Below are 101,973 nucleotides of genomic sequence, written 5' to 3' on the forward strand. Positions count from 1 at the left end.
AAAAACATAAAAACATAAAAACATAAAAACATAAAAACATAAAAACATAAAAACATAAAAACATAAAAACATAAAAACATAAAAACATAAAAACATAAAAACATAAAAACATAAAAACATAAAAACATAAAAACATAAAAACATAAAAACATAAAAACATAAAAACATAAAAACATAAAAACATAAAAACATAAAAACATAAAAACATAAAAACATAAAAACATAAAAACATAAAAACATAAAAACATAAAAACATAAAAACATAAAAACATAAAAACATAAAAACATAAAAACATAAAAACATAAAAACATAAAAACATAAAAACATAAAAACATAAAAACATAAAAACATAAAAACATAAAAACATAAAAACATAAAAACATAAAAACATAAAAACATAAAAACATAAAAACATAAAAACATAAAAACATAAAAACATAAAAACATAAAAACATAAAAACATAAAAACATAAAAACATAAAAACATAAAAACATAAAAACATAAAAACATAAAAACATAAAAACATAAAAACATAAAAACATAAAAACATAAAAACATAAAAACATAAAAACATAAAAACATAAAAACATAAAAACATAAAAACATAAAAACATAAAAACATAAAAACATAAAAACATAAAAACATAAAAACATAAAAACATAAAAACATAAAAACATAAAAACATAAAAACATAAAAACATAAAAACATAAAAACATAAAAACATAAAAACATAAAAACATAAAAACATAAAAACATAAAAACATAAAAACATAAAAACATAAAAACATAAAAACATAAAAACATAAAAACATAAAAACATAAAAACATAAAAACATAAAAACATAAAAACATAAAAACATAAAAACATAAAAACATAAAAACATAAAAACATAAAAACATAAAAACATAAAAACATAAAAACATAAAAACATAAAAACATAAAAACATAAAAACATAAAAACATAAAAACATAAAAACATAAAAACATAAAAACATAAAAACATAAAAACATAAAAACATAAAAACATAAAAACATAAAAACATAAAAACATAAAAACATAAAAACATAAAAACATAAAAACATGCAAACATGCAAACATGCAAACATAAAAACATGCAAACATGCAAACATGCAAACATGCAAACATGCAAACATGCAAACATGCAAACATGCAAACATGCAAACATGCAAACATGCAAACATGCAAACATGCAAACATGCAAACAAGCAAACAAGCAAACAAGCAAACAAGCAAACAAGCAAACAAGCAAACAAGCAAACAAGCAAACAAGCAAACAAGCAAACAAGCAAACAAGCAAACAAGCAAACAAGCAAACAAGCAAACAAGCAAACAAGCAAACAAGCAAACAAGCAAACAAGCAAACAAACAAACAAACAAACAAACAAACAAACAAACAAATAAACAAATAAACAAATAGCAGTAAAGATTCTTACAACTTATTGAGCTGTGATCTAGGAGTTATCAGTCTTAGTTTTTCTTAGTTTTTCAGCTTGTTCTTATTTCTTTTGAATATTTTTAAAGTTTGCAGTAAAAATATTCATATACTTTGATGTCTATTTCTTGTGTAGCTATTATCACTCTAACATAATATTTTCAAATATCTTTGACCAATATAAGAATGTTTACATTATTTTTATGAATCTATGTTTCTGTGAGCAATTTTTTCATGTAGGCGAGTTAGCATTCTGCTTATGCCATGCAAAATTTTAAAAATAGCCATGTTTATGTATTAATTCAAACATGCAAAATTAAATAAGTGTCAATAAATTTGCCAAGTGTGAGCTGAAAAATTTGTGGCAGGAGCATATAGACACACACACACAAACACACACATACATACACACACCAAGGGTGGCTTGATCTCGGTTTGGACTGGCCCTTAGAACTGGTAGCACTGGTTGTAGGAGGCTCTGCCTGTCCACCCAGGATGTTTCTGCACATGCGCAGAAGTGTCATGCGCACGCACAAGTGCAAGCACGAACTGTTAATAAAATTACTTACAACCCACCACTGACACACACGCCACCAGTGTACATGGATAAGGAAACTCATAACTGAGATGGCTGCAATCTGCAATTGTCATCTCAAAGTGTGATTTGATTTTGATACTGGGCTTTCTATGGTTTTCTAAAAAGCAATCCTTTACATCATTTAAGTGTGTTAATGTTTGATACCAGAGCTCTGATTCTTAGCAATTCTAAATCATCAGTATGGACTCTGTCCATAACTGTTGGTTTGGCAATATACTGGCTGCAGGTGTTGCAGACTGCCACAAGAGGGAGCTAGAGTTCATAGCTTATTTCTCTGAGTCAGCCTCTCTGTTTTCTCTTTGTCTACTGGCTACTTACTGCTCTGCATTTTCTCTGCAATCTCTCTGTATTGTAGTTATGTATTATTAGCTAGAATGTCTTTAGGCTTGATATCTTTGTTTACTGATTATGACAAAGACAACTGGAAAGAAGGATTATGTACTTGTTAATATTTGGATTGTTATTCTGACTATTATGTGTATGACTTTAGACTGTTTATAGGAATATGCTATTTCTCAAAGAAAATTTTAATTCAAGTTAATAAATTGGTATGTGGCTCAGTAGTTATTCACAACTAATCTCAACCTAAACGTTTCTGTGTGCGCACAAACAAGGATTACTCTGCTCATACATTAACAAGTGCAGTAAAATTTTGGGGTGACATTTTAAGAAATTAATCATTGTTTGGAAAATATGTGGTTAATATGTATGACTGGCCACAAAAGACAGGTAACCACCTATTGCACACTCTTGGTCCATAATAGTTATATTTATTGTTGTATTTTCTTTTTAGAATATAATTCTGTGAAAATGAACATGTTATAAAAATGAGATTTTATTACTGCCTTTTCAACAAATTGCATGCAATAAAATAGAGATGAATAAATTTCTCTTGTTTACAATCTTACTGAAATGTAGCTGTGTCTAAGAGATGGATAATTTAGTTTCAGGCACAGAGAAGAAACTATGCTCAATCTGTTATTTAAATGACTAATCTTTCTGGCTAATCTTTCTTCTCTAGCATATGTGCACAAGGATAGTTTAAGGCATCCTTCATGTAATGGAAAGAGAAAAAACTGGCTGCAGAAGCTTTAATATGTATAGATTTTGTCTTTGCTTTGGTTTCTTGAAGATTTCTTTACAATTTTACTGAAAGCTGGTAACAAGTAGTGGTTTCCTGTTTTTAATTACCACTCTGGGATACAATCTGTTACAGAGTGCTAAGGATGTGGAAAGGCAGACAAAAATGTTCCATCATTAAGAATGGATTTTAGGGTCTCTGTGAGACATATATCACAAAGCTCCCTGGAAACTGTCCTACGTATTTCCCCCTAGAAGCTTTTAGAAAGGCAAACTGAACAAACACAAAGACACATATTCTCAATCCCGTTTAGATGACTGTTTTATTCATATCCAGATCACCAATTGGGTACGGTAGATCTCAGCCCAAACGTACAGACTTCGGCAGATGGGATGTCTAGGAGAATGAATTCCAAAAGGCTTGTGTCCTAGGGAATTCATTTTTGCTTCTTTGTTTTGAGGACAAAGCTTTTAAGAAAAAGAAATAACTCCATGGAGGCACATCCTCAGAATACAAATCTTACATAACCAAAATGAGGATAGTTGGCCTACAGACTGAAAACTGCCATTAGCACAATATATTTTTTTCAATCACTTATATATAGTTATCAAACCAATTGCCCAGGTAACTGCATTTCAGTTAGCAAAATAGATTGTTGCCACAAAATCACTTGATTTTATTTCAAATAAATGTTATTCCCTTTCAGTAGGATAATGCAAAAGTTCAGTAAAGATTCGAATTGGCAGAAGGTTGTGATGGTTAACTTTTGTAAGTAGAGGTTGGGTTAGCTTCTGCTTACTGAAGGATTCATTGAAACCTGCAGTTTGACAAGGAGTCTAAACTTTGGTGTGCAACTACGGTATATAGTTGGAATTGTATTTTCTCTTTGGTTCTTTGGAATTTGTCATTTGACTACAATTATTCTGTAGTGTAAATCTAATTTATTTTAAATTATTTTTTTCTAGGAAGCAGAATGCGCATACACATTGTTTGTGGTTGCCGTCTTCTGGCTTACAGAAGCTTTGCCTCTGGCTGTGTCTGCATTAATTCCTGCTTTAATGTTTCCACTGTTTGGAATATTGTCTTCAAAAAAGGTATATCTCTTCAGTTTGTTTCTTTTTCTCTACTATTACTCGACCAGTCAGTCAATTTATATTTCAAAGATTACAGTGCATGTACTCTCTTTGATCAGATGTTGGTTTATAATGTGCCAAATGGTAAAAGGAAGGCTATGAGATCTAAGCTGCCCAAATCCAGAGCACCACTAGGGCAAAAAAGATAACACAATTCTGATTCTTTGCTTCCATCTAGCTGCTATTAGTGGAACCAATGAAATAATTCTACTAAAAAGATCCTGAGTTCATCTTGAAATCATTCTGACTTGCATTTATTTCTACATCAAAGACGATTATGATGCAGAAATTTAAAAACATAGCCAGTCTGGTAAAATGGTTAATAATACCAGGCTAAAAACCAGGAAACTCTAAATTCTAATCCAACTTTAGGCATGAAGCTGCTTGACTACTTTCTCTCAAGGCAGTCAAAAACCAATTCCCAAAAATTTGCCAGGAAAACTGCAGAAACACAGAAGGATGACTGAGCAAGCTGCACTTCGATGACACATGCTTGCTTATGATACTAAAAACAAAGTCAGTTTTCATGAACTGAACCATAGACACACACACACACACACACATATACAGTGGTACCTCTACTTACGAACGCCTCTACTAATGAACTTTTTGAGATACGAACCTGGTGTTTAAGATTTTTGCTTCTGCTCATGAACCATTTTCTACTTACGAACCTGAGCCAGCACCGCTGGGATGCTCTACCTCTGGACTTCTGTTGCTGGCCAAAGCGCCTGTCATCCTGCTGCAGGAATCTCCCTTTGCTTCCCCCACTGGGAATCCCTGCATTTCATGCTTGACATCTGTCTGAAGCTCCTGTCATTCTGCTGCAGCGATCTCCCTTTGCTTCTCCCCACTTGCCGGTGCTGCTGGGATGCTCTGCCTCCGGACTTCCATTGCTGGCTGAAGCGCCTGTCATTCTGCTGCAGGGATCTCCTTTGCTTCTCCCCACTGGGAATCGCTGCATTTTGTGCTTGCCATCAATCTGAAGTGCCTTTTATTCTGCTGCAGGAATCTCCCTTTGCTTCCCCCCACTTGCTGGCACCACTGGGATGCTCCGTCGCTTGACTTCCGTTGCTGGCCAAAGCACCTGACATTTTGCTGCAGGGATCTCCTTTTGCTTCCCCCCACTGGGAATCCCTGCATTTCGTGCTTGCCATCTGTCTGAAGTGCCTGTCATTCTGCTGCAGGGATCTCCCTTTGCTTCCCCCCACTGGGAATGCAGCAGAATCCCTGCAGCAGAATGACAGGTGCTTCGGCCAGCAACAGACGTGCGGAGGCAGAGCATCCCAGTGGCAGCAGCAAGCAGCGGGAAGCAAAGGGAGATCCCTGCAGCAGAATGACACGTGCTTCGGTCAGCAATGGAAGTCCGGAAGCGGAGCATCCCAGTGGCACCAGCAAGTGGGGGGAAGCAAAGGGAGACTCTGCAGCAGAATGACAGGTGCTTCAGATGGACAGCAAGCATGAAATGCAGGGATTCCCAGCAGGGGGAAGCAAAGGGAGATCCCTGCAGCATGATGACGGCAACGGACGTCTGGAGGCGGAGCATCCCAGCGGTGCTGGCAAGCAGGGGGAAGCAAACAGTGAGTTTTGGGATGGGTTTGCACGCATTATTTCCTTTTACATTGATTCCTATGGGAAAAAATGCTTCTTCTTAAGAACATTTCTACTTACGAACCTGGTCTACTAATGAATTAAGTTCGTAAGTAGAGTTATCACTGTATATTGTATATATACACGTACAACTTATACATACATACAACTTATACACATACACACACACATAAAATCTTTTTATCCCAGATGAGCCAATGCATTTCTGTTTTAAATACAAATGTTTAAAAGCACGCACTTAGCTAATAAGGCACATTTTGATTTTTAGGTGGCATCTGCTTATTTTAAAGATTTTCATCTGCTCTTGACTGGCATAATTTGCCTGGCAACATCAATTGAAAAATGGAATTTGCACAAGAGAATTGCCCTGAAAATGGTGATGCTGGTGGGTGTTAACCCTGCATGGTATGTAGCATGCACGTGTGTGGGTGTATGTGGGAGTGTTTGTGTTTATATGTATGTATGAAGGTGCCATTGAAATTCCATCTGGCTTAGAGACATCTCTGTTTTGCAGTAAAGTTGCCTCCCCCTTTCCTGACATTTTGTTGTCCATTATCAACCACACACTGGAAAGGAATTAAACAGATGCTGCTTTAGTACAGTTCCACCGTTACAAAGAGGATAAGAAACAACAGGGCTAGTTGAGCTGTAAGGCATTGCCTGTTTACATACCAGGATTACTGCTCTATTTGGCTGCTAAAGAGATTTGCTACGACCAGCCTTTTGCTGAAATTTAATTATATGTATCATTGGGGCGAGAAGACAAGTCGCACATGAAATGCTTCTGTTATTGACGATAATGGTGGATGGTTTGGAACGAAATAGCAGACGAACTAGTGAACAACTCTGACTCATCCTCTTTAATGGGTGAGATTAGGCAACCCACGAGATCTTTCATACACTGCATCACTATTATTCAATTTATAGTTTAGGTAGTTCCAGCAGCAATTTCAGACTCGGAGGAATATTCTGCCTTTTCCCCAATTTGCCGACTGTTCTTACAAAGAAGAAATTAAACCCATGCTGTGCTCTTTTTTATTGCTCTCAAGGAGTCAGATGGCCCCTACTGTCTCTTGTCAATCCCATCAGCAAGTCAAAAAGGAGTTTGTAAGCACAGCAGGCTCCCTGAGTCTGAATTGCCAGTGGCTGCTGTGATGGGGAAGCAGTAAGCTGTCACTTACCTCTTTGATTGCAAATTAGCAATGTTAGCTAAAGCAGGAGCGTTTCACCTCCTGATGTTCGATGTGGGTGAACAGGAAGCCACGGTAAGAACCGGTAGATGTGCAAACCTACAATACTCAAAAAAATGAGGTGGGCCTTCAATTGCACTATCACAGCATCCATCTTGATGTTCTGGACATGTAGGCATTCCTGCTGGACACCAAGGGATGGATATTTACCCATTTAAGCAGGGTTAGCCTTGAATAGTATTTGTATGAGAGATCACTAAGAAATCTTATGCTAATATAGAATAGATAGTATTTTTCAACCTTAATTGTGTTAAGTTGGGTGGCAGGGAAATTTGGGGATGAGTGAATAATTTTGCAAGATGCAATCTGGGTCAGTCACAAGGACCAGAGGTTTAGTCATCCAAGCTTTTGGACTTGGGCTGGAGCCCATACAAAGGTGATTTTTCTCTAGCAGTATGTCTACTTTGGGCTATTCTATGTGTTGTAGTTGTTTGGTGCATGATATGTGGCTTTTTAGTAGTTGATTGGGATGATGCTGGCTAGCTATTAAGTTTCCTTGTGCTGCCAAGAACCTGATAAAGCTGGTGGTAAAACTGAAGTTGACGTCCATCCATCTTAAAGTAGCTAGCACAGAAATAGACTAAAAGTATCACTTTTATCCATATTTTCTCAGAGAAATTTAAGCTACAGTTCTATAGATATATTTTTCAATACTTAGTAAGTAAATTACACATTTAAACTATAATACTGTAATCAGTTTCCTGAGATCCAAGTATTTTAAGTGTCATGACACATGTACTATGATCCTTTATTTCTCTTTGCAGTAATGTGAGTATATAATGTGAAACATGCAAAGTATATTTCAAACAATATACAATTGAGAGTAAGCAATATTTTTATTACGCACACATGGACTTACAACCTAAATCATGATTTTTTGATTTCAAATTAGTAAAAAGTTCAGATAGACAACAGAAAAATAAATAATACATTTACCTAGAATTTCCATTGTAACTTGATTGTCTTCATACTTAAATATATATATCCAAAATAAACCCCAAAAGTAATGATGATTTAGTGCTGCATCTAAAAGTCTCACACTTCTCCAATCATACAAGTGAACAAGGTTTAAATTTATTATACTTTTTTATTTAGTTTGGTCTGAGAAGTTATACCAGGGAAACATTACAAAGTCAATAAGCTACAGCTGCCCCATGCATCTTTCTTTATCATCCGTAATGACTTTTTCCAGAGGGAAGCTAAATAAATTGATCTTTCTGATGCTTATAATATGGTTTTTGGAATTAAACATATTTGAAATTCCTTCTACTGGAGATGACATATTCATCATAATTGACTCATGCCTTTGAAACCACCAATCTCAATAAATTCATGCTTACATGCATTATATTTTATCAAATCAGCATTTTGATCAAAGAATATTTACACACTTTTCTGTAAGAGAAATAGAATATATATTTGCCTTCAAATAGTATTTAATTTAACTCAGATCAAAGTAATTTGTTTTGTTTGATTGATTGATTGATTGATTGATTGATTTATATGCTACCCCTCTCCGAGGACTTGTGGTGGCTTACAATATATTAAAAAATATATACAATATAGATATCTAAAAATCAAATTAATTTAACTAATTGCGCTAAAAACCCTAATAACATTCAAAAATCACTGATTCCCATTTTGAACAACAGACATAACCCACACATGTCAGACAGGGGGCTAGATTCTAATACCCTCAAGCCTGGTCAGATTCTTACAGAAGGCAAGGAGGGTAGGGGGCAGTGTGAATCTCTGGGGGGAGCTGATTTCAGAGGGCCAGGGCCCCCACAGAGAAGGCTCTTCCTCTAAGTCCTACCAAGCGACATTGTCTAGTTGATGGGACCTGGAGAAGGCCAACTCTGTGGGACCTAACCAGTTGCTGGGACTCATGTGGCAGAAGACGGTCCCGCAAGTAATTTGGTCGGATGCCATGTAGGGTTTATAGGTCATAACCAACACTTTGAGTTGTGTCCAGAAACAATTGGCAGGCAATGCAGTCAGTGTAGTGCTGGAGAAATATGGGCATGCCTTGGAAGGTCCATGACCACTCACACGCCTGCATTTTGCATGATTTATAGTTTCCGAACACTCTTCAAAGGAAGCTCCATATAGAGAGCATTGCGGTAGTCGAACCTCGAGGTGATAAGGGCATGAGTGACTGTGAGTAGAAACCCCCTGTCCAAATAGAACTGTAACTGGTGCACCAGGTGAACCTGGGCAAATTCTCCCCTTGCCACAGCCTAAAGATGATGTTCCAAGGTTCGAGAAGCACGCCCAAGTCGCAGTTCACCCCCCCCCCCCAGAGTGTTGGAAGGACAGATGGACATGTCCTTGGGAGGCAGAACCTATAGCCACTCCATCTTATTGGGGTTGAGTCTGAGCCTGTTAACAACCATCCAAACCCTAACAGCCTCTAGACACTGGCACATTACTTCCACTCCTCCACTGAGTGGACATGGGGTAGAGATGTATAGCTGAGTATTGCATACTGATGGTAACTCACCCCGTGCCCTCAGATGATCTCACCCAGAGGTTTCATATAGATATTAAACAGCAGGGGGGAGAGGACTGACCACTGAGGAACCCCACAAGGGAGGGACCTAGGAGTCAACCTCTGACCCCCTGCTAATACCAATTGCGACTGACCGGAGAGGTAGGAGGTAAACCACCATAAAACAGTGCCCCCCATTCCTAGCCCTCCTGCTGGTGTCAAAGGATATCATGGCCAATGGTATTGAAAACCGCTGAGAAGTCAAGAAGCCCTATTGCAGGCCTGCCAGAGATCATCCGTCAGTGCAACCAAAGCAGTTTCTGTGCTGTAACCGGGTCTGAATCCTGACTGTTGAGGGCCTAAAATCGATAATTGGCATCATCCAAGGACCATTGGAGCTGGAGAGACACCATCTTCTCAACAATCTTCCCAATGAAGGGAAGGTTGGAGAAAGGACGATAGTTAAATATAGCTGGATCCAGGGAATGCTTCTTGAGGAGGGGGTGCACAATTGCTTCCTTGTAGGAAGCTGTAAAGGACTTCTTCCTCAATGTAGTGTTGACAATCTCCTGGACCCAGCCCTGTGTCACCTCCCTGCTGGCTGAAAACAGCCAGGAGAGACACGAGCCCAACAAACAGGTGGCAGAGCTCACAGCTCCCATGGCCTTGTCTACTTCATCAGGCGCTACCAGGTTAAACTCCCCCCCAGACAACAGGACTAAGATGGGCCCCTGTCACCTCAACTGACTCATTATCAGCTCACACTGTATTCCAGTCAGAGTCAATATCTGTCTGGATCTGAGTGGTTTTCTTTGTGAAAAACTTATTAAAATCCTCAGCACTACCCTGCAAAGTTCATCAACTCCCCCCTGATTATGGAGGGAGTGAGTCACCCTAAACAGGGTGGCTGGGCAGGATTCCACAGATGTAATCAGGCTGGCTGTTGACACACAGCTGGGAGGCAGGTACATGAGCAACAAGCCCAACTGAACTCCTAGATCCAACTTCACAAAGAGCGACTCGCAATCCGCTATCTCAGGAGCAGCGATAGTCTTTTTGGCTATAATAGCAACTCCTCCCCACCCTTCCCTGGGGTCATGGCTGGTGCCACATCTGAAACCCGACTGGGCACATTTCAGAGAGAGGATCTCCTCCCTCTGGGCCCAGCCAAGTCTCAGTCACACATGCCAAGTCAGCCTCCTCTTTCAGAAGTAAATCCTGGATGAGGAGAGTTTTATTTACAACTGACCTGGCATTGAGTCCAGGTTCCAGATTTCTCTTGTCACCAGTATCACTGGCTGAGCTCATGGAGCCAGAACAGGGGATCACTTTCAAGCAATGAGCTCTTTTTCTCTAGGAGTGGCCTACCACATATCTCCTGCCATTTGTCTCTCCCCAGCAAGTCCAGAATATTCCACTAGTTTGCTAGGTTGGGGAGAGGTTGTTTTTTTCCCATTACACAGTAGTATTGTCAACAGTTGTAAATTTGTCAATGAACTAAAAATTTTAGACAGCAAATTGTTGTTGCGTTTTTACAATGGTTTTTTTAAATGGAGCTTTATTGCCTTTAGTGGTATTATTGAATAAGCTATTATCAAAGAAAAAATATTAATAAATTCATACAGGCTAGACACTAGAACCATACTCTGTTCAATATAGTTTGTAAATGACAAAAGCAAAGTTCATATAAAGTAGAAATGAAGAAAGTTATAAAATGTATTTATGGAAGAATTGGATTTTAAAATGTAGTGAACATCATTGATTAGGGCAATTTGAATAATAGGGCTTTTATTATATTACAATTTTTGTTTTGCTATAATGAAGCTATTTTTGAAGTTATATTTTTTATACTTTAATTATTATTACTTTTCTTTATTAAAAAATCTAGATATTAATGTGGATTGAGACAGATCACAAAGGTTGCTTTGACATCATGTTCTAGGAATTTCACTCCATGATCTTTTACCTATATGCAAGAGAGGTTAAGATTCATGGTTCCAGAAGCATGATTATCCATCTTTGATACCATTTCAGTTTTGATTCCCTGGGAACTTTGAGAGTCTTATCAGTAATGGAATAGATTGTGCTTAGCTTTGTTTCCCTACAAAACAACCCTTCCTTCCCCCCCCCCTTTCATTGGGAAATGCAGGTGGACTCGGAGTTGGCTTGTTGCCCCAGCAATAACAAACCTAATCAATAAAGAGACACCCCCCAAAAAACAAGATCAAGAACAGGACAATGGCACCACCATCCTTCCTTACATCAAAGGCACCACGGATAAAATTAGTAAAATTCTACAAAAACATAACATCAAAACCTCATTTTGCACTAACCAAAAAATATCTAATATCCTAAGGAGCCCCAAAGATAAAATCCAATTAGAATACCAAGGTATCTATGAAATCCCTTGCAAAACATGTGCAGCCACATACATTGGACAAACTAACCGAAGAGTGAGCCAGCGCATGGCAGAACATATGAATGCAGTCAAGAAACAGGAGAAGACCTCCTCCCTTGTCCAGCACATTAAAAGAACAGGGCACGAAATTGACTTTGAAAAAACTAAATTACTCCACAAAACAGAGAATTTATATAAAAGAATCTCTCTAGAAGCTATTGAAATTGAAAAAAGATCTTTTTGTTTAAATAAACGGGATGATACCTCACGTCTGCCAGAGATTTGGAAACCAGCCTTAAACAAAATAAAAACTTCATTATAATCAATATGTCAATCCTTTAATTATTATGATTTTAGAATTTTATATTTGGAAATCAGACTTAAACAAAACACTTCATAATCTTCATACCATTCCTTCTATAACCATGATTACACCAACCAATCAGATCACGGAAGCATAGTCACCCAATCTATTTGCTACATTCAAAGCAAATCTCCACCCCCACACTACATGCTAAGAAGAAATGTCAGTTGCTAATATTCATTTGCAAAAACACAGAGATTGGAACTCCAGCCTGATGATGGTAAATGTGATTTTACCGAAACGTCGCATAGACATGCAAAACATTACACAGGGCAAAACCCGAACTCAGAACAATCTACATACATATACCCGTGAAAATTTACGAAAACAAATATCTTGCCTCTACGGGGAGGACACTTTCCTACTGACTAGGACCTATGAAAAACTTGAAGTCAGAAAAGCCTCCATCTTATGTGATCTCACATTCCTACGCAACTGCAGGGACAAAAAAATAATTCCCAAATACTTCCAACTAAAATTCCACCCAAAAACCCCAACCATAGAGAGGATCCTAAAAAGAACTGAATTAGCCCTAATCAGAAATGAACTCCACAAAAAAAGATTCATACTTGATGAAATCAACAAAAGTCTACTCTCTCTTCACCTTAAAATCAGTAACCAAATACATCCTTTACTCTGGGATAAATTCAAACAAATATCAATCTGGAGGGCAGAAACAGAAACCCAATACAAAACAGACACACATAATAAGAAACTCCAAATACTAGAGGTACAGCAAAAACCCAGCCCTCCACAACAACCTATGACCAAAACAGTACATAACATATCAGACAAGATACTCACCACTACAGAAACCAATATTCTTTCAAAAGGATTTAATTTTGCAATAACTCCAAGACGAATACCAACTGAAAATATCATATGTGGAATTGAAACAACTTTACATAAAATCAACCCAGATACTGCTAACAAAATTAGACTCCAAGTCACTAATATTCTGTGCTCTAGTAAACCTCCAAAAAGCAACATACAGCAGGAAGAAAGAGAGGCACTTATCAATCTAAAGAAAAACCAGGATATAATAATCCTTCCAGCTGATAAAGGAAACTCCACTATAGTAATGAACACAGCAGAATACAAGGAAAAAATGACAAATCTTCTAAAAAATCCGGCCTACAAACTCCTAAGCACAGATCCTACCACCTACCTAGAAAAAACCACCAAATCTAAAATCAAGGCCTCTCCCATCAGCGAAGAAATCCAGCAAAAAATCATCCCCAGAGAAAAATCTTCCATATGTCCAAAACTCTATGGCCTTCCAAAAATACACAAAGAAGGAATACCTCTCAGGCCAATAGTCAGTTCTATAGGCTCCCCTCTACAAAACCTTGCCAAATTTTTAGCCAAATACCTTCAACCATATACAGAAACTATTACCTCATATGTTCAAAATTCATCCCACTTTATACAAATAATTAAAAAACAAAACCTACAACCCGATGACCTACTTGTAAGTTTCGATGTCGTGTCCCTGTTCACACAAATACCTATTACAGAAGCCTTGACAGCTATCCAAGACAAACACAAACCCCCCAAATATATCCTAGACCTTACCAACCACTGCCTGACCAATACATACTTCATCTATAATGAACAAAGATATAAACAAATAGAGGGAGCCCCCATGGGATCACCTCTATCACCTGTCATAGCCAACCTCTATATGGAATATTTCGAAAATAATGCTTTAGAGCAAGCCAAATACAAACCCAAACTTTGGCTGAGATATGTTGATGATACCTTTGTAATTTGGCCACATGGTAAAGAAAAACTAGACAATTTCCTCACTCATCTCAACAGCCTACACCCCAAAATACAGTTTACTATGGAAACAGAAATCAATGATCAACTTCCCTTTCTAGATGTACTGGTCTATAAAAAACCCAATGGCAGCCTAGGACATACTATCTACCAAAAGAAAACCCATACCAACCGTTATCTAAATGCACACTCACACCACCACCCCGCACAAATCACCTCAGTGGCCAAAACTCTCATCACCAGAACCAAACGCTTAGCTGACCATGAGCACTTAAAAACTGAATTGAACAAACTCAAAGATGTACTAATTTCTAATGGATTCAAAGAGAAAACAATAACAAACCTAATCAATAAAGAGACACCCCCCAAAAAACAAGATCAAGAACAGGACAATGGCACCACCATCCTTCCTTACATCAAAGGCACCACGGATAAAATTAGTAAAATTCTACAAAAACATAACATCAAAACCTCATTTTGCACTAACCAAAAAATATCTAATATCCTAAGGAGCCCCAAAGATAAAATCCAATTAGAATACCAAGGTATCTATGAAATCCCTTGCAAAACATGTGCAGCCACATACATTGGACAAACTAACCGAAGAGTGAGCCAGCGCATGGCAGAACATATGAATGCAGTCAAGAAACAGGAGAAGACCTCCTCCCTTGTCCAGCACATTAAAAGAACAGGGCACGAAATTGACTTTGAAAAAACTAAATTACTCCACAAAACAGAGAATTTATATAAAAGAATCTCTCTAGAAGCTATTGAAATTGAAAAAAGATCTTTTTGTTTAAATAAACGGGATGATACCTCACGTCTGCCAGAGATTTGGAAACCAGCCTTAAACAAAATAAAAACTTCATTATAATCAATATGTCAATCCTTTAATTATTATGATTTTAGAATTTTATATTTGGAAATCAGACTTAAACAAAACACTTCATAATCTTCATACCATTCCTTCTATAACCATGATTACACCAACCAATCAGATCACGGAAGCATAGTCACCCAATCTATTTGCTACATTCAAAGCAAATCTCCACCCCCACACTACATGCTAAGAAGAAATGTCAGTTGCTAATATTCATTTGCAAAAACACAGAGATTGGAACTCCAGCCTGATGATGGTAAATGTGATTTTACCGAAACGTCGCATAGACATGCAAAACATTACACAGGGCAAAACCCGAACTCAGAACAATCTACATATATATATATATATATATATATATATATATATATATATATATATATATATATATATTTGTTTTTGTATATATATATATGTTTGTGTGTGTGTGTTTGTGTATTATATATTATATAATATATATTATATATTATATATATATATGATGGTCATGGTATATTCGGGTTTCTTCCCGTGTAGGATTTAGAAATTTCTGGCGACGTTTCAACGAGGTGCCACTTGTCATCTTCAGGGTGGTGCTTCTGTCCTTGTTCTAGGGCAAGGACAGAAGCACCAGCAACAAGGACAGAAGCACCAGCCTGAAAATGACGAGTGGCACCTCGTCGAAACATCGCCAGAAATTTCTAAATCCTACACGGGAAGAAACCCGAATATACCAAGACCATCATACCTGTACCTGTGAAAATCTACGAAACACATACACACACATACATACATATGCATATACATGTGTCTTTGTGTGGACCTTATGTTGTTTAAATTGTAGAGCTTAATGTATCTAATACTTTCTCCAAGAGATGAACTGACAAGCCATGGAAATGTATTTAAATGCTTCAAAATAAAGTGTTCAATAAATAAAATAAAATAAAATCTGGATATTAACGGAATTGACCTTCACGTGATGGCAATAAAGCATTTAAGCAGTTTATTTAAAACTGCTGAATAGCACTTGTTATAAGCAAAGAGTATTTGTAGAAACACTAATAAAATAAAACACTATTAGGAACCCAATATGTATAAGCAAAAATCTGAATTTGTTTAAATGTGGTGATTTTAATAGCAAAAATGTCAGGTTTTCCATATTTGGAAGAGTAAGGCATTATAAATAGCATGTAGGAGTGCCAGATATATTCATTATGAACACAGTTGAAACTGTCAATTTTGGTATACATATATATTTCTATATACCTGGAGATACAATTTCACAAATACGAAAATATTGGTGCCTACAAATCTTTTCATTTCATTAGGAATACTAAAATGTTTTATGTTTCTAACAATTTATTCCACTGTCAGCTCCAGTCCCATCTAATTGTCAAACCTATCCAGCTACCCCAGATTCTCTCCAATTCAGCGCCTCTACAAATTTGTAAAGGGAGATCATGCGTATGGTTTGTTCTTCTGGTGGTTGGCCTTATTACAGAGACTTTATGATTTATAGGAAAAGGCTAGCAACATGTACTGTTTTCAACAAATTGTGTTCTATTGCTCTTTGTTGTGCCGGTAATCAGTCAGATTCAGTGGAGTGTGTTTGTGAACTGATGTATGTGCTCATGTGTACCTGTGCATAGATTGATAACAAAAAATTACTTAGATACTTGGTGAACTGAGATGTTAGCAAAGAAAGCCAGCTGCTTGTTAAGATTTATAATTAGAGAATTAATTGTTGTGCACAGTAAAGGGCTACCAAATATTTTACTACCACGCTGTGGGCGTGGCTTATGCAGGATGCCCTGCATTTTCTTTCAACATCTTTCAGTGCAAATTGAGTGCTCTGGTGTGGAGTTCCATTTTTGCTACCCCACTGCGTTCCCCCAGGCAGCAGCCCACCCCTGGTTGTACAGCAGAAACCAGTGAACTTTGGGGGGTGGGTTAAAGAATGTGCACACTTTGGAGTTAACACTTTATGGGCCCAGCAGTGATTACACTACCTGAGACTACTTAGGAAACAACAAGTTAATGAAAAACTGCTGATGGCCTTCTACCACTGCACCATAGAGACTATTTTAATTTACTGCACCTGTGTATGGTTTGCCAATTGCACAGTGGCAGATAGGACAGCGCTCCAAACTTGACTGTAAAAAATATGATTACAACAACCGAGTTATCAAAGCATGGAACTCATTACCGGACTCAATTGTGTCAACCCCTAACCCCCATCACTTCTCCCTTAGACTCTCCACGATTGACTTCTCCAGGTTCCTAAGAGGCCAGTAAGGGGCGTACATAAGTGCACTGGTGTGCCTTTCGTCCCCTGTCCAATTGTCTTTCCTTTCTTCCAACTATCCTATATATTCTCTTCCTTTCATATATCCTCTCCTCTAAGTTCACTTTCACCCTCTTTTATATTATCACATGTCTATCTTTCTTCCTATGTATTTGTGTATTGGACAAATTAATAAATAAATAACATAAATAAATAAATAATGTCATTGCTCAGAGGATCATTGATGGCCCTTTCCCTCTTTGGAAGACTTAAGAAAGTTCAAAACATTCTTAAAGATCCATCTTATCCTGGGAATATATATTTTTTAAACTATTACCATCTGGCAGACGGTACAGGATAATAAAAACAAGGACAAATAGGCTGAAAAACAGCTTCTATCCCAGGTCAGTAACTATATTGAATTCTACTGTATAGTTCAATATTGGGTTTTCAGGTCAATTGTACAGAATGTGAAGGATGTGTGTTTGTGTTTTGTTTTTATAGTTATAGTGTACACTGAAGATGGCATTTGATTCCATTGTACAAAGTGCAATGAGAGTAAAGTGAACTAAACTAAATATGAATCAGTTGCCAAGTGTCTGAATTTTGATCACCTGACCATATGGATACTGCAACAGTCATAATTGTGAAAAATAGTCGTAAGTCACTTTTTTCAGTGCTGTTGTAAATTTGAATGGTCACTAAACCAACTGTTGTAAATCAAGGACAGTGAAAGGCTGCAAAAAAATTTACTACCACACTGTGGGTGTGGCTTATTGTGTGGGTGTGGCTTGATGGTCATGTGACCGGGTAAGAGTGGCTTGCTGGCCATGTGACCAGGTGGGAGTGGCTTCATAATGACTGATGGGTGGCTTTAAGGTCATGTGACTTGGTGGAAGTGGCTTACCAACCAAGATAAGTTTTCAAATAGGTGCTTGGACTCTTTTTCAGTTGATTAAGTCACATTATTTGAATAGCCACAAAAAGGACAAATGATAGAGAGCATTGTTTGTTTAGGAGCACAGTAACATTTTAAGGTTTTGTACTGAACCCACAAGGTTCAGTATGATAACAGATTAGGCAAGTAGCTCAAATTTCTTTAATTGCTATAAAAGTTCAGTTCTAGATAATAATTAAAATTATTGAAGCGTTTATGGGTAAAAACATACTATTTAATTATTTAAAAGTAATTAAGGATCATACTAAGGTACTAGAGAAGGAAGGACAATAAAAACAAAAATTAAGTATTCAATAAATAGTTATTTTAGTATTGGATTGGATTGTAATATGCTGTTTTTATCATTGTTGTTAGCCACCCCAAGTCTGCGGAGAGGGGCAGCATACAAATCAAATAAATAAGTAAGTAAGTAAGTAGGTAGGTAGGTAGGTAGGTAGGTAGGTAGGTAGGTAGATAGATAGATAGATAGATAGATAGATAGATAGATAGATAGATAGATAGATAGATAGATAGATAGATAAATAAATTTACTACCCCCATGGAGGCAGCAACCCATCACTGGTCAAGGGCTACTAGTTGTTCTAATCCATACAATAGGCTGTCTGTCCTTTCACAACTTTCCTTTTCTCTTTTCCAGTAGAAAAGTCCAGGAGAAAAGTAGCCCACTCCCCAGGAAAAAAAATACTAGTGAAAAAACACACACACATACTACTGTGTTTCCCCAAAATTAAGACCCTGTCTTATATTTTTTGGAACCCTAAAATAGTGCTTGACCTTATTGCCATGCACTCAAAAACCCAATTGGGCTTATTATCAGGGGATGTCTTATTTTGGGGAAAACAGGGTATACACTCAGTCCAGTAAAGATAAAAGTAAAGGTTTCCCCTGTCCAGTCATCTCCATTTCTTAGTCAAGTGAGCCAGCATTCTCTGAAGATACTTCCATGGTCATGTTGCTGGCATGACTATATGTCAAGCCATGTCACAGTACACTGTTATCTTCTACCAAAGTGCTTTCTTATTTATCTGCTTGTATTTGTGTGCTTTCAAACTGGGAAGAGCTGAGGGAAATAATGGAAGCTCACCCTTTTGCATGGCTTCAGATCTTGAACTCGGTCTGTCAGTGTTCCAGGTGACAAGTTTAGTGTCTTTAACCAGTGAGCTATCATGCCCCTAAAAAGATACTACCTGTATTTATAAGGTAAACTATACAACCTTTGTTTGGTTATACAGTATAGCTCTATTGGTAAATCAAATTCTTGATTCACTTTTCCTGCCTGTCTGAAGTAGGCAATAAATAAAAACAGACAGGAGAACTCTGGAGGATATAAGGAGAAAAAGAATATGTCAAAATTGCATCAGGAAAATGCATTTCACATTTTTGATAGGAAGAAGATGCCTCCGAAAAAAGTAACAATACAATTAGCAGATGCATATAATCCAAAGTAATGATGTATTTAATATATTTATATACAGTATCTATGCATGCAACCTTTTATGGTTTCTGCCCATCTAGTACAATCCAACAGAGTAGATTAATTTTTTGCAATTTAGGAAACACACTACTGATGTAGTGCCACCTGTCTTCTGGAATGAGATCCCCCAAGAGATACATACATTTCCACATTAGATGATAATATTACCCTGCCCTTGGATTAGAGTGGATTGGACTCCTCTGTGTTGTTTGTTTCATTGTTGGATTGCCATCTTCTGATTATCTTATAGTGATTTTTATGCTCCTTATGGTTAATTTTCTGGCTTTGTTGTTATTTTATTGTAGTGAGCCACTCAACGTTAGTTTGAGTTGGGCAGCATCAAAATTGAATAGAATAATTAAAATAAGATTAATTATATTGATTTAATTGCATCTAGATCAAGGAGAGATCAAAAGCAAGGATTGGCAGAAGACAGAAAGATTCATTTGCATTTTTATAATTACATACATAATTCATTCTCATCCACAATCTTTTGCAAAAATAGTTGTAACCCAATTTTTTTAATAGCAGGCATAATAAGCTGATATTATCCAGAATTTAAGCATGGCCCAATAACTGTTGGTGCCTACACAGTGGAAGAACAAAGAAATCTATTATTTTATCAGCCAGCAGAGGAATGACACCTGTATCAATCAGAAAGCCAGCTGCAGCTCTCAGGAAGCACATACGCTTTTACTATTGGTATTTTCACCAAACCATCAAAAGCTAAGCTTTGGTATGAAAGCAGTGGATAGCAGTTGATAATAGTTATAGACTTCCTGCAAAGTCTCCAGGAAATTCAATTCAATTCAATTCAATTTATTAGATTTGTATGCCGCCCCTCTCCGAAGACTCGGGGTGGCTCACAACAACAATAAAAACAGTATAACAATGGAACAAATCTAATAATAAAATTACGTTGAAATATTTGGTGGTCGTCGCAGAGATTCTGAAAACAGTTTGTGATAACAAACTGTTTACAGTAATTTAACAGTAATAGTAACTGAGAACCAATTAGTGGTTTAAAATATGTGACAAAGCTCTTTTGTTTCATACAGCAAAAAACAAACAAATACACACCACTATTTAAAATTGTTTAAAACATATAATTGATGTATTTTATACTTTCTATTTTTTTAAAAAACTGTTACGATATAACAACAGCAATTTGTTTTAATTGAAAGCTCCTCAACTAATGATTAGTAGTTTAAAATATAGGATATAGCTATGTAGTCAAAAATAGCGGGGGAGATCTTGAAGGCTGTTTCCAAAAATTAATTTTAATATAATGTATATGATTTATAATTTATCAATAATTATTATTTATAACCCAAGAATTATTTTACCTGGCTTATTTATGGTTACTTTTGTCTTGCTTGGTGAAAATAAAAATTGACCAGGTTTAAATGAGTACATCAACATATTAGATGTGTGTATGTTCTTCTCAAACTGTAAAACCTTCTGTGTGCCAAAGTTCCTATTTATGTAAGGCATGCCCAATTTTTGTAGATATGAGAGCCAAACACACCTTTGAACAATATTCCAGGGGCTATGATGTAAAAGGGACTGGGACAAAATATTTTAATAATAATAACATAGAATAACTAAGTTGGAAAAGGGACCTTAGAGGTCTCCTAATCCAACCCACTGCTTGAACAGAAGATCCTTTACCATTTTAGACAAGTGGCTGTTCAGTCCTTTCTTAAAAGCCTCCACAGATGGGGCATCCACAACTTCTGAAGGCAGGCCATTCCGCTATTTAATTGTTTTCACCATTAGGACATTTTTGCTTGCCTCTCTCCTTGCTTTAAAAGTGTATTATTAATTTAATATAGTAATCCCAACTCTTTTTATTTATGCTGATTTATGCTACAGTCTTTTTATTTATGCTGATTTATGCTACAGTCTTTTATTCTGTAGTTTGAATTGTTGTGGGTTATTGACGATGTATACTACCCAGGTCTTTCACACAGTGGGCTGGAATAAAAGGAAGAAAATAAGGCTCTCACACTCCTTGACAAGTTCAAAAAGTTATATCCTCTTTGAAGAGGTTGCAAAACCTATGGTATAAAGGCTGTTATTAGGTTTCCCTTATTAAGAGAATATCCCAGTGTGGCCATCAATTGTAGAGAGGTTGAGGAAGAGGATCAATAGATGTCAGAAGTACTTTGGTAAAAAGGCATTGGTTCAGTTGACTTCCCAATACTTAGAGCTTGAAATTAATTGCCTAGGATGATCTAGCTATTCTTACTACATGATTTGAGATCATTTGAAATAGCTCTTAAAACAAAACAAACAAAACAAGACAAAACAAAAAACAAAACAACAACAAAAGTTGCTGCTGCTGCTGCATTGTTAGAAAATATTTGTGGCGGAAATTGTTTTATCGTATTATAGCAAGCCTTTGATTACATCCTGATTGATAACAGTACTGGGATTTTTTAATTTTTTTAATAACATGGAGTCATGCAGGTGTTTTTGTAACATGTTACAATTTACATTAGTTACACTGTTAAAACATTTTTTTCATAAGGTTAAAAGTCTACTTTTTCTGAATTACTCATTACAATGATTGCATTTTCATCATCACAGATTTTAAAGATGTTTACGGTCTTTAACAATTACTTAGTCTAGTGCTGCTTGGTCTAAATTAAAACATGATGTATTCATACATGGTAATCATTAATTGTATTAAAAATGGAGCAATATCACAAATTGAATTTGTCCCAGAATTGCCTTTCATTTGCATTGTACCATGGGATCAATTGTACAAAATTGTTCAAGGTTATCCCAATGAAAAGCCAAGTCAGTGGCTGCTGTTCTATAGTAAGAATTTGATTTGATGTGTTTCCATGTTGGCACATTGCTGAAAATTCTTATGCTATTATTATTTCAAACTAAAATAAAAGTATTGTCAGCAAATGTGCTGTGTTAGTAACTGAGCAGGTGTTCCAAGGATGTAATTTCTCAGTTGGAAAAGAAAGTTCAGGAGCTGGCAGCAAAAGCTTATTGGAAATAGAAGATTACATAGCATTCTTGGAGAATCTTTACAGAAAAGAATTAGTTGGACTCGGATGCAAGAAACTAAGGCAGAAACCATAGCCATTAGGCACCAAAGAAACTCTACAAAAATGAATGGGATCATCTCCTGCACGTCTCTTTGTGTGTGTGTGTGTGTGTGTGTGTGTGTGTGTGTTTTAAAAAGACAAGGAGTCATATTAAAAATGCACTATCAGAGCCTTACTTCCTTTTTTTATATACACACAGGGCTTTGATCATGAGGTTGAAATGGTCATTCAACTTTTTTTGTCCCATCCCCCATAGACATTCTTGAAATAAGATAAAATACAAAGCAAGATTCCAAAAACAAAAGATTAATAGAAACATACAGAACAACTGTCACATTATGGTAAAGCAATTCCCAATTGTACATGTGGAATTATTTATTTTTCACAAATGGAGGCAAATATACATCTCCCAGGATAATGTTACAAGATCCAGTCTTAGTCAGTCACCAGGACCAGAGAGTTAATCTTCAGAGATATTGGACTCATTCTGGAGCCCATTGTCAGGGAACTTCTTTCTACTAGAATGTGTGCTTTGTGTTATTTTATGAGTCACATTTATGTGGTGCCTTCCTATTGGTTGATTAGTGTGTTAATGGCTGGCGATTGGCTATTGTTTACTTCTGTTGGCAAATCCAAGATTTGATTTCTACTCCTGCCTTGTTTCCAAATAGAAAAGTGAGACCATTACACAAGTCAGGGTTTTTTTAAAACACTGGGGAGGGGGTGGATGTTAAGAAATGGCCTAATACGAAAAACCTCAGGATCTTGAAAGACAATATTAATTAATTTGAAACATGAAAAATGCAGTAATTGAGGGTATTTCAGTAATATTTCTTCACCCATTTGGGCATTTCATACATCATATAACAAAAATATTTAAAGGTAGAATCAGAAGTGGTTTCCTCCCGGTTCAGACTGGTTTGCCTGAACTGGTAATAACCAGTGTTGGGTGAACCAAATGAAATTTGGATTCAGCGAACTCACCCGAACTTTGCCATGAAGTTCGGGTGAGTTCGCCGAACCTGAACCCAAACCCAAACCCAAACCCAAACCTGAACATTTGCTTGCAGCAAGCCACTGCGGTGTCCTTTTCTGTAAAAATAAACAAGGAGGTGCTTCCTTTTATTTTTACAGAAAAGGATGCCACAGCGGTGCTGCAAGTAAAAGGAGGTGGGAAATCCCATGAAGGGATTCTGGGGGCGGGGCTTTGACATCACAGAGACTCCTTCCTCCCTGTTTCGGCCGGCCAGGAAGTAGCCTCCATGACGTCAAAGCCCCGCCTCCGGAATCCCTTCATGGGATTTCCCACCTCCTTTTGCTTGCAGCGCTGCAAGCAAAAGGAGGTAGGAAATCCCACGATGGGATTCCCCACTCTCCTCCTGGGTGGTGGCGTTTCGCGGTGTTCGGCCAAACCCAAACCCAAACTTTACCCGAACTTTTTAAAAAGTTCGGGTTTGGGTTCGGCATGCCAAACACTGCAAAGTTTGGCACGAGCCCAAACTTTGCAGGTTTGGTTCACCCAACACTGGTAATAACCCATTGGTGATATCACAATAACATAGTGGAACTGGTTCGGTTGGTGACAGTCTGTGGGCACCACCATCATTTTTATTTTTATTTTTTTAAATGGGCAGGGGGTAATTTTTTTTCTTCTGAGCATACACAGAAGCCAAGTTTCTGGCATTGCAAATGTGTTGCCATTTTGGCTTTTTTATTTATTTTTTTATTATTTTTTGGTACTGCGCATGTGTGCACCCATGAGGCACACCCACATGGCTTGGGAGGATGCAAACCAGCATTGAGGTAAATTAAAACCCAACCCTGGGTAGAATCCCATTTAATGAATCTCCTATTTGTAAATTTTGTCTTTACTAGAATGTAGAGTAGTACATTACAGCTTTTACATTATGGTATAAATTTAGAACCTTTGGAGTCTTTGTAGAGGGGTGGCATACAAATCTAATAAATTATTATCATTATTCATGAACTATCAGCTGAATTAAATCTATTCAGCTATTCGGTGTGGAAAAATCTAATGAATCTTCATCCTTGATTCAGTTCAATGAGTTAAATGCATCTGTTCATTCAAATATTATTCAAAGTTGCTTTGCTTATCATTCTCTGAGAAAACTCACATAACTTGAAAAAGTCAAGTGACTTGAATTTATTGGGCAGTATTTTTGTAGTACTTTTTTCATCTTCTCTTCTTTTTCTCCAGAAAGCGATGGTATTTCATCATGCTTGCTTGACTTCTCTCCCATGGTTCACTGAGTTCACTGAGATCATGTTACCGATAAAATTGGTTCTAGGTTATTTTAATGTTGATATCTTTGAAAGTATAGCCAATTGAAATATACATATTATGTATGCATGATATAAAAAGAATAATAATAGATTATTGTGTGAAAATTTCATGTATAGAACACTTGAGAAAAAACATCAACATTTGAAAATTGAATATGTTGACAATTTAATTTGTATATCTTCTCTTAGTCATTGTTAGAGGCATACATAGCAGAGCTGGGTTCCTAAAGGTCCTATAGAACCGGTAATAAACCAGTGGTGACGTTACAGAGCTGTTCGGTCAGTGCTGGTCTGTGGCAACTACCATTTTTTTTTGGGGGGGGTGCTATTTTTTGCTGGTTTTTGCTTTTGCGCATGCTCAGAAGCAGAGTTTTTGGAACTGTGAATGTGCACACACACACATGAATACACACATAGCCATGTAGCATGGGAGGAAGTGAACTGGTGGCAATGTAAGTTAGAATCCTCCTCTGATACATAGGATCTGATGTTTTCATCAAAATTTCTATTTATTTATTTATTTTTATTTATTTGTTTTGTTAAGTAAAGATATGATGATAATATTAAGATACATGATACTAGTAAAAGTCAAAAAATTGAAAAAGAATATTAGAAATAATAATATTAAAATACATGCAACTAGTAAAAATGAAGAACATTAAGGACAGGGGACAGAAGGCACGCTAGTACACTTATGTACAAATGAAAAAAGGAGCATTGTTACAAAATGGCAATATTTTGCCCATTTCAATGATGCATATATAAAAAGAGATGGAATGATTGCTTTGTAACAGTGCTGCTCTGAGACTGATCTGAACTGGGAGGAACCCACCTATGGATCATAATACAGCTACTGAGAAAGGAATTACATAGTATCTGATTATCCATATTATTACAGTGGCAAGAATATAATATGCGCAATTCTGGACAAAATTAGGAAATACCAAAAGATGAAGACATAATTAGAAAAATATTGAATTGTGCTGAAATGGACACATTAATGAAGAAAATAAAAGAAAAAGAAAAAAACGAATTTTACTTAGTATGGAATAAAGTATATAAATGGCTGGAATAGAGAAAGAATAGGTAAAAGAGGAGTTTGAACTGTCAATTTTGATTGACCAGTATGAAATATTTAAGATAAATTAGTATAGAAGAATGTAAAACTATTGTACACAACAATGTAGAAGAAGAAATAAAAAAAGAAAGAACAAGTACTGCCTTTTTCAGAGTATGAGATGCACCTTTTTCCTCCCTAAAAGAAGCTGATAATTTGGGTTTGTCTTATACACTGTAGCTTTTCCCCCCAGCCCTAACTAGCTGCTAATAATCTTTCCAGCTCTTACTTTGCAGGCTCTTTCATTATTTCTCTCTGCAAAGAATGTTTTTCAAGCCCTAAGTCTTTGCCGGGTTTTTTTCATTGTTCTAACTTGCTCCGAATAAGTTTCTTTCCAGCCCTAACAAGGTGCAAACAATGCTCCCAGCTCTTACCAGCTTGCAAGCTCTTTCATTGTTACTCTCTGAGAAGAATGTTTTCCAAGCCCTAAGTCTTTGCAGGGGGTTTTCATTGCTCTACTTGCTCCAAATGTTTCTTTCCAGGTGCTAATGATGTTCCTAGCTCTTACTGGCTTGCAAGCTCTTTCATTGTTACTCTCTCCGAATAATGTTTTCTTAAAGCCCTAACCAGGGAACAATATATAATGTGCTGAAGCTGCCCAGACTAAGGATATTAGCCAAATGAATATCTGGGAAGCAAATTCTTTTCCCTATTTTCCTCCCCAAAAATTAAGGTGCATTTTATATTCCGTTATGTTTTATAATCTGAAAAATACGGCAATTTATTATATATATATATGAAAGAAAGAGAGAAATAAATTAGAAACTTTAGTAGAAGGTCAGGAGGTGCTAACTCAAATTATTTTTAATAGTCTTATTATAATTACTTTATATTAATAGCAGACATAGATGAACTTTTCACTATTATTTCAGGCTCACCCTTGGGTTCATGGTCAGCTGTGCATTTCTATCGATGTGGCTTAGCAACACCTCTACTGCTGCTATGGTGATGCCAATTGTAGAGGCGGTGGCTCAGCAAATCATTAGTGCAGAGGCCGAAGTAGATGCAATGGATATGACATGTGCAAATGGAACCATTAATCCTGCCCTGGAACTTGAAGGTAAGTAATTTCAACAAATGTTTAGCCTCACTTGGAAAAAGATAATCTGAGGGAAAAAACAACCCCTTCATTTGAACATTTTGTTTTTGTTTTCACAGAAAATATTAGTGAATGCGACTCACCTGATTGGAAATCTACTAAAGTTGAAGGGTAATATATATAGAGGGAGAGGGAGAGAAAAGTAGCAAGATATTAATATAGTTTACCTTTCTTATTAGCACTAAAATAATTACTGCTGCAAATATTTCTTTCCAGATACAGCAATGGTACTTCTCAAGCTGTGTGTGACATTGAAAATGAAAAGGTACTTAAATAATTTATCCCACTTATTTTAAAGATTAGTATAGTTATTACAGTCAGATTAACATATTATGGTTTTGGTTATAAAGTCAATTGAATAATATTATATAATTATTAATATGAACCAATATGACATCTACAATGTTTGTGATTTTCCAGATAAGTTAAAACAGGCAGGTAGTCTAGTGTTTAAATTTCAAAGTAATTTGCTTATTAAGACAAAGGAGAACATCTCAAAGTCATTTTGAAAATTTCAGCTTCCTCAGACAGTTGGGACAATTCATTCATTCATTCATTCGTTCGTTTATTTAATTCGAATTCTATTCAGCCCAATCCTGAAGGATTCAGTTGCAATTTACAACAATATAAAAAAAGATACAAATACAAATAAAAAAGAAGTCAAATATAAATATTTAAAACCATAAAACCCAGTTTAAAAACTCACCACTCAACAATACCATTCAATACAATTTGGCCATGACAGATGTCAAATTCATGGCCCCCAGGCCTGCCGACAAAGCTAGGTCTTCGCAGCCTTTCGGAAGGCCAGTAGGGTGAGAGCAATACGGACATCGGCAGGGGGGAGTTAGTTCCATAGAGCTGGGACGGCAATTTATTCCTAATTAAGTTATTGCTATTCTATATATAAATATTCCCAATATTATTACTGTTTATTATATGTATATGCTGCTCATCTCACAGTTTCAGATGATTCTAAGTGACTTACAACATAAAAGCTATAAATATTACATCAATTACAAATATAAAAAGATTAAAATTACAAAAGATTATGGCAAGCTGAAAAAGCTATGGTTTTGGAGCAAAGAAGTGGTGGTGCCTTCTCTGTTACTTCACCAGCAAGTCTTAGTCTTTAATAACTAAACGCCTATTGGCATTGCCGTGTTATAAGAGATATCCTGAAGGCCAGAAGAGAGGAGGCAGCTCTCACTTTCTACAGCATGATGTTCCAAAGGGCAGGGGCCATGGCACAAAAGGCTCTTTTGCAAAGTTCAGGATAGCTGTTGGAGGTGGGTTGTGTTTTTGGTTTTTTTGCTTGGAGCTTCCTTATTGTTATGGGTAGTTTGTTTTTCCTGGTTTTGGGAGTTATTAGAGGTACATATAGTTTAATACAAATCAAATCAAATCAAATCAATACATACATACATACATACATACATACATACATACATACATACATACATACATACATATATACATACATACACTTTTGACTTCATGTAAGGAAATAATGTAGTGGTCTTTAGCAGTGTTACAGCCAGTGACTAGTCAATCAAGAGATGAGAGGTCAGTGTTTATGAGATCATAGTTAGCTTTTTAAAAATTATAATTTGAATTACTGGGCAAATTGTGAATTATTAATTTATTATTTGAAAATGAAACTTATGAGCTTGTAGTGAAAGCTTCTATATATAGTTTTTTACTGTGCAAATAAGACATTATAGTATCATCAGAACTGTGTTGTCTTTTATTATTGGCTAATTTACCATTTTCAGAGTTTACATTGACAATGAAGAGCTTAAATGTAATCAAACTGAAAACTAGAAACTTAGGGATAGGACTTGATCCCCCCCCCCCTTATTGAAAGAAGAATTAGGGAAAGTGGAAGAGTTACTTTATTCTGCAGCTTCCTAAACTTTGAAAAAATTACAGAAAAAAAGATTAATCATTGAACTAGGGAAGGCTGATTTTAATAGGCTAATATGAAAATTGTTCATTGTATTTCTTTGATTTCTACTTAAACAGAATTCAGAACTGAGCCAGTCTGAAAGACGGTACCGGAACAAAAAAGACCATATGATATGCAAAATCATGTGCTTGTGTGTTGCCTATTCATCCACTATTGGAGGACTGACTACCATCACTGGGACATCAACCAACTTAATATTTGCAGAACAATTTAATACGTAAGAAAATTAATTCAAGTATTTTGTTCCTAAATTTAAATAATTTAAATTCTGCTCTTCTATCCATTTAAGTTAATTTGTGTCAATGCTGTGCTTCCCAATAATTTAACATTTCTCCATTTGGATGTCAATGCTAAAATGAGAGATTTTACCTCCTAAAACTTTTATAGGGAAGAAGTCAGCAGAAGGGTTTTCTTCACTGATGTATCTAACCAGACAGAAGTCTTGAGCTCTGTATTCAAATTTGGAGCTCTTCACTTGTACAAAACTGTTTTTATTGGAAATTGCCTTTTATCGTTCTCATTCTTTGCATCCCTGGTGCTTACCACATTATGGTTAGCTAACTCCAAAGACCTGCGTGTAAGATCATATATATCCCAAATAGAATAATTTTCCATGTAAGTAATTTGCTTTACCCTGCTCTTCTAGATTACCTGTCTGTATCACATCACCTTTTTTATCCAATTATGGTAAAATTAATTACTGTTTGTATGAACCACAGTCATTGTTTATGTGTTTCTAAGTACACGAGGCATTATTTCTATGCTCCTTATATCTGTGGGAAGAAATGCTGAATTTCATTTCATATTATGAGCGTATCTTTATAATTTTCTCCCAGTTCTTTAAATGTGTAAGTGCTTAGATTACACTCTATACAAATAGGAGATAAAATATGACTGGCAGGATTAGCATCCATAGAAGATTTTATGACATTCATAAAAACACAGTGTAAAGAGCATTACACAGCTCAGAATGACAGAATGTTTATTATTATTATTATTATTATTATTATTATTATTATTATTATTATGTCAATACAACACAGCAAACAAGATCACTATGCTGGATTTCATATTTCATCACCAGTCGCCCACTTCCCAAGCACCTAGGACTGCGTGATGTAGCGGCAAATTATGTGTGCCGATCCCAGTAAAGAGGCCTTTTGCAATTGACTGAGATTTTGTCAATTCCAATGACTTTCAAATGTCCGCTGAGATCTTTTTGCACTGCGCCCAGCGTGCCAAGTACCACTGGGACCACTTTCACTGGCTTATGCCAGAGTCGTTGCAGCTCGATTTTTAGATCTTCGTATTTCACTAATTTCTCTAGCTGCTTCTCCTCAATTCTGCTGTCCCCTGGGATTTATTATTATTATTATTATTATTATTATTATTATTATTATTATTATTATTTAGATTTGTATGCCGCCCCTCTCCGAAGACTCAGTTAATAATAAATCAGTAATCTTGGTTGGAATAATTATTTGTCAAATTGGCTACTATTCCTTCCCTCCTCCTTCCTATTTTTTATTAATACATTTGAAAATGCTGGTGTCGTTTCAAAAATATTCCCTAAATGAAATGTTATCCATATAACATAGCCTTTCAGGTAAAGCTTTGTGGTGAATCATTTGAATACACACACAGTATATAAACTGCAATACTTTTCCTTAACATAGATAACAATCAGGAACATTCTGCCACTTTCACTCTACATCCCAAGGATTTCTAATCTGCTAAAATGATTTCCAATTGCCAGGAATATTGTCCATCTGCCACTTGTAATTCATTCAAAGTTGCATCACTGAAGGCCGAATTTTACACAGAAGAATATATGAACTTCAAAGCAATAAAAGAAAAGCTTACATACTGTATGATCAAATAAGCCAGGACACAAACGTTTTAAAATCTTGTTGAATATAAACCAATGGACTATAGCAAAATCTGTATCCCCTCTAATTCCTTGTGTGAGTTTGTCTTGATCCCTGGGAATTATATGTGCATGTTCCATTCATATTAATTCCCAGCAACAATAGAATTAGCATTTGCATATGCTAATCAGGAATTGCTGCAACAATTTATTAATATATGATATTGAGAAGGTTCTAGGATAATTGTTATAGCAGTTTACAATGCTACTGTTTTCATTGGAGTCAGACAGCTAGAAGACAATTTTTTTAAAATGCAATATTAAAAGATAAATAAAAATAGAAAAGGAAGAGAGCTGAGAAAAATTGTCCCAAAGATGCTTTTTCAAAAGGCAACAGGGCTTTCTTCATTTTTTTCTTCTTGAAGACATTTCACTTCTCATCCAAGAAGCATCTTCAGCTCTGACTGAATACTGGAGAATGGAGAGATTTATATCTTCCTCATTGAAAAAGCAGTTCACTTGCCTTTTGAAAAAGCACCTTTGGGACAACCACGACCGGAATGAAAATCTCCATAGACATTTAGCTCAGAAATGAAGTAAAGTACAGAAAAGGAAAAAGGAGGGGAAAAATAAGAAACATGGAAAAAGAAAGACTTCTGACTTTCTTTAGTAGAGATATAGAGATAAGAATACATCAGACTTACTCTCTTAACATTTGTCTACATTATTTTGATAAGCCCATATAATACCAATCGTCAAATCTCAAAATCAGCTTTCTACTTCTTTCAGCTTCTGACAAGAAATCCAGAAATGATTTCCAAATAGCAATTACATTTGCCTGTAATCATTTGCCTACATGTTTCCCCCGCCAGTTCCATTAGATACAGTGGTACCTCATCTCACGAACGTCTCTTCCAACGAACTTTTCAAGATACGAACCCGATGTTTAAGATTTTTTTGCCTCTTCTTCCGAACTATTTTTATCTTATGAACCCAAGCCGCTGCTGCTGGGATGAAGGGGTTTCTTTTCCCCCCCTTTTTTGAAGAAAGAAAAGGGAGGGGCGGTTTTGAGGGGGAAAGACTTTGCATTAACAAAAGTAGGAGAACAGCGTGCTTGCAGGCACTGAAAGAGTGTCTTTTGAAGAAAGAAAAGGGAGGGGCGGCTTGGAGGGGGAAAGATTTTGCAGAGAACAGCATGCTTGCAGAGGCACTGAAAGAGTGTCTTTTGAAGAAAGAAAATGGTGGGGCGCCCCACTTGCCTTTCTTCCTTCCCACTCACCCTTTAGCCTAGCCTTGCTTCTTCCACCCGCCCCCTTTACCTGCTCCTCCCTGCCCTCTGTTCGCCTCCCTTCTAAAGTTTGGGATTTTCCTGAAGGATTTGCACGCATTATTTGCTTTTACATTGATTCCTATGGTAAACATTGTTTCGTCTTACAAACTTTTCACCTTACGAACCTTTTCCTGGAACCAATTAAGTTCGTATCATGAGGTACCACTGTATTTCCAATTGGAGACATAAGCTTGATCATATTAATTGATTAATAAAAGCTATTATATAACTGGGTGCTTTTTCTGGCCTGATTTTCCCATATAGCTTGGTTTTCTAACTTTTGCTTTAAAAAGAAAGTTCAAAAAAATAGGGAGGGACACAAGGAACTAATGAATAAATCCCTTCCTTTTCATCTATTCCTTTAGCCCATTCTTTTTTATTTGAGTCTATAATAATTAGGAATCCAGATTTGCCTTGCTGAAGGCATGGAAGGGCAGCAAAAATGAATGCGAACAGCTACAGCTTTCTCAACTCATAATTTAAGATGCGTGTACATTCTTGGGGTTCCAACCAAGCACACAACCTATAGAGCAGGCTCTAATAAATAGCTTGAGTAAACAGGTAGTTCTAAGGAAAATTAATTCAGGGAAAAGGCAGAAGATGGAGAGCTATGGAATTGGAAAGGTAATGAATTGAGCAGCAGAGGGAAAATGAATGCCCAGGATAAAGAAATATTGCTAAAATGCATTAATATCCTTAGGCTTTATAGCTCTCCATGATACAGCTGGTTTCTGAGTTCCACTTAGGTATGATATAGTTTTGCTATTCATATTGGAGGAGGGTTGCAGAGAGGGAGGTAGAAGGATGCCCTTCTCTTGAAACTTAAATAACCTAAACTCCTAAGAACATTGTTAAGATAATGAAAATCCGTTTGCAGTCTCATATCTAGGCTAGAGCAATTTTGTCATTGCAGTTATACATCAGTAGCTGTTCCTTAATGAAAATGACAGTGCATGACAATAGCCATGAAAGAAAGTCAAGAAGGGATGGAGTTGTTCAAAGACAAGACTCCAACGCTCTTTCATATCATTGTCTGTAATAGTCCAAGTCCTTAAGGGCAAAGATAGGCTCCTTTTAGCCTGGGAATTTATTAGTGAAAATTGGCTGAGCAAGTAGTTTGTTCAAGTAGGTAATAATGGTTATGTAATACATTGGAAGGCTTTGCTTTGGTGGGACAGCTGAGCTTGGTCCCTTTCTATTTAGGCCCATTTTTTAATATTTTAAATATATATATACCTCGAGATACGAGTTTAATTCGTTCCGGACCTGGGCTCTTAAGTCGAGCAGCTCTTATCTCGAACGACTTTTCCCCATAGGAATTAATGTAAATAATTTTAATTGGTTCCAGCCCTAAAAAAACTCACAAAGTTAGTCTAAATTATGCAGAAACACATGTTTTTAATGAAGAAATGTACATGTACATATAAATGAATAATGAAGTTTCTTTCACTTAACTTGTAAACTTTCTTAAACTTTTAAATTTACATATGTTCAACTTCTCTGCCACCCAATCCTGTAGGACAGAGGTCCCCAACCCTTTTTGCACCAGGGACCGGCTTTAAGCGATCAAGAGAGGAATGGGTGAATGAATGGACGGAGGGTGGGAAGGAAGGAAGGAAAGAGGGAAGGGACAGGAACAGAGGAAGGAAGCAAGGAAACTTATGAAAGGGGAGAGTAAGAGAGGAATGAGTGAAGGGAGGGAGGGAGGGAAGAAGGTGGGAAGGAGAAAGAAAAGAAGAAATAGAGGAAGGGAAGGTAAAAGAGAGAAAGAAAAAGAGCAAGAAAGAAAGAAAGAAAGAAAGGGGGAAGGGACAGGAACAGAGGAAGGAAGCAAGGAAACTTATGAAAGGGGAGAGTAAGAGAGGAATGAGTGAAGGGAGGGAGGGAGGGAAGAAGGTGGGAAGGAGAAAGAAAAGAAGAAATAGAGGAAGGGAAGGTAAAAGAGAGAAAGAAAAAGAGCAAGAAAGAAAGCTGCAAGCACCCCCCCCCCCCGAGCCCCCCAGGCCGGCTGCAACCTTTTAAAACACGCGCGCCGCTTCGCAGCTGTCTCCTGAAGCCGAACGCGGAAGTTAGCGTTTGGCTTCAGGAGACAGCTCCTTGGCGCTTGTATCTCGAATTTGGGCTTGTAAGTAGAACAAAAATATCTCTCCCCTCCCAGCTCTTATCTCGAGTTGCTCTTAAGAAGAGCAGCTCTTATGTCGGGGTTCCACTGTATATATATATATATTGAGATGCATATTCATTTCAGACTAGTCACATTTCCATGCTACAATCCTGACATAATAAATTATATGTGCATATAAACCTTTCTATTAGGTAAAACTATCAGAAGAGGAAGTTTAGAATGGGTTGCCTTCAGAAGTTGTGGGTGCTCCATCACTGGAGATTTTTAAGAAGAGATTGGACAACTACTTGTCTGGAATGATAGGCTCTCCTGCTACAAATATTTATTGTTTTTGGTTTAAGTAATTTTTTTACCTTCCACAATCAGATGACTCTTAGCAGTTATATTGCACTTTTAACTCATATTCAGGGGCTGTTAATCGTGTTATATATATATATATATATATATATATATATATATATATATATATATATATATATGTCAAATGTTTTTTTAGCTGACAACTATATATATCCCAGTAAGGGTGTGGCTAGCTGATGAGGCCAGAACAAGGCCAAAATGGTGCCATCCTAGTCTCCCTTAATTTTAAAATTTCAGCAAAAAACATGTGATACATACAGAATATAGTTGTCGGCTATGAATAAATTAACTGCCTTGAAATGGCCCTGGGTTGGGCCTAGAGGCAAAAAGGAGCTGTGACGTTCCTTCAATATACCAGGGTGATCCGACGTAAAAAACATGTAGCTCCTCCCTGGTACAGAGCTGAAGGGATCAGGTCTGGTGGCCTAGAGGTTAATTCTCTGCCTTACGAGGTGCTGGATCAAATCCCAGTAAGGGTGTGGCTAGCTGATGAGGCCAGAACAAGGCCAAAATGGTGCCATCCTAATCTCCCTTAATTTTAAAATTTCAGCAAAAAACATGTGATACACACACACACACACACACACAAACACACATATATATAATAAATTATATAAATTATTTTATTTTTTAATGCTGCCCTTTTCCTTAGACTCAGGGCGGCTTACAACATGTTAGCAATAGCACTTTTTAACACAGCCAGCCTACTGCCCCCACAATCTGGGTCCTCATTTTACCCACCTCGGAAGGATGGAAGGCTGAGTCAACCTTGAGCTGGTGTTGAGATTTGAACTACTGACCTGCAGATCTACCAGTCAGCTTTAGTGGCACTCTACCAACTGCGCCACATTGGATCTGCGTATGTGCAGGAGGCAAAATCTTGTGAGGGGACACGTGTGTGAGTGAGATTTCGGTGGGGGTTTTTGCTTCCACGCATGCACGGAAGCAAAAAATCATTGAAATCTCATGCATGCATTCCCTCACAAGGTTTTGCTTTCTGTGCATGCACAGAAACAAAAACACACTGGGACACATGTGCAGGCATGCAAGATAACCAAAGGTGTGCATACAGCACAATGATCACTACTGGTGCAGCGTTCTTTCCCATATCGGTAACAACCCGCTACTGCTCATAATCATTGTGAAATGCTTCCCATAATCCAAGATAACAAGTCAGGCTTAAATTAAAGTTATTGCCTTAGCAAATATTATTTTGCCTCCTGCACATACGCGGGTCCAATGTGGCGCAGTGGGTAGAGTGCCACTAAAGCTGACTGCTAGATCTGCAGGTCAGCAGTTCAAATCTCATCTCCGGCTCAAGGTTGATTCATCCTTCCATCCTTCTGAGGTGGGATTTAATCATAATGCCATGTTTCCAAACAAACTCTTCTTTATTTACTAACTCTTGTGAAGCTAGGAGTCACGTATGAATGAATGGACTGCTTCCATGCTGATTATTCACAGTCCAGTTGAACAGATCATAATTCCTGGCTCATAGTGATACATAACTTTGGCTAATATAATAATGTCATTTTTCTCTATGTAGAATAATTCTCACAGAATTATTCACTCATAGAGAGTGAGGTTTTTAAAACAATGTCTTGAGAACTTTAAGCTTTGTGGACATGAAATCTCTTTAGCTATTTTCTCATTAGTCATTTTAGCATCTTCTAGCACCATTTGGCCTCCTTTGAGGGAATAGAAAGCCTGTCCTCTATATTGTTGAATGATACATCAATGGTTGCAGGACTTTTTTCAAAATACAGTATATATCAAATGCTATCTGGAAGTCCTTATCATTTCAGAAAATAAGTTTCGCTTTTTGTCTAACCATAGACACTGGTACTGTACACTAAAAAGCTATCCAGATTATCCTTTTTGAAAATCATAAATGATTGATTGTTAGCAGTTGAGAAATAAAAAGTTAAATTAGATATTTATTTCTAGTTAGACCTAGGTTTTCATCAAAATTCTTGTTTCAAAATCTTGGAAAATGAACTTGGTCTGAAGCAATGAATAGTTAAATAGTTTGCTTCTGAAATTTTGGAACAATTTTGTTTGATGCATTTTTATAAAAGTTTTCTCCATTTTTCCATAAATTAAAAAATATGATACAGAAAACAGAAAGCATTGCTCTATGCCAAAATCTTTAACTTCCAATCAGGATATTTTTATGGTTATTACATCATGCCTACAGTCACAGTGGTTGAAAGCATAGCAGTAAAAAAAAAAAGCATTTTTAAACTCTAAAATACTAATTTTAGAGTTTAGCCACCCCGAGTCTACGGAGAGGGGCAGCATACAAATTTGATTAATAAATAAATAAAATAAATAAATAATAATGTTTTACTGCACAATTCTTAAACTATACTTATTTTTTTCCAGAAATGTAGAATTGTTATATTCATTCAAATTGCTTCTAGAACTCTAGGAAAGGCAACTAAACAATTTTATTTTGTTTTTATTTTTTTGGCTTTACACCTGCTGCCATACAATCCCTCCTGAAATCTCTGCTATCAGAATCACTAAACATTATTCAGTTCTGTTCCAATCTAGTGATAGATATTTGTTCAGACCAGACGATTTGGACCAGTTTGTCCGAACCAGTAGTGACACGATGTCATGGTTCGGTTGATGCCGGTCTGCAGGCTATAATTTTAATTTTTTACTTTTTTAAAAAAATTGATTTTTTGGAATAATTTTTGGGAGTTGAAATCCACAGGTCTTAAAGTTGTCAGGTTTGAGGATCCCTGATATAAAGTGTTATCTAAAAGAATTTTAATTAACTGATAGAAGACAATTAAAAAAGACTAACTTCAATGACTAACACATTTTAAAATACTTTCACTATGGAAGGGCCAATTGGTGCAAGACTCTAAATTGCTGATAGTGAATGTTCCATTTTTATTTCCTGGAGGGTAAGCATCTATTAAGATGAAAGCTGGATATATGTTCTCTTAAGGTTTATCATCTGTACAGCCATTGTGTATCTTGGTTTAAGAAACATCTTTCTATTCATATTAAAAACCAACTCAATTTTTATTTTTTCAGACGATATCCTGGTTGCCAATGCATTAATTTTGGATCCTGGTTTATTCTTTGCATCCCAATCACTGTTATTATTTTAATACTCTCCTGGGTTTGGCTTCTGTGGCTTTTTCTGGGTTTCAAGTAAGTACTCACGGGAGACGTCCAAAGTATTATCATCTTGTGTAAGAATGTGTTTACATGGGGTAAAAATAACAAATCCTTACTCCCAAAGAGCATATGTATAAAATAAACATTAGAAAACAATAGAGGAAGAAGAAAAATGAAGGCATAAAAAAGTTAAGGGAAATATGTATGTTTCTTATGTATATTTTTGCTCAATTACAATTCTGAATATAGTGGATATAGTATACTTCAGTGAAGGCAAATATATTGAGGGTTCCAGAAAAAAACAATAATGTGGATTATATTATCTTGATATGCAAATGGAAAATTATAATGCAAAGCAGAGTGGAGAAGTCAGCACTACCCTTACCATTAGGATGAATGTGACAGCTGATTCAGGCAGTATGCTATACCAAACAAGGAATAGTAGTTATTATAGTTATAGTTTATTATAGTTTATTAGATTTGTATGCCGCCCCTCTCTGAAGTAAGTTATTAGAACTAAATTTCATAAATGGAAACTATCCTGCCCAGTGATCTAATACCTGCCTTGCTGCTTAGCTAAGATCGAAGGTGTTGAGTTATGATACTGAGAGACAGGAGGTTGATGGAGTGACTTCAGCTCTTTATTTGGTTACAGTGAGCAAACTTCAGCAAAAGCATAAAAGTGACAGGTGTTTAAATAGAGAGCCATTCAGGCAAGGAACCAATCAGAATTTTCCACTTCCCTGTTAGACTGGAGTGAAAACTTCCCAGTTCTTTGGGACATAACGTGGAGCATTAGTCCATTATTCACGTTGAGGTAAGATTGTTCTCCCAGGCAGATCAGTTTTTGTACATGAAATTGTGGCATTTTTTTTGCAATATGCCCATGAGATCTTTCAAAGGAAGAAAGCCAACCCAGTCCTTGAGAAGTTCTTTAGTTCAGTCATCAGAAGTGGAACCTATCTTCTGATCTACAGGTATTATAACAAGTTATATCAGTTCACTTTTCATTTCAGCTTGAAAGAAATGTTCCAGTGTGGCAAGCCAAAGACATCTAGAGAACAATCATCAGCACAAGTAATCAAAGACGAATACAAGAAACTTGGACCAATAAGGTAATGCATTTGGCTAATCTACAGAAGATATACAGTAGTACCTCTAGATACGAGCTGCTCCACATGCGAGTATTCCAAGTTACGAGCAGAGAGGCAAGCAAAATTTCTGTTCTACATACGAGCTTAAATTCGGGATACGAGCAGAGCGTCCACTAGGTGGTGCAAGAATTCCATTTTTTCCAGTTATCTCTGGGCGAAAAGCCAAATCTAAATGCATTGGTTCGAGATACGAATTGATCGACATACGAGGTCAGCTCTGGCACGAATTAAACTCGTATGTCGAGGTACCACTGTATTATAAATACTATCAAATAAATATTACAATCAGTGGTGGGATTCAATTATTTTTTACTATCAGTTCTGTGGGCATGGCTTGGTGGGCATGGCAGGGGAAGGATACTGTAAAATCTCCATTCCCTCCCCACTCCAGGAGAAGGATACTGCAAAATCCCCATTTCCTCCTAATCATCTTGGACTTGGGAGGCAGAGAATGGAGGGGCCAATCAGAGGTGGTATTTAACAGCTCTCTGAACTACTCAAAATTTCTGCTACCGCTTTTCCAGAACTGCTCAGAACTTGCTGAATCCAATACTATTAAGGCAAATCAGTTCAAAGAGTGATAGTCAATACATGGTGTCTTTGTTGCAGCTATCCTGAAATTGTCACCCTTGTCCTGTTCATTCTGATGGCCCTGTTATGGTTTACTAGAGATCCTGGATTCATTCCTGGCTGGTCTTCTTTATTTCCAAAGTAAGTCAATCCTGCATAATTTTTAGCGGGTTCTATATTTTTATAGATGGATAAATCCGGATAGTACCAAATATTTCTTTAAACATCTATTAGAATGTGTAAAGGAAGAGTCAATGCCTTTTCCTTAAAAAAATACAATTCTCCCTGGCATTCAGAATGCCATCAGCATCATAGAAATTGTTATCAACTTTTCTAAAAATATGCAAAGATGAGAGCAAGTGAGATGTGGTGGTTGTGTGTTAGACTAGAACCAGGGGGAGAGAAAATCTAACTTTTTATTCCACTACAAAAAATGATTGAATGAATATAAATATAGATATATAGATATAAATATAGATATATATAGATATATACAGATATACAGATATATAGATGATATATAGATGATATATAGATATATAGATATAGATATAAATATGTAAAATATTTTTGCTGATAATGAAAAGGGAGGGAGCCTAATATAGATCTATTTCAGGTTTATTTGCTTTCATCAGGTAGTCCTCTAGGCTACAGGCTTGCCTCCTGTATCAGCTTGCATCAATTATGTGTGATTTTTTTTCGATGATACAGGAGGCAAGCCTGTAGCCTAGAGGGCTACCCGATGAAAGCAAATAAACCTGAAATTGATCTTTATTAGGCTGGTATATGGAAGTAGCATACAGCTTCCTTTTTGCAACTAAATATGCTAAATATATATAATTATAAATATATAAATATTGGATTTGTATGCTGCCCTGAGTCCTTGGAGAGGGGCGGCATACAAATCCAATAAATAAGTAAGTAATTAAATAAGTAAGTAAGTAAGTAAGTAAGTAAGTAAGTAAGTAAGTAAGTAAGTAAGTAAGTAAGTAAATAAATAAATATTGTAGGTATCTGGATAACTGACACTTTAGGAGTCTCTCTCTATTTAGTACTCTATTTCATCCATTTAATCTTGCATCTAAAGTAGGATATTCAGTTTGCTTAGATCAACTTGAAGAATCACTATATTTTGATTTGTAAGAGTCATTTCTTTACCTGGAATATAATTCGTATCTTCTTACGGTTTTATTTTCTCTGTTAGATTTTCACCACAATCATGATAGTTTAAATTAATTTGAATATCCATTATATTCTGGTTCTGGCATAGAATTCCATATGAATGAAATTCCATGTGAATACTCAGAATCCATTCAGGTCTTTGACTGATGTATATATGCTACTAAATATGGAGTTTTGTATGTGTGTGTATATATATCTAAAATCTTTTTGCAGATTATATTTTCAAACATTATTTACATTTAGTTCCAGGAAATTTCCATGGCAACATCTACGATTATAAGAACGGCCATACAGAATAGTTCATATGAAGTTTACCATTAGTTTTTCTTTATAGACATTGCAGAGTAACTCATTATCTATTAATATGTTTACATATTTTATATATTTTATATTTTATTTTATACCACAATACCTAAAGGAAGAATGAGCAGCTTTTAGTCCTAAAGAGCTCTGGTGATGCTAAAATAGGGCTGAGAGAGTTGTCAAGGACTTGAGAATGTTACAGCCATCATTTTAAAAGCTTCTACATGTTCCTTGAGATTTAAAAAAAATCTCTGTCAGGTATGACAGAGAATTCAAAAGAATTCAATAAAGTAGAAGCATCTTGTTGCTGCTACATCTTGAAATGTTTAGTTGCTTTCTTAATCTTCAGTGCTAGCTGTGAATTTGGGCACTTTGTTTATTGCTGAAAAGAAGAATTCACTTTTTTTTTGCCTCTGATTAGTTAGTTAGGAAAAATCCCTTTGTAGCTAGATCTTGGCAAAACAAAAAAGAAAAAAATGGAGTTTTTCAATCCAGCAAATGCACTCGGAGTCATAATCCGAGATGATTTTTCTGGGATGTTTTCCAGAAGCTATCAAGCTTTTTTATAGTTACTGACACTTTTTTTAGAATACCTTTTTTAAAAGTTTTATTAAATAACAATGCTTCTTTTACATGAATTTTAACAGATTATGACAAATGAAGATATAAGCCTGAAAGTTTTTGTTTTTTTTTAAAAACACTGCTTTTCTAATTAATATGACAGAAAGATAATTGGGGGGCGGGGACAAATATAGAAAGAAGGAATAAAGCAAATTATAATCTATTACATAATATTCAAATAATTTTGTAAACAAATCACATGAAATATTTCTCCATATTTTTATTATGAAAAACACCCACTTAAAGAAAAGAAATTATACAATTTTCCTAGCTTTATCTTTATCTATTTATCTAATCTTGCTAGCAGAAAGATTCTTCACTCCCCCCTAAGCTTAAGAAATCTATAGTTGATATACTGATAGATCTATATTTTTTATTTATAATTAAAGAATGAATTCACTTCCTCAAAATTCTCTGGTTTCCCCATATTAACAATCATATGGATTACAACCCTAAACAGAGCTTCAATTAAAACATATCATTTGAGTGCATCCTTGTACTTCTAAATTAATGAAATAAGTCTAGACTTTTTAAAGTGGTATCAGGGGAGTCCAGTAACCAAGAACAAGATGATTTTTTGAATTAATCTTATTTTAAGATCATAGGAAATATGCTTACAATTTAAAGTTCCTTTGTCATTGATTCATCAACTCTCCATACAAAGTAATTATTTGCAGAAATTAATATATTTTTTTAATGTGATGAGTTCTGAACAATCTATTATTTTTATAATAAGGGTTTTTAGTTGTTTTATTAAATTGGATTGTTACATGTTGTTTTTTATCATTGTTGTTGTATCCTGGAATGGCTACCTTGTAACTCTGTAAATAGTTTGTTCCTCTTTCTAGCGCTGTCTGAGCCGAAGCAGGAAGTCGCTCCTGATTGGCTCAGACGCGGCCGGCTCTAGCTTTGGCGGGAACCGCAAAAGTATAAAAGAAGCGGTTTCTCCAGGCAGAGTCAGTCGGTACTCGCTGAATTGTCACTTTACCTTGCTGAGCTGTCACTTGTTCTCTGAGCTGAATAAAAGTACCGATTGCTTGAACCCTGCCTCTGGGTCTACTTCACTGGCGACGAACGGACGGAAGAAACATCGCGTGCAACATGAACAAAGTCCAGATCGGCCAGGCTCCGGAACTCTTCGATCCCGAGAAAACGACCTGGGACGAATACATGGCCACCTTCGAGATCTTCCTCGAGGCGGCGGGAATACAGGACGCCGAAGCCGATCGAAGACGGGCTATTTTCCTTAATTACTGCGGCCCAGAAATCCGTGGACTGGCCCAAACTCTCACCGAACCGCAGCAAGCAAGAACCGTAGCGTGGGACGTCCTACAGGAAAAGCTAGCGAGCCATTTCAAACCGACCAAACCGGCCATGGTTTTTCGGCATCAATTTTCCATGATGGCTCAGAAGGAAACCGAGTCGATCAACCAGTTTACAACGCGGCTTCGAACGGTACTTGCTCAATGCAAGTTTAAAGACCCGGAAGCTCGCCTCACCGACGCCTTGGTTTTCGGCATGAAAAGCAGCACAGTGAGAAATAAACTCCTCACCGAAGAAGAGCCGACTCTACAAACCGTGATTAAACTAGCACAAACCGCTGAAGCAGCCGACGCAGCGGCTAGGGAATTGAAAGAGCACGGAAGGCGAGAACTCATTGCCAAAATTGACTCCGCGTCTTCCAGCGCCGTGGAATCAGACGACCTCACCCAACCAACTCACAGCGGGGACAACTGCCTCCTGGTGCAAGACCAGCCGAGACACCTTAGAGCTACTCACCCAGCCCCCTGCGCGGGCTGCCGGGGAAATCACCAGCGCCATCGATGCCCTTTCCGAGACGCTACATGCCGCTGCTGCAACCGTAGAGGCCACATCGCCATCGCTTGCAGAGCAACAGCACCGGAAGAAACTTTCGCCACGCCGCAATACCAGCGACCACAAAACCAGACCCCCCAATCGCGAGAAAGGAGACCGTTCCGCAACTCGGGTCAAAGGAACTACTCAACCGCTAACCGCGACTACTATAGAGGTAACTCTCAATTTTCCGTGAATAACACGGCAACCAAAAAGGGGGCTAAAATTGTTATCTCATTGTTACTAAATAACCAGCCTTGCTCAATGGAGCTGGATACGGGCTCTAGATATACCATCATGCCCTGGGAAAAATTTAAACTGTATATGCCTAATGTGTCTAAGGCTGACCTAAATCAAACCTCTTTGGTGATCAGAGACTTCCAAGGGGGGGTAATCTCGGTCCTGGGAACAGCAAATGTACCTATTGCATTCAAAAATGTTAAATGTACCCTTCCCATGCTTATTGTAACGGGGGCCAAGCACTCTCTTCTGGGGTTAGCGTGGATGGAACCGTTGGGGATCGAGATTTCGGGTGTGTATAATGTAAACTGTGATAATATGCCTAACTTTGTGAAAGAGTTCCCTGAAGTGTTCAGCCCCACCTTGGGATTGTATAAGGGGCCCCCTATATCATTCTCTATTGACCCCAAGGTCCCACCGATCAGACTAAAACCTCGCAGGGTCCCCCTTCCGCTTCTCCCCAAACTAGACATACAGTTGGATAAACTCATTAGCCAAGGTATTTTGGTCCCTGTGGAACAGGGGCCATGGGAAACTCCCATAGTTACACCTCTGAAGCCAGATGGTTCTTTAAGAGTTTGCGCTGATTACAAATCGACCCTGAATAAGGCACTCCAACACCACCCCTACCCCATCCCGGTTGTGCAACAACTTCTACACTCCCTGGGGGAGGGGAAAAGGTTCGCAAAGATCGACCTGGCGCAAGCTTACCAGCAACTTCCGGTCGATGAACAAACAGCAAACGCTCAAACAATTGTAACGCACAGGGGGGCTTTCAAATGCACGAGGTTACAGTTTGGGGTAAGCATAGCCCCAGGAATATTCCAGAGCATTATGGAACGCCTATTGTCAGGGGTAAATGGGGCCATTCCATACTTTGATGACATCTTAATTGCAGGGGAAAACCAGGAACAAGTAAACAAAAGAATAAGGGAAGTACTTAAGAGGTTACAGGACAAAGGGTTAAGAATCAAGCCTGATAAATGTGTCTGGGGAACCAACAGTATAGAATTCCTTGGTTATAAAATAGATAAAGAAGGCATCCACCCCACAACAGAAAAGCTGAAAGCAATTAGAGAAGCCCCAGAACCACGAGATAAGAATGAGCTACAGGCATTTTTGGGCCTCCTTAATTTTTATTCCGTTTTCTTAAAGCAGAAGGCAACAGTAGCAGAGCCTCTCCATCGTTTACTCCAGAAGGAAGCCCGCTGGACATGGGGGAAAACTGAACGTGAAGCTTTCTCTCAAATAAAGGATTTATTAACTTCTAAAAGTGTAGTAGTCCAATATAGTGCTTCACTACCCATTAGGCTCACGTGCGATGCTTCGCCGTACGGCATAGGAGGAGTCCTAGCTCACGTTCTACCTAATAAGACAGAGGCCCCAATAGCATTTTTCTCGAGAACCATGACCAGCACAGAGAGGAATTATAGCCAGTTAGACAAGGAGGCCCTAGCATTAGTGGCAGGGGTAAAGAAGTTCCACAACTATATTTTTGGAAGAAGTTTTGAACTAGTCACTGACCACAAGCCCCTACTAGGTCTGCTAGCCCCCAACAAGCCCACTCCACCTTTTATGTCTCCAAGACTAATCAGATGGGCTCTTTTCCTCTCAGGGTACCAGTATGAGCTCACCCACAAGGGGGGAAAGGAAATCAATCACGCAGACGGCCTCAGCAGGTGCCCCATAGCAGATTTAGTGGAAGACCCTGTTCCTTCCACAGATGTGTTAATGATAGAACTCGAGGATAACCCACTAACCACGGCCAAAGAGGTAGCTGCACACACGCAGCAAGATCAAATCCTTAAACAAGTGGTGAACTGTGTTCTAAAGGGATGGCAAAATGATGTTGTGAAACCTGAATTGTGTGATTTTAAAAACAAAAGGCTTGAGTTATCGTATGTTAAGGGTTGCCTGTTGTGGGGAGATAGAGTGATCATCCCTAAAAGCCTAAGGGAAAAGGTACTCAAAATGTTACATGTGGGTCATCCTGGGATTGTCAGGATGAAGAGCCTGGCAAGGGGGCATCTATGGTGGCCAGGGCTGGATGTTGATATTGAAAATTGGGTTTCAAAGTGTGACCCGTGCCAAGAGTCAAGGCCTAGTCCCCCCAAAACAACTCCGGCTGAGTGGGAACAGCCTGCTGGCCCTTGGTCTAGAATCCACATTGATTTTGCTGGCCCAGTGGGTTCCCAGTATTTTTTAATAGTGGTTGATGCCTTCTCCAAATGGGTGGAAATAATAGCAATGAACAACATAACCACAAGTGCCACCATCAAGGTATTGAGTAGACTGTTTGCATCCCATGGTTGCCCAGATATCTTAGTGTCTGACAATGGGCCACAGCTAACAGCCAGGCAATTCGAATTGTTCTTAGATGGCCTAGGGGTCAGGCATGCCCTCATCTCGCCTTATTCGCCCTGGGCTAACGGATTGGCAGAACGTTACGTTCGGGTGGCAAAGGAGGCATTGCGCAGGTCAGGCCCTGGGGATGTGCAACAAAACCTGGACCAATTCTTACTAACCCAGCACATTACCCCTAACTCACACACACATGTAAGCCCTGCAGAGTTATTGATGGGAAGAAAGTTGAGGTCACCACTAGACAGGTTAAACCCAAGGTTCTGTGTTAATAATAACCAAATGTGTGTAAAACCTGAAAGAGAAATGTATTTGGGACAAAATGTATATGTAAAAAGTTTTGATGGAAATGTAAACTGGATGAAAGGAATTGTTGTTAAACAAAATGCACCAAAGACTTATATTGTAAAACTAGAGGATGGTCGTTTGTGGAAACGACACATAGACCACATTCGGAAGCGAACAGAAAATCAATTGCCACAAACCACTGACATGGACTCTCCCCCTTCAACAGACTTTAGTACATTGCCCGAGTTAAGAAACACGCAAAGAGACTTATCGGGCCAGGGGGAACCATCCAGCGACGCCGAGCCATCCTCGTCCTCCGAAGCCTTCGTTGGGCCCGCCAGGCCAAGTCCGCCGCGCCGGGAGAACAGCGGCGAGCCATCCTCCACAGTCAGTGGCGAAGGAGAAATTGAACTGCGCAGGTCAGCGCGAGCTCCTCGGAGGCCCCACCGATTGGACGACTTTGTCACATGGCTTTCATGATGGATGTGTCCAACTATGAGGGGAGGGGTGTTGTATCCTGGAATGGCTACCTTGTAACTCTGTAAATAGTTTGTTCCTCTTTCTAGCGCTGTCTGAGCCGAAGCAGGAAGTCGCTCCTGATTGGCTCAGACGCGGCCGGCTCTAGCTTTGGCGGGAACCGCAAAAGTATAAAAGAAGCGGTTTCTCCAGGCAGAGTCAGTCGGTACTCGCTGAATTGTCACTTTACCTTGCTGAGCTGTCACTTGTTCTCTGAGCTGAATAAAAGTACCGATTGCTTGAACCCTGCCTCTGGGTCTACTTCAATTGTTGTTAGCCGCCCCGAGTCTGCAGAGAGGGGTGGCATACAAATCCAATTTAAAAAATTAAAAAAAATAAAATCTAAATTATCTATAGAATATAGCAATAACACGGGAGATTTAGATATTGTTAACATATCCAGGTTTATTGCAATATCAGGAAATATTTTCACCAAATTCTTTTCTTAGATTTGTAATATTTATTTTCTAAGTAAATATCTCTTTCCTTAGATATCCAAGCTTTGCTACAGATTCAACAGTGGCTTTATTAATTGGGCTCCTCTTCTTCATTATTCCTGCAAAACGATTGTCTAGAACCTCAAATGGAGAAAATAGTTGAGTATATCTCCTTGCCTATTTTTGCTGCAATTGCTTAATTTAGAAAACTATGCAACTCCATGTATATATTCAGTGAAGGGCTGCCTGTTGCTGACACTACTGGTGCATTCCCGGAGGCCAGTGCGAGTACGCACAGGGTTGGTGGGTGTGCGTGCGCGTCAGAGCGAGATTCTATTTCTACGCATATGGTGGAGGTGAAATCTCACGTGAAGACATGCATGAGAATGAGATTTTGGCAATTTTCGCTGATATTTTTGTTTCCATGCCTGCGGCAAAAATTGCTGAAATCTCACACTCACAAGCATCCTTACACAAGATGTTGCTTGTAGTGCATGCACAGAAGTTGAATCTCGCATGGGGAAGCGCAACTGTGTGCAATCTGATTTTTTCAACTGGGACTGCGCACCAGTCTGTCCATGGAGCAGCCCACTACTGTATGTATGTATATGTATATGTATGTATGTATGTATGTATGTATGTATGTGTTGTGATTCAGCCTGAGGCTCCTCGGGGAACGGCTGGAACTCTGCCGGATCCATGCTCAGAGGGGGAGGACGATGAAGAGGAGGGGGAGGACCAGGCAGAAGAGGAAGAGGAGGAGGGAGAGCAGCCTGAGACCCCCGGTGGGGGGGGGCTCTCCCCAGCGAGTAGCCTGGATTCATTAGATGAAGACGCCCAGGCTATCATAGATATGAGGCAGAGACGGGCAGCCCAAAGAAGGGGTCAATTAGCAAGGTATTTCCATCCCTGAATTGGTAACAGCTGGGTTTAAAAGGCAGGCCCGCCCTTACTGTATTGTGGAGAGTTATCAATTGGGAGTCCTGTGACCTTGCTTCGATTCTTGGCATCTCTGATCCTGGCTTGTGGCTTCGAAGGCTGAAGACTTGGGGGAGGCGTGGGTTTTATTACCTCCAGTGTTGTTTTTGCCAGCAAAAATCCTGTTTTATTGCCTGGCCGTCGTGAAACCTCTGTGAAGCTTCATAACATTCCCGTCTGTAAGAATAGTTTTTGTTACCTGTGTTTGCTTTCAAATATATAAACTGCCTTTGCTTTTTACCAGTGTGTCTGGATACTCTTTTTAGTTGGTGTTGGCGTCTGGGGGGACCCAGACAGAACAGTATGTATGTATGTATGTATGTATGTATGTATGTATGTATGTATGTATGCATTCATACATACACATTGGATTCTTCTGAATTTAATCTGTCCTACAATATTTATATACAGCTGTTGGAATAGGCATACTGTAAATCAATTGTGGGATTTATTTCTAACTCCAAGAGAGTGAAAATTCAGAAGATCAGAAGAAAAACACATCTCTAAAATAAAGAAACATACTACGCAAATTTCCATGACATAAATCACCTATCTATTATAGGATCCTGGTGTGCCATTTATATATTAAACTGTGCCCTAAAGTGATTTTTTAAATTTATACTTAGTAAAATGTTTGCACCTACTCACTGGGCTTTGTAGACAATTATATATCATTTTGTGTTAAAAATCCTGGATTTGAAGTTTATTCAACAGATTTTCTTCTTCTAACTTAGCCAAAAGCCTGAGTGGAAATGTAGATTGTAGATATTTGACATGGGCAATATAATCATGATATGAACATGATATGTTGTTATAATCTCTGACAGGGAAAGAGAAGGACATGGGGGTATGTTAAAAAAATAAAACAAAATGGTGGTTGAAAATTCTCCAATGGAGCCATTGGCTTGACTTTTTTTTTTTTTTTTTAAATCACTTTCCTATCAATCCTATCTCCGGGACCGCCTTCTGCCGCATGAATCCCAGCGACTGGTTAGGTCCCACAGAGTTGGCCTTCTCCGGGTCCCGTCAACTAAACAATGTCGTTTGGTGGGACCCAGGGGAAGAGCCTTCTCTGTGGGGGCCCCAACCCTCTGGAACCAGCTCCCGCCCGGAGATTAGAACTGTCCCCACCCTCCTTGCCTTTCGCAAACTCGTTAAAACCCATCTCTGCCATCAGGCATGGGGGAATTGAGACATCTCCCCTGGGCCTATACAGTTTATGTATGGTATGGTTGTGTGTATGTTTGCTTTTAATAATGGGTTTTTTAGTGTTTTTTAAATTATTAGATTTGTTGTACATTGTTTTGTTGTTGCTGTGAGCCGCCCCGAGTCTACGGAGAGGGGAGGCATACAAATCTAATAAATAAATAAATAAATAAATCCCTCCAAGATGTATCTGGGTGAAAATATGTTTAAAATCACATGGAAGAGTAATAAAAGGATGCCTGCAGTGAGGGTTTTTTTTAAAATAGTTACTAATATTTAAAAAAAATACCTTTCTGTCTTTTCAGTTGTTTTTGACTACAGCCCACTGATATCTTGGAAGGAGTTTCAAGAATGCATGCCCTGGGAATTTGCCATCCTTGTTGGCGGTGGGTTTGCGCTGGCTGATGGTTGTGAGGTAATGCAGGTTCTTACCATTTCATTAGTTTATATGGTATAAGGTAGTTACAAGAGAAGTCCAAAGAATGGCAGTGATCTTTCAACCTTTCAGTGATTTTGCTTATTGGTGTCACTTATCTAATGGCAAATCATTTGCATTTAGGCACACCAAATTTATTGAAATCAGCAAGAAGCCCCTGTTGTCTACAGTAAAATATGCACAAGCTGTTTCCTCCAAAAGACTATCTGTTCCTTGTGAATGTTGTTTCACACTACCACAACAGAAAAGAAATGCTTTAACATTTAGATAGAAGTGTAAGCTATTTTTTTTAACTAGATCTATTCTAAGTATGTATTAATGCTGGAACATACAGATATATATATCTTGTGGCCTGTGTTTGACTTCCAGTTTCCCATAAGAATATCGTATGGGCAAAATATTGCAGAATTTTCCAATTCCAGTCATTAAAAGTCTGGATTTGTTGTGCTGTCACAGTTTCATAAAATACAATGCTAAAATTTATTCGGTTGCTGGATGTGTTTTTGCAATCAATGTAGGTAAGGTTCCTCAAATGAGCATAATTTTCCTTATAAAAAAGCTAGATTTCATTTATTGACTACAACTGGGATAGGCAACTTGATCATTAAGCAAAGTGGTTGCTAGATAAAACTATAACTGTACTTACAATCTTACTTCAATTTTATTTTGTTCTGCACTCATGCAAAGGTTGTAATTGTAAGGAGTGGTCACAAATGTACACTTTCATCACCATCATAACTACAAATGGCCACTAAATCAGACAGTGACTAATATACAGTAATGGGCAGCCAAATTTTTTACTGCCACACTGTGGGTGTGACTTATTTTGTGGGTGTGACTTAATGGTCATATGACTGGGTAGGAGTGGTTTGATTATGAATGATCATCATCATTCAAGTGAACTGTTAAGTCCTTGACTTACAACCTTACTAGTGTCACTTACTGGGGTGACAATTTGCTTCATGTTTCCCGCGCTCTCCTTCCTGCCTCCCTACCCTCATGCCTTAGGCTGGGTAGCGAGGCAAACGGGTGCTGCCAGAACCATAAACACTGCCAGCACCGCTTCCACCAATGCCTTCTGCTTGCTCAGGTGGGAGGTGGCCGTGTGAGGCTAGAGCGGAGCCGGGCAGGAGAGAGGGAAGCTCGTCCAAGGCCAGGAAGGAGGAAAGAGGGAAAAAGCAAGGAGCGCAGACACAGCAGCAGCAGCAGGGGGAAAAAGGAGAGCTGAGCTGAGACCAGTATCCAGGAAGTGACAGCTGCCAATCAGCTGGAGCTGTGCACACATCTTCATTTCCGCCAGTGGAACTGGATTCCACCCCATCCTGACTGCTGCCCACCCTTGCTAATATATACGGTATATTATATACAGCTGTATACTGTATACTGATACACCAAGACCGTGTTCTCAGCAGCTGTGTTGGGACTATATCCAAATCCAGTGATAAACAAGTTCTGATACTATTGATAAATTAAAATTATTCCTTGTCAATACAATGTCCTGATTATGTTTTAATTATTTCTTTATTTAAAAATCAAAATAGGGCCCATTCAAATCTCAAGGGAGAATGTTGTTTCACACTACCACAACAGAAAAGAAATGCTTTAACATTTAGATAGAAGTGTAACTTATGTGCAATTGTTGGAGAACTATTTAACTAGATCTATTCTAAGTATGTATTAATGCTGGAACATGCAGATAATTTTATTCTTCATGTAGACTCATTATTTTTTATGCACTATACATGACTGAGGTTAAAAAATAGAGGACTTAAACCAATGCTGCTTGAATCTAGGAGATGATCCAAAACATATTTATCTTGAACATTTTCCCATTGATACAAGGATACTATTAGGATTATTCTATAATCCTCCAATTATTATTTTACTATTTATAAAAGGGGACTCAAGCAAATATTCACTTAGCAGATTCACATTCAATATATTTAAGATTCATGCATTGCATACATATCAAGAATCTCTGAAAGAAAGCAGATATGGATGCAATTTATCAGATCTGGCATCTAAGCAGCTGTGGTTATTTATATAAAATGTTATATACTACCTATGTGGCTAAAATACATCCACTCACTCAGACTGAGCATTCTATGTGCTAGGAATATATTTTGTTTGAAAGAACAGCGCCGGTGGTCTTCATCCCCCGGCGCCTTTTGCTGGAGGCCTGGGAGGCACGGAGACATGGCAAAGTCGCCATCTTGGTTTCGGCCGAGATCTCGCGAGGCTTCGCGAGATCTCGGCCGAAGATCAGACCAGAGTGGTCTGATCGATGACGTGTCCGGGCGGAGCCTGCCAGCCCTATAAAAAGGCTGGCAGGCTCGGAATCGGCCTTTTCGCCTGGACATCATCTCAGCAGACACCCGCCCACCCTCCCTATCTTGCAGTGTGCCACTTGGGGTCACCCTATGGGGCCGAATAGGAATTTTTGCCGGTCCTGGCGTTTAGCCGGGACCGTTTTTTCACCTATTCCACACTGTGGAGACGGATAAGCGGTTAGGGGGTGCTTGCACCTGTTTTAGGTTAATTGGCTTACCTTTGGTCATTTGGGTAGGCAGGTTAGGGGCAGAAAACTGGGTGGTGGTTTAGCAACTGCGTGTTCTCCGTTGGGCATCTTTGGGGATGATTGACAGGTTCTCTCCAAAGGCTTGTGGTTTTGGCGACCTGAGCAGTTGGGGGGAACCTGTCTTTGGGTCCCGCCCATGTAATTACCCTTGTAGGGGTTAGCCGGCGGGACCTCCCACATGCAAGTGCATGGCAAGGTCTCAGGTGAGGGAGTGGTCCCTCACCTGGATTAGCATGGAGCTACACCCATAAGTTGCCCCGGAAGTTTATTCTACGTCATTTTCCGCCCCGGAAGCAATTGTTTGACCCTGCGGGTCCTTGTTAGGGTCATATGTTAATTATGTTAATTATGCTAATTTATTTAAATAAATTATGCAAATTTATTTTAATAAAAATGACCCAGTTTTAAATCCAGCTCTTGTGTCCGTGTCTTTACTCCATCTCTCCTGCAAAAGTAAATCATATTTTAGGGATGGTCTCTTGTCTCTTTCCATTTCCATATTGATCATTTGGATTAAGAAGCCAATTGGTTACTACTACAGTTACACAAATTGTTTAATTAAACTAATGGATAACTAAGCAATTATTGTTTTTTCCCAGGAGTCAAAACTCTCGGCCTGGGTTGGAAGCAAATTAACCCCATTAGGATCACTACCCATATGGCTAATAATTCTCATTTCATCTTTGATTGTTACCACAATAACTGAAGTAGCCAGCAATCCTGCTACAATCACTATATTTTTGCCTATCTTAGCCCCTTTGGTAAGTAATCTGATTTAGGTTTGAAACAGCTGATCTACCCTCATAGCAGTTAAAGCTCATTCAAAGGTTGGATTTAAAAAGGAGTTTTGCAACATGAATTAATGGCAAAGAATGGTTAATTGTATAAGATTACTTAATTCAAGATTACACGAGTAAAGTGTTGTGAATAATTCATAATAGGATTTTTCTTTGTTAGTTTTGTGAGCCATAGCAAGTTAGAAAAGAAAAAGTAATCAATGTTTATTTAACTCTTCAGCAAAGGCATAATTGAAGCTTGGGGTTTTTGCTTTTATGGTGTTTACTGAGATGCAATAAAATCACATTTTAAAAGAGCTTTTGCATTATTCATTTTATTTATATATGTATATGTCTGCTCAACTCCCTCACAGTTAGTCTGGGTGCTGTACCATATTCTACATATAGAGATACTTCTGTCCTTAGTATCTTTATCTAGTTTTGTCATAATATATAAAGTTCTCTAATTCCTGTGGCAGTCAATAGCCTTAAGATTTTCAGGTTGTTATCCATCCAATTATTAAGCATTATTATCTGACTGTGCTTAGCTTTTCAGGCCAACTAAGATCAACCAGAGTTTACTGTAAATGCATTCTCTTTATAGTTATGATTAAATTACTTCACATTTGTAATAAAGAATGAACTTATATAAGAATAAGGAAACATTCTATATTATGCAAATAGCTAACAGATATCACAAAACTATAGGCCTATCATGGATGTTTTGATTAAGGAGTCTTCAGATGGATCAGAAGAGAATTACCAATATTCATCAGCAGTGGGCTTCAGTTCAGTTCAGAATGCGTGTGCGATGCTTCTGCACATGTGCAGATCATTCATGATGATGTCTGGGAGGGTGGGCAATCTGCCGCCACTGCCACTACCAGTTCACCCAAAGTGGGGTGAACTGGTAGCAACCCACTGCTGATCTTCATAACTAGAAACACATAAGATTCCCTTTTAGGTTGAGCAATATTATAAAAAGTACAGAAAAAAGTAAGGAGTTATGAGGTCATTTATAGATTTTACATTCCAAGCCTCAATCCCCTATATGGAAGATTAATATGAACAATATAACCAATAATGATTATAAAGATTTGGTAAATGTTCTACTCTATTAAGTGGTATGTACCATTTAAATTTTCATTTAACAATTACAGTATCAGTAGTAATATTATTCCTTGGATTTTAATCTTTATTGAAGCTTCATCCAAATTTGTGCTTCCCAGATATACTTGATTATAGTTTCCATTGTTAGCAGGCTGATTTTAGAGATGATAGTAATTATAGTTCAATATAGTTAGGAGATTTTAATTTCAGATCAAATTTGTCCTTCAAGTGAGCAAATATTAACTAATAATCCTGTATTTCTTTTGTACAATAGGCTGAAGCCATCAATGTTAACCCGCTTTATATCTTAATACCATCAACCCTCTGTACTTCATTTGCATTTTTGCTACCAGTAGCAAACCCACCCAATGCCATTGTATTTTCTTATGGTCACCTGAAAGTTATTGATATGGTAAGTTAATAGTAAGAAAAGAATAATTTGCCAACTTTTTTCAAATGTTATTGTTGTTAACAATATTGAGAATACATGAGAAAGTACCAGTATAATTACATCTATTATATGTGTTGATGGTGGTGGCATCAAAGAAGCTTTAATTCTCAAGAAGCCAACACTGTCCCACCCACCAACCCATTCTTCACAATTATCATTCAGTTGCTAATATTCCAATATTTTTGCGAAGGTTGTGGAAAAGGTGATTAGATGGCAGCTACAGAAGATCTTGGAAGACATAGTGTCAGGCCCAAAGTCATTATGTGAAGTTAGAAGTTTTGGCCTGATACAGTTAGCAGCGATAGGTAAGGAGGAGGGGTGAGAGAGAGAGAGATTGATACCACGACACATTCCTTTATGCAGAGTCCAAGGTCAACTGAACTAATGAAGAAGCACCGGATTGCTCCACATGATTGCACTTGTGGGTGTGGGGGTGTGAAATGAACCTTAACCTGGATGGGAATTGAAGGGAAATTCAGTGTTGGAATTTGTTGTCAGCGAACCAAATAGCATCTCAGAAATAAATCACATTCCACTCCTGTGCTCTCACACAAGGTTCGATTTATTAGCAAAGCCATTTTGGATTCGTGGCTGAATCATTCCAACACTGAATTTCCTTTCAGTTCCCATCCAGTTAAGGTTCATTTCACATCCCTACACCCACCATTGCAGGAATGTGTGGTGGTATCAATCTCTCTCTCACATACACACCTCCTCTTTCCCTATCGCTGCTAACTGCATCAGGCCAAAACCAATAGATTATTTGGACAGTTTCAGCCAAATTTTCATTTATCGATGATTTGACAGAAATTGGATGTATGGTTCATCATCCTTGTACTATTTCATCTATTAGCAGCTTTTGATGCAGTTGACTGTGGTGAATTACTGCAATGTACCTCTAGGTGAGCTGCCCTTGGAGATCATCCAGAAACTATAGCTGGCCCAAAATGAAGTTGTCTGTGTCATAATATATACTCAGAGTCCTCATAGAGGGGTGGCATATAAATCCAATCAATCAATACTTATTATTCCCATGTGATATCACTAGTAAGTTAACATAACTAGCTATCAGTTGGCTTCCAGCTGCAATACAAGTTGTCACCTAGAAAGTCCTTCATATATTATCTGTGGGACCACCTGCTCTGATCATTTCTGCCTGCCCAGCACATTCAGGCAAGAGTGGCTGTGTGCTCCAGGTCCCCTCAATTAAATGCTGTCATCTTAAGAAACTAAAGCAGGGATCTCCAACCCTGGCAACTGTAAGACTTGTGGACTTCAACTCCCAGAATTCCTGAGTCAGCAAAGCTGGCTGAGGAATTCTGAAAGTTGAAGTCTACAAGTCTTAAAGTTGCCAAGGTTGGCGACCTGTGAACTAAAGAACTGTGCTTTCTGTTTTGCTGCCACTATCTTCTGGAAAATGAATATCTTATATATGGCATCTATTGTCTTGGGGGTCCAAGGGCTCTTTAGACCTGGCTTTGGCCTTAGACCCGAGCATAATATGCTAGTGGAGACACCATCAGATGTGTTTATTGGTGTGGTTCTTTTTCCCCCCCGGCTGTTATGCTGTGTGGTATGTTTTTAATTGTTTTAAATTTTATATTTGATGTTGCAATCTGCCCAGTTTTGGGGAGTGCAACAAATAATCATTATTACCATCCTTAGATGGTGATAGGTGCCATGAAGCACCTAACAGAACTTTTATAATAACAAGAAGGTTGCTTAACCTAAGTTCAGGGAACACACTTCTCTTTAGTAGCACATTATAACAGTTTATAACAAAGTTTGAATTTGAAGTTCTTTCTGTCTGCTCTAAAGTATATACCATAGGTTGTGTAGAACTTGTCATAGTCTGTGATTTAGTTTTGGACATCTGAAGAAGTAGACAAAGCATTTACAGGAGTCAAGTAACTAACTTTTCTCTAAACCGTTATACATGATGTCTGGTAAGCTGTATCTTCCAGGTGGAACTTACATGAATGAGTTAATAACTCTTCATGTCTGATATTAGAAACAGCTTTGAAAGAGATTGTGTTGTGACTTTTCTTGCAAAAACTCTCCCTGGAGCCTGAGTTTTGAGATAATTTCTACCCAATTGGAAATATTTCTTTCTTAAGACAGACAACCATCTATAGATGTTATTTGGGGAAAATCTAATCTTCTAGAACTATTTAGTGTGGTTTAGAGAAAAAACTGAAATAATTTTGGTTGTTTAGACCGATACTTTCAATCAGACTCTGTGGATTAAAAGGAGTTTTTCAACAATATTTGAAAAGACAAAGCAAGGGATTTTTTTTCTGGAGATGTTCAGTGGTTTGGAACCTTGTGACAGTTACAATAATTTTATTTCTATGCTATCATAGTGTTCTGTTGGGCTCTCTGGTAGAATCCTCCCAAAAATTCACAGGTACAAATTTCAGACACACACACGTTTGAAAATTCAAAGCAATGTTCTTTATAATGAAAATTCACTTAAACTAAGCCCTCTTTTGGTATAGCAAAGAGCACTCGTCTCCAAACAAACTGGTAATTTATACAAGTCTCTGATCAGTTCTGTGATACTTAGCTTGCAGCTGTGAGGCAATTGACAGTCCTTCTTTCACAAAGTGAAACACACTTTGCTCTGGTTTAGTTTCAAAGCGGGGAAAAATCAGCACACACAAAAAGTCAAAGTCAGTAAAGCAGTCACGAAACACAACGATCAGATAATCCTCCACAGTGGCCAAACCCACAGGCTGCTATTTATAGCAGCCTCACTAATTACCACAGCCCCACCCAACCACAGGTGGCCTCATTTTCTTTGATAATAATCTCTCAGTTGTTGTTGCCTATGCATCGCTCTCCGCATGTGTGGCTATATCATTAACTCTTGTTCTGAATCCAAGGAGGAGCTAGATAATTGATCTCCTTCTGAGCTGTCTGCCACACTCTCCTCCTCCATGTCACTCATGACTTCTTGGTCAGAGGAGCCTTCATCAGCAGATTCCACCGGGGGGCAAAACAGGCCTGCAGGATGTGGATGTCTCCCCCACATCCACAGTCCTTGGGGCAGGAGCTGCGCCAGAGCTAACCACAACACACAGTATACATTGCGAAATCCATAGTGCTCCATTCTTTCTCCCCATATCCTGCTTCTACAGGAAGCCCAGTGGCACTCATTCAGAGGTCTGAAATGCAGTATTATCAAGGTACCAACAAGAAATTTCCCTGGGCAGAAGAGCCTATCTAGTATTAAAATATCAGTTTTCATCTGGTGATCCACATCATACCTTCCAGCAATGAAATCTAAAAATGGGAAAACAAGTATTTAGAAATTAGACTGAGGAAATAAGGAGCAGTGTTCAATTGACTATTCTGATTCAAAATATAATGCTAAACATGCATACATAATAGTTTTTAATCATTATTATATCATGTCTCTTAATTTTTGCAAGTTTGTTCTACAAACGTTGGTCTTTCTGTTAACTTTCCATGTGATTAATATACATATATTCCTTCTTTAGGTAAAAGCTGGACTGGGTATAAACATCATTGGAGTTGCTGTTGTGATGCTCGCCATTATGACATGGGCACAGCCGTTGTTCAATCTCCAAACATATCCATCTTGGGCACCCTTTCCTTCTACTTCTAATACCAGTGTACATTAAAGGAAGAAGACCAAGTTGCTTTCTTTCTTCCTCCCTATGATGGTGCTAGTTGGTAGATCTGTATGGCACAGTACAGCTATGATCTAGGATAAGTTGGCTTCATACTTGTCCTAAGTACTTGGACAGCTGGCTGGAAATCCACCAAACAAAATGTTACAACCTGAATAATGCAACAGAAAGCAAGTCTGTTCTACAAATGATCAATCAATTCTTCCTGTTAAGACTGTATTCGCCAGAGCTAGAAAATGGCATTTGTATATTATATGCATTCATTATGAATGACAATTTGTACCTGTTTTGGGTCACAAAATAAAACAGTATGATCCCGCTATATAGAATGCTGGTGAGACCACATTTGGAATACTGTGTTCAGTTCTGGAGACCTCACCTACAAAAAGATATTGACAAAATTGAACGGGTCCAAAGACGGGCTACAAGAATGGTGGAAGGTCTTAAGCATAAAACGTATCAGGAAAGACTTAATGAACTCAATCTGTATAGTCTGGAGGACAGAAGGAAAAGGGGGGACATGATCGAAACATTTAAATATATTAAAGGGTTAAATAAGGTCCAGGAGGGAAGTGTTTTTAAAAGGAAAGTGAACACAAGAACAAGGGGACACAATCTGAAGTTAGTTGGGGGAAAGATCAAAAGCAACATGAGAAAATATTATTTTACTGAAAGAGTAGTAGATCCTTGGAACAAACTTCCAGCAGACGTGGTAGATAAATCCACAGTAACTGAATTTAAACATGCCTGGGATAAACATATATCCATCCTAAGATAAAATACAGAAAATAGTATAAGGGCAGACTAGATGGACCAGGAGGTCTTTTTCTGCCGTCAGACTTCTATGTTTCTATGTTTCTATTGTTAGAATAATGATAGAAGAACTACACATGGACAGATAGACAGATTAATGCAAGAGAAACAGAGACTTTAGATACTAGGAACCCAATGTTTTAATTTATTCGTCTCCTAGTCCCATCTCCTCCCAAGATGCTGACCATTTATGTATTCATGTGATACATTTCATACTATCCCGTAAGCTTTCCTCCCCAGTGATGTTATTTATTAGCTAAAGGAAAAAAATTCCCAACAAGTAATGAAAGCTTTAGAAATTCAACTTACTCTGTTATGGATGTAATATAACAGATATAGCATCATTTATATTGAGAGATTCATATTATTCCACATCGTGTTCATTATTTGACATACCAAAAAAAACCTTTATTCTGAGGATGAAACTCAATACTTCAATTAAGATTGGAAAAGTTTACTAAATCATATGGAAGTGCTATAACCAATTGCTTTTGAAAAATGCATCTCAGCCAATTCTTAGTGCTTTATTTTTTGGAATAAAAATGTAAGGACTTTTTTCATCAATAAAACTCATCATCAGTCAGTCGTGATTTCTCATGACTATATGGACATATCCCTGCAGTTGTGTTGGCAATAGCACAAAAAGTATTTGCCATTATAATTGTTTCTTCCAGAAATGTGGGTTTTGGGATTGTGTGGGGTTTTTTTGGGCCAGCCTAGAGCTGTGGGGTCTCTGGTGAATTTTCCACCAATTACTAGCCAATCACAATCATTCTTATTGCCTTATATTCCAGTTGTACTGTGTAGGTCCATTTTACTGAAAACAAATAATCTTGAAAGAATTATAATAATTTATTGACCACTGATTGTAATTTTGGTTAAAAATCTATTTATGTATGACTGAGACCAAAATTCATGGCAGTCTTTTTAACTTTATAGAAACATGTTAATGTCAAATAGTATCTTTATAACTGTTAAAGAAAATTATAATTGCATTCATCCATTTCTTAGTGCATGCTAAATATTCCTTTAAAAGAAGATAGAACAATATTTTTTAATATATTTATTTTGCACTTTTGTACTAAAATATATATTTCTTTTAAATTAAATGTGTTGTTGAATATTAATGTATTACCAATGTTAAATGCTGTAAATAAAATATTCTGTGCAATTACTTCACAAGAGCACCATAAAATACAAATTTGTTTGTGTTACAAACATAAATAATGTAACTACTTTTAAAATATGAACCTATTTGTGTAGAACAGCAGTTCTCAGCCGTGGCAGCTTGTCACCACTCGTTACCAAAAGGAAACATGTTTAAGAATATGCAAAGGTTTCAAAGTTGAAATGCTCTAGCCTGAAATTATTTGCAGATTGACCAGTTTAGGATTAAGGTGGCTGGACCAACTCATGCGTTCACCAGTTTACTTCAGGAAATTCCTTCAGTGTATGAGAAAATGCCCTGCTATTGTGTGCATGTTTTTCTCATTGTCTGTTTTCCCTGTTCAACTAAATACCCCTCCCGTGTAGCCCAGCCATAACTTCAACTTTTATCAGACTATCTAACAAAATGAAATTCAATGGTGAAAAAAAGTAAGGTTCTACCTTTAGGCAAGAAAAACAAAATGCATAGGTATAGTATAGGTAGTACCTAGCTCAATATAGTAAGTGGGAGAGAGATTTTGGAATCCTAGTGGACAATCACTTAAATGTGAGCCATCAATGTGCTGCAGCTGCCAAAAAAGCCAACGCAATCCTATGCTTCATTAACAAAGGGATAGAATCAAATTAATGTGAAGTGTTAATGCCACTTTATAATGCCTTGATAAGGCCACGCTTGGAATACTGAATCCAGTTTTGGTTGCCATGAAGCAAAAGAGATGTTGAGACTCTAGAAAGAGTGCAGAGAAGAGCAACAAAGGTGTTTAAGGGACTGGAGATAAAACAAATATAAAGAACAGTTACTGGAATTGGGTATCTCTAGTTTAATGAAAAGAAGGACCGGGGTGACATGATAGCAGTGTTTCGATATCTCAGAGGTTGCCACAAAGAAGACAGAATCAAGCTAATCTCCAGTGCACTTGAAGGGAGGACAAGAATCAATGGATAGAAACTAATCAAGGAGTGAAGCAACCTAGATCTAAGGGGAAATTTCCTGGCAGATGAATTAATCAGTGGAAAAACTTGCTTCTAGAAGTTGTGAGTGCTCCAACACTGGAAGTTTTAAAGAAAAAAATAGATTTGTCTGAAATAGGGTTTCCTTCCCAAGTAGGGTGTTGGAATAGAAGACCTCCAAGATCCAAGATCCCTTGCAGAATAACCCTCTATTATTCTGTTCTGTTATTGCATAATCCACATTCATTAATTAGCCAACTATATTTCACTTTTTATACATAATTCAAAAACAATGTGACATGCCAAAGGAGTTAATACACATACATTCTTTAATAAAAGGCGCAAAGGCTGGAAGATACTTTTGACCAAGCTTTCTTTGGTGATTTTTATTATTTATCATTACACCCAATGTATGTCTTGGAGGTCCAAAACTTAAAAAATAAAAATAAAAACCATAGAATTTTTACACCAAGAAAAATTGTCCATCCTTATGTACACATTAGCATTACTTCAGAAGCAGGAATCTGAATACTGTAGTTACTGCTACATAGGGTATGATTACGACCTCAAGGCAAATATAAGTCATGAAAACAAACGAAATGTAGGAGTTAAAAAACATTACTTTAAAATAAAAACTGGTGGGTGGATGAATATATTTTATTTAGTCATTTATAAATTGTTTCAGCCAAAAGATTCTAAACAACATACAATAACCTATAATACAAATGCAGAGCCAGTACATAACAATCCTAGAGCTACCCTGTTTCCCCGAAAATAAGACGTATCCTGAAAGTAAGGCATGTCAGAGGTTTTGCAGAATTTGCTAATATAAGGCACCCCCCCCCCCGAAAATAAGGCGTAGTCAAGTTTACATACGGTACGGTGGGAAAACATATGGCACCATTCAAAGCTGTTCATAGCGGTACCGTAATAATGTGGCGTCCCCTGCTGGCCCCTTCCATCGCTTTGTATCATCCAGTACAGCAGACACAGTCTGCTGCTGTCTCACCGCCATTACAGTCTCCACTACAGTGCATAGACTGTAGTTCCTCTGGTGGCCAGAAGCTGCAATAGCGGGAGTATACTGTTGCACCATATAAGTGCCGCCGTTTGTGTGGGTGGGTGCCATACTGACAGGTACCTTACTGTAATCAGTGTACACTTTCTTTGGGGGTGTCAGCTTTTCTGCCTGTGAATTTGTCTTATTTGAGAAATATAAGGCACCCCCCGAAAATAAGACGTAGCACAACTTTTGGAGCAAAAATTAATATAAGACAGTGTCTTATTTTCGGGGAAACACGGTAGTACATGCAAATCCAACATAACACTTAAACAAATAAAATAATAGAAAATAGAACCTATCACATCATTACAATTTAATAACACTTTTGTTCTCTGGAGTACCTGACTACATTGAAATACCAAATATCTTCCAGAACCCCAATGATTACACAAGTATGAGAGTCTGCCAGAGTCTAAAGAGCTGTGGTGGTGCATTGGTTAGGTTGCAGTAGTGCAAGCTACTTCTACTGACTGCAATTTGGCAGTTCAAATCTTACCAGGCTCAATGTTAACTCAGCTTTCATCCTTCCCAGTGTTGTGGTTCAGCCTGAGCCAGATCAAAGAGCAGCTGCGTCTCTGCTGGCTCCATGCCCGGGGGAGACTGAGAGCAGAGAGGAGAGTTCTTTGCAGTCAGACAGTGCAGATAGCAGTCATGAAAGTGAAGGTGATGCAAGGCCTGGGAGCCCTGGGGAGGGGCTATCTCAAGTAGCTGTGATTCCCTGGAGTCTCTGGATGATGACGCACAAGCTATCATTAGTATGCGACAGAGACGCAGAGATCAAAGGAGAGATCAACTGCGTAGATATTATCAGCGCTGAATGAGGAGCACCTGGGGGTTGGGGGTGGTCCTCATTAGCAGGGAAGGGTTTATAAGGCATGCGAACCCTTTCGGCAGCGTGGAGTGTTATCAAAGTGAAGTTGGTGTTATCTGCCTTTTCTCTCAGCGTTTTTGTTCCTGGTTCATGGCCCAGCAGTCTTGAAGACCCCTGGGAGGTTTGTGTCTGTTAGCAACAGCCTCGTTTGGCATTAAGGATCCTGTGTTTCTGTATGAACAATTGCCTTCGTGTATCTATTTGGAGTTCCACTGTTTTCCTGATCTGTAAGGACATTTTCTGTTGGCTTTTTTTCTCTTTACCATTATAAAACTGTGTTTGGATTCAACCGGTGTGTCTGGCTTATCTTTTTGGGTTGGTCATACCTTCCGGAGTGACCCAGACAGAACACCCAGGTGACTAAAATGAGGATCCAAATTGTTGGGGACAATATGCTGATGCTGTAAACTGCTTAGAGAGGCTGTAAAGCCCTGAAGCTGTATATAAGTCTATTGTTATTTCTGTTAGTAGTCCACTTGAAATCACGTAGCAGAAGCATCAAGACTGCCCAATAAGCAGGTTAATCTCCTGTTTTCCCGGTTAAAATTTCCAGGATAGGGTGTCAATGGCCCCACATAAAGTAATTTTCAGCAAACTATACAAAAGATGACAAGAGCAAGAAGTACCACCTTCAGAGCCCAACCTAAAGTTGCAACTACTGCCCAGGCAGAGTTGGGACCGAAGTTCTCCCAAATCATAGCCTCCACTCACTTTTCCTGCAGGAGATGTGAGCCTGGAAAGACCTTCAAATTACTGAACAAAATTGAATTGTTGTTTCCTCCTCCCCATCCAAATGGCTCAAAGCACAATAAACCATGTGTGCATCTACATACATGAAGAATAACCTATAATGAGTGAAAAGAAGACGTCTAATTTTGTAAAAATTCTTAACATGTTGTTCTAAGTGCTAAGTTGAACATGCAAGAAATGACTTGGTGCTACATTGCTCTTTTTATTTTATCTAAGTGGTCCCTAGCTATTGAAAAGTAACTGTTTTCCCCTCGCCTCCTTAACCAACACACTCTGAGTCATCAACAGGCAATCCTGGTGATCAGAAAGTGAAATAAACAATTAAAAAAAGAGGTCTCGCTGGCTAGATTTGACAGACAGAATGAAGTGTCTGCAACCCACATACTTACTTGCAAATGTGTAGAACATTTTTCTCACTTCTTATATTTTAATAAGAGGAATGTCTATCCAGGGACCTTTCAGGCAGATCATGAAAATGTCACATTCAAAATGAAGATTTGTTTGCATGGTGGAACTTTTATTACTACCTAACTAAATTGGTGACTTCTACTAAGCCAATATACTGAAGAGTAACATGTTCTGAAAGAGTAGAGGTATACAGTAGTACCTCTAGATACGAGCTGCTCTACATGCGAGTATTTCATGATACGAGCCACGAGGGGAGAGACATTTCTGTTCCAGTCCCAAGCTCAAATTTGGGATACGAGCCAAGCGTCCACTAGGTGGCACAAGAATCCTTGCTTTTGGTTATCTCGGAGGGGAAAAACAACGTCTAAAGTTATTTGTTCCAGATACGAGTTGCTCAACATACAAGCTCCCTTCTGGAATGAATTATGCTCGTATCTAGGGGTACTACTGTACTTGAATATGTCCGCTTGATATTTCCCTTGGCCTCTGAGTCCACTCAGCAGAAAGTAAGTCTGTAGGTTCCTTTTTAATTTTGATCCCTTATCCATGTGTAATAAATGAGATACTTATACCATATAAATAGAGAACCCATTACATTCAGTCCCTTTGTCCTGTAATTTTAAGCCAATAAAGTGGTATTGATATGCAGCTTTGTGGCTCAGAAAAGGAAAGGTCAGCAAAACATACTTGAGCAGCAATTCCAATGATCAAAATTAATCTATTGTAAAGCCTGATAATCAGTCTGGAGAATAAATTCTGCCAAATTTCACACATCCATTCCTTTTGAGCATATATCTTACAGGTGATTGGAGCATTAAGTGCAGAGATGCAGTTTTAAGTACCCTGAAGCCATTTGGCTTTAATTTATTGTTGGCTGTGGAGGAAGATTTATGGTCTTAGCCATATCTTCCGTTCCCTTGAATGTACACACACATATGGTTAGGAGTGAGTCTAAAAGGAATTTAAATAAAACGTGACATCCACACAGAAAATTTATGCATGATTCATTTGTTGTTTGGAGGGGAATAGCTATTCCTCTTTCACTAATTCATGAATTTAAAAAATGTAAACTTGCACTCAGAATTCATAAGTTATGAGGTGCAGAATTAACAACCTGTTCACAAAGAATGGAGAAAATTGGCTTAGACAATTTTCAATGTTTAAATAGATTAGTAAGTTTACTTTGCTTACCCCTAGCTGCTGAAGTCTAACAGATGGATTGGCACTTTATTTCTAAACAACCTAACGAAAGAATAAAAAAGATAAAAACATTTGCTAGTTATAATGTCTTTAGGAAAATACATGGATAGCAGTTCCTGCTTTGGAAAATACATGGATAGCAGCTCCTGCTTTCTTTTGCCATAAACTCTCAAGATCCAGGGGAGAAGTAACAGTATTTCGCAAATGTCTTGAGACAATTTGGAAAGACTGGCTAATTCAGAAGTTCAACTCTCTATGTTTATTGGCAGGATAGTAGCTTTCAATTAAACACACTGTGCAAAACTAAGGTATTTAGCAGGTAAATTTCTTTGAATTGAATTAATGAAGATTCCAACATCTTTGTTTAGTTAACCAAGCAAATAAAACAAAATGAAGCAAAACCATTTTCTCCCTGGTACTCTCTCTATTTTCTCCCATAAGGACCATTTTTTTCTCCAGAACAAAACTTAAGGTGAAACTCCACAACAACTTAAATGAAAATTCTGAGCTTAAGAATAAAAGGTCATATTATAAAAATGTAAACAAAAAATGCACAAATGCCAAAAAAAAAACCCCACCATGACTCCTATTGCTCTGAAAATAATCTTTCAACCTTCTCACTTTGTTTTAAGCTGACAAACATATATCTTCTGCTTTGAGTATAATTTTTATTCAGTTGAAACTTTTTTCCTACATAATATATACATTCCAAGTCCTCGGAAAGGGGCAGCATACAAATATATTATTATTATTATTATTATTATTATTATTATTATTATTATAGAATAACACATTTATGAATGTGCAATTTTTTTGCACATTTTTATTTGGCTCCATGGAAAGGAGATCTACATCTACTTCATTAAAGGAATATTTTATTTGATTTCCTTCCTTGCCGTGTTATGAAACTAAGAAGGATTTGAAACGCCTGTTCATCATTGCTACTGATAAAGACAAGAAAGTTGTGTGATTGGTTCTTAAAATGGACATTAAATGGAAAGAGCAGTTTATTATTATTTAAGCAGAGGAGATTTTCCTCTTGCATTACTAGTGATCAGATTTTTTACTTTTCCAACAGTTAGATCTGAATAACTTGCAAGACACGTTGTGGCCTGATTCTTTTTATTAGGAATCAGCCTGTGCAGGGTAACACAAGTAGTGAGAGTATGTTTGAAGTTTGTGGCAAAAGATAAGAGCCGCGGCTTGGGTTTCGCCTTTTAAAATGTTTTTTCCTGTAGGTGCATCTTTGACAGCCACTCGAATTTCCCTGCTGCGAATGATCCAATTGGCGGCCGGGATGCAGATATAGTGGATTAGCATACACTTATTGACATCACCTATTTACATACAACATATTTACATAGGAACCCAACACCAGCTATGCTACTTATCCACTGCAATAGGTACCAAATTCCTATACACACAAAACTGAGTGTTAGGGTTATAAAAGGCTGTGTCTCAAAACAAACTGAATGTGAATTTCTGTGCGGTTTTTAAACATTTGCAATGAACAGATTGATTGTGCAACCAACCATAATTTATTAAACTTGCATGCTGCCCAACTCCAATGACTCTGGGCAGCTCTCAACAATCAAATAATTTACAATCAAATCAACAAAAAATAAAAGATGAAAAACACATAGATGGAATGTAGTGAGGGATCTCACTCCCTTGCCAAAGGCCTGGGTAAAGAACCAGGTTTTCACCACACTTGGGAACAATAGCAGAGTCGGGTACATCCTGATCTCAGGGGGAAATTCATAACAGAGGGAGGAATAATGTGTGATTTAGCTATGTTGTCATAGCTAGGATATCACATCATCAGGGATTGGTTCTACTTACTTCCTACTGGTTCGTATCACGTCAGAAGTGTTCGTCAAATTGGAGAAATGATCCACATTGGGGAAATGATCCTCAGCACATGTGCAGAAGCCTCTGCGCATGAGCAGAGGGGTTTTTGCCAGACACTTTCAAGGAGCGGCAACTGGAAGATCAGTTCAGTGGTGTGGCCCTCCAATTTCCACCACTTGTTCAGGTGAACAGGTTCAAATCCACAGAAACCTTGCCTTGCATTGATAATGTCAGGTGTAAGGAACCAGAATAAAATTAGGAGATGATCAGAGCAATATGCTTAATGCTATTCGTCTATTTACAAGAATCTCTTCAGACTAACTGCACCCACTACAGAACAAGTGGATAAGTACTCCAAATTACAGTGGTACCTCATGATACGAACCCCTCATCTTACAAACAACCCGAGATACGAACCCGGGGTTCAGAAAATTTTTGCCTCTTCTTACGAACTTTTTTCTTCTTATGAACCCGCCGCCACCGCTGCCGAGAAGCCCCGCCGCCCGGCTGTCGCTTTTTGAAACAGCCGGGGGGCTTCCCAGCAGCCTCCTGAACCCAAACGCCAAACCCGAACTTCTGGGTTCGGCATTCGGGAGGCGGTCGAGAAGTCCCCCGGCTGTTTTAAAAGGTGACAGCCGGGCAGCGGGGCTTCCCAGCGGCCTCCCAAACCCCGAACCCTAAAGTTCGGCAAAAGTTCAGGTTCGGGAGGCCGCTGGGAAGCCCCGCAGCCCGGCTGTCACCTTCTAAAACAGTCGGGGGGCTTCCCAGCAGCCTCCTGAACCTGAATGCCAAACCCGAACTTCCGGGTTCGGCATTCGGGAGGCCTCCGAGAAGCCCCCCGGCTGTTTTAAAAGATGACCGCCAGGCTGCGGGACTTCCCAGCGGCCTCCCGACCCTGAACTTTTGCCGAACCTCCAGGTTCGGGGTTCAGGAGGCTGCTGGGAAGCCCCGCAGCCCAGCTGTCGTCTTTTAAAAGAGCCGGGGGGCTTCTCGGAGGCCTCCTGAATGCCGAACCCGGAAGCTGCTGGGAAGCCCCCCGGCTGTTTCAAAAGGTGACAGCCGGGCGGTGGTGGTTTTTTGCGGGTTTTTTTTTTGGTTGCACCGATTAATTGACTTTACATTGTTTCCTATGGAAAACAATGTTTCGTCTTACAAACTTTTCATCTTACGAACCACCCCCGGGAACCAATTAGGTTCGTAAGACGAGGTATTACTGTATATTCTTTGGGGGGGAAGGAGCTGCTTTCTGTTGTTTCCTCTCCTTCAGTGATTCCATGCTAGCCAATCTCTTTATCTCCTCCCACACCAGGAGTCTGTAGAGTTTGTCAATCATCCAGATCATGGTTCTCCTAAAGGTGATTTTTCAGGCGGTAACTGGACTTCCTTATTGTTTGCAGGAGAGGCGAAGTAACGACACGGACACAAGAGCTGGATTTAACTGGGTCATTTTATTAAATTAAATTAGCATAATTTATTAAAATAAATTAGCATAAAATTAGCATAAACAACTATGACCCAAACAATGGACCTGCAGGGTCAAACTATTGCTTCCGGGGCAGAAAAGTTTACGTCACATAAACTTCCTGGGCAACTTATGGACGTAGCTCGATGCTAGTCCAGGTGAGGGACCCCTCCCTCACCTGAGACCCTGCCATGCACTTGCATGAGGGGGGTCATGCCGGCTAACCCCTAACAGGGGACTTAAAGGTGCGTGACCCAAAGACAGGTTCCCCCCAACTGCTCAGGTCGCTTCCACCACAAGCTTGGAGAGAACCTGTCAATCATCCCCAAAGATGCCCAAGGGAGAACACCAGTTGCTAGACCACCACCCAGTTTTCCGCCCCTAACCTGCCACGGAGCGGGGGTCAGATCTCTATCTTGGCCCCCCGACTCCCCCCTCTAGCTGCGCCAGCTCACGCAGAGACCCAGCAGGTCCTGTAAGAAAATGGCGTTCCCCTGTTCTGACAGGTGAATGCCGTCGGCCCGGTAAAGCCATGGCCGATCTACAGTGATGAGGGGATGGGCCACTACAACCCCACCTAATTCCCTGACTACCCTTCCCAGGGCCTTTGCCTCTACACCTGACCCGGTGAATGGCCCTAAGGGAAATGGCGACCCACAAGATCCCCGAGAGGATCGAAGACCGCACCACATGCATGGCGGGCCACACAGCGTGAAGCCACCGCAGGCTTCCGCAAGCCTGGCAGGTCCCCTACAGACCCCCAAGCAGGTACCGGTCCTTGCCTGAAGAGCAAGACCAGCGACCGGGGCGCAGCAATGGGATGCCGCCCTCCCCGAACAACTGGGTGTAGCCATGGGAAGCCACCCCCAGCACTGCCTGGGCGCAGCAATGGGATGCCGCCCTCCCAGTACCACCTGGGCGCAGCAATGGGATGCCGCCCTCCCAGCCATAGCGGTAGAAACACCCGTCCCACCGCACACCCCTCCTCCCCAACCAGGCAACAATGACCCAGCCGCCGTGACGGCAGGGTCCCACTCCCCGGCGGTACCTTGTTGCTGAGTGGTCGGCGAAGCTCAATGACCCAAAGCAACACCGTCGGTCGTGTCCTGGCAGGGTTGAATAGAAGGGGACCAAAGGGCGCCCTGGCCTAAGATCTTACCCCGGACCCTCAACCGGCCGTTCGTACCCTAAAACAGGCCATTGACCGCCGGCGGTCGGCATCCCCGAATCCTCCGTATCGAGAACGCCGTCACCGCACTAGAGGCGGCGCCTCTACGGAACGAGCGTTCCCCAATCGGCGGGATCCACGCTTGGCCTGGCCAAACCCTGTACTCCAGAACCCACCCGACTAAGGCAATGAGATGGAAGGCCGAAATGACCTGGCGACCTGCGATAAGGCCCTGGCCCAGCCTTCCCACATCTTCACCATGCGGAAGTCACCATAAATCAACAAACTAGCCCCCGCTTTAGACAAAAGCCGAGGCCGGCCAACCTGGACCTCAAAGTCCTAACTGAAAGGCCACACTGCCTAAGCTGGACACAAATATGGCCAGGTACACAACTGGGGCAGGCCAGCTATAGGGGTAACCCGTATCCTGCCTGAACTCCCCGAACTCTGCACCTGTCTGCTGCAAAGCCCCCCAGAGTGCCAGGCACCACAGAGAGGGCCGTAGCCCAGCAGACCATTACACCCCACCGCTCGGGAGCCCGCCCAGGTTCCAAAGGTGGTCTGGGAATGCCTCTGGCGACTCTTGGGCCCACGGAGCCAGGGTCCGAAACCTGGACAACTGACCACGGGACAAGGCGTCAGCGACCCCGTTATCCAACCCGGGGACATGCCTAGCCAAGAACAACGTGTTTAGGGACAAGGACCTGTGCACAAAATGGCGGACAAGCCGCATGACCCTGTCACTCTTAGAGGACAGGGCGTTCACCACATGGACAACCGCTAGGTTGTCGCACCAAAAATGCACAGTCTTGTCCCTAAACTGCTCCCCCCAAAGCTCTAAGGCCACTATCAAGGGGAAGAGCTCTAAGAAAGTCAGGTCCTTAACCAGAGAAGAGGCACTCCATTCCGGAGGCCACGCCGACCAGCACCACTGGTCACCTAACACTACCCCAAAACCGCAAGTCCCCGCAGCATCAGAGCAGAGCTGCAACTCAGCTTCCAAAAGAAGCTCGTGCCTCCAAAAAGACAGGCCATTAAACCTGTCCAAGAACTCCCGCCACACGCGGAGGTCAGCCCTGACCCCCGCGCAGAGGCGGGTATGATGATGGGGCAAACGTAGCCCCTTCATCGCGTTGTACAATCTCCTTGAAAAAGCCCTGCCCGGAACCACCACCTGACAGGCAAAATTGAGTATCCCCGCTAGTTCCTGGAGCTGCCAGAGAGTGACCTTCCAGCAACCAAGAATCTCATTGAGCTTTCCTTTAATTTTAAGTAACTTATCGAGGGGCAATCTAGAAGATTGCTCCTCTGAGTCCAATTCAATACCGAGGAAGGTAATCCTGGTGGCGGGGCCTTCGGTCTTCTCAGAGGCTAAAGGCACCCCTAGCTGAGCACAAAGGGCTTCGAAGTCCCGCATTAGAGCAAAACATTGCTCCGAATGCGCAGGCCCTGCCAACAAGAAATCATCAAGGTAGTGAACGACCGAACCCAGACCACTGTGCCTCCTGAGCGCCCATTCCAAGAAGGTACTAAAACTCTCAAAAAGAGAGCACGAGACAGAGCAACCCATGGGTAAAGCTCTGTCCACGTAATAACCACCTTCAAAATGGAAGCCCAACAGCTCAAAGTCATCTGGGTGTATGGGGAGGAGCTGGAATGCCGACTTAATGTCGCATTTACCCATAAGGGCTCCCACCCCACACTTCCTAACCATAGCCACGGCAGCATCAAAGGATGCGTACCGGACTGAACAAAGCTCGTCAGGAATGCAGTCATTCACTGACTCCCCTTTTGGAAAAGACAAATGGTGAATCAACCTAAATTCACCACTCGCCTTTTTGGGGACCACACCTAAGGGGGACACCCTAAGATTCTGGAAGGGCGGCTCCGGGAAGGGCCCAAGGACCCTTCCGAATCTTTTCTCTAACAACGTCTCCATGTCCAACAACTGACCTGAGGTTGTCGGACATGAAGGCCTTCCTAACCCCCAGATAAGGGATCCTAAATCCCTTAGAGAATCCTAGCAAGAGAGCGGCCGCTCTCGAGCGAGGGTGGTAGTCTTTTAACCAACCCTCAAGCACCCGTAAATTAATTGGGCTGGGCCCCTTTACCCCCAGCTGGTGGGGGAGGCTTTGGTGGACCCCCACCCTTCTTTTCCGCCCCTTTCTTGGGGCGGGGGCACACGGAAGAGGCATGGTTCCCCCCACAATTACCGCACGCATGCTTATACCTACAAAAGGGACGAAAACATGCCCCTTTTGCGGCAAACTCATGGCACGCCGGGGAAGCCCCCTTTCCTGCTCCCCCCGCAGCCACGGGCTCCTCTTCCATGAAGTGACCGCTGTCGGTCCTGTCACAACCCTCCTTGCCGGACATATACGTGGCCTGGAACCAAAGGTCCGGGACCACCATATCCCAGGGCAAGGCGGGGTCATGGGCTATGCGCATCCAAAACCCCTTATCATAATGCCTCCAAATGGTACCACCGTACTCAAAGTTAGCCCTGGTAATTAAATCAATGTATTTAAGCAGAGCAGCAGCCCTAACCGGCTGCCGCTGAATCACTACAGATGCGAAAGTCAAGAAAGCATACAGCCAAGAGCTGAAACACTTTGTGACCTTCGTTTTCTTCACCTTTTCCCCGGGCACGACATCTTTGTCCTGCTTTGGGACCTCCCTATTTAATAGGGAGAAGAGGTCCACATACTCCCCTCGCCAAATTGCCTCCTTCACTGATGGGTGGAGGTGGTACCCTAAGGGTGTAGCAGGCAGCCCGCATGGCATGGCCCCAGGCTTGATGCTGGCGAACGGGTCCCACATGGTGGATACCCCCGTTCCCAGCACTCCTAGCCCCGGTGGATACACCAAAGGGGGCGGGGGCATAATAGCAGGAGCTGGAGGGATCCAACCCCCCACCCCCGCCCCGGGTGGGAAAGCTACCCCCGGTGCTACTGCCGGCGGGGCCGGCGGGGCCCAAACCTGACCACATGTGCCTGAAGTGGACCCCAAAAAACTAGAGCCACTCCCCAACGCAGGCAGGCTAAACCCCGGACCCTGCACGGGGAGGAGCAGTGTAGTGGCTAAGTGTGGTGCAACCTCACCTGCCCCATATGGGGTGGAAGACATCCAAGGAGGGCCCATCCGAGCGGGGCCCTGAAAAGCTGACATCTGCCCCGACTGGGCCATCTGCCCTGACTGGGCCATCTGCCCGGTTTGGGCAATCTGCCCGGTTTGGGCCATCTGCCCGGCCTGTGCTGCTTCTTCTTCTGGGTCCCTTCCCCAGGCCGCCGATGCAGCAAGGGGGAGCCCACCTGGGCCTGCTCCGAACCGCCAGCGCTCCAAGTCATCGAGCCTCTCCAGGACCCTGGCCCAAGATAGAGAGGGAGAAACCTCGGGTTGAGGGGCTGTGGGCATAAATCCCACCGCCCCCTCCGACGGGACCACCCCAGGGGGCCCCTCCATACCAGCCCGAGCCCGGGCAGAAGGCCTCAAAGCCCTCCTAGGCCGCGCCACCGGTTGGGCCGGGGGGGGGAGCTTGCCTCTTCTTTGGGGCCATACCTTTACAGTCAAGACAACACTAATAATAAACCTGACCCAAAAAAGGCCCGAGCCGGGAAGCAAGGCCGGCCTAAGCACCGTAGGCCTCACCAGGAAGGCCAATCCACCCCCCCCAGCAGTGGGAGTAAGGCCTCACTGCCCACCGCTTCAGCGAGGGGGCCTGGAGGAACTAGCCCACCCTAAGGGAGCCCTGTATGGCGCGAAGAAATGCCCCCCAACCTCGAAGGGGAAACCAGGCCGCACCCCCCAAAGGGCACCCCCCCCCCACGCCCCCGATCCAGGGGGCAACCGGAGGGTCAAACCGGAGCGGAGCCCAGCCGATGCTGGCTCCGCCACTGGAGAAGCAGCTCCTGTCGCCCAAAATGCTCCGAGAGGCCTTCTCGCCAACCAAGCAGGCCATAAAATGGCGGCCGCGCATGAGACCGCACCCAAAATGGCCACTGCGAGCAGAACTGACAAGCGTCTGCTCGGGGCGATGGTCCGGGCGAAAAGGCTGAGCCTCGGGCCTGCCCGCCCTTATATAGGGCGAGCAAGCCCCGCCCGGACCAATCAGCAGCCGGGCCTATGCAGGCCCAACTCTCGGGCGAAGTCTCGCGTCGCGAGACTTCGCCCGAGAACCAAGATGGCGGACGCCATGGGGTCTGGTGTCTTCCCGGCCCCTCCCGCAAACGCCGCCGGCAGGTAAGTCCACCGGCGCTATTTCTTTTGAAGACATTTCACTTCTGATCCAAAAACCTTCTTCAGCTCTGACAGGATACAGGGGAATGGATGTCCTTTTTGAATGTCCTAATAAAGTTTCCTTTATTTAGGATATAGTGCTTTACAGTCTCCATATGATTTTAGTATTCATGCATTGTCCTCCCTTTCTCATTAACTTTGATTCGTATTTATTTATTAAATCTGCCAACAAAAATATTAATATCATAGAGCCCATAAATTAGTTATACTTGTAGACAAACACTGTTCATATACAGAATAAATATTATTAAGAAATGGACTATTCAGAATTGGTGGCAAACAACTACAATAGCTGTCAACAAGCACATTACAATAGACAGAATAAATAGAAATATAAATGAGCAGTAGAAATTACATTCTGTAATATAGATTTTTAAGGCTAGAATTTACTCCTTGCACAGTGAATAGTGAATTCTGGGGAAGGGCTATTTAATGAGATCCTATGCAAGATACAGGGGAAGCTTTTCTTATATCCTTGTTTGTGTCACATTTTCATTTAAGCAAATATAGGGGAGAAATTTTGCAAGGCAAAATAGATTTAAATTCTACCTCTAGTTTGTTAAGAAAGAGTATAAAACAAAATAGAAGTTACGGGTCAAGAAAGGGAAGAAGGCAATAAGATCTTTGATGTTATTAGCAGGAGATACCTTCCTCCCATATTTATTTATTTATTTATTTATTTATTTGTTTATTTGTTTGTTTGTTTGTTTGTTTGTTTGTCAAACATGTATAGTATTATAGTACATATTAACATAACATAGCATAAGTAGAACATAGTAATAGAAAGGATAATAAGACAGTAGGACAGAGACATTAGGCACATAAGTGCACTTATGCACGCCCCTTACAGACCTCTTAGAAAAGGGGAGAGGTCAATTGTAGATAATGTAAGGTTGAAGATTTTGGGGTTGGGGGAAGCAACACCAGAGTCAGGTTATGAGTGCCAGGCAGTGACCAAATAAAAGATTTGGTGATCAAATTTGGTGACCAAATAAAATATTCAGTGATCAAATAAAAAGTGAGAAGATATTTAAAAACCACCCTTCTGAATAATGTGCTAGATGGAAAACCTTCTTCATATAGGAAAAAAGGGTCCATCATTCACCCCTGTGCACCTTGGAGGAACAAAGAAGGAAAGGACAGTTAGTAACAAAGTATTCTAAGAAGACTGTCTTTGACTATCTGGATTTGCTTGAGCTCAATTTCAGGCTCAATTGTCAAGAAGTAATAAGGAAGGTAAGGAAAAGATAAGATGCCCTTTTGGTTCAGCATCATGTTTTCCAAATTATAAAATAATAATAACAGAGTTGGAAGGGACCTTCAATGTCTTCTACCCAACTCCCAGCTTAGGCAGGAAATCGTACACTACTTCGGACAAATGGTTATACAACATCTTCTTAAAAACTTCTAGTGCTGGAATATTCACAACTTCTGGAGGTAAGCTGTTCCACTGGTTAATTGTTCTAACAGGAAATTTTTCCTTAGTTCTAAGTTTCTTCTCTGATTCTGGTGATTAACTGCTGTTTATTGACAAGAACTTGACAATTATTTCACAGACATCTTCTTTGAAGAGAAGAGAAAAGAAGAGAAGGGAAGAGAAGAGAAGAGAAAAGGAAATTTTCTTAAAACTTTTTCTCTGTGGACCCTTCTCATGTTTAAAAACTATGAAGGACCCTCAAAGAGTTTTGCTTTAAATGGGTTGTATATTTTTTAGAATTGAGACACTCATAGCATATTTATTGTATCGTGTAAAAATAACAATATTAAACCTATTAGATATTAACATAAATAAAATATTTTAATGAAACAAACTATTTTTTACAAATAAATAATAATAATGACATGAATGACATTATTTTAAATCCCCACCTTTTTTTTTAATTTTGCAAGCCCTGAGAAAGTCTTGGGGGACGATGAGCTATACTGGCACTGTATTTAGAGTGCAGTACTTCAGACTACTCCTGCTGACTGCTGCCTGACTGCAATTTGGCAGTTCAAATCTCACCAGGCTCAAGGATGACTCAGCTTTCCATCCTTCTGAAGTTGGTAAAATGAGGACCCAGATTGTTGGGGGCAATATGCTGTCTCTGTAAACTGTTTAGGGAGGCTGAAAAGCACTGTAAAGCAGTATATAAGTCTAAGTACTATTGCTATTACTATTTAAAAAACACTGGAATAAAATAAGGCCCTAGTACAGTGATGGCAAACCTATGGCATGGGTGCCACAAGTAGCATGTGGAGTCATATCTGCTAGCACGCGAGCTGTTGCCCTAGTTCAGCTTCAATGTGCATGTGTCTGCCAGCCGGATGACTTTTGACTCACACAGGGGCTTTGGGAGGACATTTTTGGCTTCCAGATAGCCTCCAGGGGGGAAGGGTAGGACGTTTTTACCCTCTTCCGACTCTAGGGAAGCATTTGGAGCCCAGGCAGGGAGAAATACGAGCCTACTGGGCCTACCAGAAGTTGGGAAACAGGCCGTTTCCAGCCTCCAGAGTGCCTTCAAGTGGGCAGGAGAAGCTGTTTTCACCCTTCCCAGGCATTGAATTATGGATGAGGGCATTTGCACATGTGCAATAGCGCCCCCCCCATGCTATTTCGGCACCCTAGGAAAAAAAGGTTCGCTATCACTGCCCTAGTAAATATACTAGGGTCCACTGTATGTTGTATTAGTAACATGTTATAATACTTTCGTCCTTTTGGAGAAGTAGATTGAACTACCAACATAATTTATTGGCCATGATTCTCTTTGGCTCTACCAAAGAATCCAAAACAGCTATTCTTTGTTATTGAGAGACATAATGGAATACAGTTAAATTTCAGAGAGTATTCTCTTCAAGTCTATAGAGATTCTCAGTCATCCAGGTCATGGTTGTCCCAAAGGTGTTTTTCAAGAGGCAATTGGACTTTCTTGCTTTTCTTTTCTTTGAACACATTTCACTTCTCATCCAAAGAGCTTCTTCAACTCTGACTGGATGGTAGGGTTTATCTTCCTTGTAGACAGCTGGTTGTTGTCAAATTCTGAGCCCATGAACCAGATGCATCACATTCTGCCCATGCCTGGTTAGCAAAGAGGGGAAAGTCCCAATATGTCACGTGACGCTGCGGTGACAACATGAGTTTGACATCCCTTTTTAAGAGGGTCAAAAAGCTGCTTCAGCTTTGACAGGATAGTGGGGAATGGAAGGACTGATATTCCTTGCAGACAACTGGTCATTTGCATTATTTTAAAGGGTCGTTGAAGCACTCCATATCAATCCTTCCATTCCCCACTATCCTGTCAGAGTTGAAGCAGCTTTTTTGGATGAGAAGCAAAAGGTCTTCAAAGGGGAAAACAAAGTCCAGTTGCCTCCTGAAAAAGCATCTTTGGGACATTCTGCCTCAAATTATGTCCTAGCAGATCTTCTATATCATGCTAATTCATAAGATACAGTACTTGTTCTGTTTTCCCTTTTGTTTTTAAATGTTCTTATTTCTTCACCACCATTCTGAAATAGTTTGATTCTCTGCATTTCTACCAAGAGGTACTGTTAGGTTCAGTAGTTCTTACTTGGAAGTTCTGTCACTGCTTGCATCCAAATGTGGTATAATATATGACATGGCAGTATCTGTCCCCATAAAGATGTCTTCTAATCTCCATTCTTAGCTGTACCAATAATACTTTACACCTTATTCTGACTCATTCAGTGACAGTCTAGTTTGGAGGGAAGTCAGGTGACAAAGAATGGCTGGGGACAGAAGCAGTACAAGTAGAACAGAGATTAATAATGGATATGATACATTTTATCTTGATTATTTTCAGCAGACATCAAGAGTGTGAATAGCCCCATAAAACTGATTAATGTACATAGCAAGAAAGGGAAATGTATGTCCCACTTAATTTTTCTGAACAATTGTTCCCACAATCATCACAGTTGGTTATAATGGTTTGGACTACAGTAAATTTCATAAATTATCCTGCCTTTCTCCCCCACCTCCCCAGCTCAAAATGTTATTCCTTCTACCCCATTTTTATTTAGAATATCTGTGGGAAGTAGCTTAGATCTAAGGTCATGCTTTGTCCTTAAGCAGTTCATCATAGCATTTTCAATATATGATAACCACAACCACTATTTGTGCATCACCTACTAAACCAAAAGCAAGCAAACCATACTAGCAGAGTGTGTGAAATCAGCTACTATGCTTAATTATCAAACTGTTGCTTAATATATGCCAGCTCAATTGGTTCCCCAGATGAATAAGATTTGAACCTGGGTGTGATACATAAGCCATCAGTACAAGCCACAATTATATCAAGTGTATATGACATCATCACATGATATAAATTACATAATCTATATCATTTGAGCAGTAGCATTGAAATACTCGTGACATCATTAGTTAGAACTTCAAAGTATAGTTCCTTTAAACTGAAGACTTTATAGTGTAGATACTCTGTTCTCCCGAAAATAAGTCACCCCCGAAAGTAAGACATAGGAGAGGTTTCGTAGAATTGCCTAATATAAGGCATCCCCCGAAAGTAAGACGTAGGAGATGTTTTGTTTCGCAGCATTCCCGAACAGAACATGTATAACACTACTGTCCATAAATTGCATCCCAAAACACTGCATCAATCAGATTTAAAACACATCCAACACGGTAGTAGTACATAATGGTACAGTAGTAGTAAGAAATTCTTGATAGGATTCACAGTTTGTCTGATTATGCTGGTTTGTGATGATAACTACTGTACAATATATAATAAATGTTCAATTTTTTTGTTCAGCAATAAATGTGAATTCTTCTTCATTGAAAAAAAATAAGATATCACCTGAAAATAAGAGGAAGCACATTTTTGGGAGCAAAAATTAATATAAGACACTGTCTTATTTTCAGGAAAACAGGGTAGCCTGGATTTGTGACCTATTTTACTTTATAAAGAGCTTTCTACTTTATAAACTACTTTATTACCTCAATTACTTGACTGATTAAGAGAGGAGCACCCAGCAAATGGATTTTTATTAGGTGTGATAGAGATTTTGGTAAACAAATTAGGATATAGAATTGGAGAACAGATTTAATTTTAAAAATATTTCAGCCAAGGTTTCAGACAAAAAAATGTATGTTTATTGGATTTTCCCACTCTATTGATTCCAGGTAAATCCAGGTTTATAATTCAAAAAATCCATCCAGCAACTGGCTGTAAACTTTGGGAGCTGCAAACACAATCTATCTGGAAGGCAATGGGGCAATGTTTATTTTTACGTGAAAGGGCCGCCCTTTATTTTATTTATTTATTTATTTATTAGATTTATATGCCACCCCTCTACTTAGACTCGGGGCGGCTCACAGCATACAATGAAACAATTCATAACAAATCTAATAAATTTAAAAAACTTTTAAAAACCCCATTATTAAAACAGACATACACATAAACATACCATACATAAATTGTATAGGCCCGGCGGGGGGGAGGTGCCTCAATTCCCCCATGCCTGATAGCAGAGGTGGGTTTTAAGGAGTTTACGAAAGGCAAGGAGGGTGGGGGCAGTTCTAATCTCCGGAGGGAGCTGGTTCCAGAGAGTCAGGGCTGCTACAGAGAAGGCTCTTCCTCTGGGACCAGCCAGATGACATTGTTTAGTCGACGGGACCCGGAGAAGGCCAACTCTGTGGGACCTAATCGGTCGCTGGGATTCGTGCAGCAGAAGGCGGTCCCAGAGATATTCTGGTCCTTTGCTTGCAGCGCCGCTGCGGTGTCCTTTTTTGTAAAAATAACAATGTTTATTTTTACGTGAAGACCTCCCTTTGAAGGAGCTGGGGAATCCCTCCCATGAAGAGATTCCGGGGGCGGAGCTTTGATGTCACCGGAAGGTTGCTAAGGACGCCAAGGTGATCACTTCCTGAATTCCATGGAATCCAGGAAGTGATCACTTTGCAACCTGCCAGTGACGTCAAAACTCTGAATGCCGAACACGACCCCGAACTTTGCCCGAAGTTTGGAAAAATTTTGGGTTTGTGTTCGGCATACCGAACACCGCAAAATTCGGTACGGACCCGAATTGTGTGGGTTCAGTTTGCCCATCACTACACATGACCACATAGATGTCTTTGGAATGTGCTGGCTTTTCAGCTTTCAAACAGAGATGAGCAACACCTCTAGAGCTGGAAATGACTAGCATATACAGTATGTGTATGGGAACCTTTACTTTTGCTACTTAAAGAAAAAACAATCATAGCAAGATTGGGAAATTAGATTTATTTAAAAACATGTTTCTTTTTTTTTTAAGTATAAACATGTTGGAAAGTTCATATTTTACCACAGTAGGAAAAATGCATTTTTACTTCTTAGTACTAATTAAACAGGAAAAAAGCTGTGCTAAGCAGGATAATAATTGATTGCTACATTTGGTAGCAGTTTCAAATGTACTGACTGAGGAGTAAGAACTATTAAACACAGTGGGACATGCATAAGGCTGCAGTGATAGTGAGCTGGGTGCCTCAATCCGTCAGCTAATTTTTGAGTGATCCCTTCAGATTCGCAACCTCTTCATATTCAACTATGAAAGACTATAAATAATTGGTTTACTTTAAAAAAAACACTATGAAAGAAATCAAGTGTGGGAATGAGGCTAAGTTCGAAAAAAGCTTGGGTCAGTACTTTTTCTTACTACTGTGCAATGGATTCTGGGATTCTTTCAAACTTGCATGTCAGTGTTATTTACCAATATTCTAGTAATAATTTACGCTCCCATCAGGACCCTTAACTTGGCAAAGGGAGATGGGCAGATGGCAGGACTTAAGCCATTTATTTTGGTGCCTCTGAGTCAGTCTCAACACTTGGTAACTGGCCTGATATATCACTGCATTTTGTGTGTGTGTGTGCAGGATTTCAGAAATGGTTTGCCATTGCTTTCTTCCTGGGGTTGAGCGAGTGACTGGCCCAAGGTGAGACAGGAACTCAAGGTTAACCCAGTTTCTAGCTTGATGCCTTCCATCCCCTGTCCTACTGTCTGTCCTATATCTCATATATCCTCTCTTCTATCCCTTTAACTTTTCTTCTATTTTCTCATTGATATATCCTATTCCTATACTCTCTCCTTGATATATTATTTATTTATTTATTTATTTATTTATTTATTTATTTATTTATTTATTTGTCAAACAATTATAGAGTGATAATTTGTACATATAAAACATTAGATAAGTAATGATAAAAAGTAGATAATAGGACAGGGACGGTAGGCACAACGGTGCGCTTATGCATGCCCCTTACAGACCTCTTAGAAAGGAGGAGAGATCAATTGTAGATAGTCTAAGGTTAAAGGTTTTGGGGTTAGGAATAGAAACCACAGAATCAGATAGTGCATTCCAGGGGTTGACTACTCTGTTGTTGAAGTCGTATTTTTTGCAGTCAAGTTTGGAGCGGTTGACATTTAGTTTAAATCGATTTCGTGCTCATGTGTTGTTGCGGTTGAAGGTGAAGTAGTCGTTAACAGGTAGGACATTTTGGTATATGATTTTATGACCTATAATTAAGTGGGAACGGAGACGACTTTGAGTGTACCCTCTATAACCTTCATTGTATATTATTGTGTTTTGTACAAAATAAATAAATAAATAAATAAATAATCTGGAACTACTTAAATTGAATATCATTGTTCATTATTCTAGGATTAAGACTTTTGATTGGGACTTTAGCTACTCCACCCCCAAAAGAAGCCCTTACCACAGGCCTGGGAATGAAATGACTTTAAAAACAAAGTTGCTGATATCTTCTGGGTGAATTGGTTTTCCTCAATCAAGAAAATTAATATTAAAAAGTGAAAAAAAGACAGCAAAAATTGGGTGGCTGCTTTTCCTGATGTTGGTTTCAACTTGAAACCTTAAATGTTCAAATTAAGGAAGTATGATAGTACTTTTTAGAGTCCCTGATGATCATAATATCTGTATATCATTATCTTATCCTATGACCTGCATTATATACAATTTATTATTATTATTATTATTATTATTATTATTATTATTATTATTATTATTTATTAGATTTGTATGCCGCCCCTCTCCGTAGACTCGGGGCGGCTTACAGCAATGATAACAACAATATATAATAACAAATCTAATAGTTAGAGTCTAAAATAACAATAATACATTTAAAAAGTCTAAAAAAACAAGAAACCCCAATATATAAAAAACATACATACAGTCATATCATACATAAAAAACTATATAGACAGGTGGAGATGTTTCAGTTTCCCCACGCCTGACGACAGAGGTGGGTTTTAAGGAGTTTACGAAAGGCAAGGAGGGTGGGGGCAGTTCTAATCTCTGGAGGGAGCTGATTCCAGAGGGTCGGAGCCACCACAGAGAAGGCTCTTCCCCTAGGTCTTGCCAAACGACATTGTTTAGTTGACAGGACCCGGAGGAGGTGAGACCTAACCGGTCGCTGGGATTCGTGCGGCAGAAGGCGGTCTCGTAGATACCCTGGTCTGGTACCATGAAGGGCTTTATAGGTAATGACCAACACTTTGAATTGTGACCGCAAACTGATTGGCAACCAATGCAGACTGTGGAGTGTTGGAGTAAAATGGGCATATTTTGGAAAGCCCATGATTGCTCTCACAGCTGCATTCTGCACAATCTAAAGTTTCCGAACACTCTTCAAAGGTAGCCCCATGTAGATTAAATTTATTTAATTTGACTTCTATGCTGCCCAATCCCAAAGGACTCAGGGTGGCTTACAACAATATAAACATTACAAATAACAACAGCAATAAAAAGAAGTCAGGAAAAAAACTAATTGCTAAAATCCTAATTAAAACTAAAGACAATTCAGTAGCATACATACAAGTCCTTCAAACCAGTTCAGACATATGGACAAGCTAGTGGTTGATTTATGGCCCCCAGGCCTGCCGGCATAGCCAGGTCTTCGTGGCTTTATGGAAAGCCAGCAACAGAGAAAGGCCCTTCCCGCAGCCCCGCTAATCTGCATTATTTAGCTGACAGGACCTGGAGGAAGCCGACTCTGTGTGCTCTAATTGGTCTCTGGGAGGTATGTGGCAGGAGATGGTCCCGTAAATAATCTAGCCCTGAGCCATATAGGGCTTTATAGGTAATAACCAACACCTTGAATTGTGCCCGGAGACTAATAGGGAGCCAGTGCAGCTCAGAGTGTATAGGTGTTATATGGATGTACGGAGGTGGACTCATGACAACAGGTGCAGCTGCATTCTGGACCATTTGGAATTATATTACATGGTTTTTTCTTCTGTTCATAAATATCTAAATGCTGATCTATCCTAATTGCATAGCAACCTCTTTCGTCCTTTCTATTTTTATCTATATATTGAGATATGATTTCTCGCATTTCTGATCCATTGAGTGCATTTACTGTAAATAAATGAGACTAAGCTACTGAATTGTGAATCAGTCGTGATCATGAATAATTCTGTACTGTATTCAGTCATACAGAAATCATCTGAAACAAAACTGACTTCATTTGCGGGTCTATCAATCTCTAATCAAAACATATTTTATAATCACTTTATTTTCTTTTTAGTAGGGCCAGCCACATTGACACCGCAATGTAAGCACAACAGAAATCAGATTTTATTTCTTATTCTAGAATATACATGTATATGTATATATGTCTAAATATACATATATACATATGTATAATATGTATATTTGTATAATATGTATAAAACTATTAACCATTCAGGAATTAATGCTAAGGTCTATTTTGTTTTCCTGAAAGCTTTGAAAGATGTTGTGAAGAAGAGACAAACTTTAAAATTAAAAAACAAAAAATGCTTTTATTCAAAGCAATAACCAAGACGGTTTTAACTTTGCCTCACTAATGATTAAAATCATTATAGTATAGTTTTTATTAAATCTCTCGAGCCCAATGTTTGCAATTTGAAAATCCTAAGTTAAAGGAAAAATGGTATTTTAAACACTGTTTATTTAACATGAAATTACTGTTTTAAACAGTAAGGAAGCAGAACTGCTGGTATAATAATAATAATAATAATAATAATAATAATAATAATAATAATAGCAACCTAGCTGCAGTTTCAAAAGCATCCGCCATAGGGATATAGGAACATTGTGAATATCTGCCAATTCCCATGGTTGACAATTGTGCCATGAACTTTGTTTTGTATCTGCATGTGAAATTAGCTGACCTCCATCAAGAGACAAAACAGCTCTCATACAATACTTACGGATGAAGAACAATCAACCCATCTTGCTTCACTTTTTTTGCTGAGGCTCCAGTTAATGGATTTTCACATGTTATGTGCATTATTTTTCTAATAATAGAACTTACATACCAGTGGTGGGTTTCAAATAATTTTTAGTACTGGTTCTGTGGGCCTGGCTTGGTGGGCGTGGCAGGGGAAGGATCCTGTAAACGCTTCATTCTCACCCCACTCCAGGGTATCGCGTAGTAGTCCCCCACTATTATTATATTTTCTAATTTTAATTCCGTAATTTTTTTGTGGAGGTTTGAGAAAAATATAGATTGTCGGATCGATGGGGCATATATTGTAATTATATTTGGTTTTTTTGAGTCTAGGAGAATTTGTACTATTAAAATTTGACCATTGTTGTCGGAATAGATTAGTTTTGGGGCAAGATTTGGATTAGCATAAACAACGATTCCCCTCTTCTTTACATTTGCAAGTGATATAAATTTTTCACTAAGTCTGGGACAAGATAGTACCTCGGCATCCAGAATTTTGATGTGGGTTTCTTGGAGGCAAATTGTATCAAATGTTTGTTTTAGTAACTGATGGAAAATTTTATTTCTCTTGGAAGGGGAATTTAAGCCATTGATATTTATGAAGAACAATGATGTTTCTTTGTATCGATGGTAGGTTTCAACAGTCATCTTTTCTCCTTTCTAGCTTCAGTTTGGGCTCTAGTCATTGGGCCATCTCTGTCATATTCATGTCTTCTGGGAATGCCTCTTATTTCTTTGTCTGATAAAGGCATCTTCAGAACTAATTTCATCAATGCTAGCCTTATCCTTTGGTTTGTGATCCAGAGGGTAATGTTCTTCTACTATTTTGATTACGTGCTCATAAAAGTTTTTGCTTCTTCCACAGTAGTAATCTTGTGTTTTTTTTCGCTGACAGAGATGAGAATGCCCTCCAGAACTAACCACCTAAAGGGTATTTTGTTCTTGTTGAGTCTGGATGCCAATGCCTGGTACAGTTTTCTTTTTTCCCTAACGCATCGTGGGACTTGGTGGAGTGTTATGATTTCTGTCCCTTTGTAAGAGGCAGGATTATCTTTGGATGAATTGTATATTTCATCTCTAACAGTACATCTCAGGAAGCAGATATGAACTTCTCTAGGAAGTCGATTTCTCCTAGCGTATTTCTCCAGGCCTTAGTTATTGTGTTAGTATTGGAGGCAGACATTTTAGTTTTGCTCCAAAGTGATTCCAAATCAATGGTATCACAGTAAGTGTTATAAGAGTTCAAAATCGCAGAGTAGAACAAGGGTTTCTTAGGTAATGGGAAAATTAGTAAAGTATCACAAAAACGTTAGAGAACACAGAAAGGGGTAAAAGAGACAATTAAGTGCTATACGAGATGAAAAGATAAAATTAAAAATATTATCTAAGTATGAAAAAGGAGGCAGCAAGAATAGAGTCAATAAACGTATTACTTTATAAGTATCAGCAATTCACTGGTATCTGTTGTGATTCAGCCTGAGGCTCCTCAGGGAACGGCTGGAACTCTGTCGGCTCCATGCTCAGAGGGGGAGGACGAGGAACAGGAGGAGGAGGAGGACCAGGCAGACAGGGAAGAGTAATGTCAGGACGAGGAGGAGGGAGAACAGCCTGAGACCCCGGGGGGGAGCTCTCCCCAGCAAGTAGCCTGGAGTCCTTAGATGAGAACGCACAAGCCATCATAGATATGAGGCAGAGAAGGGCAGCACAACGAAGGGGACAATTGGCCAGATATTTCCATCCCTAATAGGCAACAGCTGGGATTGGGTGTGGTTCTCCTCAGAAAGGTTGAAAAGGCAGGGCCGCCCTTCCTGTATTGTGGAGAGTTATCTGTTGGGAGTTCTGTGACCTTGCTTCGATCCTTGGCATCTCTGATTCTGGCTTGTGGCCTCGAAGGCTGAAAACTTGGGGGAGGCGTGGGTTTTATTATCTACAGTGGTGTGTGTGCCAGCAAGAAGCCTGTTGTATTGTCTGGCCATCGTGATTCTTCTGTGAAGCTTCATAGCATTCCAGTTTGTAAGAACAGTTTTTGTTAGCTGTGTTTGTTTTCAAAGATATAAAATGACTTTGCTTTTTACCAGCGTGTCTGGCTACTCTTTTTAGTTGGTGTTGACGTCTGGGGGAACCCAGACAGAACAGTATCTAATATACTTGATATAAGAAAAAGAATAAATAAAAGACAATATTTCAGGAAATCACAATAATTAAATTAATTCAAATGCTTATTAGTCTAAGATGATAATTCTCTAATGTATCTATATATATAGCCCTATATTCAATGATTAATATATGATTAATATATAGGATAGTATTTAAAATGTAATTCCTAAGTTTTCAAGTTTGTATTTAAAGTAAGGCAAGTATATATATCTATAAGGGGGGGAAAAGGCAATTTATAATAATAGTTCAATTTGAGTCAACAGGTCAATCAGTAAATCACTAACTCACCAAATCACTAAATCAATAGTAATATTCCTTTTTAGGTTAATTAAGAATGAATTCAAGTATTTATGCAAAATTAGCAAACATAAGTCCACTATCTATGTAATAATTAATAAATAATAAATAGCTAAAAATAGTTAATAGTTAAGTTAATAATTAAGAATTAATTAATTAGTAATTGATTTGTTAATAAAAAGGAAGGGGGTATGTAAAGGTGCAATATAGTTTTTTTTTTTTAGTTATTGTTGATTGACAAATGGTCTTATTTAATCTTTTTCCAGTGGTGGGCGATTCTAAACATTAGTTTCTTCTTCTCCTTTCTGTTCGAAATCGTTGTAGGCTAGGAGCATAATTACCGTAATTAATATAGTTAATGCCCTATTGGTAATTAGGCTTTTTCAGCAAGTTCAGGACAGTTTAGAAGGGTTCATTAAAAGTGTCCAGTCACTTGATAGATAACGGAAATGATGTAAATTTCGTCACAGCCTAGACAAAGGGGAAACCGCCCCAAGTCTATGGAGAGGGGCAGCATACAAATCAAATAATAATAATAATAATAATAATAATAATAATAATAATAATAATAATATTGGTGCAGGAGAAGACAAAAGAGCTAGAAAACGAAAGAAGAGTAATGTAGATTCAGTCCTCCAACTCCGTAGTTTGCCAGCAACTTGTCAGCAGATCGTATCAGTTGCAAACTCCTTCTTCTGGAGTCTCCAAATGTTCCGTGAAGCTTGTGCTTATTTAGTATTGTTGTTTGTCTCTCTTTTCCTTTCCACTCGGAGGTTTCAGCTACTGATGTCCCCTCCTTTTTTCTTTGAGTTCAATATATCGAATTTAATATGTATCCAACTTGAAAAGAGACAATCCAATATTGCCTAAGGAGGGGTATCAATCAAAGGTTCAGATGAGTTCCTGTAAACATAGGATTTATCCAGTTAGTTAAGTGATTAGAGATAGGAAACGAAGCTGAAGATTAAAAAAAGAGAGAGAAAGAGAGTTTGGGGCCTCCGGTATCGTATTTTCTCGCTGATTCACTCTGCCCACGATCTATTCCTTCAAACACTTCCACAAGCCCTTGCAACTTCCAACATCCAAAAAAGAATTTCCCATTGCTGCTTCTAAACAAGATTTTATCAGTCAATATTTATTATCAATTACGGGGACTTTTAGTGCAGTCCTTATATATGTCCAAATCTTACGTCTGCTCTGATCGCCTGGCAAATCTTCTTTCTTTCATCACCATAGACAATACAGTCGCTGTCTTCAAAGTTCTGGCAATCAGATCCAATCAAATAATTGACAAAAATAGCAGGGGTTTCACTCTAAAGCCATCTAATCATATGCAACATTGATCTTTAGGTAATAAAAAATAGATCAAAGTTCTCACTTCTCAGATCCTTCTCGTCCTATTTTCTGCGGCTTCCTCAGAGGAATTGTTTTTCATGTGTCGGGGAGAGGAGATCCTCGCTGTTCGGGGGGTCTGCTGACCACCCCTGGGTGCGCTGGAGATTCCTCTCTGGGACCCCTGACTCTTTGGGTCAGGGATTGCCCAAAAGGGCACCGAAGAGCACGAAAAGCTGGAGCAACCCCAAAGAGAATGGAGGCTACCCAGCTGTCAGAGCAATGCCAAAACCGGAAGATAATCATAAAACTTTAGCTGAAATGATCTTGATTAAACATGAAACAAAGTTAAAAACTCAAGATGAACTTTCTCAAAAAATAAGAATCTCTAGGCAAAAACAATTTGAATTTGCTAACAAACCCGGGAGATGGCTATCATTTCAACTTGCACAACAAAAGAAAGACAAAAGTATTGAAGCTTTATATGACGAACTGGAAGTCTTAAAAAAAACCACAATGACAAAAAACAAATAATTGAACTTTTCTTTTGTAATCTGTATAAAAATGAGGAAATAGATGACCGTTTACTCTTAGAACTATTCCAAGATTCAGATTTAATTAAAATAAATAAGGATCATCAGGAACTCTTAAATAGGAAAGTAACATCATTAGAAATAGACAAAACAATTGTGAATCAAAAAAACAATAAAACGCCAGGGCCGGATGGCATTCCCGCTGAATTATATAAACAAACATCAGAAATTTTGCAACCTATACTTCTTAAATTATTTAATGAAGCATTAGAAGAAGCCATACTCCCTGCCACATGGAATGAGGCATATGTAACCTTAGTTCCAAAAGATGATAAAAATAGGTCTCATATACAGAATTATCATCCAATATCCCTTTTAAACTCAGATTATAAAATATTTGCATCGATTATAGCCGATAGACTCAAAAGGATCCTAAATACCATAATACATCCAGATCAAAATGGTTTTCTCCTGGCAAGGAAAACGAGAATTATACTGGACTCGTAGGAATATTACAATAAAAATATTGATAAGCTCGTAGCTTTCATATTCATTGACCTTTATAAAGCATTTGACAGTTTTTATTGGCAATTTCTCATCTCACAATTGGAAACTATGAAGTTTGGCAACCATTTCATCAATCTTATCAGATCTATATACACCACCCAAACTGCAAAAATATTAATCAATAACGATATGACTGGTAAGATAAATATTTGTAAAGGTGTAAGACAAGGATGTCCCTTAGCCCCATTACTATTTATTCTGGTGTTAAAAATTCTATTAAATAACATAAGAGTAAATAATGAAATTCGAGGTCTTAAAATTAAACAGGAACAATTTAAAGGCCATGCATTTGCGGATGATATGATTTTCATATTACAAGACCCATTAAAATCAATTGTAAACCTGATTAAAGAAATGGAGAGATTTGGTACTGTGGCTGGATTAAATATAAACAAAGACAAAACCAAAATAATAACTAAAAACATGTCACAACGGTTGGACGTCTTCGTGATGTCAAAGCTCCGCCCATGGAATTCCCTATTGGGATTCCCCACCTCCTTTCCAGCCTCCAGATTGGCCGAAAAAGCCGCCACTGATCACAAAAACGGCGCTCTGCCAAGTGGCGGTGCCCAGCTGTAACCTTCTGAAACAGCCGGGCGCTTCTTGGCGGCCTCTGGAACCCGAACCCGGGTTCGGCGTCCAGGAGAACACCAAGAAGCCCCCCGGCTGTTTTAAAGGTGACAGCCGGGTGGCAGCAGCCAGCAGAGCGCCATTTTGCGATTTTTTTTCTTTTTGCACGCATTAATCGCTTTTACATTGTTTCCTATGGGAAACAATGTTTCATCTTACGAACTTTTCACGGAACCAATTAAGTTTGCAAGACGAGGTATTACTGTATTTCTTTCTCCTCAGCTCTCTTTCTTTTCGCCTCCTCTTTTCTCTCTATTTCTTTTTCCTATTTCTTCAAGATTTCTAATATTATGTGACTGCTATAGTATAGGTATCAAATGTATTGATTTATAAGCAAATTACTGTTGACCTATTACAAATAATCTTTTCTATTTTTGTTACCTGTAAATTCAATAAAGATATTTTTTTAAAAAAAGAAAATTTTGAGATTCTAAACTTAAGTTAGAGTTTAAATTTTTACTGTTTTGAATTTGTTCATCCTTTTATCAATGATTCATAATGTTATTTTATGGGTTCATGGGATAGTTGTTTGGGTGAAGTTTAAGAGGATCATCATGGAGCTGTATGTTGTCTTTTCTCCAGCCAAATGTACCATTTATTCCACGCTTTGTAAAACTTTGATTCCTCTGCATTGTTCTTTCTTTGCCACAGAATTCAGTTATTGTCAAATAAAATATGCCTTTTTTCACCTTGCCATCTTTCCCTGATGTAATATCATGCAGCATATTCTAAAATTCTATCCTTTATTTCTGAGAAAGCAGTGACATTTCCTTTTCTAAATAAATAAATAAATTTCTCTGAACTGACAGAATGCAACAGTAGGAGGGAACCCAGCTTCCGCTGGCAGTTGGCTTTCTAGGATGCAATTTTAATTACAGAAGCAGCATGCTCCCCATACAGACCCATAGGAATTTATTGGTCTAAACTCTAAATTAGGGAGGCAAGGCCAGTCAGGGCTACCAATATAAGAGACAGAGGAATTATAGTTCAGATGCTAGATTGATACTTGGGTCTGAAATACTATTTAGGATTGCTTGGTTCTGGTGGGTCCCCAAAATAAATTCTGTGAATGAAAGACTGAATATACGCTGTATACTTGATGTTTATCATAAGCTACCATTTGAAGGATTATTGATGATGAGCCTGACGTAGCATCTATGGACCAAATTATAGTAGAATATTTGGCTGGTCATAAGAACATCTCGTTGACATTCTGCTTGGAAACAAAACTTACTCATCAAGTGAAGTAATGATTTGTTTGCCACAGTCTATAAACCACAATTAGTTGGGTACTTCCAAAACAGTCTAAGCCAAAATCAAATGAGCTATACCGTGGCTTAATATGAGCGATGAATCTAGCCCGGAGATAAGTGAGCATGATATGCAAAGTCACTGTGTAGCTTTGTTTGGGTTTAGTATTTGTGGTTTGTTTGAGTTTAGTATTTGTGCAGAACCAAATATTATGTTTTATAATCTCTAGTACAGTGGAACCCCGACTTACGAGTTTAATTGGTTCCGGAAGGAGGCTCGCACGTCGAACAGCTCGTATTTCGAAACATTGTTTCCCATAGGAAACAATGTAAAAGCGATTAATGCGTGCAAGCCCGAGGGCTGAGGGGAAAAGACGTCGGCTGAAGCGGGGAAGTTCGCCAGGAGGCAGCAGAAAAGCCGCGCGTGTGTTTTAAAACATCGGAGCCGGCATGGGGAGGCTTTTAATCAGCCTCCGAGCCCCGAACCCGGACTCGGGGGTTGATTGAGAGCCTCCCCATGCCGGCTCCGATGTTTTAAAAGACACGCGCGGCTTTTCTGCTGCCTCCTGGCGAACTTCCCCACTTTAGGAGGCAGCGGAAAAGCCGCGCGTGTGTTTTAAAACATCGGAGCCGGCATGGGGAGGCTTTTAATCAGCCCCCGAGCCCCGAACCCGGACTCGGGGGTTGATTGAGAGCCTCCCCATGCCGGCTCCGATGTTTTAAAACACACGCGCGGCTTTTCTGCTGCCTCCTGGCGAACTTCCCCACTTTAGGAGGCAGCGGAAAAGCCGCGCGTGTGTTTTAAAACATCGGAGCCGGCATGGGGAGGCTTTTAATCAGCCCCCGAGCCCCGAACCCGGACTCGGGGGTTGATTGAGAGCCTGCCCATGCCGGCTCCGATGTTTTAAAAGACACGCGCGGCTTTTCTGCTGCCTCCTGGCGAACTTCCCCACTTTAGGAGGCAGCGGAAAAGCCGCGCGTGTGTTTTAAAACATCGGAGCCGGCATGGGGAGGCTTTTAATCAGCCCCCGAGCCCCGAACCCGGACTCGGGGGTTGATTGAGAGCCTCCCCATGCCGGCTCTGATGTTTTAAAAGACACGCGCGGCTTTTCTGCTGCCTCCTGGCGAACTTCCCCACTTTAGGAGGCAGCGGAAAAGCCGCGTGTGTGTTTTAAAACATCGGAGCCGGCATGGGGAGGCTTTTAATCAGCCCCCGAGCCCCGAACCCGGACTCGGGGGTTGATTGAGAGCCTCCCCATGCCGGCTCCGATGTTTTAAAAGACACGCGCGGCTTTTCTGCTGCCTCCTGGCGAACTTCCCCACTTTAGGAGGCAGCGGAAAAGCCGCGCGTGTGTTTTAAAACATCGGAGCCGGCATGGGGAGGCTTTTAATCAGCCCCCGAGCCCCGAACCCGGACTCGGGGGTTGATTGAGAGCCTCCCCATGCCGGCTCCGATGTTTTAAAACACACGCGCGGCTTTTCTGCTGCCTCCTGGCGAACTTCCCCACTTTAGGAGGCAGCGGAAAAGCCGCGCGTGTGTTTTAAAACATCGGAGCCGGCATGGGGAGGCTTTTAATCAGCCCCCGAGCCCCAAACCCGGACTCGGGGGTTGATTGAGAGCCTCCCCATGCTGGCTCCGATGTTTTAAAACACATGCGCGGCTTTTCTGCTGCCTCCTGGCGAACTTCCCCACTTTAGGAGGCAGCGGAAAAGCCGCGCGTGTGTTTTAAAACATCGGAGCCGGCATGGGGAGGCTTTTAATCAGCCCCCGAGCCCCGAACCCGGACTCGGGGGTTGATTGAGAGCCTCCCCATGCTGGCTCCGATGTTTTAAAACACACGCGCGGCTTTTCTGCTGCCTCCTGGCGAACTTCCCCACTTTAGGAGGCAGCGGAAAAGCCGCGCGTGTGTTTTAAAACATTGGAGCCGGCATGGGGAGGCTTTTAATCAGCCCCCGAGCCCCGAACCCGGACTCGGGGGTTGATTGAGAGCCTCCCCATGCCGGCTCCGATGTTTTAAAACACACGCGCGGCTTTTCTGCTGCCTCCTGGCGAACTTCCCCACTTTAGGAGGCAGCGGAAAAGCCGCGCGTGTGTTTTAAAACATCGGAGCCGGCATGGGGAGGCTTTTAATCAGCCCCCGAGCCCTGAACCCGGACTCGGGGGTTGATTGAGAGCCTCCCCATGCCGGCTCCGATGTTTTAAAACACACGCGCGGCTTTTCTGCTGCCTCCTGGCGAACTTCCCCACTTTAGGAGGCAGCGGAAAAGCCGTGCGTGTGTTTTAAAACATCGGAGCCGGCATGGGGAGGCTTTTAATCAGCCCCCGAGCCCCGAACCCGGACTCGGGGGTTGATTGAGAGCCTCCCCATGCCGGCTCCGATGTTTTAAAACACACGCGCGGCTTTTCTGCTGCCTCCTGGCGAACTTCCCCACTTTAGGAGGCAGCGGAAAAGCCGCGCGTGTGTTTTAAAACATCGGAGCCGGCATGGGGAGGCTTTTAATCAGCCCCCGAGCCCTGAACCCGGACTCGGGGGTTCATTGAGAGCCTCCCCATGCCGGCTCCGATGTTTTAAAACACACGTGCGGCTTTTCTGCTGCCTCCTGGCGAACTTCCCCACTTTAGGAGGCAGCGGAAAAGCCGCGCGTGTGTTTTAAAACATCGGAGCCGGCATGGGGAGGCTTTTAATCAGCCCCCGAGCCCTGAACCCGGACTTGGGGGTTGATTGAGAGCCTCCCCATGCCGGCTCCGATGTTTTAAAAGACACGCGCGGCTTTTCTGCTGCCTCCTGGCGAACTTCCCCACTTTAGGAGGCAGCGGAAAAGCCGCGCGTGTGTTTTAAAACATCGGAGCCGGCATGGGGAGGCTTTTAATCAGCCCCCGAGCCCCGAACCCGGACTCGGGGGTTGATTGAGAGCCTCCCCATGCCGGCTCTGATGTTTTAAAAGACACGCGCGGCTTTTCTGCTGCCTCCTGGCGAACTTCCCCACTTTAGGAGGCAGCGGAAAAGCCGCGTGTGTGTTTTAAAACATCGGAGCCGGCATGGGGAGGCTTTTAATCAGCCCCCGAGCCCCGAACCCGGACTCGGGGGTTGATTGAGAGCCTCCCCATGCCGGCTCCGATGTTTTAAAAGACACGCGCGGCTTTTCTGCTGCCTCCTGGCGAACTTCCCCACTTTAGGAGGCAGCGGAAAAGCCGCGCGTGTGTTTTAAAACATCGGAGCCGGCATGGGGAGGCTTTTAATCAGCCCCCGAGCCCCGAACCCGGACTCGGGGGTTGATTGAGAGCCTCCCCATGCCGGCTCCGATGTTTTAAAACACACGCGCGGCTTTTCTGCTGCCTCCTGGCGAACTTCCCCACTTTAGGAGGCAGCGGAAAAGCCGCGCGTGTGTTTTAAAACATCGGAGCCGGCATGGGGAGGCTTTTAATCAGCCCCCGAGCCCCAAACCCGGACTCGGGGGTTGATTGAGAGCCTCCCCATGCTGGCTCCGATGTTTTAAAACACATGCGCGGCTTTTCTGCTGCCTCCTGGCGAACTTCCCCACTTTAGGAGGCAGCGGAAAAGCCGCGCGTGTGTTTTAAAACATCGGAGCCGGCATGGGGAGGCTTTTAATCAGCCCCCGAGCCCCGAACCCGGACTCGGGGGTTGATTGAGAGCCTCCCCATGCTGGCTCCGATGTTTTAAAACACACGCGCGGCTTTTCTGCTGCCTCCTGGCGAACTTCCCCACTTTAGGAGGCAGCGGAAAAGCCGCGCGTGTGTTTTAAAACATTGGAGCCGGCATGGGGAGGCTTTTAATCAGCCCCCGAGCCCCGAACCCGGACTCGGGGGTTGATTGAGAGCCTCCCCATGCCGGCTCCGATGTTTTAAAACACACGCGCGGCTTTTCTGCTGCCTCCTGGCGAACTTCCCCACTTTAGGAGGCAGCGGAAAAGCCGCGCGTGTGTTTTAAAACATCGGAGCCGGCATGGGGAGGCTTTTAATCAGCCCCCGAGCCCTGAACCCGGACTCGGGGGTTGATTGAGAGCCTCCCCATGCCGGCTCCGATGTTTTAAAACACACGCGCGGCTTTTCTGCTGCCTCCTGGCGAACTTCCCCACTTTAGGAGGCAGCGGAAAAGCCGTGCGTGTGTTTTAAAACATCGGAGCCGGCATGGGGAGGCTTTTAATCAGCCCCCGAGCCCCGAACCCGGACTCGGGGGTTGATTGAGAGCCTCCCCATGCCGGCTCCGATGTTTTAAAACACACGCGCGGCTTTTCTGCTGCCTCCTGGCGAACTTCCCCACTTTAGGAGGCAGCGGAAAAGCCGCGCGTGTGTTTTAAAACATCGGAGCCGGCATGGGGAGGCTTTTAATCAGCCCCCGAGCCCTGAACCCGGACTCGGGGGTTCATTGAGAGCCTCCCCATGCCGGCTCCGATGTTTTAAAACACACGTGCGGCTTTTCTGCTGCCTCCTGGCGAACTTCCCCACTTTAGGAGGCAGCGGAAAAGCCGCGCGTGTGTTTTAAAACATCGGAGCCGGCATGGGGAGGCTTTTAATCAGCCCCCGAGCCCTGAACCCGGACTTGGGGGTTGATTGAGAGCCTCCCCATGCCGGCTCCGATGTTTTAAAAGACACGCGCGGCTTTTCTGCTGCCTCCTGGCGAACTTCCCCACTTTAGGAGGCAGCGGAAAAGCCGCGCGTGTGTTTTAAAACATCGGAGCCGGCATGGGGAGGCTTTTAATCAGCCCCCGAGCCCCGAACCCGGACTCGGGGGTTGATTGAGAGCCTCCCCATGCCGGCTCCGATGTTTTAAAACACACGCGCGGCTTTTCTGCTGCCTCCTGGCGAACTTCCCCACTTTAGGAGGCAGCGGAAAAGCCGCGCGTGTGTTTTAAAACATCGGAGCCGGCATGGGGAGGCTTTTAATCAGCCCCCGAACCCTGAACCCAGACTCGGGGGTTCATTGAGAGCCTCCCCATGCCGGCTCCGATGTTTTAAAAGACACGCGCGGCTTTTCTGCTGCCTCCTGGCGAACTTCCCCACTTTAGGAGGCAGCGGAAAAGCCGCGCGTGTGTTTTAAAACATCGGAGCCGGCATGGGGAGGCTTTTAATCAGCCCCCGAGCCCCGAACCCGGACTCGGGGGTTGATTGAGAGCCTCCCCATGCCGGCTCCGATGTTTTAAAAGACACGCGCGGCTTTTCTGCTGCCTCCTGGCGAACTTCCCCACTTTAGGAGGCAGCGGAAAAGCCGCTTATTTTTTCTTGCTTATTTTTTCCCGCCACTCGCAGCGAAAGTGCCCCGGTTTTTTTGCCGCCCCCCCCCCCGCCCGCCTCTCGCAGCAAGTGCTTGTCCGGGTGTTTTTTTTGCCAACCCCCCCCCCGCCGCCCGCCTCGCAGCAAGTGCTTGTCCGGGCGGTTTTTTTGCCCCCCCCCCCGCCCGCCTCGCAGCAAGTGCTTGTCCGGGGGTTTTTTTTGCCGCCCCCCCCGCCCGCTTCTGCACCCCCAGCAGAAGCCAAGGACTCACCAAGAGCTGGATACTGAGAAGAGCCGGCCTGGCTTGCTTTGCTTCCGAGCTGATGCAGAGCCGAATAAAGCATCACGCCCCCCTGACGCTTTTGGCGGCAAAAGAGCCCAGCATCGCTTCGGAAGCCGCCGAAAGCGTCAGAGGGGCGTGACGCTTTATTCGGCTCTGCATCAGCTCGGAAGCAAAGCAAGCCAGGCCGGCTCTTCTCGGCTTGTATCCCGAATGGAAGCTCGTGAGTCGAACAAAAATTTCTCTACTCTCTCAGCTCGTATCTCGAGTAGCTCGTAAGTAGAGCTGCTCGTATGTCGGGGTTCCACTGTATATGACTTAATGTGTTTTCTGAATTTAAGCCAACTGTGGTTTATTTATAATAGGAAGCCTCCTATCCATCAAATTCTCTTTTTATGGCCTATAATCAGTGGTAGGTTGTTACCTGTTTGCCCCAGTTTGGCCAAACCTGTAGCAATAGCAGTGGAAGGCTCTACCCACTAGCCCACGCATCATCATGGACGATCTGCATATGCACATCTCCGAACCGGTAGCAAAGGTAAGTGAAACCCATTACTACCTATAATCCACCTCTTACCATGACTGAAATTTTTTTCCAGATGACAGCACAATTCCAGCCCTTCCAGGTGGGGAAACGGAGGAAAAATAAACCATATGGCATACACCTCACAGTTAAAAAAAAAAATCGACCACCTCCCCCCCAAAATATTTGCTTTTTCCATACATATAATGGTTCATCCAGTAAAGATTAGATTAGATTAGATTAGATTAGATTAGATTAGATTGGGTTGGGTTGGGTTGGGTTGGGTTGGGTTGGGTTAGGTTAGACTAGACTAGACTAGACTAGACTAGACTAGACTAGACTAGACTAGACTAGACTAGACTAGATTAGATTAGGACCAACATGAGCAGGAGACCCTAGACCATTTCTGACTGATAGTAGTCCAGTCTCTTGAAAGCTTCCAGTGATGAAGCTCCCACAACTTCTGAAGGCAAGCTGTTCCACTGGTTGATTGTTCTCACTATATAAACATATTCACCTTATTTCCAGATTGAATCTCTTCTTGTTCAGTTTACTGTACATCCATTATTCCTTGTCTGGTCTTCAGATGCCTTGGAAAATAGCTTGATCTCTTCCTCTCTGTGACAGCCCTTCAAATATTGGGACACCGCTCTCATTTCTACCCTGGTCCTTCTCTTCACTAGATTAGCCATGCTCAGTTTCTGTTACTGTTCTTCATATGTTTTAGTCTCCAGTCCCCTAATCCAACTTGAAGCCCATGCATCCCACACAAAATCTTAGTGTAGCTGTTGAGCTAAGTTGCCCTTCCTGTAATAAGCCAGACTTAAGCAATAAATAGCTTAATAATAGGTTATATTTATCCTAGCTTATTCCCCACAGTTGTTTTAGGAGTATAGTTCTGAAATCTTATTAAGATGTCCTTAAATTGCTTGAAGGACAACTGGGATATAAAAAAGGAAATGCATGAATGACAGTGTTCTGTATAGTGACTGATCAGTGGCACATCTGGAACAAATGAGGGGAGACTGTGCCAATTCTATACCAAGGGCTGCTTGACTACACCACCCATCATCCTATACTAGTGTTCATGATGGTTCAGTTTGATAAGAGTTTTACATCATCATGTCCAAAATCACATTAGGCTACTTTCTTTTTCTCTGCCAAAGCATTCTTAACCAATATTAACTTCAGACAGTTCTGACTTAAGTTATTGCCTATCCAACAGGCCTGCTCTAAGATGCTTGTAAATCATTTCTAGAAATGTTTCTGAAAAATACATTTTTCTCCTTTGCTGTAATGAATCTTTTTTTTCTTTTTCACATAGCCAAACAACAAGACACAGACAGGGGGCTGATTCATACTCCTAGCTTTTCCCAGCTGTTATTAATCATAGAAATAGCATATCTCAGTAGTATGGCAAAAAAAACCCAACCCCAACCAAATCTCCTTCTTTAGAAATGGCACAGTTGGCTGTTGTTCCCACCATGGATGGCATGATCAGACATCACACCAGGATGAGGGCAAAATAATTCGTGCACCTGCATTCACTTATATCTGGGCACATCAGTCTCAAAGACCATGAACTAAATGTGAATTAAAAGCAAATTAATATGATGTGACTTTTAAAAATTAGTGTCCTGGATCCATTGGGGTAATTCCTAAGCCATGGCATTTTTCTTTCACACTTTAACAGCTTTGCAACTGAAGAGATAATTGAGTTCATAATGCATAGATTAAACCAAAGAGGGGCCAAGTGGGGGGGGGGGAATCATTTTTTTCCAAAACACTTTTTGGACCTAAAGATAAGGTGACCAGATGTCCTGCTTTCTGCGGGACAATCACACTTTCCAATCATTTGTCCCACGTCCCGACGGGTTTCCAAAATGTCCCGATTTTTGAATGGGAGATGGGGAGAGCAGGAGGGGAGGGACACATTTCAATTCTGCCCTCCCCCCTTCGTTGGTAGCGAGGTCTTTTTCCTAACCCCACCCCTGCCCCAACCAAGCCATGCTGATCGCAGCTTGGTTGGTCAGAGGTAGCACTTGGGGATGAGGTATGATGCTCGAGGGCCACCGTAGGTGCTGTGAGGAGCTGAGGAGACGGCGGCACTGAGCCCTGGAGCAGCCCTCGGGTTCGGACTCTTTATGTGTGTTTTCCTGAGGTTCCCCCTCCCCTTTAACTAGTAAAGGGCATTTATTTTTCTCTTTTGGCTTTTGGTCTGCCTGAATTTCCTCCCTCTCTCTTTCAAGGCAGGGGGAGGGAAGGGGATGGATGGCAGGTCAGAGGAAACCTGGCTCCTCTTTGGCCTGTGCTCAATCTCGCCCCTCCCACCTCAGCCTTGGCTGTTCTTGAGAGTCTTGAAGCCATCCCCCTTCACCGCCTTGAGCCTCTCTTCCTCCCCCCTGCCTGACATGCCCTCCGCTTGCGCCTGTTGCTCCTGAAGGAAAACTTTAAACAATGGCCGGTCTCTCATAATTTAACTGCCCCCCCAGCAACCGCACAGTAGGTAGAAGGGGAAGGAGTGGAAAAGTTGCATAGAGAGAAAAAGAAGGAAGAGAAAGAAAGAAAAAGAAGGAGGGAGAGAGAAATAGAGAGAAAGGGAGCAGAGAGAGAGAGAAAGAGAAAGGGAGAGAGAAAGAGAGAGAATTGGAAAGGGAAAGAAAGAGAGGGGGAAGGAAGGAGGGAGAGAGACAGAAAAAGAAAGGGAGGATGGAAGAGAGATAGAAAGAGAGAGAGAAAAGGAGAAGGAAGGGAGAGAAAGAGTGAGAGGGAGGAAAGGAGGGGGAGAGAAAAAAGAAAGAGAAATAGGGAGGGAGAAAGAGAAAAAAGAGAGAGGAAGGAAGGGAGAGAAAGAAAGAGAAAGAAAGAAAGAACAAAAGAAAGAGAGAGAGAAAGAAAAAGAAAGAAAGAAATAAAGAAAGAAAAGAGGAAATGAGGGAGGGAGAGAAAGAGAAAAAGTAGGGAGGAACAGAGAAAGAAAAAAGAGAGGAAGGAAGAGAGAGAAAGGGAAAGAAAGAGAGGGAGAGAGAAAGAGAAATAAGGAGAGAGGAAGAGAGATAGAAAAAGAGCAAGAGGGGATAGGAGGGAGATAGAAAGAAAGAGAGGGAGGAAGGGAGAGAGAGAAAAAGGGAGGAAAGGTGTTGTGATTCCGTCTGAGGCCCCTCAGGGAACGGCTGATCCTCTGCCGGCTTCCTGCTCAGAGGGGGAGGAGGAGGAACAGGAGGTTCAGGCAGACGGAGAGGAGGAATCTCAGGCTGAGGGAGAGGGAGGACAGCCAGAGTCCCCCGAGAGGGAGCTCTCCCCAGCAAGCAGCCTGGATTCCTTAGATGAAAATGCACAAGCAATAATCGATCTCCGGCAGAGAAGAGCAACACAACAAAGGGGACAATTAGCCAGGTACTTTCAGCACTAAAGAGGCAACAGCTGGGTTTGGGTGTGGTGCTCTCTGGAAAGGCTGAAAAGGCAGACCCACCCTTCCTGGCTTGTGGAGTATTATCTTTGGGAGTCCTGGGACCTGGCTGTGATCTTTGGCGTCTTGGAATTCTGGTTTGTGACTTTGAATACTGAAACCTTGGGGGGAAAAGGTGTGGGTCTTATTCTCTACAGTGGTGGGTGTGCCAGCAAGAAGTCTGCTGTATTGTCTGGCCATCAGGACTCTGCTGTGAAGTCTCATAGCCTGCCTGTTGGGAAGAACAGGTTTTTCTCTGTGTTTATTTTTCAAACTATAAAGTGCTTTTGCTTTTACCAGCGTGTCTGGCTGCTTTTTCCAGTTGGTGTTGAAGTCTGGGGGCAGCCAGACAGAACAAAAGGAGATAAAGAAAGAGGGACAGAGAGAGAGAAAGAGGAAGGAAGGAAGAGAAGGAAAGAAAGAGAGAGAAATATAGAGAAAGGGAGGGAGGAACAGAGGTAGAAAGAAAAAGAAAGATATTTTTTTTTGCTCCATATAGACCAAAATTTAAATCAAGCCCCCCCACCCCACCCCGGTCAATGGCATCCCTCTTTACCAATGTTAAAATCTGGTCACTTTAACCAAAGAGCAATATATCATCATTGGAATCACAAACATCTTAGGTCTATTTGGATTCCAGAATGTTCCCACAATTATATATATATAT

At 40.4% G+C, this 101,973-nt stretch overlaps 1 protein-coding gene across 1 annotated transcript; it reads left to right on the top strand.

Moving 5' to 3' along the window:
* Window positions 1–4,109: 4,109 nt before the first annotated feature.
* SLC13A1 (solute carrier family 13 member 1) lies at window positions 4,110–60,593 on the top strand. The gene is made up of 14 exons (XM_070755432.1): window positions 4,110–4,232; window positions 6,151–6,287; window positions 27,104–27,291; window positions 27,390–27,441; window positions 27,547–27,595; window positions 29,356–29,516; window positions 38,033–38,152; window positions 39,136–39,234; window positions 39,883–39,984; window positions 47,700–47,803; window positions 50,135–50,244; window positions 53,443–53,604; window positions 55,004–55,141; window positions 58,684–60,593. The coding sequence occupies exons 1-14, from the start codon at window positions 4,197–4,199 to the stop codon at window positions 58,825–58,827; spliced, it is 1,602 nt and encodes a 533-aa protein (XP_070611533.1). The 5' UTR covers window positions 4,110–4,196; the 3' UTR covers window positions 58,828–60,593.
* Window positions 60,594–101,973: the final 41,380 nt, after the last annotated feature.

This window comes from Erythrolamprus reginae, chromosome 6 (genome assembly GCF_031021105.1).
Source record: "Erythrolamprus reginae isolate rEryReg1 chromosome 6, rEryReg1.hap1, whole genome shotgun sequence".
NCBI lineage: Eukaryota > Metazoa > Chordata > Lepidosauria > Squamata > Dipsadidae > Erythrolamprus > Erythrolamprus reginae.

What these genes read in the sequence shown, in the direction of transcription:
- SLC13A1 (XM_070755432.1), top strand. Translation starts at nt 4,197, where the DNA reads ATGTTTCCACTGTTTGGAATATTGTCTTCAAAAAAG. An exon ending in TTTGCAGAACAATTTAATAC is followed by an intron (nt 29,517 to 38,032) that starts GTAAGAAAATTA and finishes TTATTTTTTCAG; the next exon opens with ACGATATCCTGGTTGCCAAT. An exon ending in AAGAAACTTGGACCAATAAG is followed by an intron (nt 39,235 to 39,882) that starts GTAATGCATTTG and finishes TCTTTGTTGCAG; the next exon opens with CTATCCTGAAATTGTCACCC.